The sequence below is a fragment of the Bubalus bubalis genome, chromosome 4, assembly GCF_019923935.1.
Source record: "Bubalus bubalis isolate 160015118507 breed Murrah chromosome 4, NDDB_SH_1, whole genome shotgun sequence".
Classification (NCBI taxonomy): domain Eukaryota; kingdom Metazoa; phylum Chordata; class Mammalia; order Artiodactyla; family Bovidae; genus Bubalus; species Bubalus bubalis.
This window is the reverse complement of record NC_059160.1, coordinates 145,611,253-145,731,894: the sequence shown is the minus strand read 5'-3', so window position 1 is coordinate 145,731,894 and position 120,642 is coordinate 145,611,253. Positions and strand designations below refer to the sequence as shown.

Here is a 120,642-nt window from a genome sequence, read left to right as displayed (position 1 = left end):
ACCAGGATTTCCTGTCCTTCACCAACAAACCAGAGTTTGTTCAAATTCATGTGCATTGAGTCAGTGATGCCATCCAACGATCTTATCCTCTGTTGCCCCCTTCTCCTCTTGCCCTCAATCTTTCCCAGCATCAGGGTCCCTTCCAATGAGTTGGCTCTTCGCATCAGATAGCCAAACTATTTGAGCTTCAGCATCAGTCCTTCCAATGAGTATTCAGGGTTGATTTCCCTTAGGATTGGCTGGTTTGATCTCCTTGCAGTCCGAGGGACCCTCAAGAGTCTTCTCCAGCACCACAGTTCGAAAGCATCAATTCTTTGGCGTTCAGCTTTCTTCATTGTCCAGCTCTCACATCCCATACATTTCCCCCCACATCAGTTTCCAAGTGCTGCAGGGTCTATCTCAGAATTATCTGTTGAATCTGTCCTTTTTTTTTTTTTTGAATCCTCTACACCTACCCTAAATTTGGCCCTTCTCTTCCTCACATCAACCATCAAAAGGGTTTTCTCATGAGTCCTTCCATAGTTTTGAGAACTAAACTGTTGTTGTCTGCTGTATCAGTAAACAAAGGATATTACAGCCACCAAGCCATCACATTACGGCTGCCTGGATGGTGAGCCCTAAGGGAGCTCAGGATGGAGACACACGGGCAGCCCACTGCCAAGCCCATCTAGCAGTCACCCCCATCACCACCACCCCATTGCACACTTAAGGAAACCTAGGATGGGAAAACACCAACACTGCCCCCAGATAGCTGAGGCGCATATCAAAGGAATGATTTCAGTGAGCCCAGACTCTTGCATCTTCCTATACACAGAGAAGTGTTAACTTCCTTAACTTGAGATATCTGGTTTTCTTTTATTAACAATAATCTTTGGATGTTCCAACTACCTGGTTTTGCTGCAAAACCTCCTATATACCCTGGCTTCCCCTTTTCTTCTTTGGAGCAGTCTTCTCAGTGCTGTTTGAGATGCCGTCTCCTGGGCTTGAAATCCTAAGAATATCTGACAGATAAAACATAACTCACAACTTTTAGGTTCTGCATTTCTTCAGTCAACAGTCCAGTAGTTATACATGCAGAGTTATAGAGATAGGCTACCTGAAATTGAATCCTAATGCTTCCACTTAGTAGCTCTATGACCTCTGACAAGCTCTTTTATTTCTTCATGGCTTGGTTTCCTCATCTTTAAAATGGGGCTACTAACAGGTGTGTGTGCCCATGTAAGTAGGTATGTATGCATGTTTGTAAAGACTGAGTAAAGTAACAGCTTAGTAGAAAAAGTGACATTGTAGTATAAATCATCATTGTTATTCTTATCATTTCAAATCATCCCATGCGCTGTTCCGTCCTCTCAGAGTGCTTCCCTAGTCACACCACTCCCTTGCTCAAAGGCTTCCAGAGCTCTTCTGTTACCTATTATGCGAGACTGATGCCTTCACAGTGTCAAAATGTTTACTCCTCCCTCTATCCACACCCTTGGTGCCCTTCCGTATGGACTCCAGGCTTGGCCATGTTTTGGTTAATCAGGTAATAGAAAATCTGTGCCACTAGCAGAGGTTTGAAAAGTGCTTTCACTCTGGGCTTGCTTTTCAGCCTGGGCTGACTCCCTGGGCTGAGACCACGTGGAGCAGAGGCCCATCAACCAACAGCGAGCCCTACTGACAGATGCAGTTGTGAGTCTGTCCGGGATCATCCAGCCCCAGCCAGGTGCCAGCTGATTGTAGAGACCAGCTAAACCAGTTCAGATGGAACTGCCCAGCTTAACTACAGATCTGAGAGAAATAATACACATTTATGGTTGTGAGCCACTCACGCTCAGTGAGGTTTGTTGCAAAGCAACAGCTAAGTGAGACCCAGTAAGTAAATCAAGTACGCCCTCGTCATTTTGGCAGTGAAGGCTCTCATGGGCAGATCACTGCACCCTTTCCTAGTAATCCCACTCTTTCCTTCCCTCCAACCCCTAACCCCAGCCTCCAGCAGGAATGCACTGAACTTGCTGACTTCTGAGCCTTTGATCAAACTGAACCCTCCTCCAGGAATGGTCTTCCCTCTCCTCCTCCTTTCCTACTCTCCCTGGCTTCTCACTCTTCTTCTGTGCCTATTGAAATTTAACTCACCCTAAGATTTACTTTGGCCACCTCATGCGAAGAGTAGACTCATTGGAAAAGACTGATGCTGGGAGGGATTGGGGGCAGGAGGAAAAGGGGACGACAGAGGATGAGATGGCTGGATGGCATCACTGACTCTATGGACATGAGTTTGGGTGAACTCCGGGAGTTGGTGATGGACAGGGAGGCCTGGTGTGCTGCAATTCATGGGGTCGCAAAGAGTCAGACACAACTGAGCAACAGAACTGAACTGAACTGAACTGAAGATTTATTCAAGTACCATTTTTTTTTTTACCCCCTGCAGTTGGTGGGCACATTGGGAGCAGCCTGTTTTTGGAACTCTTTACTTGGTACTGCTGAACTCAAATGTCTCTTTATTGCAATATGACAAGTCTTTCCCAAGGAGCTGATTCCTGGAGCTCCAGGAGCACTGATGTGAGAACTATTCCCTTTTCAAATCTTGTTCAATCATCTTGAATTAACCAAGGTACTGGCATGCTTTACCATCTCCCTAACATTTGCTAGACTTGTTTATAAAGAGAACAAGTCTTTATAAGTCCCAGAAGCAGGCCTTTAGCAGGCAACAATAATTTTCTATAATTTAATAACATTGATTCATTGTAATTATATTTTAAAATGTTTTCCACTTCTATTGAGATACAATTGACTTATTGTGTATTTTTAATGTTACTTTCTATAGCAAATGATATGAGTTTCCACTTGTAGTAATAATACAAAGTTTCCTTTAAACTAAACATTTTAAAAATGTGAAATATAGTTGACTTATTACTGCAGAGTTGTGTTAGTCACAAGTGTATAGGAAAGTGATTCTGATATATATGTACATACATATATATGTATTTTTTTCAGATTCTTTTCCATTATAGGTTATTATTGGCCATTGAATATAGTTCTCTGTGGTATACAGTAGGTTCTTATTAGTTATCTATTTTATATATACTAGTGTATATATGTCACTCTCATCTCCTAATTCATCCCACTCCCTCTTTACCCGCTTGGTAACCATAAGTTTGTTTTCTAATCTGTGACTCTGTTTCTGCTCTGCAAATAAGTTCATTTTTCTAGATTCGATGTGTAAGTGATATCACATGATATTTGTTGTTCTCTTTCTGATTTATTTCATTCTGTATGACAATCTCTGGGTCCATCCATGTTGCTGCAAATGGCATTATTTTCTTTCTTTTATAGCTGAGTAATATTCTGTTGTATTTATGTGCCACATCTTCTTTATCCATTCCTCTGTTGATGGATATTTAGGCTGCGTCCATGTCCTGGCTATTGTGGATAGTGCTGCAGTGAACATCGGGGTGCATGCATCCTTTCAAATTACCATTTTCTCCAGATATATGCCCAGGAGTGGGACTGCTGGGTAGCTCTACCTATTCTGTATATAATAAGGTGTTATCTGTTAATCCCAAACTCCTAATTTATCCCCCCCCTTCCCTTTTGGTAATCGTAATTTGTTTTCTAAGTCTGTAAGTCTATTTCTGTTTTGTAAATAAGTTAATTTGTATCATTTTTTAAAGATTCCACATATAAATGATATCATATGAAATTTGTCTTTGTCTAACTTACTTCACTTGGTATGATAATCTCTAGGTCCATCCATGTTGCTGCAACTGGAATGATTTCATTCTTTTTATGTCTGAGTAGTATTCCATATATATATATCACATCTTCTTTATCCATCCGTCTGTAAATGGATATTTAGGTTGCTTCCATGTCTTGGCTATAAAATAAACATTTTTTTAAGTTAAAGGAAAACTGAATTTAACTTAGTACTCTTGCCTGGAAAATCCCATGGATGGAGGAGCCTGGTAGGCAACCGTCCATGGGGTCAAGAAGAGTAGGACACAAGTGGGCAACTTCACTTTCACTTTTCACTTTCATGTGTTGGAAAAGGAAATGGCAACCCACTCCAGTGTTCTTGCCTGGAGACTCCCAGGGATGGGGGAGCCTGATGGGCTGCTGTCTATGGGGTTGCACAGAGTCAGACACAAATGAAGCAACTTAGCAGCAGCAGCAGCAGCAAGTAAACTGTATTACCACCTCCCTCCAAAAAGTCCTGATTTGTAGTGTGTGCTGGTTTCCACACTGAAAGATTGTCACCATGCTTATTTCCAATAACCTACATGATGCCACTAAATGCAGGGTTGGAAAAAGAAGTGTGAGATGCACCCTCTGGGTCCATACAAGTCACTCAAGCTCATTGTTGAATGGCTCAGATATTGCAAATACCCAGAAAGTCCTATGGCAATGTCTGAAGCTTGAGAAACACTTTGTTGTAGTCACTTTGTGTATTAATCTTATTCTCCATAGCAAACAGCAAGCATCTTTAGTGGACTGACTGCTTCTTGGTCATCTTTGCAAAGCCTGCACTATCTACAGGGGGGCTCATGGTGGTGCCTTTCACTAGGCTAAGCTTTCTGGAAGAGGGACTGGGGTGAACCACTCTTCTGTTTAGGATGGCAGTGACTTGGAGTGACCTTGAGCTTCTGGCTATGGTAACTTGGCTCTAGGCAGAGGTGTGGCCCCAGGTGGAAGACTTAGGGAGGCAAAGGATGATGCATGGATCTGCCTCATCCATGTCACTGAGACTTCATGTTTTGTTTCTACCCAAATGTACTTTTCCCTCAAGAGGTGTATGATAAGAACAAATGTAAGGAGAACAGAATGGAAAAGGAGAGATTGAAGGCCTTGGATCACTTTTATAACAGACAACCACAAACTGGATGGCTTAGCAACAGTAGTTTACTATCTCACAGCTCTGGAGACTGCAAGTCTGAAACCAGATGTTATCTGGGTTGACAAATCAAGACGAGAGTCATAAGGAAAGGATCCGTCCCAGGTCTCAACCCTTGGCTTGATTTGTAGGGGGCCCTCTTCTCCCTGTGCCCCTTCACATTGTCTTCCCTTTATGCTTCTATGTCTGTGACCAAATTTCTCCCTTTTACAAGGGTATCAGTCTTACCAGATCAGGGTCTACGCTGCTCACCTCATTTTAATTTATTACTACAAAGACTCCATCTTGAAACAATGTCATCTAAAGCATTGGGGGTTAAGATTCCAACGTATCTTTTGGGGAGGATGCAGTTCAAACTGCAGGAGGCCCGGAGATTGATTCTAGTGATTCTCTGATGGGAAGTATTCCCCATCAGGGCTCTCAGTTATAGGAGTTGAGCTGTTGGCTCTGTTCACAGGATATGTCCCTTCCACAAGTGCCCTGAGAATTTGTTCTGCTCAGTGGAGGGGTAGACCCTCCAGGAAACAGTCAGATGACAATTTTGTCATCACACAAAATTGTTTCCTATCTGGCACGCAGCCTGCTAGGCTATCAGGCTTAATAGGGACTATGTTTGCGCCCTGGCTAACATTTAAATCTCTCTCTATTCACAGGTAAAGACGGATGGCTTTTAATCAGGTGACCAGGTTTGGATCAGGTCCCTTGGGGACCCAGTTCTCTAAAGATGCCCTGGATTTCTTCAGAGGAGGCTGTTTGGGGCCAACCAAACTTCTTCCCTGAGAAGCCTCAGTGGGACTTCCCCTCACACAGGCTTGTCTTCCTGATGCCCTCTTTTCCTATTCTGAAACCAAAGGTGGTAATGGATAGCTTATGAGTGAGGGCTAAAATTCTGCCAATTAATTGCGTTGAATGAAGTTTGTAAACACTGTGATTGGAAATTTTCAGTTCAGTTCAGTTCAGTCGCTCAGTCATGTCTGACTCTGAGACCCCATGAATTGCAGCACGCCAGGCCGTCCATCACCAACTCCCAGAGTTCACCCAAACTCTTGTCCATTGAGTCGGTGATGCCATCCAGCCATCTCATCCTCTGTCGTCCCCTTCTCCTGCCCCCAATCCCTCCCAGCATCAGAGTCTTTTCCAATGAGTCAACTCTTCGCATGAGGTGGCCAAAGTATTGGAGTTTCAGCTTTAGCATCATTCCTTCCAAAGAACACCCAGGGCTGATCTCCTTTAGAATGGACTGGTTTTAGCACTGTCAACAAGTATTTACTGACTGCCCACTATGTGGTAGATATCATGGGAATATTTTTGAGTACAGCAGTAGGCTTCAAAACTAGTCCCAGCTCTCTATCCATCCCTGTATCTGTGTTCCTTGCAATGCGACTTTGCTGCTCCTGCCATCAGGAGATTGAATCAGGGTGTTGCTGTGACTTGGTTTAGTCAATACAACTATGGAAGTGACACAGTCCAGGTTCTGACTTTGGCCTTGAGAGACCTGGATGATTCCAGTCTTACTCATGGAACCCTGCAGCTGCATGTGAACCAGCCTGGACTAGCCTGCTGATGTATGAGGCACATGTGGCCTCACGTTACCTCAGTTGATAGCCACCTGCAAGAAGTGAGAGCCTCTGGCTGCCTAGCAACTACCCCAGAAGCATGAATGGGTCCATCTGAGACCAGAAGAACTACCCAGACGAGCCCAACCTAAAATCCTGACCCACAAAAATCATGAAATAAACTAATATGTTTTAAAGCCACCTCTAAGTTCTGGGGTATTCTATCATGCAGGGAAAAAAAAAAAAAAAAAACCCAAACTAAAAATAAACTGACTGATACAAGCACTTACCACACGCCAAACTCTGGCTCTGGTCTATTTGAAAGCAGGCAGAGTCTTGGGAGCAAAGACCTGTGCAAATGTGCCATACTGGGTGTGATGCAGAAAGTGCTGTGGAGAGCAAACTCACCAGGAATAGAAGAGATGGCATGTGAGATGGGGAGGAATCATGTCCCTGTGGAGTAGGCTGGTCCAGGATGAAATTCCTGAGAGAGGAGAATGAGTGAACATGGGAAGAACATGGGAAATTCCAGGTTGGGGCCGTCGGTGGTATTTACTGAGCGCTTACCTTGTGCATGGAAGCATTGCACAGGCATCCCAGGTCTGCATGAGGCCTAGCAGGGGAGAGAAGACAGCCATATTGCTGTAGCAGAAATTTAGTAGAGGCACCCCCATTACGTTAGCCTGTTTTCAGCTCTTATTCTTCTGCCCATACAATCAGTCTCCTACAGATGTTTTGTTCCCCCTCTCTTGCTTAATTGTACTCTGAAAATGATTGCTTTCTAGCCAAAGTTGTCTTATGTACCTGATGTTTACTTCTTGAAGACAACACTCCCTAACACTCCTTTTCTTTGTGAGTATTCTTCATGCCAGAAGGAAGGTCACACAATGATGACCTCAAGGACCACCAGAACCTGTTCTGGAACCACCTGCCGCCAGCCCTAATGATCTCAATGTCTCTAGGAGGAAAGAATGCAAGACTACATCAGTCCTGATCCTTATCGACAGCCTATTTTCCACTCTGAAGCTACAAGACCATTTCCTGTTTTCCAGGAAGTGAGGCATAATCTTGAGGGCCTTGGCCTGCCATGGCCCCCTCTGCCTGATAAAGTAATAAAGCTACTCTTTTCTGCTCCTCCAAAGTTCAGTCTCCACGTTTCTATTTGGCACCAGTGAACAGAGGCCAAGTTTTCGGCAAATGTGTGTAGAAATTGGCTAGAAATGTCAGGCTGGTTTTAACTGAAACAAGAGCAGCAGAGTCTGCTTTGTCCAGGGTAGTAAGAATCTTGGCTTGGGCAGATGGGACTTGATCTGTTTGTTAGTTATATCTGGTTCCTGGCATGTGTATGGCGGGGATGATGACGGGTGTGGGGAGAGGCCTTTGTAATCTTCCCAGGAAGGCACAAGGAGTCAGAAAACCTGGCTGCTGGCCACCCTCCCTGCAACCCCACCCCATGAGTGGCAATCTCTTGAGGGCAGAGTCTGTGTTTGATTCACATTGGTCCACCCTGTGACACAGGGCCTTGCATACACTAGGCATTCAGTGTTGCAAGACTTTTTCACAGGTGTTTCTCATTCCCTTCCCTTTATTCCTACTCACCCACTGAATTAGTTTCCCATGGCTGTTATGAGAAATTGACACAAGCTAGGTAGTTTAATAATGGAGAAGGCAATGGCACCCCACTCCAGTACTCTTGCCTGGAAAATCCCATGGATGGAGGAGCCTGGTGGGCTGCAGTCCATGGGGTCGCAAAGAGTCAGACACGACTTAGCGACTTCACTTTCACTTTTCACTTTCACGCACTGGAGAAGGAAATGGCAACCCACTCCAGTGTTCTTGCCTGGAGAATCCCAGGGATGGGGGAGCCTGGTGGGCTGCCGTCTATGGGGTAGCACAGAGTTGGAAACGACTGAAGCTACTTAGCAGCAGCAGCAGCAGGTAGTTTAATATAAGAGAAACTTATTTCACAGTCCTGGAAGCTAGAAGTCTGAAATCAAGGTGTCAGCAGAGTTGGTTCCTTTATGGAGGCTCTGAGGGAGCACCCATTCCTTGATTCTTCTTAGTTTCCCATCCTTGTCCACAATCCTTGGAATTCCTTGGCTTGTAGACACATCATTCTACCCTGCCTCCATCTTCACAAGGCCTTATGTGTCTATGTGTCTTTGTGTTTCTTCTCTTCTTATAAGGACATCAGTCACACCCTATGCCAGTATGATCTCATCTTAGCTAGTTATACCTGCAATGACCTTATTTCCAAATCAGGCCACATTCTCAGGTACTGGGAGTTAAGAATTCAACATATATATATATATATATATATATAAATTTTTTTTTTTTTTTTTTGGTTGGGGGAAATGCAATTTAACCGATAACATCCACCGAGACCCAGGTGAATGTGTATTCCTCCTCTAACTGCCCCAATCCCCAGGGGCAGAATTAAACATTATTTCTTCAGGGCTCCCACATACTTACACACACGCTTCTATTTATTGGAGGGTTTGACTCATTGACCACCATTGCTGGTTGAGTTCAGGGCCTCATCTCTTTGGTCCTCCCCACAGTGCCTAGAAAAAAATATATGGGAAGGGACTTCCCTGGTGGGCCAGTGGTTAAGAATCTGTTTTGCAATGCAGGGGAGGTGGGTTTGATGCCTGGTCCGGTAACTAAGATCCCACGTGTGGTGGGGCAACTACTGAGTCTGTACCCCACGATGAAAGATCCTGGGTAAGGCGAGGAAGATCCCTCCAGCCCCAATAAGACCTGATGCAGCCAGGTCTTGGTTTACCTTCAAAAAAAAAAAAAAAAAGAATCTATGGGAAATCCTCTGTAAACTTAGGTCACTTAGGTCTATGAAGCAGCCACCCTTCCCTGAGCCATCATGCCTGGCACCCCACTAAACTTTTCATGTGTTAATCCTCACAACGACCTGTGAAGTAGATATTTATATATTTTAATTTCTATTTTATAGAGAAGAACATTGGGATCTAGAGGGGAGAAGTAACTTGGCAGTAGCCAGAATTAATTGCCTCTAAAAACCTGAATGGGCGCCTTGAGGCATTACGAGAAAAGCTTCCTTGTCCCCATCTCCCTGATCTGGCTAGTTCAACTCTGCTCCCTTGAGAAAAACAAATCCGGACACTCAGTCTTATTGATCCTGGAAACTGGTGCGCATTCGGTTCTACGGCCATCCAGAGCGTTTTTGCTGCAGAAGTCGAACACAAAGCGGATCCACCCTGCGGACGCGAGCGCGCGGGCCGCCTTTCCCGGCGCACCGCTGCCGGGCGCGGCGTTGGGAACGGCACGCTGATTGGTTGCACAAGGCAGCCTGCTCCCGCCTCGCGGCTGCGCCTGCCACCGCTATTGGCCAAGCGGCCGCGCGCTCAGAGCCCGCAGCCCCTCGAGCCCCTCCCGGCCGGCTTCAGCTAGCCGCTGTTGCATGGGGCGCCGCCGGCGGCCGAGGGAGCGTGACTGCGCTGCGCAGGGCGCTAGGAGGCATTGTCGCCGTAAGTGGAGCGGAGATCGGCCCGGAATCGGGCACCACTTTCGTGCCCCGCAAAGTAAACGTAGTCTGAGGCTAAGCGCTGGAGGGGCTGGGGGAGAGAGGGAGAGAAATGTCCCTGTTTCTGGAGAGTACCCTCCCCTCCCCCAAGTCACCCGGTGGAAGGAGCATTGGTGCACCAGTTGTGACTTCTGCAGTGCAAAGGGGCCCGGCGCCAGGCCGCTTCTGGCTTGCAGACTGCGGCTGGACCGCAGCTGGCTGGGGGGAGCGGGCGCCGCGGTACCAGGAAATAGGGAGCCCGGGGAATCCGTTCCAAGAGGGCCTCCGTTCCCGGTGGGAGGCGCCCCTGTTCGAAGAGGCTATTGTAAATTTCGTTCTCAAGCCACAGTTTCAGGATTTGCTTCCGCTCTGGGGAACTGCCTGTCTCAGAGCGTGCTTCTCGGCCTCGGGAGTCCCCAGCCCTCGGCCGGAGTCCCCGGCCCTCGGCGATCACCAGCGTTCTAGCCCTCTGCTGGCTTTATTCTTCCCAGTCCCCGCCTGCCGAACGAGCGGAGGGCCGGCGACGAGGAGCCATTGGCTGCAGGCGCCGGGGGGTGGGAAAGACGGTGAGGCGGGCCCCTAGAGCGAGGCTTGGGGACCCTGCCCTGGCCACCGCGCTCAGTCCTGGGAGGTGCGGCCCGAGGACGCTTAGATGCCCACACAGAAGCGTGCACCGGGCTCGGCGAACTCCGTGGCTCAAAAACTGGGCGGCCAGTCCGTCGCGTTCTCGCCCCAGCGGGCTTCTTCCCTTGGGTGAAGTGGGTCAACTCTGTCTGGCCTCGACAGACAGAGGCTCGCTCCCCCGGGCCTTCGGGTCTACTTGGGTCCAATCCAGCCGAGTGCTTCTCACTTCTCCAGTGGCTCCTTAACTTGGCGAGGTCCAGAGGACCCGCTGCAGCCAGCGGTGGGGGGAGCTTGCACACATGGCGCAAGAGGCTCCAGTTGCCCTTCGGGGCGGCTGCCAGGCTCTAAAGTTCCCAAGTGACCACACCAGTAACTAAATATAGGAGCAGCTGGTGCGCACGGGGTGTTGCAGCAGCTCCTTAGCACAGATCTCGGGGCTTCAGATAAGGTAGAATTCTCATTGATGAGGGCGGGAGCCCTGTCGGAGGGCTGTGGTGAGTGTTTAAGCAAAAATCATCTCTCCTAGCATGATCTTCCTTTCATGGAACTGAATGAGAACGGGCAGCCAGAGTGGTGGTGCTGACACGAAGACTTTGGTTGACTCAAATTGTTTGTTTAGTCAGGGGCCCCTCACAGTCTAGGGCAGCTCTGCCTAGGGGGCTTCACACTTAGTGAAGAGTGGGCTCATACCTCTCTCCATCACTCATGTGTGACTCAGACAATTCTCTATTTTTCTTTAAAACAATTTAAAACCAAAAAGAAAAGAAGTGCAATTTGGTGTATTCCACCCACAGCCCCCCAACCCCTGGCCCAACCCCCTTTCTCTGTCTGCTCCTGTTACATGCTCAATAAATTCTTGCTACTTTTTGGTCAAAGAGGTCCAGTGTTGGGTTGGTGCTGAAAGGAGCTGACAGTGAAATTGGGCAGCCTTGTAGGATCGCTTTTGGGGACACACTCTAGACTCTCATCATCTCAAGTTTGTTCTTCCTTCAATTCTGGGGCCTTCCTACCCCATCTTGGGCCTCATACGCATGAGGTCCTGTCACCCTCCTGTCTCAGCCCTGCCTATGCCAAAGAGTAACAGGCCTTGGTCACCTGACTTACAAGGGAGACTGTCAGCTGGACTTTATAAGGAATTCTCCCTTGGTGGAGGGGTGGTTTTGGGTGAAGGAAGCATGGTTTCCTACCCAGAGAGTGGAGTGGTGATTTTAGGCAGTTGGAACCTCTTGGGAGTCTAGGGCATATCTGTGCTGTATGCACAGCATCCTCTGAAATGTAAGGGCCCTCTTCTAGTCATTTGCTTTGACAGTCAGATTTTACAGGCTGTTCCTGTTCCTGCTTTGAGGTCCAATCTCTGACCCATATTATAGGATGTCTGAGCTTGCCACCACCTGGTGAGGTTTTTAATTTGACTAGTTTTTAATCAATGGGTTCTGACTCTAAGGCGCTACTGCTCCCACCTGGTGGCAGCTGGTTGAAATTGCAGGTATAGTGCCTGATTGAAAGTAGTCAGTAGTCAGCCTAGCCAGTCCCACCAGGATTAGCACAGACCCTGGGTAGGCTTGGAGATTTACCTTCCCTTTACCTTCTTTTGTGAGGCCAGGGTTGCCTTGGTGATGTTCCTTAGAAAAGCCTTCCTCATCAGAATCATAAGTCAGAGCTCTTAGATTTCCTTCCTCTCCATGCTTTTGCCCTGTACCTTGTGTGTGTTAGTCGCTCAGTGGTGGAGCTGCTTTTTGTGACCCCATAGACTATAGCCCACCAGGCTCCTCCGTCCATGGGATTTTCCAGGTAAGAATACTGGAGTGAATTGCCATTTCTTTCTCTAGGGGATCTTCCTGACCCAGGGATTGAACCCAGGTCTCCCACATTGCAGGCAGACTCTTTACCATCTGAGCTACCAGGGAAGCCCCAACCTATGCTCAATACGTGTTTGTGATTATTGATGATGAATACTGGAGATGAATAAAGAAGGGAGAATGGTATGTAGGAAGAAAACTAGTCTGGGAGTTAGGAGGTTTTTTTGTTTCTATCTAGCTGATTTACCTCTCTTCTTGGGTCCTCAGGATTCTCATTCATAAAGGCATTCAACTGAGTCTGCAAGTTTCCAGCAGCATTGCTGTGACTCAGGCTTAGGAGGATGGTCTTAAAGGTAGCAGGGGGAAGGTGTTGAGTTCAGTTTGCCATAGTCTGAACTATTCCCTACTGTTCTACCCTGGCACATCTTATGCAAATTGCCTACCTGGCCTTGTTATGACTCATGACCCTTTTATTTAGACGGTATCTTTGTTGTAAGAGTCAGTTGACTTGTATTTAGATTTGAAACCCAAATGATGTCTGTTGATTGATGTCACCATTGGGGGATACCAACTGAGCATTTTTTCAGTATGTGGTATAAAGTGCAGGGGGAAAGCAGAGTATATATCTGCTCCCTGTCTTAAGTTGCCTGCAGGCCAAATGGGGGGACAAGTATGTATATCTTTAAAAGCTCATAAATAACCCAGGTTTGTGCTAAGTCTTTAAGTGCTACTGAAACTCAGGGAGGAGAGAGTGCTGAGGGTTGGGGCAATCTGGGAGGATTTCCTGGAGGTGAAGCGATGAGAAGTTCTACTTATTCCTTAAAGATGAGTTCCACTGACTTGTTTGTTCAGAGTCATATGGATATTTAACTGGGATTAGGTGCTGGTGTCATGTCTGCATGTGTCCTGCTTCATCCTTTTAGCTAGCATTTAGGAAGTAACTTACGTGTCCTGAGCCCTGATCTAGAAAGGTATGTATTTTTTGTTCAGTCCTCATTTGAACCCAGGGTGGTAGGTATTACTAGAGCTCTTACTCAAATGAGGAAACTGGGGCTTGGAGTAGTTAAGAATCTTTCCCAAGGCTTCTCAACTAAGAAACGCCAGAGCTGGGCATTAGGCCTGTGTGTATCCTTTGCGAGATGCAAGCACACACTGAGCTCATCACTGACTCTCCCTGAGCAGCTGAGTGGGTTTGACTGGGCCTCCCTGTCCAGTTGAGCTCATGTGGACTTTTCCTTGGTATCTGTTGGCAGCTCTGAGCAGGACCCTCACCCCCTTCTCTCTGCCCTTCACATTGTCCTGTCTTTGACTCTCAGATGTGTTCATTAGAGCTCCTTGAGCTGTCTGTGGATCTGGGATTGGGAGCCAGGAGCAAAAAAGGGCAGTGACCTTGGCCTCAAGTTCATTTTCTCCATGAGGTGCTGCCTCTGGCCATGTAGGTGACTTTTGTAAAGAAGAGAGCACTGGATATGGAGTTCAGTTAGATTATTGCCATTTACTTACTTTGTTTGACTTTGGCCAGATTCCTTGAGTCCCTCTCTCTGCCTCAGTTTCCTTCTCTGTAATAAAAAGGAGTTGGAGGCATTTTCTGAGTCCCTTATGTCTTCAACACATGATCATTTTGATTATGTCCTCATCCTTTTTTTTTTTTTTTTTTTTGGCTCTGCCACACAGCATGTGGGATCTTAATTCCCAGACCAGGGATCAAACCCACACCCACTGCAGTGGAAGCATGATGTATTAACTACTGGACCACCAGGGAAATCCCATCCTCACCCTTCTTTAAGCCTCTTCTCTCCAGTGATCCAGTCTCCCTTCTCTCATTTTCCCGCCCCTACTTTCTTTTCCCCTGGGGTCTTGCCGATAAACTCAGCATCAGGGTGACAATTAGGTCTGTGACTAAAACTGTAACCTTCCCTCCTTACTGTCTTATGGGGAGGGAATTCTTAGAGACCACCCACTCTCCAAACGGTGAGGTCTGACCCAGCAGAGATTTTGTGTTCCCATTTCCCGGTCGCGGAAGGAGCCTGGCAAAGGTGATTGAGGAGAACTGGGAGCTGGAGAAGTGGACAGGGCTTTGAGGCTGCGGGATGGAGGGACAGGTGTCTCTCCTTGCACCTGGCTGCACCCTGCCTCCTCCCCACTGCCCTGCCAGTTCAGTGAGTCACAGGCCAGCATACACCAGAGTCCTCACACCTGCCTGGACACGAGTTGAGGTCTTGGTGAGGTCACACATATTAACCCTCCAAGGAAGCTGGTCGGGCTGGGCTGATGGGCGGATTAGCGGCTCTGAAGGCTGAGCCTGATGTCGCCTGGGCTCTGGGCCCCTCAGGAGGAGGTGAGTGGCCTGGGGCCCTCCCTGTAGACTTCCTGGGTCCTTGGGGAAGGCAGGTCAAGGGTGGGTCCTTGGCTGATTGTGGGTGGGCACTTCATGGCCCTGTGTCTTCCCAGGTGCAGGTTCCTTTGTGAGCAGCAGACCAGCCTGGTGGCTGGCGACAGAATACCCGCGTCTGCATGCTGAGGAAGATGGGTGAGGCCGTGGCCAGAGTTGCGAGGAAGGTCAACGAGACTGTGGAGAGCGGCTCCGACACCCTGGGTGAGTGAGGGCATGGCTTTTCCAGCTGCAGGGCCCTCTCTCCGAGGTTTATTGAATCAGGCTGGAAATGAGATAGAAGGGGAAGGTGAAAGACACAATATCAGTATGCACCCTTCGGCATAAAGGGCAGTGTTCCATGGACTTTTATTGTAGTTGTGCTCAGTTTGTACATATGGGGTCCCAGCATAAGACATGTTTCTTGGTATGTGTCATGATTAAAGAGGTTTGGAATACTCAGAGGATAGCCCTGAGTAGGGGTATCATCTGCTGTGAGCCTGTCTGCTTGCCCTAAGACTGTTGACAGCTGCAAATATGTATGTGCCCTTGGACCAGGTGATGGTAGATGACGCTCCAAGTAGCCCCAGGACGTGCACAGGTGCCTCATGAGTGTGACCTTGCTGAATCTTCACAGCCTCCCCGTGATGGATGTTACCCACCAGGCATGACTAGCCACAGATTTCAGATGAGGAGATGGAGGGGGGAAGGCCAAGTGGGCTTTTTCCAGGTCACCCAGCCAAGAGACCCCTTTTCACTCCACTGTTTTAATTGAACCATGTCATATATTGTTGAACTGGTCAAAGCATTTTAGCCCATGTAGCTACCCTAGGGCTGTAAGCATATAGACAAACCATCCCATTTAGTTGAATTCAGTAGACATTTATTGGGGATTCTCTGGTGGCTCAGATGGTAAAGAATCTGCCTGTAATGCAGGAGACTTAGGTTTGATCCCTGGGTCAGGAAGACCCCCTGGAGAAGGGAATGGCAATCTACTCCAGTACTCTTGGCTGGAGAATCCCATGGACAGAGGAGCCTGACGAGCTACAGTCCATGGTGTTGCAAAGAGTTGGACACAACTGAGTGACTAACACATTCACTTTATTTTCCACCATATATAAGAGTGTGTGTGTATGATCTGTGTGTGTGACCCTCTGGGATGTAAGTGCCCGCTTAGAGTCACAGGTGTGTGGCAGGAACACAGAGGAGGTGAGTGCAGACCTGCCCAGGGGATGATTATACAAGTAGTTGGATTGGGATTTGAGTTGGGCCTTTGGCACACAGAGAGGGATTTCAACAGCAGGTAGGCATGTGTGTTCTTGTGTCTGTCTGTCTGTGTCACGGAGGAGCATTTCCAAGAGAGTTACTGCCTGAGAGATTGGGAAGGTGGAGTGTTTCTGCTAGCAGCCTTTGGCCAGGTGTCTCTGAGGGTCTTAGGGCAGGGGGTGGTGGCCCAGAAAGTAGAGGGATACTCAGCCTTCAAGATGTGCTTGGTCACCACCTCTTCCAGGAAGCCATCAGCCCTACCTGATCCACCCCTTGCTCCCTTCCTCCTCTGGAGCACTCATTCAGTGACCCTGGAGGGCAGAGATCCTGTGTCATTTGTCCCCCACCTGCCAAGAGCCAGAGCAGTGTCCAGCACTTTGTAAGCACATAGTGGTGTTGGCTGAACTGAACAATAGTGAGAGAAACATCTCCGCCAGCAAACAGACTTGAAGATAGCCATTGGCTTTTTTTTAAAAAAATATTCATTTATTATTAAAGTTTATTTATGTATTTGCTTATTTGGCTGTGTCAGCTTTTAGTTGGGATCTTCGGTCTTCACTGTGGCATGTGGATTCATGTGGCATGTGGGATATAGTTCACTGATCAGGGATCAAACCCAGGCCCCCTGCATAGGGAGCATGGAGTCTTAGCCCCTGGACCGCCTTTGGTTTGGGAGGGAGGCCTGGCAGAGGGCCGCGTGGGGTGGGGGAGGGGAGAGCTTTTGCGTGGGGAGCTGAGGGCTGTGGGCCGTCAGGAGAGGAACTCTGGATTCCTGTGCTGGTCACTCATGTGGTTGCACTTACCTGAGTGCTCAAGGCTCTCCTCCACTGATACGGCCTGGGTTTGAACCCCGGCTCTGCCACCCACTAGCCTGCTCCCTTAGCAGATTGCTTTACCTCTTGGAACCTTGGTTTCCTCATCAATAAAATGGGGGTGGTAATTGTGCCTCCCCCATCAAGGTGGTAGGAGCAGTTATTAAATGCCAGGCATCGCTGTCAACACTTTACTGGTTTTGACTCACTTAATTCTCACAACTGTAAGCCAGAGGTGATATTAATATCCCCATTTTACAGATGAAGAAACTGGAGCTTGGAACTTTTTTATGCAGTGTTTCTAAATGTTCCCTAGCATTAGGGTATTTACCTTGATTCCTCTGCTGTATTTCTTTTGAAGTAGGAGCTTTGGGACTTCCCTGGTGGTCCAGCGTTTAAGACTCTGCCTTCCAATAAAGGGGGTGTGGGTTCAATTCCTTGTTGGGGAACTAAGATCCCACATGCCAAAAAGGTGAAAAAAAGAAATGAAGTAGGAGCTTCCTCTGTTTAACATGCTGGAGCTGAGGCTGGGGGCGTGAATGACCTGCTAGTGACACAGCTGCTTAGAGCTGGAGCCAGGCTCAGCACAGCTCTGAGTAGCTTAGCCCTGCCTTTCCTGTGCACCCCCGCTGCCCCCATTGTGGGGAGGGGCGGCTAGGAAGAGGAGAGCTTGAAGACCCAAGTAACGCTCCTCTCTCCTTAGGCTGCCTCTCCTCTCACACTGTCGGAACCACAGTCAGCCGACCTTGTCCTTTGAAAGGAGGAAAATAATGAAAGTCTAATATCTGCATGGCCCTTTAAGATGTCTTAGGTGGTAAGGAGAAAGGGGCTGCCCCCATGGGCTATACCTGCTTGTGTGCAAAGCGTGGACCCCACTCTAGAGCTTTCACGGTGGAATCTCAGAAGGTAGGCTTGGTGACCTACATGTTAACATGAACTCTGTATGATTCTTCCCTGCCTTGAATTTTGGGAACCACTGGCTTAATATTTACGATCTGGAACTTTCTTTTCCTGGCGTGTTGTAGGGGACTGGCTGGGGATTGGAAGTATTATCTGGGTAGGTCTCTAGGTATGTGTGTGTGTGTGTGTGTGTGTGAGAGACAGAGAGAGTGAATATGAACATGGACTTGATCCATCTCCAGGGAACTGAGGGGCTAGGCTGGCTTCTGTGAGATAACCAAGTGAGGAGACCAAGACCCTTCTCCCCCTTCCCTTCCAGCCCTCCCTCTCTCCTCCCAGGCTCACTCACACTTGGGCCACTTTTCTCCTGTCTCACCAGCAGATGGCACCCTTTTACCAGCCGACCTGGTGACAGGCAGCTGAGCCCGGGACTTGGCCAGGCTGTCTCTGGGTGTGAGCGCTTGGTCCCGACAAGGGCTTCCCCGCCCAGGCCAGCTCACACTCTGTGTCTCCAATCCTAGCTGACTCCGTGGCCAGCTGATTTGGCAGCTCCTTTCTTGAGCAAGGGTGCTGGGGAAGTGCAGTGTCAGGAAGCACTCCGTACGTACTCACTAGATCAGAATAACATCTTCCCTTGGGTCAGACACTGCCACCCGCTCCTTTGTCAACACACAATGAGCACGTACTATATGTGCCTTCCCTGGAGGACTCAAGTGCCCCAGAAGTGCCCAGTCAAGAGGAGGAGGCAGACAAACACACACACACACACACACACACCCCGAGGGAGGGGGGCAGCCGGGGTTTGTGGTGGGAGCAGTCTGTCTTGCCCCAGGAGGGGCTTGTGGGACACCTAGAGCCCAGGAGGCTGGTGCTGTTCGTGGGGGAGGGGGGGTGTTTTGTGTTTCACTGCTGTGTCACCTGGCCTGGAGAGTCCTGAGGGTCAGCTGGGTACAGGTCAGCTCTGAAGGCGTGGAGTGGGGAGCCGGCTTTCACAGGGCAGCCCTCAGCCTGGCCAGGACTGCCTGTCTGTTTATCATGAAGGCTGGAAGCTTCAAACCTGCCATCCTCTACTTCTTGCCTCTCAGCTGGGGAAGCAGGCTGGCAGGGGGTGGGGGTGTTTGCCAGGGGAGGAGGGCGTAGCCCCTGCTGCTCTCCCCTCTCTCTTTCCTAGACAGTGTGATGTGAGGGGTGACCCGAAGCCTTCTGCCTAAAACTCCCCCTCTAGACTTGATCTCTCTGGATAGGGGGTCCTGGGAGGCTGAGAACTGGCCTTGATCCTCCCCTCCCCTTTACACCCCTGAGCAGGGGGCTTTTCTCCCTTCAGGGCTCAGCACTTATTTGAAATGAAGGCTTTATATCCCTCAGTGGGTGTTTCTCAGTCTCGGCACTGTAGACTCTGGGGGCTGGATGATTCTTGGTGGGGGGCTGACCCATGCATTGTAGGGTGTTCTGCAGCTTTCCTGGTCTCTACCCACTGTATGCTAGCAGTCCCCTCTGCTGCTGCCCCCAAGTTGTGACAGCCGTGTCTCCAGGCCCTACCAAGTGTCCCCTGGCAGCAGAACTCCACTCCACTGAGAACCACTGCTCTAGGAGCTCATGCCTGTAAGTTGTTGAGCCTGATGGCCCGTACAGTCAGCTCTGCTGTGGCAGGACTGGAGCCAAGTGGAGTGTGGTTGGTGAGCTGAGAAGAAGATGGGAGCTCTGTTTTATGGGAAGGGCTCTGATCCAGAAATCAGGAAGCTGGGGTTCTGGATCTCACCCTAACCCCAACTATGGGCCAGTCTCCTGTCTGTAAAGGTGAGGCTCCAGCCCTGGGCTTTTGTAATTCTCTCTCTTTTAAACCCTCATTGGCTTCCACGTGCACAGAGAGTAAAACCCAGGCTGGTACTACAAACCTGGGGGTGACTGACACCTGCCAATTCCTCCCACTGCACTTTGGGCCTCTCAGGACTCCTCTCATTATATCCGGCAAGATTGGCCACCTTTCAGTTCCTTGAACTGCTAAACTCCTTCCAGCCTCAGGGTCTTTGCACATGCTGCTTTCTTTGTTGGGATGCTGTTCCTTGTTCTTCATGGCTGGGCCCTTCTCATACCTTAAGGTTCAAACTAAATGTTTCTTATTTAGAGAGGTCACCCTGGATTTCTTTTCTAAGTGGCCTTCACCCAATCATTTTTCTTAAAAAAAAAAAAAAAAAGCTGTGAAAAGGTATACACAAGTAGCAAAGTTCATAAGATCATATATGCTTAGTTTAGCAGACATTTATAAATCAATACTCATGTAACTACCACCCAAGTCTAGACATGGAATATTGCCAGAACCTCCAGAAGGCCCTCCCACCTGAGAGGTAATCACTCTCCCAACTGTTGTGATGAGCTTTTCCTTCCTTTCTTTAGTTTGATCTTGCTCTTTAGTTTTTGGCCCTTGGGTTCTGGAGAGAGCAGGATGTGGGTGCTGGTGGGGGGCGGGATCAGGAGGTCTTGTGTCAACAGGATGTGCTAGTGTGGAGAAAGGGGTGGAGGTGAGACCCTGCTGGGGGGTTGCTGTGTGAGGGTATCATTCAGGGGTAAATAATCAGTATGGAAAGGAAGGCCAGTAGAGCTTTCAGAGCGCTTACGGGTTTCATTGGCACTGAGTTGGCACAGGGCAGTAGCCTGTGGTGCAGAAATGCAGGGCCTGGGCCTGGGCTGCCCTTCTCATTTCAGAGACGATTGAGTGACGTCAGCCCAGCCCAGCATGCCTGTGGCATTTTGGCTGCTTCTGAACTGACCCAGAGAGATGGACACAGAGGGCCATGTCCAGGTGGGCGGGACTGAGCCCACTATTCAGGCAGGCGGGGAGGGGCTCGGGTAGGGGTTTCTGGCTATCCTTTTGCACCATGCTACGGTCTGGCATTGCCTCTGTGTTCAGATTGGCATGGACTCATTGGGCGCCTTTCTGGAGCTCCAGCCTTGCGTATAAAAGGGGCTGTGGAGGGAAAGGAACAGCTTAGTCTTGGAAGGCAGCTCTTAAGATGGAGAGAGAAATGTGTTCTGTGGCTCCAGCCTGGGTGTTTGCACTCTGAGAAATACTTTAAAAACTGTATATGTTTAACTTGGTGGAGGGGAGGAGATGGGCTTCCCTGGTGGCTCAGACGGTAAAGAATTCTGCCTGCGATTCAGGAGACGTGAGTTTGATCCCTGGATCAGGAAAATCCCCTGGAGGAAGGCTTGGCAGCCCACACCAGTATTCTTGCCTGGAGAATCCCATGGGCAGAGGAGCCTGACAGGTGATAGTTCATGGGATTGCAAAAGAGTTGGACACAACTGAGTGACTAACGCTTTCACTTCACTTAAGAGGAGTGGGAGGAAGGCTCAAGAAGGAGAGATATATATGTATACACACAGCTGATTCACACTGTACAGCAGAAACTAACACAACATTGTAAAGCAATTATACTCCAGTTTAAAAAATCTATATATGTTTAACCTAAAACAATAAGTATGACATGTATCTAGTGCACAAAGCACAAGGCCCAAAGAGTAAACAGAGAGACTAGGCTTCTTCCCATCCTGTGCTCTGGTCTGCTGGTCCCCCAGCACAGCGTCCTGTGGAGCTAGAGGGCCTGTTATGTTACCCTGGCTGGCTCTAGAGCTAGAGATGAGGATGGGTCCTGAGGTTGTTTCGTGTATAGCAGTGGTGGGAGAGGATCCCAGAGCCCTTTAGTTGTGGCTCAAGTCTCTCTACTGGGGGGCCCCGGACTCCCCATCTCAGGGGAAGCAGCTCTAATGGCCAGAGCCCCACCCCTTCCCTCCCAGCTGTGCTGTAGACCTCAGACTTCTAGAAGGAGGGAGAATAAGGACTGCGGGGGGTGCGGGTCTGTGGTGGACATTCTCAAGCATAGCCCACCTGTTCCTTGAGTCCCTGTTTGCTGTGATGCTGCCCTGACGCAGTGTTGGTGCGTAGAAGACGTGCATTGAAGGGATGGAGGAATTCCTTCATCCCGTGGGTACAAATCGCTCAGTCTTCTCCCCTTAGTTTTCTGTTCATTGCTCAGTCTACAGAAACCACCCCAGCTATGAGAGCCAGTCTAGCCATGAGGGGCCTCCAGGGAAGCCTGGTGGGAGGTGGAGGTCTCATCATAGTGGGGACACTGGGACCTAGGTGGTGTGGCGACCTGTGGAGATGCTGCAAGTCCTGGAGACGGCCGCCGGGCAGCCAGCCAATTGCATGGCATGTCAAACACTTGCAGAATCTAAAGTGAACTAAATAAGGATGAGTTCCCCTTCTACTGTCTTGAGATGCGTACACACTGGGCGATGGTTTAGCATATGTGCTGAGGGGGTTGCACCGGAAAGGCGGCATTTCAGCTGCACCTAAAGGGTGGAGCAGGTTTAGGGGTGTAGGTGTGGGGCGGGAGTGAGGAGAGGGGTGGTCTCAGTGAGTGTGTCTGAGCAAAGGTAGAGCGGCATGCAGGTAGGTGCTGGTGATGAGAATAGCAAGACTGAGACACAGGAGAGCCAAGGGAGCTGAGTGGGGAGGGGAGGCAGAGGGTGGCTCAGATCTCAGAAGGCCTCAAATGCCACCTTGAGTGTTCCTCCAGTGACGTTTCTATCTTACACAGGGGTTAAGTTCTAAGGAGAGCCTGAAAAATGATCTTCAGAGTCAAAATGACTCATGACAAATAACAGCAAGCTTCTGTGTATTTTTTTTTTTTTTTCTGGTTGCATGGTGGTGCATGCCAGATTTTATTTCTCTAACCAGGGATTGAACCCATGCTCCCTGCAGAGAAAGCGTGGAGTCTTCACGGACCACCAGGGGAACCCCTGAGCTTACAAGAATTTAATACCCACAGCTCATTCAGTCCTCACAGCCGCCCTGTGATTTAATCGTCACTCAACCTTAGGAGGTAACTGCTGTTATTGTCCCCATTTTCCACAGGAGGAAACTGAGGCACAGAAAAGCTAAGCAACTTCTGCAAGTCTGGGGAATTGCGCCAGGCGCTGAGACTGCAGAGCCCGCGTTCTTACCCTTGTGTTCACTTGCAGCCTGGGGCAGACTATTTTGATGGTTGGGGACCAGGTAATGTTGCTGGCTTGTGGAGAACACACCTTGATTGAGGCAAACATGTCCCTTCAAAAACACTAGAGTCACACTCAGCATCTGAGCTCAGTAAGTTAGATGGGGGCTCCATCTGCTGGTCTGAGCAGCAGTGGGGGGCCCCTGGCAGGTTCTGAGCAGGGAGTGGCATGAGGTGATCCGGGCTGGGTTCCGGCGGAGCACCGCAGGGCATAGCATGGATGTGAGATCATGGAAGGGATAGCAAGGAAAAGGCGTTTTCCATGGCTGGGCCTGTGCTAGTGTGGTCTTGACCTGAGAGAGGGAACTGGCAGGAGGGTGTAAGGAAGGAGAGGCTGTGAATGGGGCTGGGCAGCCGACTGGTTGTGGAGGGCATAGATGGTCATGATGTAACTGAAACAGGGACACCCGGGCCGTTTGGGTGGATAAGGGGACTCTGATGAGTCGAGGTCCCCAAGGGACACCCCTGGAGAAGCATATAGCAGGAAGTGAGGGCAGAAGTGCTGCTGCCCCAGAGAGGCCCTACTTCTGGTGTCCCTGACAGCCTCAGTGTATCTGTCATCCCTCCCACCAGGACAGACCGACCAGCGGGCATCCTGAGAAGCAGGTGGTTAAATAGGCTGCCTGGCTGCCCTGTGTCCTTGGCACTGGGAAATGCATTTTTTTTTTTTTTTGAAGACAAAGAGGAATATCCTTTGAAACCACATGGATAATTATGCAGCTTTTAAAAATGCATGTTGGTAAAAAAACGAAAATGTTCTGCTCAGAAGGATAATCAAATAGATAATTTTGTGGCATCAAAAGCTTGCGTTACTCAATTTTTAGACTTGGGGAGGTGATTTAGCAAGGTTGAGAAGGTTATTAAAATGAAATGCGTTCAGAAATGCAAGCATGGCTCTGGCTGACAAGACAGCTGGGAATCGGGGGAGGCGAGGCAGGGGCCTGGCAAAGCCAGTCCCGTTGGAATGGAGCCCTGACACAGCCCGAGCTGTAAGGGTGATGACCCAGGCTGAAATGAGTGGTCTGTGTTTGCCTTTATATGTTAGGAAATTGTAGTTTATTCAGAGCTGTTTAATCATGAGCTGCCTAATTGGCATTTGCCTCATCATGGTTGACTGTGTTTTGTTAGGATGCATATTTTTGTCATGCTCCAGTTTGTCCCCAGAATTTTATAATTCTGTCAAGTTCATTTTGGCCACATGTATTCATTGTGTATCTGTCTGTGTAACGCTCTGCAGAGGATGGAAAGGTGAGAGGAGGAGGAGGGGGCTGATTACTGAGCTATAGCAGATGTAGCATTATTCTGGTCTTGCTACCTGGATCATCCTTTGCCCAGATCTTTGCATGGCCTGCTCCTTCTTTTTAATTCTTATCTCAGCTAAATGCCACTTCCTCCAAGAAGCCCTCCTTGACCACCCTAATGAGGTTGCTGCCCTTGCCTCTGTCTCAGTTACCTGCTCTCCCACTACACCAGTTTATTATTTTTTTTGAGAGCAGTGTCACTGCCTGACATTCTTTCAGTATTTGCCACTGTATTCACCCCTCTTCTCCCCAGAATGGCGTGTAAGCTCCTTGAGGCCAGGGACTCTGTCTTGCTCGCCACTGTATTTTCCCTAGCATGTGCTAGATACGCAGGAGATCTTTGTCACATAAATGATTGCATCTGATATTCTCAACAACTCTGGACGGGTGGTGGTTTCACATCACTCATAGAAAGGGGAAACTGAGGCTCCAAGAGCTGCAGTGGTTTTACCTGGATTCTCACAGCCAGCACATTTACGCTGGAGTTTGAACTTGAGTCTGTTGGCCTCTCCTGCCTCAGTGGGATCTCATTAATTCTTGCTCTCAAGGAGCTCTCCACCCAGCCAGGACGAGTGAGACATACATGTTAGTCATTCCCACAAAAGACACACAGGTGAGATGCCCTGACAGAGGTGCAAACACACAACGGGAACTTAAGGGCAGGAGCAGTTCCATCACGTGAGGACGTGGGCAGAGGTTTCTTGGAGAGGTGACATTTAGACAAGACCTTGTAATATGGTGTTGATGGGAAAGAAGGATTTTGAGGATAGGGGAGCACATTCTATTTAATGGGAACAAAAGCAGCGGAAATCCAGAGATGGGAAAATAAAGGGAGTTTTCCAAAAACAGTCTGGGTCAGGTGGAGGGTGGCAGTAGAGTCTCAAGCAGGGTACCTGAGAGGGGAGGTTGGACCCGGTTCCCTTGGTGGGAATGCCAGGCTGCAGAGATTGGGTTCATCCTGTGTGGCTGGGGAGGCCTGCCGGTTCTTGAATGGAGAGAGGTATTCAAGTGATGGGGGTGGAGGGCTAGGGGCAGGGTGTGGAGGCAGGGAGAGAGATTCCTCAGTGAGAAAGCAGCCATGGTCATGGTCAAGATGGATTTCAGGGTTACTGAGCTGGTTTCTTTCAGCTAACTGTAAAACCATAATAGAATAATCACATCTTTGCCACTGACAGGATGGTTCTTACCATGAGTTCAAAGCCTCAACAGATATTAGCTCATTCTTTTCTTCATCCCCTGAAAGGGTATTTGAACCCCCATTTTATAAAGGGGGATCCCATGACAAAGCTTCCTGGTGGTGAGGTATATGGTTAGGTCCAAAAGTGTTTGCCCAGCTCTGTGCTGGGCCCGAGGGGTCATCAGCAGGCGGACACATGCTGTTCCAGTCAAGTTCACCGCTCACGGATCCTGAAGGCAAGCCTGGTGATGTTTACCAGTTGGGAGAAGATGGTCTGGCTTAAGCACTCAGGCAGTGTCGTGAGGCTGGAGGTGAGGAGGCTGGGGCACCCTTCCTGGAGGAGGTGGGGCTGGGCTGGCAGGAGGATCTTTGGAGGCAGAGAGGAGAGGGAAGGGCATTCTAGACTGTGGAATGGCATGAGCTGTGTCTGGGCAATGAGTGAAGTCAAGGACTGGCAGGTGGGTGGTCGTGGTGGGGTTGGAACCGGCAGCCGGCACTGGTGTTTGGCAGGGTCAGATGCTGTGCACATGGAGGCAATTGCTGCCACTTCCTGGGTCTATTCGGTTGTCTAGCTGTGACCTCAGGAAGCCTACTTACTGCTCTAAGAAAGCATTCCTTCCAGGGTAGGGTTCCTTAGTATTTCAAGCCTGAGAGATTGTTTGAGGAGGAGAAAAGGCATTGTTAAAGTCTAGTCAGTCAATAACGGCTGCTGTGCCGTGCCCAGGGCACTACCTTTGTTGGGTAAGTGCAGTCTCCCTTGCTGTCAGCTGTGGCCCTCTTGTCCTCTGCCCTGCTTAGAAGCCAGCTCCAAGCTGAGTCATCCTGCATCTCATTACCCGTGGAGACGCCCAGACCGCACATGTGAGCTCTTGCCCTGTAGCCAGCAGCTTCAGCTATAGTAAGAGTACTGTCAGATCTCCTCTGCCAGTAATGCAGATCAGGGAAATACATTCTGGGATGTGCACTGACTCTTCCTGTGGGCTAGGCAATGTGCTGGACACTGGGGGTGTTGAGGAGGCTGGGAGGGGAAAGGACACTGCCCCTGCCTGCAAGGAACAAGTGTTTACCTCCCTTTAAACATGTACATGTGATGGTCATGGTTTTGACCATGACAGAGGGCCAGCTGTACTCTCAGTCATAGGTGGGGTAATGTGATTGACTCTCAAGTCAGGCTGCCTTGGTTTCAAGACTGGCTCAGCCACTCGTTAGCTGTGTGACCTCAGACAAGTTACTTGATCTCTCTGATCAAGTTAAGTCTGATCTAAGTCTCAGTTTTCTTATCTCTGAAAGGTCCTTGCTTTCTAGAGTTGTGAAGATGAAAATTGTGTAATGCGTATGAATGTTTAGAATGGTGGTTTGTGTATGCTCAGTGCTGTAAGAGTATAAACTATGATTATTATTACTTAACATCTTTCTTTTTGGGGGAGGATGAAGTAGAAAAGCATAGCTTCATTGCTTTGCCAGGATTAACAGTTTTCTTTAAATAAATTTAGCTTATATATTAATTTAAAAAGAACTTAAGTCATTACTATAAATGAAAAGTCAACATAATTTTTCATTAATACTTGATAACCATAAAAACAAATATTAAAACGCAGCACTGTTATGAAATCTTAGGTTATGCCTGAATTTGCTCCCTCACTAAAGAGGAGGTAAAGCAAGGACTTCCAGTAATCGTGTATGGATGTGAGAGTTGGACCATAAAGAAGGCTGAACGCCAAGAATTAATGCTTTCAAATTGTGGTGCTGGAGAAGACTCTTGAGAGTCCCTTGAACTGCAAGGAGATCAAACCAGTCAATCCTAAAGGAAATCAACCCTGAATATTCATTGGAAGGACTGATGCTGAAGCTGAAACTCCAATACTTTGGCCACCTGATGTGAAGAGCTGACTCATTTGAAAAGACCCTGATGCTAGAAAAGATTGAGGGCAGGAGGATATTGGAATGACAGAGGATGAAATGGTTGGATGGCATCACCGACTCAGTGGACATGAGTTTGAGCAAACTCTGGGAGATGGTGAAGGACAGAGAGGCCTGGTGTGCTGCAGTCCATGGGGTTGCAAAGAGTCGAACACAACTTAGCGACTGAACAGCAAGGGCTAGAGGACTGAGAAATTGAAATCGGACTTTCTCGCTATGTGTCTGATTATTATTTGCACAGTGATCACCATCCACATCCTTCTCAAAGTGTGGTCTGAGGACCAGCAGCATCAGCATCCCTGGGGGGTGCTTGTTAGAGATGCATATCCTTAGGCCTCATCCCAGACCTCCTGACTCAGAACCAGCATCCTGGCAAGATCTCCAGGTGACCCATGGGCACATTACAACTTGAGAAGTCTGTTCTTTTGTTGCCAGATTTGCACGTTCCCACCCTTGGAGAGAGATGGGCTGAGTTCATTCTCTGTATTTTACACAAAAGGAGATTAAACTCCAAGAGCAGCCTGCCCAAGGTCATTTGATGACTTAAGAGCAACAGCAGTTCTGAATCCAGTTCTCCAGACTCGCTCTGCAGGGCGACGTCCTTGAGAGGAAGCCAAGCTTCACTCCATCGTTACTTACTGTGTGACCTTGAGTGCATTCTTTATCTCTCTGGGCCTTAATTTCCTTACCTGCCAAAGGGGACTGACAGTACTGCCCTTCCTCAGAGGTTGTGGTCAGGATCAAATGAAGTGATGCTCAGTCAGTGTTGCCTGCTGTTGTTTTTGTAGAAGACCTCAGGGCCTGCCTCTCCAAAGTCTGACTCAGCACCTGACCTCCGCTCAGCCTGGCTGTGATGGCCTCAGAGCTGTTGGTGGCCACGCTGGTGGCATCAGTGTGGCTCTTGTTTCTACCCCCTTTTGTTCTGCATGTTAGCGATGAGTCATTGATTGAACAAAGTAATTTAATATCTCAAGTCAGTGACTGTGCATCACTTGGTTGTATTCTGTGTGGTATTAACTTTTGGTTTTAATTAAATACAGGATTTTTTTTTTTTTTAAGCGATTAGCTGGTTTGCCAGGAAGAAACAGGAATTGTCTTGGCAAGTCCCAGATTCCACAATAACATACACAGTTGTCTCTTTGCTGTGAGGTTTTTGGAATAAGTGACCGCCAGGGGCCTTCTTCCTCCTCCAAGGAACAACAGAGCTGAAGCATTTCCTGATAATGAATTCTCACATCAAAACAATGTCTTTGCAGCCTTGTAACAGCTTCTCTTGTTTACTGAGTACATGCTGCCTGCCATGCTGTGCTTGGCCCCTTGTGGACATTTTCTTTCATGCTCAGAACAACCCTGTTGGTTAGTTAGATCATCTTGTCCTCACTTTTTTTTTAAGTTGAAGAATAATTCACATATCACAAAATTCACCATTTTAAAGTGTAACATTCTGTGGCTTTTAATATATTCACGGGTTGTATAACCATCACCTCGATCAATTTTGGAACGTATTCATCACCCAGAAAGGAACCCTGTATCACTAAGCAATTACTCCAGATTTCTCAAATCTCCCTCAGCCCCTGGCAACCCCCAGTCTCCTTTTGTCTCTGTAGATTTGCTTATCCTAGACGTTTTATGTAAAGAGAGTCATCCAGTATGTGGCCTCTTGTGATTGGTTTCCTTCCTTAACATAATTTTTTTGAGGTTCATCTTTTTTTTTTTCCTGGCTGTGCTGGGTCTTCGTTGCCATGGGCAGGCTTTTCTCTAGTTGGGATGAGCGGGGACTGCTCTTGGTTGCGGCGCTTGGGCTGCTCCTTCAAGTGGCTTCTCTTGTTGCAGAGCACAGGCTCTGGGTTTGCAGGCTTCAGTAGCTGCAGCGTGTAGGCTTGGTGGGTGTGGCTTGCGGGCTCTAGAGCACCGTCTCAGTAGTGGCAGCACACAGGCCTGGTTGCTCCGCAGCATGTGGAATCTTCCTGGACCAGGGACTGAACCCTTGTTCCCTGCATTGGCAGGCAGATTCTTACCCACTGAGCCACCAGGAAAGTCCCGAGATTCATCCTGTTGTATCAGTACTTCATTCCTTTTTAAGGCCAAGTGATATTCCAGTGTATGGAGCTACCACCTTTTGCTTATCCATTCGTCAGTTGATATACATTTGAGCTAACTTCTACTTTTTTGAGCTACTTCTACTATTGCAAGTGGTGCTGCTGTGAACATGCATGTAGAGGATTTTGTGTGAATTTTTGTTCTCGCTTGATGGAAGGGGAAACTGAAGCTGGGGCTAAGTAACTTCCCTGAGACTCCATAGCACGAAAGCCTCGGCCCCAGAAAAGCCTCAGTTTGGATCTGGAGGAAGAGGGAGCTCTCAGGCACCTCTTCCTTCTTTACCTCTCTAGCTCTTCTTGTGTGGTTGGAGCATCTCCAACTGTTAGGTATGGTGGCTATTGGCTGGGGGCCAGAAGCTCAGCTTTGTTTTGGGAGGCAGACACTCTGCAGTCCCATCGTGTCTCAGAGAGGCTGGGACTCCTGCAGGAAGTCAAGAGAAAGCACCTCTGAGCTCCAGAGTCTCACATGCGCCGTGTTTGTGGTTGGGCTGTTGATGGTGCTCTGCGGTAGCCCTTCTGGGCTTGGCCCTCCAGGATTTTACCCCATTCCCCCCCCGTCCCCATCAAGAGAGATCTCCACCAACCCAGCCTCCTTAGCCTGTTCCCATGGGTAGCTGGATGTTAGGGATGTTACTTTCTTTAAACTGAGGATAGTTGTAAGAAGTAATGTAAAAATATCACATAATACAGAGATCTGTAAAGTACATAGAAGAAACAACAAGCCCATGGTCATGTTCAGGTTCAGTGGTCTCTCCCTGTCCCCAGAAGATGCTTTGCACCTTACCCCTTTCCTGAGTACCTTTCTGCCCTTCTCTAACTCCCTGCCAGGGCCCAGTATAACCGCTATTGAAGTGGAATTTTCTGGACTTCTGCGATTATTCAGTGAGCTGTCCTGTGACCTTTCCTTTCCAGGTGGCATGAGACAGATGGAGAAAGGCCAGGAAAAGGCTGCTGTAGGGATTGGCAATTAAACACCAGCAAAATCCCTGAAAATGCCTAAAGTAGTTGTCTCTGAAGAATGGGGTTTGCCAGGAGGCAGTTGTCCAGGGATCCTTTTTATCTTAAACCTTCTACAGCTAGTTAGCTCTGTCAATGCTGTGTGCAGATAATAGGATACAGCCTTATTGTGTGCAGTGGTGCGTTGATGCCAGTCCTTGATGACTTGTTTCGCCAGCTCTCTGCATCCCACAGCTCCCAGCTTTAGAGACCAAATGGTCTTTCAGAGGCTGGCAGCCCTTTGCTTCTTACACCAGGATGCCAGCTTCTAGCCCCAGCCCCTGATACATGCGGAGGTGCTGGAGTGTGATCTTCTGTAAGGTGTGCTGACTCTTCCCAGCAGGCCCATGTCTAAGTTTTCATTTTCATGTTTCAGAAAAATCTGTTTTCTTTATAAGTTCAGTTCAGTCACTCAGTTATGTCTGACTCTTTGCATCTCCTTGGACTGCAGCATGGCAGGCCTCCCTGTCCATCACCAACTCCCAGAGCCTACTCAAACTCATGTCCATTGAGTCCGTGATAGCATCCAACCATCTCATCCTCTGTCATCCCCTTCTCCTCCTGCCTTCAATCCCTCCCAGCATCAGGGTCTTTTCAAATGAGTTGGCTCTTCGCATCAGGTGGCCAAAGTATTGGAGTTTCAGCTTCAACATCGGTCCTTCCAATGAATATTCAGGACTGATCTCCTTTAGGATGGATTGGTTGGATCTCCTTGCAGTCCAAGGGACTCTCAAGAGTCTTCTCCAATACCACAGTTCAAAAGCATCAATTCTTTGGTGCTCAGCTTTCTTTATAGTCCAATTCTCATATCCATACAGGACGACTGGAAAAACCACAGCTTTGACTAGACAGACCTTTGTTGGCAAAGTAACGTCTCTACTTTTTAATATGGTTTTCTCTATACCAGCCTCATGAATGAGAGTCTGCTGCCACCAAGGGCCTCCGATTTGAGTGCCTCACATCATCCCATGTGTTGTTCTGGTAAACTGAGCTCTCTCAGGGTAGACTGCCTGGGGTCACATTGCAGCTCTTCTGTTTAACCCCTGTTTCTACAATGATGCCTGGAGGAGGAAATGACAACCCACTCCAGTATTCTTGCCTGGAGAATCCCATGGACAGAGTATCCTGGCAGGTTACAGCCCATGGGGTTACAAAGAGTCGGACACGACTGGGTGACTAACACACACTCTACAATGATGAAATGAGAATGAATTTAATAGTACTTTCTTCATGGGGTTGTTGTGAAGATTAAAGTGGACAAATTGTGTCAACTATTTAAAGTCTCAAGCATATAGGTGTGCCACATAAGGGTAAGCTATTATTATATTACTTTTGGGTTTTCTTTTTTTTTTTTTTGGCCATACCATGAGGCATGTGGAATCTTAGTTCCCTGACCAGGGTTTGTACCCGTGCCTCCTGCAATGGAAGTGTGGAGTCTTAACCACTGGACCACCAGGGAAATCCCTATGTTACCTTTTTTAGGACTGTCTTCTGACCGTGGTAGGAGAGAGGGTGGTGTGGTGTACTCTGATGTGATGTAGTGTTGTGGAAAGACCATGGGCTTTTGGAGTTGGGTTTCTTGGTTCAAATCCCAGCTCTCTACTCATGGGCCTGGGTGACTTGAACCTCAGATCCCCCTGTTATAATACATGTTGCAGCATGTTCTAAGGCATGGACAATTCTGGAACACTTAGCTGCAGCTTGCAGCCTCTCCTCTTTGACAGGAGCACTGGCCAAAGGTCTTTGTTCAGTAGACTCATAGAGTCACAGAATGTCCAGCCTGGTTGAGAGTCCCCAGATCCCATGATCTAAACCCTCATTTACAGAAGAGAAAACAAGGCCCCTGGAGAAGCCTTTTCCCTGAGACCCACGGCTAATAGCAGCGGGGCTGGGACGAGAATGTGGGCCTCCTGAGCCCAGCCCAGCTGCTTCTACACCAGAGGTCACCTGTGCCTCTGTCAGAGTCAGAAACATGAACAAGCAAGAGAGAAGGATGAAGAGACAGTGGCTCTGTCTTGAAATCCCCCAGTCTGATGAGAAGCGGGAGGCACCCAGGGCAAAATAACGTTCCCCATGTGAGCAAACTCAAAGCCCCTGCACAGGCAGAGACCAGGCAGCTCTTAGTGCATGCAAGTTGCTTTCGCTGTCACCTTCATCACCATCCATCAGGGCCAGGAAACCACAGCTGGGGGCAGCCCAGTCTCTCTAAGCCAGGGTGATTCTCAAACTCAAGTTGGAGAGCTTGTTAAAACACAGATGGGGCTTCCCTGTGTGGCTCAGTGGTAAAGAATCCGCCTACCAATGCAGGAGACATAGGTTCGATCCCCTATCTGGGAAGATCCCACATGGCGCCGAGCAGCTAAGCTCGTGCCCTGCACCTGTTGAGCCCATGCTCTAGAGCCTGGGAACCATAAGTACTGTGCATCACAATTCCTGAAGCCTGTGCTCTGCCACAAGAGAAGCCACCTCAGTGAGAAGCTGGCGCACTGCAAGGGGAGAGTAGCCCCCGCTTGTTGCAACTATAGTAAAGGCCCAGCACAACCAAAAATAAAGAAAATTAAAAAACCGCCAGTAGGTGATCAGTGATAATAATAATAGTAAATTAACATCTTAAAACACACACAAACACAGATGGCTGGGCCCTGCCCCGAGAGCTTCTGATTCTGTAGGTCTGGAATGGGGACTGAGAATGTGTATTCACAATGGATTCTGGGGAGATGCTGTGGTCTAGGGGCCCTGCTTTGAGAACCACTGCATTGGACTAGTCCTTGCTACTGAGAGTGCTCCTTGGACCTGCCTGGTAGAAATACAGGATCTCAGGTCCCAACACAGACCTCACCATCAGAAGCCTTATCCTAATAGAAACCCTGGGTAATCTGTCAGCACAGTAAAGTTTGAGAGGTAACAGTGTGGTGCAGAGTTCTCTACCCCGGCTGTGTGTTAGGATCACCAGGGGAGCTTGAGAAACCCTGATCCTCAAGCCCTAGCTCACACTGTTTAAGTTAAAATCTCTGCGAATGAGACTAAGATATCAAGAGTTTGTAAAGCTCCCCTGGTGACTGGCTCATTGTGTCGCCAAGTCTGACAACCACCAGCTAGATTTCACAATGGCAGCCGTGAGGGGTCTCAGAGTGGATCAACTCCAACCTCGGCATGTACCTGAGATGCGCACCAAGGGCATAAGAACCAAACGGTCTTGTCTGAGGTCCCAGAGCCAACTGAGTGACACATCCAGGCACTGGATAATTCTTTCACCAGCTCTTTCAACTCTTAAGCCTCCTTAATATAGCTCCATGGTAACTGTAATATACCAATGTCCATAGCAATCCATTGTAAATCTTGTAAGATCTGTCTGCTCATTGGAGCTCAAAATCTCTTGTTTCAGAGCAGCTGACCATCCTAAGTGACAGTTACATATCCTGGGGAGGCTGTGTACATAGGGGCACACTAGCTCAGGGCCGGCTATGCCACTTACTAACCAAGGCCACAGGCGTGCGTCTCAGATTCTTCTTCTGAAAACAGAGATGGTGATAATAGTTCCCATCTCATGGAGCTGTTGTGAGGATTGAGTTAATATGGGACATGGGGCAGGGGAAGGGGAGAGTGGGACCAATTGGGAGATTGGGACTGACATGTATGCCCTACTATGTGTAAAATAGCGAGTGGGAAGCTGCTGCATAGCACAGGGTGCTCATCATCAGTGCTCTGGGATGACCTAGATGGGTAGGATGGGGCTGGGGAGGGAGGCCCAAGAGGCAGGGGATACATGTATACATATAGCTGATTCAAATCATTGTACAGCAGAGACTAACAACTTTATAAAGCAATTATACTCCAAAAAAATAATATTAAAAAGTAAAATGAGATGAAATACTGAAAAAAAAATGAGTAGATAGAAACAACAACCCTCTCCCCCAAATAGTTAATATAATACCACTTAACCATAAAAGAGGATGAAATTTTGCCATTTACAACATGGGTAGTCTTGGAGAGTATTATGCTTTGTGAAATAAGTCAGAGAAAGACATGCTTTTGTATGATACTGCTTATATGTGGAATCAAAAAAATCAATAAAATAAACTAATGAATATATGGGCTTCCCTGATAGCTCAGTTGGTAGAGAATCCACCTACAATGCAGGAGACCCCAGTTCAATTCCTGGATTGGGAAGATCCGCTGGAGAAGGAATAGGCTACCCACTCCAGTATTCTTGGGCTTCTCTTGTGGCTCAAAGGGTAAAGAATCCGCCTGCAATGCCAGAGACCTGGGTTCGATCCCTGGGTTGGGATGATCCCCTGGAGAAGGGAAAGGCTACCCACTCCAGTATTCTGGTGTGGAGAATTCCATGGACTGTATAGTCCGGGGTTGCAGAGTCAGACACAACTGAGTGACTTTCACTTTCTTTTTTTCAATGAATATAACACCACCAAATAAACCAGACTGACAGATACAGAGAACAAACTAGTGGTTACCAGTGGAGAATGGGAAGCTGGGAAGGAAAAGATAGGGGTAGTGAATTAAGAGGTACAAACTACTCTGGATGAAATAAATAAGCTACAAGGATATATTATATTGCACAGGGAATATAGCCAATACTTTATAAATACAGATAGAGTAAAACCTTTAAAAATTGTGAATCACTATGTTGTACACTTGAAACATAAAATATTGTACATCAACTAAAACTCAATAAAAAATAAAAAAATTTAAAGGTAGTATGACAGTGCTAAGTGGCTTGCACGTAGGAAGCCCTTTATGAATGTTGCTGCTGCTGCTAAGTCACTTGAGTCGTGTCCGACTCTGTGTGACCCCATAGATGGCAGCCCACCAGGCTCCCCCGTCCCTGGGATTCTCCAGGCAAGAACACTGGAGTGGGTTGCCATTTCCTCCTCCAATGCATGAAAGTGAAAAGTGAAAGTGAAGTCGCTCAGTCGTGTCCAACTCTTAGCGACCCCATGGACTGCAGCCCACCAGGCTCCTCCATCCATTGGATTCTCCAGGCAAGAGTACTGGAGTGGGATGCCATTGCCTTCTCCCTTATGAATGTTAATTATTGTTTAATTAGCTGGGGGACCTTGAATAAGTCATGTAGCCTTGAGCAATCCAGTCTTTAACTTCTCTGTGACTCAATTTCTTCCTCTGTTAAATGGGGGTAAGTACAGAACTGACCTTACAGAGTTCTTGTGGGGAGTAGATGCAATTGTAGGTCTGAGGCCCTGAGAAGTTTTAGACATACAGCTGGTGCCAGTGAGTGGTGGCTGTGGTCATGTTTTACAGACTGAAAGCCTGCACAGGAGTCAGTTCTGGCTTCAGCAGGGTCTGAGCTGGGCCAGTCCTGACTCTGAAGGGAGCATTGAAAACCATGGGGATTGAAGTTTCTGGCTGTTTTGCCTGGAGAAAAGCTTATCATGTCCTTCATCCTCATGTATATAACGCATTATCACTTGGGGGCAGATAGCTATATGTAATTCAAGAAGGCAGAAGGACTGCTAGGTAGTGGCAGGGTAACAGTTACCATACGGTTCATGAAAGAAGTCTCTAATAGTTAAAACCATTCTGTGAAAGGGAGGTGAGTGCCCCATCATCAGAGGCATTCAAGAAGAACTTTGTGGAGACAGTAAGAGAATTTCAGTTCTGAGTTGGAAGGCTGCATTACTCAGTATTTCCCAAGTTTGCTTATTGGTAACAGTCACCTAGGAATACTTGTTAAAAAACAAATTCCTTGCTGCCATTCTAGACCCACTGAGACAGAATCTCAAGGGTAGGTTTCTAGGACCCACCTCTCCAAATGGGAAGTTTGGAAAACATGGGTTAAAATGACATTCAACCTTCTAATCCTGAAAAAAAGATTCTATGGAAAAAGACTTTGTGAAAAGAGGTATTTTGTGAAAAAAGATATCCTGGGTGGGAGTGGTCACACTGGTGGCAGTTTTCCTTCTACAGCCTGGGGAGTCTTGTTTCTTGATCGGGCTGAGGAGCCCATGCACCTGCCGGCCGGAGTCCCTGACACTTCCTCCTCAGGCCCTGTGACTTGGTTACCCTCTCTGCTCCCACCACGGGGTCCTGTCACCAGGCCCACCTCTCAGCAGGGACTGAGCTGGGTCAGTTCTGAGTTTCTAAGGAACAATACCAGCTTGACTCAGCCCTCCTGATTTCCCACACAATGTTCTGTGTACTGCTAGGATTTTGCTTGTTTTGCCCAGCAGTTACTTCATTAGAATTTACAGGATAACCTTTAATGAAGGACTCACGCATTTTGAGTTAAAAAGGTTCTTTATTAACACAAAACGCTATCCTGATTAGAGATTTGGAGACATGCAGTTTGACTTTCTTCCATTGATAGTTATAATTATGAGGCTAATTATGCCTTGGGTTTATTACAGTGCCTCCTGCCTAAAGGTCTCCTTTCTCCACTGTGGTTCAGGTGTCAGTGACAAGGGTACTGAGAACAGGTACACTTGCATCCGGCTGCCATTCAGATGATGGAGGACCCCATTGTTAGTATTCCCAAGCCCCTGATGGTGTCTGTGGGATTGTATGCACCACTAAGGAGCCTGAAATGCATTCGAGACTGGAACCTTCCTATCTCCTGAGCTCTAGGAAGTTACAGGAGGAGGCGGGGTTCAAAGGTCGAGCTCCAGAGGAATGAAGGTCTTTGCTCACACTGGGTTGCCTTCCCCGCTCCTCTCTAATTCTGGTAATCTCTCATCTGTCAGCGTGCAGCTGAATTTAGGGTAACCAGTTGTCATCTGCGATTAAGGAGGGGTCCACCAGGCTGTCAGGCTTTCGGTACTAAAACTGGCAACATCCTGGGCAAACTAGGACAAGTTGATCACCTTGCAGGAATCTTTGCCTTCCAGGTCTTTGTACTCCACATCATCTCCCTGAAATGACCTTGGACAATTCACCTATCACCACAGACCTCATTTTCCACCTGTGAGGGTAACTTAGGGTTGTTATGGGAATGTAAGGCATTAGTACGTAAAAAGGGCCTACTACTGTGCCTGGCATATAGTTAGTACAAGTAGCTCCGCTTGTTTTCTTTTGGTTGAATGAGACCTTGGAGATCACCTGGACTCCATCTGGTTCAGGAGTCCTCTCGGTGGTAACCCTGCCTGATCTCCCCATGATGTTGCACTCACTTCCTTACCTGGAGCCTTTTCCTTATGGCTGCTGAGCTAGCCCCAATCCTGCCAGCTCTGAGCACTCATAGAGAATGGGACTCTTGGTGACCTCCTGTGCCTCCTGGAGGATGACTCGCCTGTCTCCAGCCTGGCACTTCTTTTCCCTGGTCCTCCTCCCTTAGTGGGACTTGGCCCCCAGCTGTATCCTGGCTGTGTTTTCTGGAAGTCATGCTGTATGCCCCTGTGGACACTGAGCTTGACTCAACCCAAGGCTTGTCTCTACTTCACACAGGCGTAGTAGGTATAAAGGGTGCCCATCCTCTGAATTAGACCTGGAGAAGAAGTTCCTGAGGACAGAAGGCTCATGAAGAAGGCTGCGAGGCCTCTATCCCTGGATTGTGGGTGCTAAGCGGGAAAGTCCTACAGGAGTTTGTAGCCAAGGCCCTGGTTTCCCACTGAGCTGCTCAGCAGGGACTCCCCTTTCTCTGGCCTAGAACCAGACACCTGGGCACACTCTTGACTCAGCAGGGCAGGATAGCAAAATGGTTAGGACCCCTGGCTGCCTGATCAAGCCACATCCAAATCTTACACTAATTTTAGCTGAATGACCTTGGGCAAGTCATTGTATTTTCCTCATGTGCACAGAGAGGATAGGTCTGCCAGCCTAGCTTATATGAAATAGTGAGTGCTACTATTTATGGTTAATATCCCCACCCCCAGGGAATGGACATGAGGTGTTTTGCACCTTCTGTACAGATGGCAAGGTGACCGGGCAAGGCTGCTACTTGCTCCCACATATCTGGGTACCTGGATCTCCATACTCTTGTCCCAGTGACCATGGAGAGCTGTGCCCGAGATCACAGGCCTCTCCTTCCCACAGGGGAGGGGACTTCATGGGCCATTTTAGTGGCTGGTAACATGGCCTGGAGAGGGTGTTTGCATCACATCCCAGCAGGGCTTTTTGCAGGTATCCTTGGGGGCCTTTATCATCAAAGGCAACTAGACTGTTCTGAGCAGGAGCATCGTGGTACACCCTCCTCCCTGTGCACCAAAGGATGGAGGGAAACAGGCAGAGTCCCCAAGAACAAAATAATCATAGGGAAGCCACAGGGCACACTGCAAATGGTGCCTGGCACACAGTGGGGCCAGGATAGCTGTTTGCAGAGGATAAATTGAAAGCAGCAGGTGTGGATGCACCCGGGCCCTCAGCACCCCTCAGGGGCCAGGCCATATGCTTCTGTGACTATTCGTGGGCAAGTGAAGCTGCAGAGGCCACGTGTTGCTTGTGCTGGGGAGTGGGAGAGTAGGGTGGTGTGCAGTGGGACATCATGTGGACAGCCCAGGTGGGAGGAACGAGGCTATGGGTTGGGCGTTTCATCTGCTTGGGAAGACAGCTGCTTTGAGCATTCTTGGGAATAAGTTGAGAGGCTTTGTGGCTTTTCTGCCTTCATTGAGAACATTTTCTGTCCCCACTTAGGAGAGCAGGGTGCCGTGTATGTTTCTTTGAGTAGTACTCAAGTCCTGAAAGCTCCATCTCATAACTTCTACTTCAGTCCAGGACAAAGAGCTACTGTCTTTTTTTCATGGGTCTGCCTTCTCTGTTTCTTGGATTGTTAAAGAACTGGCTGGCTTCAGTTTATCCTTGAATATGCCAGGTTATTTTTTCCAAAAAAAGTTATTTTTATGATGCATTTATTTTTCAGTTTTAAAGGTAGAGTATCACTGTATATACTGAAAATATTTTTATGCAAGTAAATAGTGGTACTTATTTTATATGAAATAAACAGCAGAACTATAAATAGTAATAAATTGCTCTGATCCTTTATAATAACTATTTAACATTCTGCTTAGATTTTCTTTCAGTCTTCTTTCCCAGGCATGTATACTTTTGCACATACTTGAAATTACTGTGTGAATATAATTTTTATATTCTGTTTTTAAAAAAACACCTAAATGCTGTAATATGAACTATTAAATGAGAAAAACAATGCACAGATGTAGGTTGATAATATTATTTAGGGAGCTCTACTAACACCTGGAGAGGGTGTGAGGCATGTGGAATGCCAGAACTCCAAGTAGAAAAACAGCCAGAGACCCAAGCAAGATATTCCATCAAGGTAAAAATGGTTAATTAATCATAAAAGGTAAACAGTCTTGTTATGACAGCAAAGGACATAATTTCCACTGATTATATTAGCAAAGATTTTTTGATGGTCCTCTTATTTGTTGGCCAGGATATATGTAAATTGATGTAAATATTCTGGAAAGAAGTTTGACAGCATATATCAGGGGCTATATATTTGTTTACTAATTATATTTTCTCGCTGGTCTATCATCTGGTGGATTAATTTTTTAAATTGAGTTATATTGAGTATTTAAAATAATCAAGATAACAACTTATTCTATTTACAGATCCTTTTTCACAATCTGTTGCTTGCCTTATCTTCTTTTAAGCATCCAGGTGTGTTATATTTTTTTATAGTTAGGTTTGTTGATCTGTTTCTTTGTAGTCTTTATTGCTCCTACGTTGAAAAGTCATCCTCAATTAAGGGGCTGTATAAATGTTAAAGTCTGTTTACTTCTGATTATAAAGAAGGCTGAATGCCGAAGAATTGATGCTTTTGAACTGTGGTCTTGGAAAAGACTCTTGAGAGTCCCTTGGGCTGCAAGGAGATCCAGCCAGTCCATCCTAAAGGAGATCAGCCCTGGGTGTTCATTGGAAGGACTGATATTGAAGCTGAAACTGCAATACTTTGGCCACCTGATGCGAAGAGCTGACTCATTTGAAAAGACCCTGATGCTGGGAAAGATTGGGGGCAGGAGGAGAAGGGGAAGACAGAGGATGAGCTGGTTGGATGGCGTCACTGACTCAATTGACATGGGTTTGGGTGGACTCCGGGTGTTGGTGATAGACAGGGAGGCCTGGCGTGCTGCAGTTCATGGGGTCGCAAAGAGTCAGACATGACTGAGCGACTGAACTGAACTTCTGATATTTTGGTTTGATTTCAAAAAATATTAAAAATGTATTCTATCTAGAGTTTTATTTTCTTAGGTTAAGAGTCTTTTTCTCTCTTATTTTCCCAGAATTGTTCATTGGCTATGCTGACATCGGTTAGTAACCCTTTTCTTCCCTAACTTATTTGTGAGGCCTCATTTAGCACTTATTAAATTATGACAGAGATCAAATTGCCAACATCCGCTGGATCATGGAAAAAGCAAGAAAGTTCCAGAAAAACATCTATTTCTGCTTTATTGACTATGCCAAAGCCTTTGACTGTGTGGATCACAATGAACTGTGGAAAATTCTGAAAGAGATGGGGATACCAGACCACCTGATGTGCCTCTTGGGAAATTTGTATGCAGCTCAGGAAGCAACAGTTAGAACTAGACATAGAACAACAGACTGGTTCAAAATCGAGAAAGGAGTATGTCAAGGCTGTATATTGTCACCCTGCTTATTTAACTTATATACAGAGTACATCATGAGAAATGCTGGGCTGGATGAAGCACAAGTTGGAATCAAGATTGCAGGAAGAAATATCAATAACCTCAGATATGCAGATGACAGCACCCTTATGGCAGAAAGCAAAGAACTAAAGAGCCTCTTGATGAAAGTGAAAGAGGAGAGTGAAAAAGTTGGCTTAAAGCTCAACATTCAGAAAAATAAGGTCATGGCATCTGGTCCCATCACTTCATGGCAAATAGATGGGGAAACAGTGGCAGACTTTATTTTTCTGGGCTCCAAAGTCACTGCAGATGGTGACTGCAGCCATGAAATTAAAAGATGCTTACTCCTTGGAAGGAAAGTTATGACCAACCTAGATAGCATATTCAAAAGCAGAGACATTACTTTGTCAACAAAGGTCCGTCTAGTCAAGGCTATGGTTTTTCGTGTGGTCATGTATGGATGTGAGAGTTGGACTGTGAAGAAAGGTGAGTGCCAAAGAATTGATGCTTTTGAACTGTGGTGTTGGAGAAGCCTCTTGAGAGTCCCTTGGACTACAAGGAGGTCCAACCAGTCCATCCTCAGGAGATCAGTCCTGAGTGTTCATTGTAAGGACTGATGTTGAGGCTGAAACTCCAATACTTTGGCCACCTGATGCAAAGAGCTGACTCATTGGAAAAGACCCTGATGCTGGGAAAGATTGAGGACAAGAGGAGAAGGGGACGTCAGAGGATGAGATGGTTAGATGGCATCACCAACTCGATGGACATGAGTCTGGGTAAAGTCTGGGAGTTGGTGATGGACAGGGAGGCCTGGTGTGCTGCAGTCCATGGGGTCGCAAGAGTCGGACATGACTGCATGACTGAACTAAACTGTTCAGTTCAGTTCAGTCACTCAGTTGTGTCCAACTCTTTGCAGCCCCATGAATTGCAGCACGCCAGGCTTCCCTGTCCATCACCAACTCCCAGAGTTCACTCAGACTCACGTCCATCGAGTCGGTGATGCCATCCAGCCATCTCATCCTCTGTCATCCCCTTCTCCTCCTGCCCCCAATGCCTCCCAGCATCAGAGTCTTTTCCAATGAGTCAACTCTTCGCATGAGGTGGCCAAAGTACTGGACTTTCAGCTTTAGCGTCATTACTTCCAAAGAAATCCCAGGGCTGATCTCCTTCAGAATGGACTGGTTGGATCTCCTTGCAGTCCAAGGGACTGAAATTAGGGGCTGTATTTTCTGGACTGTAGATTTTCATTATATGATCTCTTTTCCTACTACCCTCTGTTTTAATCCCTGCAGCCTTATAAAATTGGTTATCTCCCTACTTTCTTCTCTTTTAGAGAGTCTTGCTTGCTTATTCCCTGGTTGAGATTTAAAACCATTTTATCAAGTTAAAAAAAAAAACTTTTTTGGATTTGAGTCAGAATTGCATTAAACAATCTATAATTTACCTTCTTAAAAAAATCACCATTGTTATAGTATTTTGACTTGTTGTCAATGAATGTTATATATCTTCAGTGTACAAATCTATTTTTAAAAATATATTTGTGAACTTTCCTACTTTTCTTAATATTGGTCAAATGCATTTTCCATTATGATTAGCTCCATATTTTGTTTATTTATTTATTTATTTTTGTTTTATTATTTAAAATTTTTTTATTTTTCTGTATTTTTGAGCTCTATATTTTATATTATATTGCTGTTTGGGATAGGATCCTTAAAACTATATTTACTGTAGGCATTTAGGGATATTATTGAACTTTGCATGCTTAGTTTGATTAGCCACTTTGCTGAGATCTTTTTAATTTGTGTACCTTGTCAGATGACTGCTTTGTTGAGGTTATGCAGTCATTTCATATACACATAATCATCATTTTATCTGTTTCTGATAAAAAACTGTTTTTTTCTTTATCTGTTATGCTTTCTATTTCTTTGGCCAGAATGTCTATGACCGTATTTAGGGATACTGATGATGGAAGGCATCTTTATTTTGCTCTTTGTTTTAAAGGGAAAGCTTCTGACACTTTTCCTTGTTGTTCCCAGCAGGTCTGAGATCCATTGATTTTATCCACAGGGCCTGTTATGATTTATAACCACAACAAGAAACCTTTCTAGACCTTTGAGCATCTGGCACAAAGTACTAGGGGGCTCATTGTTTGGAAAGGTTTGCTTTGTCTAGAATCTTCAACTTGCCTCAAAGTTTGAGCCTGCAGGGCTGATCCAGTCCTCAGTCTCTTTTTATTGAAAGTCTGACCTCTGGCATTCATTCCTCCCCGTAAGACTTTGCACTCTCTTCTGCAAACCCCATCTTGCTGATCTAAGAGCAGGTCCCTGACATTGGACAGCAGCCGGGCTGAGGTCACCTAGCATAGCCCTGGACCAGAGGAAACAGTAAAGACACTTTTTTTTTTTTTTTTTGATTGAGCCTTGGGGCTTGTGAGATCTTAGTTCCTTGACCAAGAATTGAACCTGGGCCCCCTGCAGTGGAAGTTCAGAGTCCCAACCACTGGACCGCCAGGGGAGTCCCTAAAGACACTTAATGGGATGTCTTACCTCCCTGGTTCCTCAGTCTTTTGGATTTTTGCCCTTACCTCCATTTGCCCCCTTTCTATCCTCAGACCAGCTCAGTGAGGTCACCAGTAACTCTGTCCTGCCCACTGAGCCTGGTCCACCTCTGCTGGTAATGTTCTCTGGGGGTCTTCCTACTCCACTGGAAAAGTAGATGCAAAAGGAGGTTAATACAGTATGAGGTCAAGAGGTCTCTTTCAGGGACTGAAGCTTAGGGTTGTCAGGGAAGGCTTCATGGAGGAGGTGACATTTGAGCTGCTCTTAGAGTCAGAATAGACATTCTGTGAAGCACATAAGGGTGAAGGGCTTCAGTTTTGATTATTTCCATAGACTTTGCATTATTGCTGCTGTTCAGAATAGGATCTTTTTCTTTCTTCTTTCCTCCCTCCCTTCCTTTCTTCCTGTCTTCTCCTCTTTAGAATACTTTAAAATATTTAAAATATGAATTAAAAAAATTTTTTTAGAATATAGTTGATTTATAATGTTGTGTTAGTTTCTGCTGTACTGCAAAATGAGTCAGTTATGAGTGAACATATATCCACTCTTTTTTAGATTCTTTCCCCATATAAGCCCTTACACAGTACTGAGTAGAATTCTCTATGCTAATCAGTAGGTCCTTATTAATTATCTGTTTTACATATAGTAGTGTGTATATGTCAATCCCAATCTCAATTTATCCCTCTTCTCCACACCCCTCACCCCATAACCATAAGATTGTTTTCTCCATCTGTGACTCTATTTCTGTTTTGTAAATACGTTTATTTGTACCATTTTTTAAAATTCCACATATAAGTGATATCATACTCTTATATAACTGAGAAAGATTTGTTCTCTGTCTGACTTTCTTCACAGAATAAGATCTTTAAAAGCTGTCTTTTATTGTTGGCATATAGGAATGTTATTGAATTTTGTGTATTAATTTTGGAACAAGCTTCAAAGGCTTAGAGTCCTGGGGAAGTCTGGCCTCTTGAGGGAAAAGACCACAGTTTGCTGAGAGATGGATCAGTGCTGTCTGGGTCAGTGAGTGCTCCTGGCGGGGGCAATCACCAGTAATGCGGGCCTCCAGAAAGACTTCTAGAAGAGGTGGGATGGGACCTGGCCTTGAAGCATGGAGCATTGTGGGTAGGATGTGAAGGGGAGGGCAAAGTGAAAGATGAGTAGGGAAACAACATTTGTAGTAGGCCCACTATTTACCTGCTAGGCACTTGGTTAGTATATTGAGTACTGTATTAAAATATCATGTTATTTATTTTTGGCTGTGCTGGGTCTTCACTGCTCCAAAGGCTTTTCTCTAGTTGTGGTAAGTGGGGTCTACTCTCCAGCTTCAGTGCACAGGCCTCTTTGTGGTGCTTCTCTTATTGCTGAGCACAGGCTCCAGGGTGCACTAGCTTCAGTAGTTGTGACATGTGGGCTCAGCAGTTACAGCTACCAGGCTCTAGAGTACAGTCTTGAGTTGTGGTGCACGGGCTTAGTTGCTCTGTGGCAGGTGGGATCCTCTCAGGTCAGGGATGGAACTTGTGTCTCCTGCTTTGGCAGGTGAATTCTTTACCACTGAGCCACCAGGAAAGGCCCACTGAGTACTTTCTCTGAAATTTACTTTTCCTGACAGCCTTACTAGGTAGACAATGCTGTCTCCATTTTAAAGATGAGAAAACTGAGGCTCAGCAAAGGTAAGGGACTTAGATGAGCTGGACAGCTAATTTCCGAGCCTCCATACTTTCAATGTCTCTCTGCTGCTGTATATATGAAACAGCTTTATTGAGATATAATTCACATACCATATAGTCCATCCGTTTAAGGTGTACAGTTCAGTGGTTTTGAGTATATTCAGTGTGCAACTATCACCGCATTCAATTGTGGAACATTTGCATTACCCCTGCAAAGAAATCCCTCACCCCTCAGTACCCCCAGCCCTGGGTAACCAATAATCTACATCCTATCTTTACATTTGCCTGTTCTGGACCTTTCATGTAAATGGGCTCATACAGCATATTGTCCTTGGTGATAGGCTTATTTCACTTACCATAGTGTTTTTAAGGCCCGTCTATGGCTTAATGGTAAAGAATCCTCCTGCCAACCAGGAGATACGGGTTCGACCCCTGGATCAGGAATATCCCTGGAGAAAGAAACGACAACCCACTCCAGTATTCTTGCCTGGGAAATCCCATGGACAGAGGAGCCTGGTGAGCTACAGTCCATGGGGTCACAAAGAGTCAGATATGACTTAGCGACTAAACAACAGTATATATTGGTATTTTATTCCTTTCTGTTGCCAAACAAAATGAAAGTGAAAGTGAAGTCTCTCAGTCATGTCTGCCTCTTTGTGACCCCATAGACTGTAGCCTACCATAGCCTTCTCCATCCATGGGATTTTCCAGGCAAGAGTACCGGACTGGGTTGCCATTTCTTTCTCCAGGGGATCTTCCCAACCCAGGGATCGAACCTGGGTCTCCCCCTTTGCTGGCAGATGCTTTACCCTCTAAGCCACCAGGGAAGCCTGCCAAACAAAATGAGTATACCACATTTTATCTATTCATCTGTGGATGGACACATGAGTTGTTTCCATTTTTTGGCTATTATGAATAATGCGAGGATGAGATGGTTAGATAGTATCACTGTCTCAATGGACATGAGTTTGAGCACACTGTTAGGGAAGGACAGGCAAGCCTGGTGTGATGCAGTCCCTGGGGTCGCAAGGGTCAGACATGATTTAGCAACTGGACAACAACACCACGAGTAATGCTGCTGTGAATATGTGTACTGTTTTGTGTGGACACATGGTTTCATCTTTCCCAGATATACACCCAGGAGTGGAATTGCTGGATCATGTGCTAACTAGGTTTAACCATTCAAAGAACTACCAGACTATTCTTCAGAGAGGCTTCCCTGCTGCCTCTTGGACAGACCTATTTTCAGAGTGACAGGACAGGGAAGAAGGTGAAACCACAAAGTCTGTGTGAATTGCCTCTTTTCACAGAAGTAGACTGTTATAAAGCACTCTTAAGACTGTGACTTCACTGTTGAGTCTGATGATCCAGGAAGGACGTGTGGGTCCTGCAGGGCCTCAGGCACACGGCCATGTGGCCTGGTCGTTGGTGTGCTGGCAGAGCTCTGCCTTCTGCATTCTGGCTAGCAGGCTGTGCTATTAGAGAACGTGCTAGAATCAGCCCTAAGTTCAGGGCGCTAGATGGGGACAAGTGTGGTGAATGGTAACGAATGCTCTTGGAGGAAAGAGGAGAAGGTCTCGAGCCTGGCACAGGGAAGATGATGGGTCGGGGAGAAGGGAGGCAGTAGGAGAGACAGGGTCAGGGTCTTTGGGGTTGGGGGCAAGTCTGTGGTCAACTGTGGCTGCTAACTCTGGTCTTTGTCCTTTGACTGCAGACCTGGCCGAGTGCAAGCTGGTTTCCTTCCCCGTCGGCATCTACAAGGTCCTGCGAAATGTCACTGACCAGATTCACCTCATCACGCTGGCCAACAACGAGCTCAAGGCCCTCACCAGCAAGTTCATGACCACGTTCTGTCAGCTCCGAGGTAGACCGGGAGGGCATTCTGGCTCTTGCTCTGAAGGCTCCGACCCTCTCTGGGAACTGTCACCAGGGCTGGTCCCCTGGTCAGAGGGTCTCAGGAAACAACTCCCAAGGAGGGCCTTTAAGGGTGGACCCGTGTCCTCCCTGCAGCCTGGATATCTCCCCTACCTCTAGCTGGCTGTGAATCAGATTGACTCATGGTTAAGGCCATGGGTCCTGGAGTGATTCTTTTGTTTTGAATAGACCAGCAGGGTATTTGGGGTCTTGCAGCTCTGGAGTAGTTTTTTCTCGGTAGACTTGTTAATGAGCCCCCTTCTGCACCCCGCCAATCTAGCACTGTTTTCCCATATGGCTTTTTCAGTTCAGGAGTGACATGTCGGGGATGTTGTTTTCTCTGCTGTGCACACGCAGAGCAAGTGGACTTGGGTGCTTGGCAGAGAGATGAGCAGGAGGCTGACAGGTGGGCGTTATGATGCATATGAAATTTCTCCTCCAGATGGAGGAGCAGAATGCAGTGGCCACTGCGTGTCCACTCCCTGCTCCTTCATCCTTCTGCAGGAGTTCACTGCTGCTCAGCCCAGTGACCTGTGGGGTGGAGCTGTAGCCTGGGGGCTTGGTGTGTGTTTGTGAAATGGTGGGGTGGGAGAGAGAATTGGGGAGGGCACAGAAGAGGTGATTCCTGCCTTCTGGAATTCTCTATGTGTTAGGGGCATGAAAGGGGTCTTAGAGTCTGTTTAAAGAAACCAGTATGTAAAATGCTGCTGATGGAATCTGAGGGACCTGAACAGCCTATTTCCTGCAGCTTCCCAGAGGAGATGTGGACTCTGGCGGAGCCCAGAGAGGAGAGGGAAACGTAAATTGGCAAACCTGGTCCAGGGACAGGAAGCAGTTTGGACAGTGGCTTGGGAGAAAGCTACAGGCGGGACCTGGGCTGGGTGCAGACACGAGGGCCGGGAGGAGGGATTGATCCGTGTGGTCGTTTCTGACTGAAGCTCACAAAGCTCATTGCATTTGTGTTTAAAATGTTAAAGTGCTTATGATGGGGGGTGAGTCAAGGAATCCCAGGGCTAGACATGTTTCCCCAGGAGCATCTGTGGATGGTTTTCACCAGGACCATTTTACCATCCTTCCTTTTCTGGTGGCTGCTTCTTTACACAGGTGAGATGGGTCCTTCTAGCCAGGGGGGCCCTTGGACCAGCAGCTGTCAGCCTGGCTGAAATTAGAATCGATTTGCCTCGGCTTTACCCCAAGACCCATTGAATCAGAATGTCTGGGTGTGGGTCTGGGTGGAGGCATCTGTTAAAACCTAAATCAATCATTCTAAAGTGCTGGCAGCCAAAATTGAGACCGTAGTTTAGACCAACGCAAATGCCAAACTGAACTGAACTGAAATGCCAAAGAGACTAGCATGTAAGTTATGAGTGACTCAGATTGGTAATGATAAGGAGTGGTGGGTACTGTGGCCAACTGGTACCTGCCCTGCTCAGCTTCTGCCAGACGTGCCATGGGATTGTTCTTTTTTTCCTTCTATTTTTTGGCCACATCATGCAGCATGTGGGAACTTAGCTCCCCAACTGGGGATCAAACCTGTGCCTCCTGCAGTGAAAGTGTGGAGTCTCAACCTCTGGACCATCAGGAAAGTCCCTGGGATTGTTCTGATTATTTTATTCAATTGAAGCTAGAAAGATGGGTCTTTATGTGAAATTTATCCATTTTTACTTTAACGTGGAAGCCAATAAAACACATTTTGCAAGTTAGACTTAGCCAGTTGAGAGAATCTCCCATAAAATATTAGAGCTGTTTCTGCCATCTCATCTCACAGTGGAAACAGAAGGTCAGGGAAAGAAGCGATGTGTCCAGGGTCTTCTAGCAGGACACTCACATCACCCACTCCGCAGGCGGGATTGCCTTTCCAGACCACCTGCATTAGTTAGCTCAAGGGCCTCCTGGAGAGGACTTGACATTTGGCAGCACCTTGTGGAATGAGTGAGCAGGCCCTTTCCTGGGGACACAGCAGCAAGTACCAGAGAAATACACTTAGGGTCCCTATATTTGTGCCTCAGTTGTGAAAATATGCTTACCATGATACCCTTCCATCAGTCAGTCGTGAAAATGTACTTATCATGATACCCTTCCATCAGAGGTCTGTAGAAGGATGCTGTTTGCCCTCCCTCCTGTGCTCTGGTACTCCTGCCTCCCCTATACCACCTTGGATTACAAAGAGAAGGCCCTGGTGTGCCCAGTGATTGGACTTCACAGAGGCAGCAGTGGACCCAGGGAGGGTGACCAGGAATAGAGGGGCCGGAGCGGAGAGACTCACCTGGCTTCTACAGTGATGTCTCTGGGTCCCAACCTTTATTCTGGTTTCTTTTTCAAATAGAAAAACCTTTTCCTATCAAGTGTGACAAGGAGGCTTGAATAGGCTTTGCTAGGCTCCTCATCTCCTGCTAGCATCCTCTTGTGGGTTCTTGACAGAGAAGGTTGGCTGCCTCAGTGTTGGGGAGAGAGCGGCCTGCTTACTCCATGCCTGTGCCTGTCAAGTGGTCTCCTGTGGGTACTCTGGACACTTCTTTTGCTGGAGTCATGGCCCATTTGAAGTTAGATGGTTTTTTTTTTTTTTCACTTTATTTTTTAGCCACATCATGCAGCAGGCAGGATCTTAGTTCCCCAATCAGGGATCCAACTTGTGCCCCGCCCGCCACCCTCTGCAGTGGAAGTGCTAGGTCCTAACCACTGGGAAACCAGGGTTGTCTTTAATGGTTACATCCCCGTGACATCTTTCACCCAACTTATAGTGGGAAAAAGCAAGATCTGAGATGGACAATGGCACAGATCGTATCTGTCCAAAGGGCAAGTAGGCTCTGCTGAGAGTGGGTCCCTATGTCTGGTTGTGGCTCCTCTGGCTCACCTTCTCCTCCCATGTTCCCATCTCTCCACTTCCTCCTGATGCAGGTCATTCAGGTCTTTTTATTGAGTGTATCCTGAGTCTGCCAGGCCAGAGGTGTCCAAGACACACCTGCAGAAATAGACAAAGACCATCCAAATGAGAACCAGCAGAGGCATTTCATTCAGAGCTTGCTCTAGCCAGGGATTCAGCCACTGTCACTTGCATTTAGCAGGGAGTCAAAGGCAGACAGAGGAGTGGGAAGGCTTTATAGTGGATGAAAGGGAGAAGGCTTCAGGTGTGCCTGAAGGCAGGCTGGGAGCCCAGGGAAGCTGGAGGCAGGCGGGCCAGCTGGCTGCAGGGCGTCCTGTGTGATTGCTTAGGATGTACTTCTGGCTGTCTCCTCTTGGTCCTAAATGGAATATTGGGATAAACATTAGGGAAACTCAATAATCAAGTTCTGGCCATTTGAGGCCAAGTGTTACAGAGGATGTTATTTGTCTTCCTGGATAGTTGATGGAGATGGTAGTCTGACTGCCTACAAGTCTGACTTAACAGAAGGCTAGCTTCCTGGGTGGTTGCTTTACTAACCGGATGATTTCCTGGACAGGATGCTGCAGGTTATGGGTCACAGATCTATTTTTATACTTGGTCTGGCCATTGTCTGTGTGTATATTCAGTCTCACAGCCTGCTTTTCAGCTCAGTTCACTGGCTTCTCCTGAGCACCTGTTCTGGGCCTGGCAAGGGCATGAACCAGTGACCAATAACACTGGACCCAAATTCCCTGGGCACTTAGCACCCCCAGCTCCACACTGAGGGTTTTACATGCGTCATCTCATTTCACTGTCATAGTGTTGCAGGAAGGGGGACCCCTTCCAGGGCCCAAAACCAGGCTCTTGTCTAACCCTCAGAAATGAATTGTCCGAGGAGACACATGTGCTGACAAAGCAAGAGATTTTATTGGGAAAGGGCACCTGGGTGGAGAGCAGTAGGGTGAGGGAACCCAGGAGAACAGTTCTGCCACATGGCTTGCAGTCTTGGGTTTTATGGTGATGGGATTAGTTTCCAGATTGTCTTTAGCCAGTCATTCTGACTGAGAGTCCTTCCTGGTGGTACACGCCTTGTTCAGCCAAGATGGATGCCAGAGAGAAGGATTCTGGGAGGTGGTTGGACGCGTGGTGTTTCCTTTTGACCTTTCCCGAACTCTTCCGGTTGGTGGAGGCTTATTAGTTCCCTGTTCCTTACCAGGACCTCCTGTCGTAAAACACGCATGCACATGGTTACTACGGTGCCTGACCAGGGTGGGCGCTTTCAGTCAGTGTGCTTCCCCTAACAATAGCAGTGACACTTGGAAGGGTAAGAAAACCAAGAGCTAGACCTTGGAGAGCTCACAGTCTCCCAAGGAGGCAGGTGTGTAAGCACAGAAGTAAAGTGAAGTGAAGTTGCTCAGTCGTGTCCGACTCTTTGCGACCCCGTGGACTGTAGCCCACCAGGCTCCTCCATCCATGGGATTCTCCAGGCAAGAATACTGGAGTGGGTTGCCATTTATAATGTAAGGGGATGTTTACTCCAAGTCTGGAGCCTCTGGGAAGTCAGTACACTTATTATCTTTGTTTTCCATGAGGAAACTGAGGCACAGAGAGCTTAAGGAACTTGACCGAGGTCACGCAGTGAGAGGATGGGGAGGACTGTGGGTCCAGATCCAGAGCTCCTTAATAAACTACTGACGGGAGTAAGTGTTTGCACAGTTTTGCAACTTGCTGCTTTTACTTGGCAATAGATTTTAGGAACTGGTTCACGTTGGTACAGTGAGACCCACATTATCCTTTTCATGGGGGTGGGACGATTAGCACTTGAGTTTAGTCTGTCCCAGACTCATCAGTTAGAAGAGTTTTCTCCAAGAAGTGGATGTGGCTTTCAGAAACTTCACTCTGTTCCCCTCTGTCCCCCACAGGTAGCAACTGTCTGTGTGCGAAGCATCTTCAGTGCTGAGTATGGGCCATTTGAAGGACAATCATTGTCCCACCCAACCCGCTGACTCTGCCCTGCAGGAGGGCCCTAGCAGGCAGAAGAGTAATTGCTCAATGATGCAGGGTCCCAGCAGCCAAGGTGCTGATTGATCCTCAGTGGGCGGGTATTTTTGGAGCTGGCACATTCCTTTACCACCAGGCTGAGTAATTACTACAGGCCGGCCACATCTGTCCCTTAATGGAATCGGCAGGGCTTGTCTCTCCCCTGGGGTCAGTCTGAGGCCCCTGAATCAGCCCTGACAATTGTTCAAGATAAGGATGATGCAGAAGTAATAAGAGGAGCTTGGGGGAAGGAGAGATCCATCTAGCCAACACCAGAAACCACAGTTCAGAAGAGATAGTAAATAAGGGAATGTCAGGCCTGTCTGCTCTCAGGCGGGGGACAGTCTGGGGAGTGGGATAGAGGAAGTTCTCCCAGAGCCCCTGTCTGTCCTCAGAGCCCAGGTTGTTTGACTCTGAACCCTGGCACAAAACAGCAGGAAGAAATATGCGGAGCTCCTTGAATATAGCTCCCTGGGCCAAGAGGGCATTGAGACCCTGGGCATAATTGTGAAAGTCTGATTGATTTTCCTGGAAGCCACATGTCCCAGCAGCAACCGCCTTCTCTTCTTTTACCTTTTGAGTCTTGCCTTTAATGTTAGCTTTTAATTTTTTTTCCCCACAAAAAGCTCCATAATCCAGTAATTAAGTCTTGTGGATCTCATACCCCTCTAACAGAAATAGTTCCATTTATTGAGTGCTTCTACTTTTCAGAGATTATCCTTTTCATTTTCAAATATGGGACCGAGCACACAGTAGGTGCTTAATAAATGTCTATATTTTGCCACACATCCTGCTTTTCACAAGACTCACAACTCATTCTCACAGCCATGCTGTGAATGGGCAGGGAGGACCTTCTCACGGAGGCTGTTCAGGGAGAGGATGGGCCTAAGGACACATGACGAGTTAGGTCAGTACCAGCTCCTCTTGGTTTTTAGCCCATCATTCATGCACCACTAAGTAAGCAGAGACTTGCTGAGGATCTACTCTGAGGACAGGTGCAGCAGGAACTAGGCACGCAAAAGTGGAAAAAGAAGGCCCACTTCTCATGGGGAAGCTGGCTGGGGTTTGCACCCTAGCTTGGGGGTTGGGAGAGGAGAGTCAGATTAGCTAGGGGAGAGGGTGGGGTTCTGTGTGACCTTGGACAAGTTATTTCATCTCTCAGTAAACTGGAGGTAGCAGATGATAGTAAAATGAAAATGATGATTGTGTGTAAACCCCAGAAAACTAGTGCCTGGAGCAGAGTGCTGCTCCTTAGATGTTAGCCATCATTATTCCTTTTTGTTTCAAGCCCCATATCCTGAAAGACTGGGCATCTGGCATAAGAGCTCTTGCCTGGAACCCCCTCCCCCATCCAATCCCAGCACTTCAATACTTTGTTAACCCAGCAGGAGCCTGACTCACTGGCGTGGGTTCACACTGCCTTCCTAGTGCAGATCTGGGCCCCCTTTGAAGATCAGTAATAGAAAGCTTTCCCTTCCTTGCCAGTTTCAGCACAGCCCCTCCGATTACCCTAACGCAACCAAGGAGCTGAACGCCAAGGGTGCAAACCCTGCTTTCCAGCCACAATTCCCTCTGCGCCTTTTGCTTTTCAATGATGCTTCTGAGCTGGTGGGGAGGCTGCCTTTCAGGCCAACTCAGCTCCTCCTTCTTGCAGCTGAGCATCACCTTAGACCCTGGAGCTGAAAAAAAGGCTGGACTTCAGAGAGCAACCTTCCCTGGGGAACAAGAAGCTGGGCAGGGGTGTGATTTTGTAGCCCCAAGTCTCAATCTTGACAGCAGTGATCTCTAGAGGAGGATACACCAAGCGATGATTTGGAAACCTGCCTTGGCTTTATTGAGTAAAAAAGCAGGAATCAAAAGAGCATATAGGCTATGATTCCATTTTTAAAAAATATTTATTTGGGTGCACTGGGGCTTAGCTGAGGCATGTGGGATCTTTAGCTGTGGCATGAGAACTCTTAGTTACGGTATGTGGGATCTAGTTCCCTGACCAAGGATTGAATCTGGGCCACCTGCATTGGGAGCATGGAGTCTTAGCCACTGGACCACCAGGGAAGTCCTCCTCCATTTGTTTTTATAATATCTATCCATCCATCTATCTATTAGTATGTACATAGGAAAATATAGACTAGTGAATACCAGACAACTGTGGTTCTAGGGGTGGAAACAGGATTTTCATTTTCCGTGTTCCATATTTTTGTGATGTCTCTATTTTTACAATGAGCACGCATTGCTTTTTATCAGAAGATGCGTTTAAAATGAAACAAACTGTATCGGTTACGATAGGCCCGTTTTGGATTAAAGTGAAAGTAAAAGTCGCTCAGTTTTGTCTGACTCTCTGCGACCCCATGGACTGTAGCCTGCCAGGCTCCTCTGTCTGTGGAATTCTACAGGCAAGTATACTGGAGTGGGTTGCCATTCCCTTCTCCAGGGCATCTTCCCAACCCAGGGATCAAACCGGGGTCTCCTGCATTGCAGGTAGATTCTTTACCATCTGAGCTACCAGGGAAGCCTCAGTTTTGCATTAGGAACTCAGACAGTAAAGCATCTGCCTACAATGTGGGAAACCTGGGTTTGATTCCTGGGTCAGGAGGATCCCCTGGAGAAGGAAATGGCAACCCACTCCAGTACTCTTGCCTGGAAAATCCCATAGACAGAGGATCCTAGTAGGCTACAGCCCATTGGGTTGCAAAGAGTCAGACACGACTGAGCGATATAACTTAATTTTAAATCTCAGTGGCTTCAAACAACAAAATCTTGTATTTACAGTTGGGATAGCATTGAGTGTCTGTGATGGTTATTGGCACTGTTCACATGCCTGAGTGCTAGGCGACTTGCTGTCTTCAGTGGTGATGGAGGACTAGACCTGAATCTTCTTGAGAAGATAACTCAGCACAAATATGGCCCAGGAGGTCTGTGCACAGAGTGGGGAAAATATTAAAACAGTGACAACAATAATCTCCCTTGATGATAGTAAATTTCAGCAAGAACATCTAATTTTAAGTAGCGCATCTTTCTGAAGCTTCTCCCGGATAAACCAACTGCAAACGTTGTCCGTGGTAGCCAGCCAGGCGACTCTGTGTGTGTCAGGAGGGTGTGGAGAGTCAGTAGGTGGCACGACTACAATTGCAGAACCTAGAGCCACACTGGCCTCAGGGCAGAACCTGGCTCTGCTGTTTCTAATGTCCTGATCTATATGATGCGATCCATTCTACACCATTCAGTGGGTCATCGTAAGGATTAAGTTGAGGTAAAACATGGTAACATTGAACAGAGGGTACCGACATGTGGTGAGTATTCAAGACGGTTTGCTCTATTGATCATTATGTAATCGGTCCCCTGTGCCGTCATGTCCCGATCCTGTCTGCTCCTCCCAAGACGACCTGAGGTATCCAGATAGTGCATGCCAGGAGGATCTGTTGTACTTTTGGGATGGACCACCTAATGAGCAAATAATCTGTAATTTGATAGGAGTAAAAGTTGCCCTTTTCTAGAATGGGGTTCACCCAGATGGAATCAAGCCAGAAAGTCATGAGGAGAAAAAGAGCTTAGGAAGAAGAACCTGCTGTTCAGAGTGGTTCTTGAGCAAACACTGCTGAAACAGGAATGCCTTGTTTGTCTTGGAGTTTTTTCTAAAGTTTTTATTTACTTATTTTATTATTTATTTTTGGCTGTGCTGGGTCTTCTTTCCGTGTATGGGCTTTCTCTAGTTGTGGCGAGTGGGGGGTACTCTCCAGGTGTGGTGCACAGGCTTCTCGTTGTGGTGGCTTCTCTTGTTGCACAGCATGGGCTCTGGGGCACTTGAGCTTCAGTAGTTGTGGTTTACGGGCTCCAGAGCACAGGCTCAGAAGTTGTGGTGCATGGGCTTAGTTGCCCCGAGGCATGTGGAATCTCCCCAGAGAAGGAATTGAACCTGCGTTGGCAGGTGTATACCTAACCAATGGACCACCAGGGAAGTCCTAACTTCGGCTTTTTAATTAACCTCATTGATGAGGGAGCAGTCTTGACCTTCTGACACCTGGGTTGTTGACGTTGGTTTGTAAAGCTTGGAAGAGCAAGCCTCCCACGGGTCTGTCAGGCTCTGAGCCTGAACAGAAGATCCCTGCCCTCCCGCTTCTCCCCCAACCCTGAGAGGAGAGGACGTGATGATGCAAAAGCCTGGGGATGATGTTCATTGTAGCCACACATGATGGCAAGGAATTTAAAGAGCCTTTGAGTCATGAATGCAGCAAGACAGAGATGTGGAGAAAAGCTATTGAACAGCAAAGAAATAGAGCTGGCAGGGCACGCTGTGCTTTCATTAAAACGCTGTCAGTCAGATGAAAAGCTTTCAGCTTCTCAACTGCGGAGATGCCCCTGGCTGATCCCAGGCACATCTCCCCAGCAGGACTCGCAGACTGTGCTCTGCATGGAGGTGTCTCCAGCCTCCACCAGAGGCTCTGCTCCCTGAAGGCTCCACTCAGCCCTGACCTGATATCAGTGCCTGAATGGACCCCTCCCCGACCCCACCCCTGAGGAAGTGGAACTGTCATTCCATCCCTCCCTTCCTTCTCTTATCCGTGAATCTCAGGGAACATGGGGAACATCTGACCACCTGTTGGGATCTGCCAGGTGTGTGTGCCTTTGGGCAGGTTATTTGATCTCTGTGATCCTCAGTGCTCTCATCCATAAATTGGGAGATATTTGTGAGATTTCATGAACAACTAATACATTGCCTGGGACATAGCATCACTCATTAAATATTCACACCTGTCTCCTCACCTTGGTCATGTTTATCCCATGTTTGGTGACCAGTACCAGGACATCCAGGCCATCCCAATCCTGGCTTCTCTGCCACCTGGAGGTGTAATCTTGGCAAATTGCTTAACCTCTCTAAGTCACCATTTCTGCTTCCATCAAATGGAACAGAGTAAGACAAATCTTGCAGAGCTGTTCTGAGGATCAAATGAGACAATAAGTATCGCTCCTGGTGGCGTCTGGGACTCATAGTAAGTAACAAAGGAAAAAGGAGCTCCTGTTACCACTTCTGTAGTACCACAGTGGAGTCCAGCAAGATGATGTTGTGTGACTTCTCCTGTGTTGTGTGAAGATCATCCCAGAGGATGTTCCAGGGCAGCCGGGGCCTGGATCCGAGTGTGAGTGCTGGACCTGCAGATCCTCAGCCTAATCATAAAGGGTCTGGATTACCTGGGGGAGGAGGCCTTGGGGATCCACTGAAGAATTACAAGCTCAGAGCTGTGCTCATGAAGTGAAATAGGTCCCACTGTGCAGTGTTGATTGGAAAGGGGCTGGAGGCAAGAGTCCAGGGAGGAGGCTGCCAGAGTGGTCCAGGTGAGAGGGATTGGGAGGAACAAAATCAAGAGCCTGTTTGAGCTGCAGTAAGGAAAGCCTGTCTGGTCATTCTGGATACCTCAATGCAGGGATTCTGTGGCCCCTAAATCAGCCTCAGGAAGGACCCCAGATGTGCCATCCTGAACAGGGGTGAGAGCCTTGCTTTCCAAAGCCAAAAGCAGGGCACCCAGCTGGAATGATGGGTGGCAGTGGTCAGGGTTACCCCTCCTTTTGCATGACTATGGAATTCGCCCTTTGGGAAGACTTCCTTTGGATCTGGGTTTCCTCGCTGCTTTCCTGGCCCAGGCGGCCAGCAGTCACTGTGGTCTCTGGGTTGTTTCCACTTCCCCCCTCCTTACTCTTCCTTCCCCACCTGGCAGAACTCCGCCTGGAAGGGAACTTCCTGCACCGCCTTCCCAGTGAGGTCAGCACCCTGCAGCACCTCAAGACCATCGACCTGTCCCGGAACCAGTTCCACGACTTCCCCGAGCAGCTCACCACCCTGCCTGCGCTGGAGAACATCAATCTGGAAGAGAATGAGATTGTGGGTGAGTGGACCCAGCCCATGGCCCTGCCCCTCCTCTGTCTGCAGAGCCTGCCCTGAGCTCCCTTGCCTGAGGTGAGGCTCACAGGGCCTTCTGGGGCACAACGGATGGGGCTCTGGAGGCAGAGTTTCATAGACAAGAGTGCAAGGTTGGGCTTTCTGGTCTGAGATTCCTGAGTACAGGGCATTGAGCCTAGAAAGGTAACTATTATGAGGTCCTGCTGCCTGCCAGGGGCTAGGCTGGACACTTGCTTTCACCTGGCAGGTAGAAGGTCTTGGCTTTTCACACCGCAAGCCCTGAACTAGTTGGGCCACCTTGGACCTCAAGCTCTCCTCTTGTCTCCATCTGCCAGCCTTGGCTGCCTTTACAACCCTTCAGCACAGACCTTCTATGTGTTAACTCCTGCCTGAGCTCCTGGCTCTCCCTCCCTGGCTTCACAGAAGCTCTTTGCCATGATTAAGCAGGAGCTCCTGGGCAAACAAGTTCAGAACAGCCTCTCTGTACCTTCCAGTACAAATACTCTCCCCCTCAGGGAAGCAGGAGGTCTCTCCCTCCGAGTTGGAGGTGTGCCTCCTGCAAACAGCAGACCCCAGCAAGCTGGATTCCTCTGAGGTGGAAGAGGGGTTCCTTTCTTCCTTTGGTAACACTTGCATACCTCTTGGTCTCATTAGACCTCAGCATCCTCTCCAACTGCTGTCTAGCCCCTCCAAGGGAGAGCCCGGCACTCACAGGGTACCTCAGCGCCCCTCCTCCTCGGCTCCTCCTGCTGCTGCTTTGGCAGGCTCTGGAAGCCCATCTCCAGCTCCATGTCGCCTTCTCTCACGTGGCCTCTAATGTTGATGGTTAATAATAACCCCCTTCAGTTATGCATTCACTTTTGTAAGCTCTTTTGCAGGCATTATGCTATTAGATTAAAAGCAAGAGGCCTCTGGTGGTTCGGTGCTGCCTGGTGCACTGGTGAGCCTCCCTTCTATCAAGGATGCTGCCTGCAGGGCTCAGGCTCTGGCTGAGTGGGAGGGGGAGCCAGCTAAGCTCTGAATTTCGGGGTCCATCCTTTTACAGGTGTGTAAACTGAGGCTCAGAGAGGTCATGAGAGAGCATGGGGTTACACAGTGAGATCACAGAAATGCCAGGCTAAGAGTGCATGATTCTAAAACTCAGCCCTATGCCTGGAGAGGGCTTCCCTTGTCTGGCCTCTGGGAAGGCCCTGGGAGTGGGCTCTGGTTCAGACTTGCCGTCCCAAGACCAGGATCACTGAGTTGCTGGCCCCTGGATTGGCACCCCCTGGGCCACTTGGGCCCTTGTGCTGTCTTTAAGCAGAAGTACCTGTTTACTGTAAAGCTCCTGACCACCTAGGGCTTCCCTGGTAGCTCAGTTGGTAAAGAATCCGCCTGCAATGCAGGAGACCCTGGTTCAATTCCTGGGTCGGGAAGATCCTCCAGAGAAGGGATAGGCTACCCACTCCAGTATTCTTGGGCTTCCCTGGTGGCTCAGCTGGTAAAGAATCAACCTGAAATGCCTGCAGTGTAGGAGACCTGGGTTCGATCCCTGGGTTGGGAAGATCCCCTGGAGAAGAGAAAGGCTACCCACTCCAATATTCTGACTTGGAGAATCCCATGGACTGTATAGACATTACTTTGCTGACAAAGGTCTGTCTAGTCAAAGCTATGGTTTTTCCAGTAGTCATGTATGGATGTGAGAGTTGGACTTTACAGAAAGCTGAGCACCAAAGAATTGATCCTTTTGAACTGTGGTGTTGGAGAATACTCTTGAGAGTCCCTTGGACTGCAAGGAAATCAAACCAGTCCATCCTAAAGGAAATCAGTCCTGAATATTCATTGGAAGGACTGATGTTGAAGCTGAAACTCCAGTATTTTGGCCATTTGATGCGAAGAACTGACTCATTTGAAAGGACCCTGATGCTGGGAAAGATTGAAGGTAGGAGGAGAAGGGGATGACAGAGGATGAGATGGTTGGATGGCATCACCTACTCAATGGACATGAGTTTGAGCAATCTCCAGGAGCTGGTGATGGACAGGGAAGCCTGGTGTGCTGCAGTCCATGGGGTTGCAAAGAGTCGGACATAACTAAGTGACTGAACTGAACTGTATAGTCCAGGGAGTGGCAGAGTCAGACGTGACTGAGCGACTTTGACTTTGCAGATCACTGGGGTCTTGCCCTGAGCTCTTGATTCTTGGCCAGGCCCTCCTTGCTGGGCCCTTCCTCTGCTGCCTTTTGTTCTTTGAGGCATTCCCGATGTCTGCTGCTTTTCCAAACGGGGCAGTAACCAAGAAAGGACTACTTGTTTGGGCTAATGTCAAGACCAGAGCTGGGTGGGTAGCTGCAGGCAGGCAGGTCAGGATAAGTATTGGCCATTGGCTTCCTCACTTCCTGACTGTATCTTTGAAAGACTTGCATCCCTTCTCTAAGCTTCTGCTGCTTCTCCGCTTTCATGTGGTGGTTCTCCGACCCTCCCCAAACCCCTGCCCCAGAAGGTGGCTTTTCCTCAAGCAGGAGAGCAGGGTGAGTGGGCATCTCTGCTGGCTGTAGTATAAGAAATGCCTCTCCCCAAAATGAGAAGTACAGGGTGACAGATCCCCTAATCTTACCCCCTCCAGCAAGGCTGACAACATTCCTTAGCAGTAACAGCTCCCAGAACCTAGATCAGCTGTTTTGATTTATTCTTTTGTACACATATCTCTTCCTTTCTACAGAGTGACGGTAATAACTCTGCACATGGAAGCATCTTGCAGTTTACCAGGAATGCTCATGTGCAGGCCCAAGACAAGAGCGTGATTATCCCATTTGATAGATGTAGAAACTGACGCACTAAGATTCCCCCGGCCTTCATGGTCAGGTGTCTATTGTACATCTGGCCAGGTAACAGAGACTTCAGCCACTGGGCTGTGTTTCCCAGTCAGTTCCTGCTGCCCAGGCCTGGGGGACATGGGGAGACTGGGGAATGCCCCTGCCTCCAAGTTTTCCCCAAGTGCCCAGCGGCTCCTAGAGGTGCTTGGCTGATCCCAGGACTGCTCCACTGTGGGATGCCCTGGGTGTTCTCCCTGCACCAGGTGGAGAGGGGGGCACACGGAGGCAGTGGTGGTTCCTTGCCGGAATCTCCTCACTTCTACGTTCTACCTCTCTCCAGCCCACCCTAGTTACTTGGATGGTTTCCTGACTCCCAGACCAGTGGAAGACCAGGCCACAGCCTTTGCAGCCCAGGTTGGAGGGAGGAGGGCTGTAATCACAGTGAAGTAGGTGAGGGCTGCACACTCCTTCATTATGGAAATAGCTTTGTACTGTTCGCTTGTTGTAGCTGATCTCCCACAGGAGCTCATTGGGATAATTGTGGTAGGAACTTAGGATGTCTTCAGTGTGGCTTATTTTTCCCCTCAGAGCTCTCAGAGGGGATTGGAAGATTTTCAAAAAAAATGTTTTCTAAAGAAATAAATTGGAGGTGCATGAATCTCCTTAAAGCTTTAGTTCTGTAAGTAGAGAACAAGCAGCTCTGAAACAAGCTCCAGGTGCATCTGAAGGGACCTTCTCAAAAGATGTCTCTGGCCCAGCCTCAGGAAGGCCTGGAAGCTTCCAAGAGCAGTAGCATCATCTTTTTTTTAATTTTAATATATTTTTTTTCCATTTATTTATTTGGCTGCGCCGGGTCTCACCTGCAGCACGCAGCATCTTCAATCTTCATTGCAGTGTGTGGGATCTCCAGACAAGGCATGCTGAGACTTTAGTTCCAGCTTGTGAACTCTTAGTTGCGGCATGCAGGATCTAGTCCCCTGACCAGGGATCGAACCCAGGCCCCCCTGCATTGGGAGCACCGAGTCTTAGCACTGGACCACCAGGGAAGTCCCCAGCAGCGGCATCTTGTTTCTGAACAGTGCCACTGGCTGGCACTCTCTGGGCCATGATGCGGGGAGTGGCTCGGCTCAGGTCCAGGGAGGGGAGAAGACACAGGGCCTCATCAGCGTATGCAGGCTGGGAGATGCAGGGGCACTGCCCTCTGCTTTCTGGTCCAACTGCGGGTGGCGGGAGGATGGTCGTCCTTGGTGCTCACTGGTAGCCGGAGGCCCTCAGGTCGAGGATCTGGGTGGCACGTGGCGGCCTCATTGCTGCTGCCTCCTACAGACAGTCCTCTGGTTTGTGTGTGACTTGGCTTTTGAGTCCTGTCATCTCCAGAGCCAGTGTGAGTGTGGTGTCTGCATGCAGCTGGCTTGCAGCTGGTTGGGAGCACAGTGCAGAGCAGGAATCCCAAAGCTCGAAGGCTCTCTGAAATGACTGACACTGAATAGGGCCGATTGTTTCAAATTGCCAGCTGTGACCCACTAGTAAGCTGTGAGACCAGCATGTGCTGGAGTTCCTCACCTGTAGCATGGTACACACTGCTTTGTGACTTTATAACAGTTTTTCTTTATGCCTGCATGAATATAGGTACTGGGTCATGATGTAAAATATATTTCTTTTTTTTTTTTGGCCACTCCACGAGGCTTGTGGAATCTTAGTTCCCTGACCAGGGATCAAACCCGTGCCCCCCACAGTGGAAGTGTGGAGTCCTAACCCCTGGACCCCCAGGGAAGTCCTAAAATGTATTTCTTGCTGTGAGTCGCAATGAGAAAATAACAAAAGCTGCTTCTCTGAGTGGTCTCACAGCGACCTGGGGTCTGTGCTCAGCTGGCCTAGCTCCCTGTCCTTCCGCTCTCGTCCCTCAACTACACTGCGCTCTTCCCTCCTCCCATGTCCACCCGCATCTATGTCCATCTTGGTCACCACCACTGCGTCCTCCTGGCGACTAGCTGCTGGGGTGGTGGAAGGATGGGCAGTGGGGCCTCAGCTGGGGGGATGATCTCAGCTCTCCTCTCACCTGAGTGTGAAGCCACGCAGATGCTAGGCTCAATGCTACCTGACTGTCTATCCCCATCTCACCTCACCTCACACACACTGCACGGCCTGAGCTCATAGTCCAGAAGTCCTGCCTCTGTTCTTATCATTCTCTCTGCCTCGGTCCTAACCCCCCAAGTGCAGGTCCGGGCCTGGTGCACATGAACAGGAAGTGGTGCAAGTGACAGGACTCTGCCTCCCCCACTCGCTGGCTCCCAGCACACACACCGCAAGTGCCCCCATCCGGATGGGAGGCTTCCTGGCTCCTTGGAGACAAGCCTGCCAGGACATGGTTTTCTCCAGGCACTCCTGAGAGAGAGAAAAGGGTTTGTAGCTTAGAGTGTTTATTCCAAAAGCAATGCATCACAGGTTTCTGGGATATGGAATGGTTCTTGTATTTTCCAAACCAAAAAGAGGTATATGGAAACTTCTGCGTGTGTATAAACAAGACTGCTTGGGGAGAGACAGTCTCTGCAGAGGTAGGGGCTACAGAGATGAAGGAGATACAGATCCTGACCTCAAGCAGCTTGCAGATGGTCGGGGAGGTCTGAGTGGAAGTGTAGAGTAAACTGCTAGATAAGACATGGTTGGGGGACTTCCCTGGTGGTCTCGTGGTTATGACTCCTTGCTTCCACTGCAGGGGGCGTGAGTTCGATCCCTGGTCGGGAACTAGGATCCTGCATGTCTTTCGGCACAGCCAAAAAAAGACCAGACGTGGTCAGAAGGGCTGAGGGTGGCCATCCAACTATCCTTGTGAGGCGGGGTTCCCAAGAGAGCCCTGGGAAAGTTTCAGAGGAGGTGGAAGTGTTTAGTCTGACTGTGAATGGTGACATGAGGAGAAGATGGGTCACTCATCCTATGAAAGCCAGGGAGTCAGTGCTTTATCCCAGCAGCTGTCATAGAGGGCTTGAAGGTGGGTGCTGAAGCAGCGTTCACGCCTAAGAACTTGGAAGTACTTGATGCTACAGAGCAATTCAACACGTTCCTGGAACATGTGGGGGTGAAGGGAAACCAAGTATTGCAGAACCTTCATTTTGCTAAGTAGGAGGCTGTTTTGGCTAAGCTAGAATTTCACTTTTTGTCACCCTCAGTTCACTGTTTTTTTGTTTTGTTTTTTACCTGATGCATTCACTGTTCCAGAGAGAGCAAGAGATCATAGGAAAAGAAAATCTTGTTAAGAATTTAACAAATAGAGCAATGGTACTTTTAAAAGGAAAAGTACAGATATCCTTGGCTTTTCAAAGGTTTGCTTTACATCTCTTCATTTCACTTTGATTTCACTAGTCAAAGAAATCTGAAAAGGATTTTCACTTTTATGAAAACTAGGAAAAGTGCAAACAGCATTCAGCATTCATTTTGCAGCAAGTGCTAATAGAGGAAGCCCCTACCCTGAGCAGGGAGAGTGGCCCCGCCAAGCTTCTTCCCGGGATCCCCACTCAGCATCAAGCCGCCATTGCTTTGAACTGTGTCTGTGAGCATCTGTGCTATATCTCCATTTATTTTGTGTGTCTGTTAGTAAGTGAAAGTGAAAGTCGCTCAGTCATGTCTGACTCTTTGCAACCCCATGGACTATATAGTCCATGGAATTCTCCAGGCCAGAAAACTGGAGTGGATAGCCTTTCCCTTCTCCAGGGGATTTTCCCAACCCAAGAATTGAACCTAGGTCTCCTGCATTACAGATGGATTCTTTACCAGCTGAGCCACATGGGAAGCCCAAGAATACTGGAGTGGGTAGCCTTTCCCTTCTCCAGCAGATCTTCCCAACCCAGGAATCAAACCAGGGTCTCCTGCATTGCAGGCAGATTCTTTACCAGCTGAGCTATCAGGGAACAAGATGTGTCCTAAGGTGATCACTTCTTCACTTTATACCATTTCTGCTTTCAAAAGCTTTTATGTGAACTCTCTGCTTTTGGCTGGCGGGGCACATCTGTATCTGTATTACATAGAGATGCTTTGGGCTGCACTTGCTTAATTCTGCCCAATACAGTTTCACTTCTTACTGTTGAGCCCAACAATTCTCGGAGTCAGTGGGGGCAGGGGTGGTCCCAGGACCAGCAGCATCATCTTAGAACTTGATAGAAATACATATTTTTAGGCCCCTCCCCAGACCTCCTCAATCAGAAACTGGGGGAGAGAAGTGACCTCATCAGTCAGAAACTGGGGGAGGGAAGTGGACAGCAAATGGTTTTGTTTTCTTATTTTGACCTGTGGGATCTCATTTCCCCAACCAGGGATTGAACACAGGCCATGGCAGTGAAAGTGTTAAATCCTAACCACTAGACCACCACCTGATATGAAGAGCCGACTTATTGGAAAAGACCCCAGTGCTGGGAAAGACTGAAAGCAGGAGGAGAAGGGGATGACAGAGGATGAGATGGTTAGATGGCATCACCAATTCAATTGACATGAGTTTGAGCAAGCTCAGGGAGTTGGTGAAGGACTCACAAAGAGTCAGACATGACTGAGCGCCTGAACAACAACAGACCACCAGGGAACTCCCTAGCAATTTATATGAATAATCACCGACCCTGCCCCCAAATGATGCAGATGCATGCTGAAGTTTGAGAACCCCCATCGGAGGCTCTGGCTTCTCCAAGTGCCACCCAGAGGCAGGGTGGGTATCACCGGTTAGAAATTCAGGACCATGGACAGAGGAGCCTGGTGGGCTACAGTCCATAGAGTCAGACATGACTGAGTGACTAACACTTTCTCTTGGGCATGGCTCAGTGTGTAAAGAATCTGCCTGCAATGCAGGAGATGTCAGAGACGTGAGTTCAATCCCTGGGTCAGAAAGATCCCCTGGAGGAGGGCATGGCAACACACCCCAGGATTCTTACCTGGAGAACTCCATGGACAGAGGAGCCTGGTGGGCTATAGTCCGTGGGGTCACAAAGGGTTGGACACGACTGAAGTGACTGAGCACACACAGGCTTCACCTCCAACCTCCTGAGAAAGACACCCAGATGCTTTCTATGCATCGCAGGACCTTTTTCCTAAAGCTCCCAGTGCCATCTCTGGGCAGCTGACTGTGCTCATTGGCCCTGCCATCCTCCCAAGCACAATGCTCCTTAAGCTTCATGGAATTCCTCAGGGTACCCGCCACAGATCCCCATTTGGATCCCTCTGGAGCGCTTGTTAAAAAGGAAGGCTCCTGGGTCTCCTCTCAGACCCACCACATCAGATTTTGTGTGGATGGGACCCAGGAATCTGCCTTTCTAACACATGCCATGGGCGAGGCAGTGGTGTGTTGATTGAGAATCTCTGTGCAACTGATGTCTCTATCATTCTCTCCTTTCCTCACATCTATCCAGCTAGTGCCTAGTACAGCCCACTCTGCTTCCTGAATCATCTACTGCAACTGGTTCGTCCTTTCACACTTCACAACCCCCACCCTTGACTCCCAGTCTTTCATCATTGTTTATCTGGTGCCATGGCGCCAGCCCTCAAACATAAGGTTTCCACAAAGTACAGGACCCTCATCCCCTGGGATACAAGGGTGAGGGTGGGGGGCACCATGGAGACTTGGAGGGAGCACTCCCAGCCCAAGGGGACACCTACACGCCTGCCATGGCCCAGGCCCTCTGTCGCAGTAACTTCTCCCTCCTCTGGGAAGGTGGTGGGGGGGAAGAGGCAGATCCCTGCAGGGAACCACAGCTTCACTCTGGTCTCCATCAATACAAGAGAGTCTCCAGAGTGCCCTCCCTTAGCCTGGGGCACAGGTGCCCACTAGGGCCTCTGGATCGCCTCCCCCGCATTGATGTCTTGTGCCAGCCTCACCCCGTTTCACGGAATTAGCTGATGAGCATCACAGGAGCAGAGAGGCATGGCTTTATTTCACTTTGGGGCTCTACCAGGCTGCCCCTTGGTGGGAGGTCCTGCAGGCTCTGTTGTTCTGGGAGCTCTCGACAGGATGGGGAGATGAGCCACAAACACGGAGTACCAAGTGCTAAGTGAGAGGCCACGTGGCAGCTGAGCAGGGAAGGGCTTCCTGGGGAGCAGGAGTGAGTGGGACCCAGTCCTTTTGTTCCGAAGCACAGCCTCTCTGTGCCTCTGGGGGGACAAAAGGCAACTTCTTTCATAAGAGCCCAGGAAATAGTTTTTAAATAGAGGAAACCCTAGAAAAGCCTAAGTGGAACTAATGTTCTATTTGATCTAAAAAGATAAAATCACACTGATTTAAAAATCTAACAGTCATGGCTGCTTGACACTGCTCTTCTGTAATCCTCCTTTAATTTGTTCAGGCCTCTCTTCTGGATAGGAGGTGTTACCTTCACTTGACAGCTAAGAGACAGGCTCAGAGAGATTAAACAGATTGCACAGGGGTGTGGTGGAGGCAGGATTTGAACCCAGGTCTTTGGCACTCCTGGGCCCACACTGTCTTTGGTGTTCCAGAGCTTGCCAGGTCTACCTGTGATGGGTGTGGAGGGTGTGGGTGGCGCCCAGAGAAGCGTGTGCAGGTCCACATGTCTGGTGGCACCAGGACGCTGTTGGCCAGGTCACAAGGGGAGAGTTTTCTTACACAGGCCTTGCTCAGCCCTGGCATGATCCCTGTGGTGGCAGAGAAAGGAGCTCTCCCTGCAAGGAGTCACACTACAAGGGCTTTTAGCTGGTATTTACAAGGGGCTAATTGGCAAGCACACTTCCTCTAGCTTCCTGCCTGCCAGAGAAGGCTGTTAACATGTGCGTGTGTATGTGTGTGTGTGTGTGTGTGCATGCGAGTGTGTGTGTGTTTTAGCCGCTTGGTCGTGTTAGACTCTTTGCGACCCCATGGACTATGGCCTGCCAGGCTTCTCTGTCCGTGGAATTCTCCAGGCAAGAATACTGGAGTGGGTTGTCATTCCCTTCTCCAGAGGCTCTTTCCAACCCAGGGGTTGAACCTGGGTCTCCTGCATTGCAGGTGAATTCTTTACTGTCTGAGCTACCAGGGAAGCCCTGTTAACCCCTAAGACATGTCAAAACAGAGAGGGTCTGGGAAGACAATGTCAAATCCCTGACACTAGACTCCTGCACACAAATCCTCCTGCCCCTGGTTCTTGGGCTCTAAGCCTGTCTGAGGGGAAATGGAAAGAACCCTGGGCACTAGGTTTGAATTCCCCCCTTCCCCACCCTCCGAGCATACAACAGTCTGAGCCTTGCCCTACCCCTTCCACCAAGCACTAAGTGTTACAGTGCCCAGGAGAAGAGAATTCACCCTCCAGGGTGGCAGCTGTCTGTGTGGCACAGTGGACTCATGCCCTCTGCCCAGTACGCCCTTGTCCAGCACCAGCAGAGCGCTGCCGCATACCCCACGAGCAGTGAGCACTCAGTGCACGCATCGATCGTGAAGCCATCGTTAGACACAGCGTAGGAGTGCATGCTGGCTGTGGAGCCTCTTGAGGGAGAAGCTGGGAGTAAACAAACAGTCTTCAACATCAATTAGACTTGGCCCCCAGATGTGGAGGGGAGGGAAGCTCTTGTTGCAGCTCCTGCCCACGTGTGTCTGCCTGGAGGGAACTAGCAAGCCAATTCTCTGCCCAAATGGCATTCCCTGTGCCAACCAGTGAGTGGTAAAACCTTGATTACCCAGAACCTCCAATTATCCAGGATGCTCGTGACGCTCTGTCGGTAGTACACAAGAGAAGAGCAAGAAAAGTTCTCTGACATTTGCTTCAGTTCATTTCAGTTCAGTCGCTCAGTCGTGTCTGACTCTTTGCGACCCCATGAATCGCAGCACGCCAGGCCTCCCTGTCCATCACCAACTCCCGGAGTTCACTCAAACTCATGTCCATCGAGTCGGTGATGCCATCCAGCCATCTCATCCTCTGTCATCCCCTTCTCATCCTGCCCCCAATCCCTCCCAGCATCAGAGTCTTTTCCAATGAGTCAACTCTTCGCATGAGGTGGCCAAAGTACTGGAGTTTCAGCTTTAGCATCAGTCCTTCCAATGAACACCCAGGACTGATCTCTTTTAGAATGGACTGGTTGGATCTCCTTGCAGTCCAAGGGACTCTCAAGAGTCTTCTCCAACACCACAGTTCAAAAGCATCAATTCTTCGGTGTTCAGCTTTCTTCACAGTCCAACTCTCGCATCCATACATGACCACTGGAAAAACCATAGCTTTGACTAGATGGACCTTTGTTGGCAAAGTAATGTCTCTGCTTTTTAATGTGCTGTCTAGGTTGGTCATAACTTTCCTTCCAAGGAGTAAGCGTCTTTTAATTTCAGGGCTGCAATCACCATCTGCAGTGATTTTGGAGCCCAAAAAAATAAAGTCTGACACTGTTTCCACTGTTTCCCCATCTATTTGCCATGAAGTGATGGGACTGGATGCCATGATCTTAGTTTTCTGAATGTTGAGCTTTAAGCCAACTTTTTCACTCTCCTCTTTCACTTTCATCAAGAGGTTTTTTAGTTCCTCTTCACTTTCTGCCATAAGGGTGGTGTCATCTGCTTAAAACAAAGCAATTCCATGCGGCCTTAGACAAGCCAGTCTAAGAGACAGGCTGTGCCTGTCTCTGTCCAGAGTGCTGGATAGCAGCCCAAATGCTCTGACTCTCAGAACTCAGCCTTGCAAGGGTCTTATTCAGGGAGTAAGAGGCTCCCAGGGGCACAGACAGATTTAGGCATTGGAGAAATGTTCATTCACCAGCTGTTTTTTGATTGAGCAGCTTGCTCTGCGCTAGGCACTGTGCTGGAGATAGAGATGGACAAAGCACGCTCCCTGTTCTTGCGGGGCTCGTGGCATGTCAGTTACCCTGGCTGATACTTAGTGATTGTTTACTTCACATCTGGATCTTCTCTAAGCATTTTCAAGTGTGCTTTTGTTTAACGTGGGCGACAGCCTTATGTTGTTGTTGCTTAGTTGCTAGGTCATGTCTGACTCTTTGTGACCCCATGGACTGCAGCATGCCAGTCTCCTCTGTCCTTCACTATCTCCTGGAGTTTGCTCAAATTCATGTCCGTTGAATCAGCGATGCTATTTAACCATTTCAACCTCTTCTGCACCCTTCTCCTTTTGCCTTCAATTTTTCCCTTTGAGGCAGGTCCTATTATTCTCCCCAGGTGAGGAAACCAAAGCTCAAGGAAGTTAAGTAACTTGGCCAAGGTCATGCTGCCTGGACAAAACCAGGATCCCAGCCCAGACAGTCCTCTCCAGAACCCCAGCTGTTGAGGACAGTGCTTTGCATAAGAAGAGGGACTATAGCTGGAGGGAGATTGAAAGCCACAGGAAAATTATGGCTGAAGCACATAACTTTGGTTGGAGGAAAATTCCCTTGGGAAGGAGAGACCGGGGGTAAGGTAATGAGGCAGGACTTCCTAAGCCATGAGTTCAGGCAATCAGCCTGGCTCTTGGCGGCTGCGCCCCACACAGTGCAGCAGATGGGCCGAGTCCTGGGATGGAAGTGCTAGATGAATGTTTTCATCAGATTCTGTCATTAAGCCTCACTGGAAGACCAGTGGTACTCAAACTAGCTCTGCATTCAAATCACCTGGGAGATTTCAGAATACCTGTGTCCCGGCCATACCCCATGCCAGTTAAGTCAGAATCTCTGATGGAGGGTTTGGGGCTTGATGATTTTTTTTTAAAGCTCCCCAATGATTCCAATGTGTAGGCAAGGTAGAATCACTGAGCTAAACCGGAACCTTCCAACAACAAACATTCCATCCCTCAAGAAACTATAACCTCCTTCCTTCTCCCTATGTCAGCTGTGTGTGTGTGCGCACGTGTTGCTTAGCTACATCAGGATGAGAAGAGCAATCAGCCCAACCATGAGAGCTGACAGTTGGCTGGGATGGTGGCAGAGGTGAGCGCTGAGGACTTGCCTCTTGGCCTGTGTTCCCACTGACCCTACTGGGCCCCGGGCATGGTGCTGCTGTCGAACAAACCGCCCCTCCTGATTTCCTTGTCGCACACCTAGCGTTTTCATTTATAATTGAACCAAAGGCAACTGAGAGCATGTAGACAGCAAAACTGTGGGCCAGTTCCCAAAGTTCAGGTTTATTCCAAAGAATCATAGTGTAAACAGACAGGATGGGCCTGAGCTCTGGCACCCTGTGCTCGGGAGCCTGTGGTCCTGCCTGGGTGGGCTACTTGACTTGGCTCCCCAGTACTGGACATGCTCACTCAAGTTCAATGACCTCACCGTGGTAGCTTGAAATTGACCATGGTGGGTATATTTATACCATGAAAAAACTGGCAAATTCTGGGAATTCCCTGGTGGTCCAGTGGTTAGGACTCAGGGCTTTCACTGCTGGGGGCCTGGGTTCAATCCCTGATCAGGGAACTAAGATCCCACTGCGTGTTAGTCTCTCAGTTGTGTCTGACTCTTTGAGACTCCATGGGCTGTATATAGCCTTCCAGGCTCCTCTGTCCGTGGAATTCTCCAGGCAAGAACACTGGAGTGGGTTGCCATCTCACTGTGTAGTACAACCAAAAAAAAAGAAAAAGAAAGAAAACCTTGGCAAAGGCCACAAATCAGGGATGTTTCTGTCCAGTAAGTGGAGTGTTAAACCTTAGCCAGCACATCACTTCCTTTTTGGTGCCCTACCACCCCTCCCACGTCCCCTCCACCACCACCTTTAACTCATTTTGTTTTCTAAAAGCTGGTTTCCCTGGTGAGGCCCTCCCTTACTCATTCCCACCTAGTGCTTATCTTAAGAGCGTTTCTTCTTATTTTTCCAATTTATAAAGGAGATCTTATTTCACTGACAATGATCTTAAGTCTGAGCAGAAAGAGTTGTAAAGTTGGTAGCAGTAGGCTTAGGTTCTGAGCATGGAGAGGATTTACAAAGGAGCCACAGAGGAGCCATTCACACGTCTGCCCCAACCCAGGAGAAGAGCTTTCAGGAGGCCATTCCTTTTCTATCCCACGTTACCCCTCACTTCTAGACTGTTGGTGTACACACAGCAGGTGAGGCGGCTCTTGTCCTCCATCCTCCAGCTGCAAGGAAGGGACTGGCAGACAATGGGAGGCCACAGCAAAACTGCCATTGTTTCCTGAGGCCCTCCCAGAGCTTCTAACTGAAACAGTTGGAGGAGCAGAGGGGTGGGGGTGGGCTGGTGCAGGGACTTCAGTGGGGAGGGGGAGGGACACAGGAGAGCAAAAGGGGAAATCTGCCCTGGAAGACAAATTGCCAGGCTTGGGCCAGGCAATCTGAGTTCCTTACTTGGCTGTCTCCAGGGCAGCCAGAAATAGGACTATGTTATTTCTTTATTTTTAATTTCTTGTTTATTTATTTTGGACACAGTCTCCGGCATGCGGCATCTTAGTTCCCTGACCAGGGATTGAACCCATGCCCCCTGCACTGGGAGCACAGAGTCTGACCACTAGATCTCCAGGGAAGTCCCAACCGTGTTATTTCTGAAGAGAATCGTTATGACCTGGCTTTGACTGCATATCAGATCTGGGCTGGGGAGTGCCTCTGGCAGGCAGACGCACTAGAAGCCACGGGCCCACCTTGCTGACCAGCCTGCGATGAGGAGGAGGGAAGCACAGTGGGGCTTTTCTCCTTCTGTGTTTTTCTTTCCCCGGAACCCTGCCCTTAGGGAAACAGCGTCTCAAGGGTCATTGGTGGATTCCTTAAAACACTGTGCTCCCCATCCTCTTGATGGGGTGCCTAGCATGCTCTCTGCACCTTCTTGGGGAGCACTGTCTGGTCCCTTCTGGGGGCCTCTGTAGCCTTATGAGGCAGAGGACCATTTAAAGATGAGAGGTTGGGGTTCAGAGAGGTTAGGGGCCCACCTGAGGCTGCACAACTCCAAGTGGCAGGTCTGAGGTCAGGGCCTGAATCCCTGCCCCATCCTCTCCCCCAATGGCCTCTCTTCACCAGAGGACCTGGAACTGCCGCACACAGCCTGCCCTGCGGGACTCGGCCTGCAGGACTGTCGGGTGCGTGTCTCCCGTGCTGCCTGAGCGCAGGGGCAGCTTCAGCTTTCTCCCTGTGCCGCGCCCGCCCCACCACCCAGGGCTCAGCCCAGTGCTCTGTGGGGTGGAGGAGGCTCAGGCATGGCCCCCACCCGGTCTTCTGAAGGGACAGCCCTGGCTGTGAGTGTACCCCGGGAGCCTCCTTGTTACAGGCACGATTCTCCGTCCCACCAGTTTACCCTAGTTTTGCTGCTTGTGTCCTGTGGCATTTCAGATGGGGCCGGAAGCTCGGTATCCTTGATCGTAGCTGTTGCAGGCTCCAGGCACCAGGAGCTGTGGCAGGGCTGAGGAATGGGGACGGCTCTGGCTGCCAGGCCAGCCTGGATTCTCGAGCATGAATGTGCCTGCAGCACCCCCGCCCCACCCAGGGAGACTAAGATAGCCCCCGTGTGCTGCCCACCAGGACTGGGACACTGCCCCTGCATCTTTACCCAGCATCCCAGGTCCCACTGAAGGAGGCAGCAGGCTCCCTACTCACTGCTCGGGATTCCTTGGGGATTGAGGCAGAGATGCTGAAAAAAATCCTGAAAATTCAGGCATTCTGGCTGGAAGGGTTATCTTCTGAATCAGAAGTGAGACTGCCAGCCATGTGTAAGCGTTGCTTACAGTGTTGATCCAGCCTGGGCAGCCCACAGGGCCCCATGATTTGTGTCTAAGCTGCCAAGAAAACTGGCAGACTGGGGCCCTAGACCACCAGGCTGGGGAGCCTCTGATCCCAATTCCGGAAGGGACCAGAGGGGCTCAGCTCCACCCAAAGTGGGAATCAGAAGTCCCACTGGCCTCTGCTGTGACTTCTGGAGCTCACTCAGTAACAATTGCCACTTCCCTGGGCCCAGACTCCTCCTGTCAGCATCCTTTTAGACCAGAGGTGCCACACATATGAAGAATCATGCTGTGGAGGGATCATTTTTATCATCTTGTGTCTAGCTTTTGCCCCTGGCATGAAACAAGTTTGCCAGTCAATAGTGCCAATGATTAGTGAAGAGAATTCAAGCTAACCTTGGAGGAGTAATTTTCTCTAAATACTGTCCATTCTGATGCTGCTATTATTATTTTAAGCTTCCACAGACATAAGCAGGAGTCTGGGAGGGCTGTCTGTGGTGGAAAGAGGGTTGGAGTCATCTCTCATTTTCTGGAATAATAAAAGTTGGAAACAATCTGAATGTCTTTAACAGTGGAAACGTGAGCCAAAGCATGATTGCTCCATTCTTTGGACCACCAAGTGGCCATAATACTGTCACTGACTTGTACCTGAAAAGATGTTCACAATGTGTCATCAAGAAAAACTATGTTATGGCATAGTATCTAGGAGGCCATTTTTGAAACATAGTTGTGAACAAACATACGTACACACACATACACGTGTAAAAAAGTTGGTAAGGCCATATACCTCACATTAAGTAATTGGTTCTACATGGTGAAACATGGATGATTTTATTTCTGCTCATCAATATTTTCTCATTTTCCAAATTGGATTATTGTGCTAAAGAACTAGTAACCTATCACAGCCTTGGCCCACAGAGGCCTGGCCCTGACTAGCAAAAGTGCCCAGAGTGGGTCAGATCAGAGGAAGGGTCCCAACTCTTGAAAGTACTGAAGTTAGAGTTGTTTAATCATATGGTGTTGATGGCGGGTCCACTGTGTGCCCAGCCCAGGTTGGTTTTAACTAGGAACTTGTGATCTAGTTCAGGAGGTAAAACGTTCAGTCATTTATTCGTTCATTCACTCATCCAACAAATAGCTACTGAGCGCCTGTGGGCACTGTGCCAGCCAGGTACTGTACTTACAGTGTGAGCATAGTCCCAGAGTGTGATGTAAGATACGTTCTCCCATAAAGTGGTTCAGGAGTTTGGATGGGGACCAGAGGGAGTGACAGAGGAGGGGGCCTTTGAGCTGGAATGTGAGGATCCACAAGACTCAGTGAATGGGGATGAGGGTATGCCCCATGGGAGGGGTGAGCTGGGGCTCTTCTTCCTCTCCAGGTGTGCCAAAGTCCGAAGATCTGGCTTCTGTTAGCAGCATGATGCCAATGTACCATGTAGCCCTGGGGAGCTTATGTAACCTCTCTAAGCCTCAGTTTTACCACCCACAAAATGCAGATCATTTCATATCCTCCCCTCCACCCTCCAGCCACGTCCCTCTCTTCTTAGGATGCTTGAAGACTGAATGTTCTCCTTTGCGCTTTATCCAGAAACTCTCCATTTGCTTCTTGGGCTTATTGTTTGATAGCTTGGCTAGGCCAGTTGTTGATTCTGCCAGCTTTAATGCAGTCTGTTGGCCCCATTGGTTCTTCCTCTAAGCTGCTCAAATGACCTCCATGGTTAAATCAGGGGAAAGAAATACACTTAATCCCACACCATCACTCTCCTCCAGGCAGAGAGCCATTTGGAGAACGCCAAAGACTCTGAAGAGGCCAACTCCGTGAGTGGTACTTGGAAATGACAGGCTGAGAACTCAGGGAGCGCTGAAAACTCAGGGAGCGCTGCTCTCTCTAGGCCTGGAGTCACACAGATTTGCTCTAAGGCTGGGCTGCAGCAGGTCCTCATGCCATGCCCAGCAAACCTCGGCAGGGGCATCACAGGGAGACCCTCCTCCCCATCTCAGGCACACTGGCCACTTTACAATCCTCAGGCCTCCCTAGCTGCAGGATGGAGGAGTCATATAGTTCAGAGAGAGAAAAGTCCTTAGCAACCCCTAGTTCTTGCTTGAAAGCAGGCCAGGGTGAACAGACATCACTTAGGGGATGGTAGACAATGGGGAACCTGATTAGGTATTGAGAGTGAAACTTTCTGGCTCAACCAACTTAGCAGAATTCTTGCTAACATTAAACATGAGTGATGAACACTGAAATTCAAAAGTCAGGCCTAGTTGAAAAATCCAAGGGAGCTAGAGTAGAGTCAGAGAATCATTGTCAGCATAGAGAATCTATCGTTCAGTTTCCTTATCTGCCAAATGGGTCACTATGAAGGACCATCTAGTGCAGGGCCTCAAATATCAGTTCCCAGAATCAGCCTCTTTTCTGGGGCCCATTTTATTAAAAACAATGTGTTAACCTCCCTGGGCCTTGATTATCTCCTGTGTCACCTGGAATATAATGGTAAATACTCTGTGAAATGACCTGAGTTTTTAAAAAAATAATTAATTAATTTTAATTGGAGGATAATTTCTTTACAGTATTGTGGCGATTATTGCTATACATCAACGTGAATCATCCACGAGTGCACGTGTCTCCCCATCCTGAATGTCCCCCCCACCTCCCTCCCCACCCCATCCTTCTGTATTGTCCCAGAGCACCAGCTTTGAGTACCCTGCTTCATGCCTCGAACTTGCACTGATGACCTGACTTTTAAAAGAAAATTGTTTGTTTATTATTGACTGCTCCAGGTCTTTCGTTGCTGCGTGCGGCTTTTGCTAGTTGTGAGTGGGGGTTACTCTTCCTTGCAGTGTATGAGCCTCGCATTGCAACGGCTTCTCTTGTTGCAGAGCACAGGCTCTAGGGTGGGGGCGCTCAGTAGTTGCGACTCGGGGGCTCTAGAGCATAAGCTCAGTAGTTTTGGCGCATGGAGCTTAGTTGCTCCAAGGCATATGGAATCTTCCTGGACCAGAGATGGAACCTGTGTCACCTACCTTGGCAGGCAGATTCTTGTCCGCTGTGCCACCAGGGTGGTCCATGAACTGACTTCTTAAAAGCCCAAGGCAAGAGGATTTTCTTATCTGGGCCATCCGGGGCAGAGGGGATGATGTCTGTCCCGCGTACCCAGCTGCTAGATGTGCTGTCGGCCATGGCTGGTACAAAGCTGGTGTGCTCACACAGAGAAGGGGAAGCTTCCAAGTCATTAGTCCTTCTCTTCCCAGCCACTGTTGGTAGGGCACTTGGGAGCTCACTGTACATGAAGAGAGACAAGGAATTCCACAGGCAGCCCCTTCCTTTGGCTCCCACTCCTGCAGCACCCACCCACCCAGTAAGGAGCATAGAGGAACAGGCTGCTAGCAGCTGGGTGATGTGACATTAACATGCGGATGTGCTCCAGAGAAAGCAGAAGCTGAGTGGGCATTGATAGCAGTTGATCTTGCTTTTCCTCCACTCCCAGGAACAGCGTCTGCTCACAGCCTAGTGATCTGGAGATGCCTCATCTCTGCGTCTTTCCCCCCCCGAGCCTGCGTGTTTGCCTTGGGCTCTGGGTCCCTCCCCATCAGCTCCTTCATGGCTCCTGTCCTCTCATCTATCACGTAGGTTCCTGTCTGTCAAATGGAGCCCCCCTAGCAGCACTCCAGTCAGTCTTGCTTGGGATCCAGCTCCCGGCCGTGACCCACCCTAGTAACTCCCTGCCCGCTGCCCAGAACATGTTTTTGTGCCCACCATGTCTACGTGCCACCTATGGTGTTTGGCCCTGGGGATTCAAGGACAAAGAAAAGACTCTACTCTTAGGAGGTTAAGAATTTCTCCTGCCTCCAGCACTAGACCCTTGGTCTAATTGATAGAGCCAGTCCCCAGGGAGCTCAGAGCCAGTCACCCCAGAGTACTAAAGGGAGAGCAAACTCTTGTGACCTGTGATTAGATGTTTGATGTTACCATCACAAAAAGATTGTGACTTGCTGAAGGCTCAGATGATGGGGAACTTTTTTTTTTTTAGCAATAAAGTATTTTAAAATTAAGGTACGTGTATATATTTTTAGACATAATGCTATTGCATATTTAATAGACTACAGGGTAGGGTAACAACTTTTATATGCACTGGGAAACCAAAATATTCAGATGACTCCCTTTGTTGAGATATTCACTTTGTTGCGGTGGGCTGGAACCAAACCCGCAGTGTCTCTGAGCAATGATTGCACAGATATTCTCTTTCATCTCAGGTATATACTGTTATTATCCTGATATGAAGTTCATTTTATTATTTTTTAATTAAAGTATAGTTTTAGGTATATAGTGAAGTGATTCAGCTATACATATATTAATATATACTTTTTTCAGGTTTCTTACCCACATAGATTATTACAAGATAATGAAGATAGCTTCCTATGCTATACAGTAAATCCTTGTTATTTTTTTATATATAGTGGCGTGGATCTGTTAATCCCATATTCCTAATTTATCGCTCCTCTACTCTGCCTTGGGATTCCCAGGTGGCTTGGTGGTAAAGAATCCAGTGCCAATGCAGGAGACACAGGAGACTAGGGTTCAATCCCTGGGTCAGGAAGATTCCCCTGGAGAAGGAAATGGCAACCCACTCTAGTATTCTTGACTGGAAAATCCCATGGGCAGAGGAGCCTGGCAGGCTACAGTTCATGGGGTTGCAGAGTCGAACACCACTGAGTGCACACACATGCACCCCGCCTCTCCCCTTGGATAACCATGAATGCGCTTTATATGTCTGTGAGCCTGCTTTTGTTTTGTAAATAACTTAATTTGTATTATATTTTAGATCCCACACAGAAATGATATATGGTATTTGTCTGTTTCTATCTGACTTACTTCACTCAGTATATTATTCTTTAGGTCCATCTGTGTTGCTACAAATGACATTATTTCATTGTTTTTTCATGGCTGCATAGTATTCCATCATGTCACACACGACATCTTCTTCATCCACTCTTCTGTTGATGCACACTTAGGTTGCGTCCATGTCCTGGCTATTGTAAACAGTACTACTATGAACATTATGTTGCGTATATCTTTTCAAATTAGAGTTTCTGTCTTTTCTATATATAGGACATGAAATTTAGTAATCTGCTTTAGGCACACAGCTGTTATGTGGCTGACCTGGGACTGGAACCAGAGACTGAGTGATTCTAAAGTTTAGGTGTGAGGAACTGTAAATGTTACCAAGTTTTAGTATAGCTTTAAAGAAAATGTGATAAAATTAACCATTTTAAAAATGTCCAGTTCAGGGGCATTTGATACATTGAAACTGCTCTGCAACTGTCAACTGTGTCTAGTTCCAAAATACTTTATCAGCCCAAAGGAGGCCCTGCACCCATTAAGTAGTCCCTCTCCAATCCTTCCTTCCCCAGTCCCTGGCAACCACTAATCTACTCTCCATCCCTATGGTTTTGCCTATTCTGGACATTTCATAAGAATAGAATCATGCACTCTGTGATCTCTTACGTCTGGCTTCTTTCATTCGGCATAACGTGTTTCAGGTTCATCTATGTTGTAGCCTGTGTCAAGCTAATATTCCATGGTTTGTCTGTACTGCTTTTTGTTTATCCATTCATCATTTGTGGACACCAGCTATTGTGAATAGTGCTGCTGTGAACACATGTACACAAGTATTTTGAGTACCTATTTGCAATTCAGTGAATTCCACTCAGGAGTGGCATGGCTGGGATAAGTGGTAATCCTGTGTTTAATAGGATGCTTTCCTGCCTGTGGTTGTATCTCCCTGGTGGGTCCCAATGGCCCCTCACACAGGGCTGGGTACCTAGTGCTGAGCCCACATCCAGTGAGTGAATCCATCATCCTTCTTCTCTGCCCGCGTGTCCCCAACCCCCTAACCTGTCCCTTTCTCCCTGACAGACGTGCCCGTGGAGAAGCTGGCTGCCATGCCTGCTTTGCACCTCATCAACCTGCGCTTCAACCCTCTGAACGCCGAGGTGCGCGTCATCGCCCCACCACTTATCAAGTTCGACATGCTCATGTCTCCAGAGGGCGCCCGGGCCCCCCCACCCTAGGCCTGCCTCCTCATGCCCACCCAGCAAGGGACAGAGGCCACCTGGCCTGGCGCCCTAGGGGAGGGAGTCCCATGGGCCTGTGTGAGGCCAAGCTTGGGGGGCTGGGGGCGGGCGGGCTGAGTAGCGCGTGGTGGGAGGGTGCGGCGGTCCCGGATAGGTAGCGTAGAGCAGTAGTGGGCCCTGGAGTACCTGGATGGAGCAGGCAAGGAGGGGCTTGGAGCCCAGGCTCCCCGCACTCACAGCTTCTGTGCAAACCTGAGCAGGTCCTCTGAGCCTTACAATTTGAGAAAGGGGGCAATGGCAAGGGCTTTTGCCTCCTTTTGGCTCCTAGAAGGCTTTTGGCAGAACACATACCTCCAAGTTACCTTCAAGTCATCAGTACCTTCTGGGCCCATGGATGAGCATTGCTGCGCACTTTCCGGGCCCTTGTGGGTTTGAGGTCTTGTTTCTAGTGCTGAGAGCCAACAGCTGCCCTGAGAGTGACAGAAGACAACCTCCATCTATTTACTGTTTCCTGAGGACCGACCTGGATGAGGCCCTCCACTGTGCCCCGTCCTCAGCCCTCTGGGCCCCTGGATTGGCATGAACCAGAACTAGGAGTCACGGGAAAGCTGCAGAGAGAGTGTGGCCCAGCGCTGTGGCACAGCTGAGAATGTTTGTGTAGGGGCCCAAGGACCATTGGGAGCATATCAAGTAGGCTCTATGCTTCCCCATGACTAAGAAATCAGTGGCGCTGGAAGACCAGACTGCTCCATCCCTCCCCTGTGGTGCCCAGTTTTGCCTGGTATCAGTCCTGCTGCAGGAACGGCGACCCAGAGAGAAACATGGCCATTTGTGCCTGTGCCACCCTCAACAGTCGCCCTCAGACAGTTGGCTGACTGCCTTGTCATTGGTCCACGTGGGGGCAGAAGGCACCACGGACCACTGGATTTGTGACCAGCCAGTTCCCAGGCTGCCGCCATCCAGAGCCCTGATGACCTAGTCATCTCTAGGCCCTCGATCTGGAGTCTAGGGTGTGGCCAGGTAATTGTGTGACCAGCCATCTCTGTGTGCCCGGGACTGGGGTTTCCTGGGACGTGGGACTTTCAGTGCTAACACTGGGACAGCATCTGGCAAATGGGCAACTGGTCCCTCCATGGGGCCTGGGGCTCTGGCTTCCTGACCACACCTGTGGTTTGGACAACTACTGACCCCGTGATCCCTAGATATATCTACCTCCCACCTTCTCATCTGTGGAGCTAGCAGACTCAGAGCCCAGAGCCCACCTGGCCTGATCTACAGGAGACAGTGGAGGCCTCAGGACTTGCAGCAAGCTGGACTACCCGGATCCTACATCTGTGGACTACTGGCCCTCTTCCCATCCTGAGGTTATGCTGTTCAGAGCTCAGACCACTGCTCAGAGCACTAACCCGTTCTCAGAATGCTCCCAGGCTCATTCCCCCTCCCTGGCTCCACGACCTGCCCCTGCCCAGGCCTTTGGTCTTGGCAAGAGGCTGACTGGTTGGGCCACTGTTGGCCCATTGCTTGAGTGATCAGTGTTCGCTCTGCTCATCTTCCAAGGCCTGGTTGGTGAAGCTTTGGGGAAAAGTGTTTTCAGGTTGAGGAGGTTGAAATGGGATCTTCTAGGGCTTCGGAGTTCAGCCCTGGACGGTAGGGACAAGTGGGCAAGCCTGTGGTCCAGCCCAGGCTGGTTGGGATACCCTAGACTGTGTCCTGGAGTGGGGTTTTCCTTGTCAAAGAAGGGGTGCACTTTTCCGGTATGCAGGAAGACACTGTATGGCCAGAGCCTTGCAGCTCTAGTGTGGTCTGTGGGGAAGCCTGCAGAGTTGGCATCCATGGGAGCGTGATAGAAATGCAGAATCCCAGGCCCCATTCTACACTTCTGGAACCAGAAACTGCATTTCAGAAGATCGCCAGCTGATTCCCACAAACGGGGGCCTGGGGCGATCCTGGGGACATTCTCAGAGTCAAGGGTGAAGGTTCTCAGCTCTCCCTGTGCACCATCGGTGGAGTCTGAGTCTGCTTATGCCCCCCTAAACCAGCCCCCAGAGCCCCTGGGCCCCTTTGATTTTTCCAGAGGCTGCGTGGTGCTCCCAGTGAAGGGACTGACCCAAAGCTGCCAGGAGAGGACAGCCGGCTTTGCTTGGCCTTCCTGGCTAACCTCTGCTGCTTCCCCAGGTCATCGCCTAAGGCCCTTAGACAGGGTGGCTTCTGGAAGCTGTTTTCTACTCTGCTTGGAGAGTTTGCCCATGCCTGCTGGGAAAGCTTGGGCAGTCAGAGAAGGCCCCACATCAAAGCCCACTGTGTGAGTGAGCCCTTTGCTTCAGGCTGCAATAAAGAATGCGTTGGTTTCATCTGCCTGTTGGTGTTTGATTCATTCTCATGCACAGATCTCACGTGGCCCAGGTGGTGACCCCATTCACCGGCAAAGAGGAGGGGCTGCCCCTCTGATTGAAATTATGGGGTAAAGCAGCTTGCGGCTTGGAATATTCACAGTGGGCAGAGGCACAGGCAGGCAGAGTTGATGCCTGCCCTGACACTGCGCGGCTGCAGAGGTCTAAACATCAGTCTGGGGGGACCTGGTACCTGCAGAAGGATGAAGGGGCCCACTGCCCCCGCCTTGCCATTTCTCCCTGACTGATGCCAGAAATTATACCCTTAGTGGTTCATTTCTCAGGGTCTAAAGTTCTCAAGGAGAGGTCTCAGGACCAGCCAGGGAGCTGGTTAGAGATCTCACCCCAACTCCACAGCTACAGAATCAGATCCTCCAGAGGTAGAGCCCAGCACTCCACTTTAATGATCTTTAACTCCACGTGTTCTGATGCAGGTGAGAAACTGCTCCTGGGTTCAAGGTTTAAGTCAGTTTTTGTTTTCTGAATCTGGGAGATCAGCCTGAGTTTGCCTTGAGTTTTAGGCCAGCCTTGCCATCACTTTTGTTTAACAAACACATGTAGAGCTTAGTGTACACCAGGCAGTGTCTAAGCATGTTATGGATATTAACTCATTTAATCTACCTAACAACCGTAGTGAGTTCTGTGCATTGGACAAATTCCTTTCCTCTCTCTGGACCCTGTTTGCTGTCTGTAAAGGGAAGGGGCTGTAAGGAGATCCCCAAGGGGCTTTCTAGAACTCACTCTGTCTGTGGTTCTGGGGGCTTCACTGTAGCTGTGTCTTTGGACCAGCCTGGACTCAGGCTGCCACTCACCCCACCCCAAAGGTCGAACAGAAGACTCCCCCGACTCTGTTTTTTCTTGCTGAATGCTGGCTCACCAAAAATATCATAGGCTGAGAGCTGTTGGTCAGACAGAGTTGAGACAACTCTTCTCCAGGTCGGGGAGATCTTTACCACGCCTTCCCAGCGTGCCAGCATAGGGAGGGCACAGTCACAAGATTTCCGAGTCTGGTTTCAGGTGGGGCTTTCCGTGCAGGGAAGGATGCCTTGACTAGGATAGCATAAAGATCGTGATAGAGTTTAGGATCGGTGGACACAACAAGGAGACTTTTTGAGGCGTGGGGTTCAAAGAGTCTTAAGATGTAAGCTCTTAAAGACTTAAATGTAAGATCAGAAACTATAAAACTCTTAGAGGAAAACATAGGCAGAACACTCGATGACAAAGCAGTATCTTCTATGACCCACCTCCTAGAGTAATGGAAATAAAAACAAAAATAAACAAGTGGGACCTAATTAAACTCAAAAGCTTTTGCACAATAAAGGAAACTACAAACAAGGTGAAAAGACAACCTTCAGAATGGGAGAGACTGACAAAGAATTAATTTCCAAAATATACAAGCAGCTCATACAACTCAATACCAGAAAAACAACCCAATCAAAAAGTGGGAAAGAGACCTAAACACATTTCTCCAAAGAAGACATACAGATGGCTAACAAACACATGAAAAGATGCTCAACGTCACTCATTAGAGAAATGCAAATCAAAACTACAATGAGATGTCACCCTGCACCAGTCAGAATGGCCATCATCAAAAAGTCTACAAACAATAAATGCTGGAGAGGGTGTGGAGAAAAGGAAACCCTCTTGCATTGCTGGTGGGAATGTAAATTGATGCAAATCAATGTCAGGTGATACAGCCACTATGGAAGACAGTATGGAGATTCCTTAAAAAACTAGGAATAAAATCACCATATGACCCAGCAATCCCACTCCTAGACATATACTCTTGAGAAAACCATAATTGAAAAAGACACATGTACCCCAACGTTCATTGCAGTGCTATTTACAATAGCTAGGACAGGAAAGCAACCTAGATGTCCATCAACAGATGAATGGATAAAGAAGCTGTGGTACATATACGTAATGGAATATTACTCAGCCATAAAAGGGAGCACATTTGAGTCAGTTCTGATGAGGTGGACAAATGTAGAGCCTATTACACAGAGTAGAGTAAATCAGAAATGTAACTATCATATGTTCTCGTATATATATGGAATCTGGAAAGTTGGTACTGGTGAATTAATTTTCAGGGCAGCAATGGAGAAACAGAAAACAGACCTAAGGACACAGGGAGGGGAGGAGGAAGAGGGTGAGATGTATGGAGAGAGAAACATGGAAATTTACAATACCATATGCAAAACAGATAGCCAGCAGGAATTTTCTGTATGACTCAGGGAATTCAAACAGGGGCTCTGTGATAATCTAGAAGGGTGGGGTAGGGAGGGAGACGGGAGGTTTGGGAAGGAGAGGAAATGGGTGTACCTCTGGCTGATTCTTGTTGATGTATGACAGAAAATCACAAATTCTGTAAAGCAATTATCCTCCAATTAAAAAAAGTGAAAAAGAAATATTTATTAAAAGGAAAAAAAGATGTAATTTTTTTTTCTTTCTTTATTTTTTTTTGGCTGTGCTGAGTGACATGTGGGATCTTAGTTTTCTGACCAAGGATTGAACCTGTGCCCCCTGCATTGGGAATAGTTTCTTAACACTGGATGGCCAGTGAAGTCTCTGTAAGCTCTCTTTTGATGCTGTTTACTAAAGAGTTCGGAGAAGGCAATGGCACCCCACTCCAGTACACCTGCCTGGAGAATCCCAGGGACGGGGGAGCCTGGTGGGATGCCATCTATGGGGTCTCACAGAGTCAGACACGACTGAAGCGACTTAGCAGCAGCAGCAGCAACTAAAGAGTTAGGCAGTTTGATGTTCCTTTAAATGATGGTTTCAGGAATTTCCTAGAATGAACAATACAGTGATTTACAACTTTTACTCTCTGGGCGAGAATTTCCTGGATTAGTACAGTTGTGTTGAATATGATAAGATACAAGGACTTATTAATGTTGACAGGAAGATGTGTGGGGCTAGAGGGCTGCTTTGCCTGAGAATACAGCTGACATATAACATTATATTAGTTTCAGGTGTATAACAGTGATTCCCTATGTGCATAAACTGTGAAATGACCATCACAGTAAGTCTAGTTAACATCCATCACCACACATAGGGGGTTTTGGTTTTCATTCTGCCCCAGGTTCAGTGTTGGACCCTAGGCCTGACTTTGGAGTTACACTTTACTGACTGTAAAGGGTACCCTTTACTTACCCTTTCCCCTTTACTTTACTGAAACGTTCCTGTCCCTTCTCAGAAAGCTGGCCCTGGGACGGGGAGCAGTTCCTGGAAAGGTGAGCATTGGCAGGGGCCCAGAAGTTCTGGCCAGAGTGCTGGGAGAGATGCCAAGGCCAAGAAGGGCAGGCCTGGGAGTCTGCATCACTGGGCCACTGGGCAGGACATGAGCTGGTCTGGGTCCAAGAGCAGTCAGATCACTCTGTGGACATGAGCCTCAGGGATGGGTGGGCTGAACCTGTCCCTCAGAAAAGGGGCACAAGTCTAGCTGCTCTAGGTCTGAGCAGGAGCACTCATTGGGCCCCTACTGTTTCTCAGCTCTGGGCAGTGCTTCTATGTCTTCTTGCTTACTATCAGCAACACATCCTTGGTCCTCACTCTGCAGACAAGGACAGCCTTAGGCCCTAGGGGTTAATGTGTGCCTTGGAAGAAGTGGAGCTGGGGTTTGAGCTGGGAGGCTGGCTGGGATGGGAGATGCCATTGCTTTTTCCAACTCACATGTTCTTTCTCCCATCACATTCCTATGAAGACCCCCTGCTTTTCTCATCCATAAAATGGTGCTAAGACTGCCTCCCGTCATGCCTCAGGTGGTAGAGGTAAGTATCCCTTGGCGGTCAGCCGTATGCCCACTTCATACACCTAAGAGCTTCCTCATCCTTCTGCTTACACCGGCCCTTGTGTGGGCTCAACTCGAGTGCCCTGACAAGAACCTGTCTCTCAGGGAAGCACAGAGCTGTCCGTCACGCACCCCTGGAGGACATCTGGATGCTGATGGGAGATTTCATCCACAGGAAATGAGAAGACTGACAGTTCACTGGTCCCCCATCTTCACAGCTCAGGAATCTAGGAGGTTCTGCGTTGGGCCGCCAAGGACAACTAATAACTCGTGTAACTCAGAGCCTTGGCCAGGAGTCAGCTGAGGCTCATGCTCCTCTGTGTACACCCTCTCTCCTCTAGATGGAAAACACTTACATTAGGGTGTCTTCAGGGGTGAGCCCTGCAGAACTGCCACAGGACACAACTCTGATGGGTGCCAGTCATGATGCATTCTAGCTCACTGGCACCAGTTACCTAGAAAATGGGTTCCCAGGTGGTTCGGTGGTAAAGAATCCACCTACCAAAGCAGGATATGCAGGTGCGATCCCTGGGTCGGGAAGATCACTTGGAGAAGGGCAACCCACTCCAGTGTTCTTGCTAGGAAAATCCCTGGACAGAGAAGCCTGGTGGGCTACCGTCCATAGGGTTGCAAAGAGTCAGACACAACTGAAGCGACTGAGCGCACATGCCCTCACAAGCCATGGTGTCGTGGCTGGGCTTTTCCTAATGGAGTGCTGGGTGCCAGTGTGCACTAGCCTACCACTGTGACCACTGCTTTCGGCTTAGCATCACCCTCTCCCTGTGATCCTATTCCAACCCTTGATAGGATTTCGAGAAGGATTCCTATACCCAAAGTTGAGAAGTTGGAGGGGGCTCTTGCTCTTGGTGTGGTCTTCACATGAGCTGCATCAACAGCCCCTGGGGGGATGTTAGACCCAGAGGATGGGTCCCTCCCCAGACCTTCTGAATCAGAATCTGCGTGTTTTCTTTTTCAAGAAAATTCTGAAGTTTTAATTAGCATTTAATCAGCATTCATTAGTCCTTCTATTCACTGATATTGAAACTTGCAAGTAAAAATGACAAGATTCATTTCATTATCTTATCTGATGTCCACTTTAAAGGACAATGATACAGTTCTCATGTGATAAATTTCATACTGCTCAAGCTGCTAAAAATGAGTAAAAAATTAAGTATCTGGAAACAGGATTATCAAGAATAGTTTAAACCAATCCTCTTTCATCTCCTGGATTGGAAACTACTTTGACCCTTAACAAAATCAGCATTTTTCTGTTATCGTAACCTTGAACAGACAACAGGGCTGTGCACGAATAGGGTAGATACAAGTTAGAGAATACGGGGAGGGAGAAAAAGCGTAATTTACAAAGCACTGTCTGGTGTGAATTTTTTAGTGAATTCTCTGAGGAAAACTGGGCACACAGAGATGAGTAAGAAAGCCCTAGGTCCTGGGAGAAATGGAAGAGGAAACAGTTTGAGAAAACTGAGAAGGGAAGTTCAAGGACTAGGCGAGGTTGTTGAGTAGTTGGGTGTTTACCCAACAGTAACCGGCACACCTCCTACCTCGAGCGCTCAGGCTCTTTCTGAGGAGGCAACACTCTCGACAGTTTCCTATTCACACCCCTAGACTCATTGATACATATTCACATCATATCTCACTTGTTAATGGCTTTACCCAAACGGCAGTATATTATACACACTGACTGCTCTGCACTTCACTTTTTTCATTTAACAAAATAAATTGAAGACTTGTTCCATTTTGATACGTAATAAAGTCACTTGCTTCTTTTTAATGGGTGAAAAATATTCCATTGTATCAATGTGCCATCACTTATCCAGTCCTCAGCCAACCCTGACAGAGATACAGAGTTTAGTCTAAAAAGTCAAATATAAGTGAGAAAACGTATTCTTATATATTCCCTTTTACATACAAAATAAGGATCATTTTGGATCTTATATCTGCTAAATCAAACTGGATATTCATAGGTCCGGGACTTATTTCATGATCTACTTCAGTGATGAGAAGATGCCTAGAATCACTATCCATATTTGCCATTTTTCTCAGACTCTAAGAACAGTTCTATGAAGACCTACAAGACCTTCTAGAACTAACACCCAAAAAAGATATCCTTTTCATTATAGGGAAGGTGAAGGTGAAGTTGCTCAGTCATGTACGACTCTCTGCAACCCCGTGGACTGTAGCCTACCAGGCTTCTCCGTCCATGGGATTCTGCAGGCAAGAATACTGGAGTGGTTTACCATTTCCTTCTCCAGGGGATCTTCCCAACCCAGGGATGGAACCCAGGTATCCCGCCTTGGAGGCAGACACTTTAACCTCTGAGCCACCAGGGAAGCCCTTCATTATAGGGAACCGGAATGCAAAAGTAGGAAGTCAAGAAGCACCTGGAGTAATTTGGCCTTGGGGTACAGAATGAAGCAGGGCAAAGGCTAATAAGAGTTCTGCCAAGAGAATGCACTGGTCATAGCAAACACCCTCTTCCAAACACAAGAGAAGACTCTACACATGGACATCACCAGATGATTGACACTGAAGTCAGATTGATTATATTCTTTGCACCCAAAGATGGAGAAGCTCTACACAGCAAAAACAAGACTGGGAGCTGACTGTGGCTCAGATCATGAACTCCTTATTGCCAAATTCAGACTGAAATTGAAGAAAGTGGAGAAAGCCACTAGACCATTCAGGTATGGCCTAAATCAAATCCCTTATGACTATACAGTGAAAGTGAGAAATAGATTTAAGGGACTAGATCTGATAGACAGAGTGCCTGATGAACTATGGATAGAGGTTCGTGACAGTGTACAGGAGATAGGAATCAAGACCATCCCCAAGAAAAAGAAATGCAAAAAAGCAAAATGGCTGTCTGAGGAGGCCTTACAAATGGCTGTGAAAAGACAGGAAGCGAAAAGCAAAGGAGAAAAGGAAAGATATAAGCATCTGAATGCAGAGTTCCAAAGAATAGCAAGGAGAGATGAGAAAGCCTTCCTCAGCGATCAATGCAAAGAAATAGACGAAAACAATAGAATGGGAAAGACTAGAGATCTCTTCAAGAAAATTAGAGATACCAAGGGAACATTTCATGCAAAGATGGGCTCAATAAAGGACAGAAATGGTAGGGACCTAACAGAAGCAGGAGATATTAAGAAGAGGTGGCAAGAATACACAGAAGAACTGTACAAAAAAGAGCTTCACGACCCAGATAATCATGATGGTGTGATCACTCACCTAGAGCCAGACATCCTGGAATGTGAAGTCAAGTGGGCCTTAGGAAGCATCACTATTAACAAACCTAGTGGAGGTGATGGAATTCCAGTTGAGCTATTTCAAATTGTGAAAGAGGATGCTGTGAAAGTGCTGCACTCAATATGCCAGCAAATTTGGAAAACTCAGCAGTGGCCACAGGACTGGAAGAGGTCAGTTTTCATTCCAATCCCAAAGAAAGGCAATGCCAAAGAATGTTCAAACTACCACACATTTGCACTCATCTCACATGCTAGTAAAGTGATGCTTAAAATTCTCCAAGCCAGGCTTCAGCAATATGTGAACCGTGAACTTCCTGATGTTCAAGCTGGTTTTAGAAAAGGCAGAGGAACCAGAGATCAAATTGCCAACATCCGCTGGATTATCAAAAAAGCAAAAGAGTTCCAGAAAAATATCTATTTCTGCTTTAGTGACTATGCCAAAGCCTTCAACTGTGTGGATCACAATAAACTGCAGAAAATTCTGAAAGAGATGGGAATACCAGACCTCCTGACCTGCCTCTTGAGAAACCTGTATGTGGGTCAGGAAGCAACAGTTAGAACTGGACATGGAACAACAGACTGGTTCCAAATAGGAAAAGGAGTATGTCTAGCCTGTATATTGTCACCTTGCTTATTTAACTTATATGCAGGGTACATCATGAGAAATGCTGGGCTGGAGGAAACACAAGCTGGAATCAAGATTGCTGGGAGAAATCTCAATAACCTCAGATATGCAGATGACACCACCCTTATGGCAGAAAGCAAAGAAAAACTAAAGAGCCTCTTGATGAAAGTGAAAGAAGAGAGTGAAAAAGATGGCTTAAAGCTCAACATTCAGAAAAATAAGGTCATGGCATCTGGTCCCATCACTTCATGGCAAATAGATGAGGAAACAGTGGAAACAGTGGCTGACTATTTTTCTGGGCTCCAAAATCACTGCAAATGGTGATTGCAGCCACAAAATTAAAAGATGCTTACTCCTTGGAAGGAAAGTTATGACCAACCTAGACAGCACATTAAAAAGCAGAGACATTACTTTGTCAACAAAGGTCTGTCTAGTCAAGGCTATGGTTTTTCCAGTGGTCATGTATGGATGTGAGAGTTGGACTATAAAGAAAGCTGAGCACCGAAGAATTGATGCTTTTGAACTGTGGTGTTGGAGAAGACTCTTGAGAGTCCCTTGGACTGCAAGGAGATCCAACCAGTCCATCCTAAAGGAGATCAGTCCTGAATGTTCATTGGAAGGACTGATGCTGAAGCTGAAACTCCAATACTTTGGCCACCTGATGCAAAGAGTTGACTCTTTTGAAAAGACCCTGATGCTGGGAAAGATTGAGGGCAGGAGGAGAAGGGGACGACAGAGGATGAGATGGTTGGATGGCATCACCGACTCAATGGACATGGGTTTGGGTGGACTCCGGGTGTTGGTGATGGACAGGGAGGCCTGGCGTGCTGCAGTTCTCGGGGTCACAAAGAGGCGGACACGACTGAGTGACTGAACTGAATTAAGCACTAAAGAAGGGTGTCCTAAGCAGGCCAAGCCCAGAAACTCAGAGAGCTCAGTGGGAAGGAGGACACCCTTCCCCAGTCTGCTCACCTTGCTGCAGCCCAGAATCTGTGTTTTAACCACCACCACCCCGTCTCCCCCAACATGATTCACAAGGGCTTCCTTTGCGGCTCAGCTGGTAAAGAATCCACCTGAAATGCCTGCCTTGTGGGAGACCTGGATTCGATCCCTGGGTTGAGAAGATCCCCTGGAGAAGGGAAAGGCTACCCACTCCAGTATTCTGGCCTGGAGAATTCCATGGAGTCGCAAAGTGTCGGACACGACTGAGCGACTTTCACATGATCCATGGGCATATTCAAGTTTGAGAAGCTTGACTTTTGATGACTCTGTGATCCCCTCTCATATTCTCAAAGTGCCTGTGATAGGCAGTGCCAAAGTGTGATTTTCAGAAGCTAAAAGCATGACTTTTATAAATACAGGGTGATCATGTGTCAGAGATTTTATTCAGCTCATTAATGAGGGAACCAAGACAGTAAAGCTGATTCCCAGGGCATTTGCATAATCCTGGAAGAAAAAATAATGTTGAAATATGATCACCTTTACATGCAACACTGGCCAGTGTCCTACAAGGCAATAAACAGCCAACGGTGGGGTTGACATTCTTTTCTACTGGACACAAATCCACAAATTACCATGTAACCTCTGAGCATCCATGTCCTTAGGCAATGGTAATGGACAGAGCCACAGGGGAACATTTCGTGGGCAAGCCCTTCAAACAGAGCTTCACGCATACATGCAGTTACCATCTTGGCCTCATCTCTAGGTTTTGGGTACTCTTTTCTAATGACCGATTCTCCTGCAAGGATGTTAATATTCCTAGGACCAAGCTGAACCAAGCTGAACCACCTGCTCTGTGTTTCTGGTAAAGGATGGGAACCATCCACAGATGGCAGGGAGAGGAAAGAGCCAGAGGTTCACAGAGGAGGTGAAAAGAAGCTAAACTAAAATCCATATCAGCAGCTCACCACCCATATGTGACTGTGCAGAGTGCTTCCCTGCAGGGTGGGAGGGAGCTACTCTTTTTATTTCAATTTTCCAGGTGAAACACTGAGAACTGGAGATGACAGAGAACCTGGTCAAGGTCAGACATTAATCGGTGGGGCAACCAAACCAAGTCCATATTTCCAGGGATTGGTGACCAGGGCCTGGGAAATGGTTTACAAAAGGCTCTGTCTTGTCTGAAGGAGGCCCTGCTGCCCCCAGAGAGCTGTCCACCTCTCCCAAAAGACCTCAACACTTTGCCAGTACTTCTCTGGTCCTGTGATGCTGACCTGACCCCACCTTGACCTAGAAGCCTTCAACCCACCCCCAATCCTCAGGGCATAGGACCCCAGCCAGAGAGCTGCAGTTTCTTGGTGTGACCCCAGCCCCTCCTCCTGAGGGGACTCTTGAACCTGGGTTCTCAGAGAAGGTAGACCCCAGAGTGGGAAGTTCTTCTGGTCCATAGCTCTCCCACTTTACAGAGGGGAACATTGAGCTCCAGAGAGCGTGTTCCAGAGGGCAGGTGGAGCCCTTACCCAACGATATGCAGCTCAGAACCCAGAAGAATGCTCAGGCTTCTGGCTCCGGCCTTGGGTTCTTTCTGGGGTCCTTGCTGGGTCCTTAGCTCTTCTGCTTGGCACTTCTGGCCTCTCCTTCCGTCCTCTCCTTCCGTCCTGGCTGTGCTGTGGGAAGTGAGTCAGCTTGTCATTAAACACAAACATAAACACAAATAACTCTTCCTTGGGGAGAGCTCATTGATTAGCATTTTAAACCAGTTTGAAGGAAGTGTTGGCTGGTGAAGGAGAAAGAGGGGCACCTCCTGACTCCCAGGAAGGGAGCCCACTCTGGCCCAAACCTCGGTCTCTCGGAAGCTCCCCGGCCTCACTCTTCGCAGGGTTATTCCTGCCCCCGCCACCCAACAGATGCTGAAAATGCTGGCAGTGTCACTGCTTCCTGAGAGCCATGTTGCCGCCAGGCTGAGACCCCGCTTCCCCTCCCCTGTGGATGCTGATCCTTTATGAAATAGTGGCAACACCAATGGCCTCCCTCACCCCAAAGGCCTGGATGCATTTCCAGCCAGGGAGAGAGATCGAGTCTCCCACTGGAGGTGCTGACTTTCCTGCCACTGGAGAGGCATCCTACAGCGCACCCTGTGGCTTCATGTCAGCCCTCCGCGTGGGCACCTCCCAATTCCCTTGGGCATCTCAGAGCACACCTCTATATGCTTAGAGGAGAGGGGGTGCCCGGGAGAGGCCTGTTCGTGCACCCACAAGGAAGGATGCTAGGGTATAGCAGCAAACAACCAAGGATCTCTGCTCCTGGTTGGGACAGAGAAGGAGTGATTATAGGCTAGTTAGGGAGACAGGTGTGGGAAGGGAACTAGTACTTCAGTACCAAGACAGTGCGGAGAAGGCTATGGCACCCCACTCCAGTACTTTTGCCTAGAAAATCCCATGGACAGAGGAGCCTGGTAGGCTGCAGTCCATGGGGTCGCTAGAGTTGGACACGACTGAACAACTTCACTTTCACTTTTCACTTTCATGCATTGGAGAAGGAAATGGCAACCCACTCCAGTGTTCTTGCCTGGAGAATCCCAGGGATGGGGAAGCCTGGTGGGCTGCTGTCTATGGGGTCACGCAGAGTCGGACACGACTGAAGCAATTTAGCAGCAGCAGCAGCAGCATCAAGACAGTGATTCTCAAACTTTGCTGTACAGTAGAATCACCTGGGGATCTTTAAAAACTATTATCCGGTGATGTAATTGGTATAGGGTGTGGCCTCAGCATGGAGTGGGTGGGGCTTAAAGTCTCCAAGGTGAGACTAACAGGGAAAGGTTGGTCTAATACCTGCTCTAGAAATGTGGGAGCAGAGAGGATGGGACAAGGGACTGGCTGATGGGCAGGTGAGGAGAGATAAGGAGTGGTATATCAGGAGGTAGCCAGGCAGTGGGAACAGAACAAAGTCATGGAGCACTTAAACAGGAAGAGCAGGGATGCTCACTGAGGGACGTTTGGGTGATCAAGAGAGAAACAGTAGGACTCGAGGCTGCAGGTTGTGAGGGGCTTGTATGGCATATGGAGGAGGTTTTGTTTTGTCTTTTGGCCTCGCAGTATGCAGGATCTTAATTCTCTGACTAGGGACTGAACCTGTGCCCCCTGCAGTGGAAGCAGAGAGTCCTAACCACTGGACCACTAGGGAAGTCCCTGGAGGAATTTAGGTTTCCTCTGGGAGGTACCTGGACATCCACAGAAGGGGCACAACTAGATTCATGATTTGGGAATAGTATGGGGGTGAGCCACAGACAAGGGGATCATTCATTCACTCACTCACTCACTCATTCATTTCTCCCCATAGCTGATGGTGAGCTCCATGAGACCAGGACCTTTGTGGAAGGGGAAAAGCCAAGAAGGGGCTTGCAGTGCGTCTCTGTCTTGCCCTTCTAATACCCTTTCTGGGTATTAGAATCACCCAGAAAGTTTTGAAAAAGTACTGATTCCTAGGCCCTGCCTGCCAGAAACTTGATTCAATTGGTCTGCACTAGGAGATCCAACCAGTCCATTCTGAAGGAGATCAGCCCTGAGTGTTGTTTGGAAGGAATGACGCTAAAGCTGAAACTCCAGTACTTTGGGCACCTCATGCGAAGAGTTGACTCATTGGAAAAGACTCTGATGCTGGGAGGGATTGGGGGCAGGAGGAGAAGGGGACGACAGAGGATGAGATGGCTGGATGGCATCACTGACTCAATGGACGTGAGTTTGAGTGAACTCTGGGAGATGGTGAAGGACAGGAAGGCCTGGCTTGCTGCAATTCATGGGATTGCAAAGAGTCGGACACGACTGAGCGACTGAACTGAACTGATGGTCCCAGCACTGGTGACTTTTTTTTTTTAATTTTATTTTATTTTTAAACTTTACATAATTGTATTAGTTTTGCCAAATATCAAAATGAATCTTTTAAATTCCTGTGTAGGATTCTAATGTGCAGCCAAGGTTGAGAACCACTGGCCTGTAGAGATTCAAGAACTTGCAAAAGGGCCTCGAGCTGAATTCAGTCCACAGATGTATTTTGTTTGGCCTGCACAATGTTTAAAAGTAATTTTGAGTTAGTTGCCCAACCATTTAAAATTAAGAGCTGAAATTCATGAAAAATATCTGGGTTTCCGGCTTCTGAAAAAATCAGAAAAGCTGGCAACCCTGAGCCTACATTCTGATGGCAGCGATCTCCAGGAGCTGGGTGGCAGAAGCCAGGCAGGAGTGCCTTGTGGCCGTGCCTGGCCGCATTCATTTATGCATTGGCCTCCGCTGTCCAGCCCTCGTAGGGCCCTGAGTCTGTCACCAGGTTAGTGTTCAGGCCGTGCAGGGTGGGGGTGGGGGGTCTTTCCCTGGGAGGACAGCACAGCAGGAAGAACAGCCAGCAGGGGACGGGAGGGATGATGAGCCGATTTGTAAAGAGGCAGAACTTTTCCATCTTGTGTTCACTGGGAGCTAGGAATGCGAGGACTGGGAGACCAGATTAGCAATCACTAAATGATTTGCTTCCAATCCATCTCCCTCTTCACACTGATGCCCAGAGAGGTTGAACCACTTGCTCGAGGTTACACAGCAAGTAGAACTTGTTCTAGAACCAGAGGCTCCTGATGCCAGACACAACATCACACATGGCACACTGTCAGCCTGAACCTCAGCCAGGCTGCCCCTAAGCCTCAGCTCCTAAGCCTCAGCTCCCCTACATTCACTACAGCCCATTAAACCCTCCTGCCCGTGGCTGATGGTTACTGCTTTGCTCAGGCTTTTGCCTCTTTGACTTCCCTCAGTGTCCCCCGGAAAGCTTGATTTCAGATCTCTTTCTGTCTCCTCCCCCTTCCCTTCAGACCCTTTTCCAAGCAGGTGTCCACACAGGTTCCAGTCAGCACAGGAAGCTCTTCTCCCTTCAAGGGCCTTCTCAATCCTATGACCCCATGCCACCTCCTGGCATCCAGCTTTTCAGATGAAAATCAGTTTCCAGGAAGGTGGAACTGATGGTTAGAACACTCCCCGGGACACAACACAGGGGTCCAGCTACAGCTATTGGGGGTGGGGTGGGATGGGGAGCAGCGCCTCTGAAATGAAGGGCTTGACTAAAATGGGTAGAGTGGGAAGCCCTGAAAGACAAAGGGCTCCCCAAATGAGCAGGGGTTGCTTCTAAGCCTTGGATGACCACACTCATAATTTCTCAGATGCTCTCAAATGGCCAAGAACCTTGAAGGTAGGCTAGGGTGAAGGGCAACAGAGCCAATGCCCTACAAGTCCCCAGGAGTGCTCTTTCCTCTACCGTCCAGCTGTGTCATATTGGGTAAGGCATTAACCTCCGTGGTTTCACGTGTTAAATAAGAGCAATGATGCTTTGCTTGGCTGGATGGTCAGGTGACCCTAGGAGGAGGCATGATCTGAAACAGAGCAGTGGTGGGCAGGTTTCCTGGGAGGTTCTTTGGAGTAGGAAGGGGAGTGAAAGGCGACACCTTTAAAATTTGCATGGAAAGGCTTTTTTACTCGAGCTATCTGTTCCACCTCCACCCGTAACTTTGGGGAGAAGGAAGGTCACTGGGTCTGTGGCCCTTGACTTTTAATCCTCACAGCAGTCTTGAGAAGAAGATGATAAATTCCTTTTTAAAGATGTGGAAAATGAGGTTAAAGGGCCTAAATGACTTACGCAGGGCTGCACGGATAATAAATGGTGGAAACTAATTTCACACCCATATCTTTCTGTCCATGGCACTACCCTGTCTGGCCCTCAAAGGCTGAACTGCTGAGTTTGTTTTGAATGGTACCACTTGTCCTTGGACATGGCACAAAGATTCTGATGGTGAAGGAAAGAAGTCTGTAGAAGAGGAAAGAGAAGGTCAGGAAAGTGGCTCTGATTCAGAACCATTCAAATAAAAAAGAGGGTAAGTGGGGGGAACCGATTATGAGCTTACGTTAATGCACTAAAATGATGTGGCTGCTAAAGAAAGAAGAAAGGGAGGGGGGAAAAGGGGGAACCAAAAAAGGTGAAACTGAACCATTAAAAGCCCACGTAATAAATATAGCTCACATTTATTTAGCACCTACTATGCCAGGCAGTGTTTTAAGTGCTTTGCTATATATTAGGCTCAGTGGTTAAGAATCTGCCTGCAATGCAGAAAACTGCCGGCGGTGCAGGAGATGTGTGTTCCATCCCTGGGGCAGGAAGATCCTGCGGAGAAGGAAATGCAACCCACTCCAGTATACTTGCCTGGGAAATCCCATGGACAGAGGGGCCTGGTGGGGTCGCAAGAGTTGGACATGACTTAGCACCACCAGGTACTATTATCATCCCTATTTTGTAAATGGAGGGAAACCGAGGCCCAATGAGGTTATATAACTTTTCCAGAGTCACACATAAAATAAATGGCAGGGCTGGAGCATGCAGAGTTTATAGCCGATTCCTAAACTCTGCATTGCTCAAAAGGGCCCGATAAGACCTGTCCCAGTCCTGGGTGCTGACTGTCAGGGAAACTTTGAGCACTTCCTCAGTAAGGTGGACTCAAGATAGTAATGATATAAACAACTTATACTGATCTCTTGTGTCAAGTGCTATTCCAAGAGCTTTACATAGAGGAACTTCTTTCATCTTCACAACTCTAGGAGATAGGCTATCATCCCCATTTACAGATGAAACTGAGGCAAGTCACAGGAAGCCAAAAGTCCAAAGAAACTCCGATGTTTCCTCTGCAGAAGGGCAGACCTGAGAGGGCACCCTCCCTCCTGCAGGCTCTCTGAAGGGCTTTCCTGGGAAAGACAGAACGAATGGAAGACAGAAATACCCACTGCTGGCCATTAGGATTAAGACATTTGCCCAGTCAGGGTTATACTCAGTGTCCTCTAAGGCCCCTCCAGTCCCGAGACTCCACCAGCCATTTGGGTCAGAGAATGGTCTAGAGGGATAAGGGAGGCTAGGAAGTGGCCTGGTGGGAATCATTTCCCTAGAGTCCCTCCAGGATAAACCCCAGAGCTCCCCACTAAAGAGAAGAAAGGGCCATTCACTCTCTTCCATCTGCCTGGAACCTGGGATCTTCATTCAAATGACCAGTCTATGGTGGTGCCTGACCAGGGCTGGAATGGTGGGAGGGAAGTAGCCTCTCATCCAGCCCAAGGGACCACTTACTGGGCATCTACTACATGCTGGGCAGAAACTTTGACATCATCTCATTTACTTCCCTCAAAACAATTTCACAAACGCAGAAACTGAGGCTCAGCTGCAGGTAAGACACTTGCCCAGGAGTAGACATCTGGGATTATCTGTCTACCGACACACTGTCCGTTGCTCTCCTCGCCTTATGTTGTATGACAGCTGCCTCTCATCCCCTTCTCAGGAGGGCCTCAGGGTCCTGTCCACCAGGGTGCTTGGCTGGGGGTCAGGCTCCTCTACGATGTGGACAAGGAGTAGGGGACAGGCGCTGGGATGGGGGTCCCAGGGAGAGGGACACAGAGTTATGTCGCAGCCGGGGCTGCAGTGGTCAGTGGGTTGTCCTCTACTTTGGAGGGGTGCTCCGTCTCTGCGGAGGGAGCCACATCTGGGAAGAGGCCGGGGGCCGGGCGCGTGGGCAAGGGGGCGCTGCGGCGACACAGGTGTGCCGGGTGCCATGACGACCGCGCGGTGCAGCGCGAGCCCCCTCCCCCTGGCTCGGGAGCGCGAGCGGCGGGCAGCCGGCGGCGGGCAGTAGAGCCTAGAGCCGGGCGGGCGGGCAGCTGCGCGGCTCGGGAGCCTTCCATCCCGGCTGCTGCCCGCGCGGCGAGGGGAGGAAGACCCCGCTCTGGGCTAGGGCCTGCGAGCGCCGGACTGTGAGGCAAGGGCGCGCGCCCTCAACCCAGCACCGGAGACCCCCTGTCCCTTGCCGGTTCGCAGGGGCCCGCTGCCTCCCTCCGTCGGGGACCGTCCTGGAGCAGGGCAGAGTGGGCAGGATGGATGGTGAGTGACCCCGGGGCTGAGGCTAGGGGCGAGTGGATGGGTACTGAGGAGCTCTTAGCCAAGAGAGAGGGGAGGGGAGGGGGTGTCCTGATCGCAGAGGGCTGTCCAGAGCCCAACACTGTGACTCTGAGTGTGTGTGTGTGTGTGTGTGTGTGTGTGTGTGTGACAGTCAGACACACACTGAGAGAGGGAGAAAGACCTAGAGTGCTTTGTAGAGTGTGTGCCTGAATATGTGTGTGTGAGACAGAGAGAGGTAGGGGAAAGACCCAGAAGCCTCTATGCCCCGAGTGCCTAGAACACTCCCTCCTGCCTGAGAGGGGGCTCCTTTGAAACTAGGTGAGGACAGCTTGCTTATTAGCGTTAAAGGAACTGTCATTCCTTCCAGGCGGCAAAGTCGGAGAGATGGAATTCTAGACAAGGTCTCCTCCATGCAAAATTTCCCTCCCTGGGAGAAAGGAGAGGGAACTACGGACCTGACCTCCAGAACTTTAAGGCAGGGGTCCCCAACCTCTGGGATCTAATGCTTGGTGACCTGAAGTGGAGCTGATGCGATAATAATAGAAATAAAAGTGCCCAATAAATGTAACGCATTTGAATCATCCCCAAACCATCCCACCTTTCCACCCCTCTTACCCCCCTACCCCCCGACCCCTGTCCTGGTCTGTGGAAAAATTGTCTTCCATAAAGCTGTTTGCTCCAGCCTTACCAGGTTGGGAGCCAGACCTCTGTCTCAGCTGGTGTAGGCAAAGGAAACCATCTTTTAGCTAAGGAACTGGAGAATCCAGGGCTGGTCCACTGGCTTGCTGGGTGATTTGGGGATTTGCCTAAATCTGTGCGAGGTGGTGCTAGTGGTAAAGAATCTGCCTACCAGTGCAGGAGACCTAAGAGACGTGAGTTCGGTCCCTGGGTTGGGAAGAGCCCCTGGTGGAGGGCATGACAACCCACACTAGTATTCTTGCCTGGAAAATCCCATGGACAGAGGAGCCTAGTGGGCTACAGTACATAGGGTCACAGAGTCAGACACGACTGAAGCGACTTATCACGCACGCACTTTGTGCAACTGGTTACCTATCTCTTGAATGGAGAAACTTACATTTGGCTGTACTCACAGTGTGGCTGTGAGGGTAAAATCAGACAAGATGTGTTGAATAAAATCATACCGTAAAAGAAGGCTGCTCCAGGAGGTAATAAAACCCGGAAATTCCAAGCCAGTACAATTGCAAACATGGCTGGCAAGAAAGAAAAGGGAGTTTTACAGAACACGGTGTGCAGCTGCACTTGTTGCTTTCCAATGAGCTAGGGTTGAAAAGTGCACACACACAAGATCCAATGAGAAATACAGAACTCAAGATGCGTCTAGACGATTAGTGGGATCTGGAAGGATAGTGTTAGCAAAGCACGGAAGCCTCCATGAACAGAAGCCAAGGAAAACTGGTAAAGACAGAGCAAAGTGCTTTCAAAGTTTGCATAAGGATAGCAGAGGAACCTGCGTTGGGCTTGGGCTTGTGGTGCATGTAACCTTAACACACAAGGGAGGGCAGCCTAGCAGGCCGCACAGGCAATTTTACTTCAAATGGTGAAATGAGGGACCTAAGGGGGAGATTGAAGCCCAAGATAAGTGATGGGATAAGGCATCAAGCCACATATAATCTAAGCTCAGACAAATAGCATCCCAGGGACCTGGAGGCATTCTCCGATGTGGGCATTCTCTGATGTAATCTTTGTCTTAGAGGAAATGACAGAGAATGAAGTGCCAGACGACTGAAGATGGGCAAATGTCCTGATTTTCAGAAAGGAAGAAAAGGTAGATAAAAACAAGCCCTAAACTGCTAAGAAAAATATTGACCTGTATTTAAAATTTCAGAATAAATTATCAAACACTTAGTGAACACTTGTTCAGTCATTAAGTCATGTCCGACTCTCTGTGATCCCATGGACTGCAGCATGCCAGGCTTCCCTGTCCTTCACTATCTCCCGGAGTTTGCTCAAGCTCATGTCCAATGAGTCAGTGATGACATCCAACCATCTCATCCTCTGTCGTCCCCTTCTCTTCCTGCCCTCAATCACTCCCAGCATCAGTCATTTCCAATGAGTCAGTTCTTTGCATCAGGTGGCCAAAATATTGGAACTTCAGCTTCAGCATCAGCCCTTCCAATGAATATCCAGGGTTGATTTCCTTTAGGATTGACTTGTTTGATCTCCTCACTGTCCAAGGGACTCTCAAGAGTTCTCCAGCACCACAGTTCAAAAGCATCAGTTCTTTGGCGCTCAGCCTTCTTTATGGTCCAACTCTCATATCTGTACATGACTACTGGAAAAACCATAGCTTTCTCTATACAGACCTAAGTTGGCAAAGTAATGTCTCTGGTTTTTAATATGCTGTCTGGTTTTGTCATAGCTTTTCTTCCAAGGAGCAAGTGTCTTTTAATTTCATGGCTGCAGTCACCATCTGCAATGATTTTGGAACCCAAGTAAATGAAGTCTGTAACTGTGTCCATTGTTTCCCCATCTATTTGCCATGAAGTGATGGGACTGGATGCCATGATCTTCATTTTTTGACTGTTGAATTTTAAGCCAGCTTTTTCATTCTCCTCTTTCACCTCCATCAAGAGGCTCTTTAGTTCCTCTTTGCTTTCTGCCATAAGGGTGGGGTCATCTGTATATCTGAGTTTATTGATATTTCTCCCAGCAGTCTTGATTCCAGCTTGTGATTCATCCAGCCCAGCATTTTGCTTGATGTACTCTGCATATAAGTTAAACAAGCAGGGTAACAATATACAGCCTTGACATACTCGTTTCCCCATTTGGAACCAGTCCATTGTTCCATGTTCCATGCTAACTGTTGCTTCTCGACCTGCATACAGATTTCTCAGGAGGCAGATAAGGTGGTCTGGTATTCCCATCTCTTTCAGAATTGTCCACAGTTTGTTGTGATCCATATAGTCAAAGGCTTTAGCATAGTCAATGAAGCAGAAGTAGGTGTTTATCTGGAATTCTCTTGCTTTTTTCTATGATCCAACAGATGTTGGCAATTTGATCTCTGGTTCCTCTGCCTTTTCTATAATTCAGCTTGTAAACCTGGAAGTTCTTGGCTCACATACTGTTGAAGGATTTGAAGGATTACCTTGCTAGCATGTGAAATGAGCATAATTATCTGGTAGTTTGAACATTCTTTGGCATTGGCCTTCTTTGGGATTGGGATGAAAACTGACTTTTTGTAGTCCTATGGCCATTGCTGAGTTTTCCAAATTTGCTGGTGTATTGAGTGCAGCATTTTAATAGCATCATCTTTTAGGATTTGAAATAGCTCAGCTGGAATTCCATCACCTCTACTAGCTTTGTTTGTAGTAATGCTTCCTAAGGCCCACTTGATTTCACACTCCAGGATGTCTGGCTTTAGGTGAGTGATCACACCATCACGGTTATCCGGTTCATTAAGATCTTTTTTGTGCAGTTTTTCTGTGTATTCTTGCCACCTCTTCTTAATCTCTTCTGTTTCTGTTAGGTCCTTACTGTTTCTGTCCTTTATTGTGTCCATCTTTGCATAAAACATTCCCTTTGTATCTCTAATTCTCTTGAGATCGCTAGCCTTTCCCATTCTATTGTTTTCTATTTCTTTGCATTGTTCACTTAAGAAGGTTTTCTTATCTCTCCTTGATATTCTTTGCACTCTGCATTCAGTTGGGTATATCTTTCCCTTTCTCCTTTGCCTTTTGCTTCTCTCTTCTTTCCTCAGCTGTTTGTAAGGCCTCCTCAGACAACCATTTTGACTTGCTGCATTTCTTTTTCTTGGGGATGGTTTTGGTCACTGTCTCCTGTACATTGTTACAAACCTCCATCCATCGTTCTTCAGGCACTCTGTCTACAAGATCTAATCCTTCAATCTGTTTGTCACTTCCACTGTATAATCATAAAGGATTTGATTTAGGTCATACCTGAATAGCCTAGTGGTTTTCCGTACCTTCTTTAATTTAAGGCTGAATTCTGCAATAAGGAGCTGATGATCTGAGCCACAGTCAGCTCCAGGTCTTGTTTTTGCTGACTTAGAAGACAATAAAGCGATCAGACATCACAGAATTTTTTCAAAGGAGGCATCTTGTACACTTGCAAAGATATGTGCATAAGCATTTTCATCACAGTGCAAAATTAGAAATCATCTAATGTCCCTAAGTTAAGTAAATTAAATGATGAGAGCACTTGCAACAGCATGCCATATGAGTTGTGTTTAGGATTTTATTTACTGGTATGAAAATATATTTACTACCTACTGTAAGTAACTTTTTAAAAAGCAGGCTTTAGAACACACATGTAGTATGATCTCCTTTATGCAAAATTAAATAGGCTTATTATTAAATGTATATGTAAAGTATATGCAAAGAGATGGTCACTAGTATCTTTGGGTGCTCCTGCTTCTGAAAGTATACCCTAAGAGAAGGAGCTGGTGCCTGAAAGCAGAAGTCAGGAGACTGAGATGGGAAAAGGAGAAAAGGCAAGAACAGAACTGAGCTTCAAAGAAAGCAAAACAGAGAGCCCTGGTGTTGGCTTCATGAGATGCTGGAAATGCAGGGTACAGTCAGTCGACTTGGCCAGAACCTTTGGGATGTGGCTGGGAGCATCACAAAGGCAATGGCCACGGGGGCATCTCTTGGTGTGAAATTTCAGGGATGTTTATTTCACTTTTCTTTTGTAGTGCTCAGAACTGCTTTATAGTAAACATATTGCCTTTTTTATAAAAACAAAAAATTTTTTTCAAAATCAAAGAAAAAAATGTAGTAATGTAGTAGTCATTAGGGGCCAATATTAGTGCTAAAACCAACTCAGGCTAAACCTCCCACATTTCCTCTTTCACACTGGGTTTCTAAGAGGTAGAAAGATGAATTACGAGATTTTAGCAGGACCCTGCTAAGATCTCTCATGAGAGCCCTTGAAACTGAGCTGTGTCAAAGGGGCTGGAGGACTGATGACAAGACTTTGTATTAACTTTAATGCAGCTTAGAGGGCCTTCAGACTTTGACCTTGACATTGATGTTAAATAATTGAGAGGGAAAACGAAAGGCATGCTCGTCACATCTGTGGTTAAGAGCCGTAACACCCACATAGCAACAGGTTCAAAATTTAAATTAGGGTATCTTAACATTCTGGAACACTGGATCAAACCCAAGAAAATGAAATGTAAAGTAAATTGCTAAGACCTGAATTTAGGTCCAAAAAAATCAATTGCATACATTTGAAAGAGAGGAGATCTGGCTTGTAATCTTGAGGAAAGTTTCTGGGGAGATAAAAACCAACTGCCTGACGGACATGGGCCCAAAACTCCCACTTACTGAAAAGACCCTGAGATGTTGAGAGTGGGGGAAAAAGGCCGGGAGAGGGGGATGACCTTGGGGACAGGGGCCCATTCTTGTTCAAGGAGCAGAACTGGAACAGGTGGGGGACAAGTTGCAGTAAGACAACTCAACAACAGGAAGAATTTTCTGGCGCTCAGAGTTGGTCTAGAAGCTGTGTCCTTGCCAGGTCGAATTAAGCAAGGGTTACTGACTGGCTGGATACTGACTGGAGGGCAGAAGGAGGTATTCTTGGGTGGCTGGACCAACAATAGGGCCTGGAGGATCTCTGAGGGCCTGCAGACAGACACTGCAGTCTGTCTGTCCTCCTGCAGAGTTGCTGGATCAGCCGGGCAGTAGTCCGTCTCAGGCCTTCCCCACTGGGCCTTGGCTGCGTGGTGTGCTATGCAGTGAGGCATCAGAGGGCACAGTTCCCACCCTGCTCCCAGCCCAGCCCCAGTCTAGTGGCTTCCTCAGAGCCTCTGGCAGCCTCCAGAGCTGCCTGCCCAGCCTGGGATCTCTGTGGCTGAGGGAGGCCAGAGGCGAGGAGGATGTCTGCTCACACTGCCTGGTGTGGGAGACCTGTGGGGAAGAGGCCCATGCAGGGGAAGGTTGCCAGAGAGAGGAGCAAGCTAGCTGGTTTCCCTCCAGCGCAGGACACAGAAATTTCTTGGAAATCCAGGTGGGTTCTGCTTCCCATGCCCCCAAAAGTGCTGCCAGTGGGGCCGTCAGAGTTGAGAACCAGAGCTGTCGTGAATATTTTAATCATATTTATCAGAGTTTCCTTATGATGAGAAAGGTTAGATCTCAAGTTAGTGCAAAGGAAAAAGAAATTACTTAAAACACACTGTTACACACTGTTAATGTCTTTTGTTTGTTCTGGGGTTTTTTGGTCATTTGTTCACACACACACACACACACACTTTTATATGGAACACAGTTTATAATGCTTCTACCTACTATTTTGTAACTATTGCCACCTTGGTCAGCATTTCCTCCCACCATTAGAACTTGTTCTATTTCTTAAGTAAATCCCTAAAAGTGGACTGGCTGGCTCTTCGAGTGGGTCTTGGATCAGGGTGCTGGATGGATGTGCCCCGTTTGCAAAGGCTGAGCTGATGTGTGTCCTTCCAACCCCCACAGTGCAGAGCCACCCCCTGGGGTCACCAAGCGCTTTTCCTCTCTGCCAGTCTGATTGATGGCATGCTCACCCAGTGTTCTTTTAAAATTGCATTTCTTTGATTACAAATGAATTTTTCGTCTCATGTGTTTATTAGCCATTGTACTGTGCTCTTTTGTGTTCTTCAGAAGGTCAGGCCGTGTTCACCCTGAGGCTCTCAGGAAGTGGGCGCTGAATGGTGTAGTTCAGTTCAGTCACTCAGTTGTGTCCGACTGTTTGCGACCCCATGGGCTGCAGCATGCCAGGCTTCCCTGTCCATCACCAACTCCCAGAGCTTACTCAAACTCATGTCCATCGAGTCAGTGATGCCATCCAACCATCTCATCTTCTATCAACCCTTTCTCCTCCTGCCTTCAATCTTTCCCAGCATCATGGTCTTTTCCAATGAGTCAGTTCTTCGCATCAGGTGGCCAAAGTATTGGAGTTTCAGCTTCAGCATCAGTCCTTCCAATGAACATTCAGGACTGATCTCCTTTAGGATGGACTGGTTGGATCTCCTTGCAGTCCAAGGGACTCTCAAGAGTCTTCTCCAACATCACAGTTCAAAAGCATCAATTCCTCCGCGCTCAGCTTTCTTTATAGTCCAACTCTCACATCCATACATGACTACTGGAAAAAACATAGCCTTGACTAGAAGGACCTTTGTTGGCAAAGTAATGTCTCTGCTTTTTAATATGTTGTCTGCTGCTGCTGCTGCTGCTAAGTTGCTTCAGTCGTGTCTGACTCTGTGCGACCCCACAGACGGCAGCCCACTAGGCTCCTCCATCCCTGGGAATCTTCAGGCAAGAACACCGGAGTGGGTTGCCATTGCCTTCTCCAATGCATGAAAGTGAAAAGTGAAAGTGAAGTCACTCAGTTGTCCCCGACTCTTCGCGACCCCATGGACTGCAGTGCACCAGGCCCCTCCGTCCATGGGACTTTCCAGGCAAGAGCACTGGAGTGGGCTGCCATTGCCTTCTCCAATATGCTGTCTAGGTTGGTCATAATGATATAGGAGTGAGGAGTGAAGTTGCTCAGTCGTGTCCGACTCTTTGAGACCCCATAGACTGTAGCGTCGAAGAAGGCAATGGCACCCCACTCCAGTACTCTTGCCTGGAAAATCCCATGGACGGAGGAGCCTGGTAGGCTGCAGTCCATGGGGTCGCTAAGAGTTGGACACAACTGAGCGACTTCACTTTCACTTTCCACTTTCCTGCATTGGAGAAGGAAATGGCAACCCACTCCAGTGTTCTTGCCTGGAGAATCCCAGGGATGGGGGAGCCTGGTGGGCTGCCGTCTATGGGGTCGCACAGAATCGGACACGACTGAAGCGACTTAGCAGCAGCAGCAGCAGACTGTAGCGTACCAGGCTCCTCTGTCCATGGGATTTTCCAGGCAATAGTACTGGAGTGGATTGCCATTTCCTTCTCCAGGGGATCTTCCCAACCCAGGACTCGAACTTGGGTCTCCCGCATTGAAGACAGACGCTTCAACGTCTGAGCCACCAGGTAACTAACTGGGTCTCCAATCTAGGGCTGAGCTCTGTGTGGTACCAGGGCAGACCAGTAGGTGGCGCTAACGATGCAGTCATTAGTGGGAGAACTGTGAACTTGGAGTACCCAGCTGGATTCCGTGCTCTGGACCTTCATTTTGGTGTTGCCTTCTCTCTCACACATCTTCCAGGCTTTTCAGGGAGGCCCACAACAAGAGTATTATAAAATATTACCCTCGGATCCATTGTGCAGTTTAATACCATCAGCACAGCTGCTGCTGGGTTAACACATTGAGTGTTGTGTGTCCCGCATTGTGTCAAGTTTTCTTCACATATCTCACTTTTTTCAGTAAGTGTGAGCTTATCTCCATTTTGGGCTTCCCTTGTGGTTCAGCTGGTAAAGAATCCGCCTGCAATGCAGGAGACCTGGGTTTGATGCCTAGGTTGGGAAGATTCCCTGGAGAGGAGAAAGGCTACCTACTCCAGTATTCTGGCGTAGAGAATTTCATGGACAGTCCATGCGATAGCAAATAGTCGGACACGACTGAGCGACTTTCAGTTTCTTTCACTTTCTCTCCATTTTACTAGTGAGGACTCTGGTTTCCAGAGAGGTGACATGACCTACCCGAGGTCACAGCCAGGAATTGTGTGTTTCCACTCTAAAGACAAGAACAGTAACCTCCCACGCAGATGAGGAGATGTCTTACTTTTGCTGCTGTAACAAAATACCATAGACTGGGTGGCTTTTATGCCTATGTGCATGCTCTGTCGCTCTGTTGTGTCCAACTCTTTGCGATCTCATGGACTGTAGCCCTCCAGGCCCCTCTTGTCCATGAAATTTTTCCGGCAAGAATACTGGAGCAGGTTACCATTTCCTACTCCAGGGGATCTCCCCGACTCAGGGATCAAACCCGTATCCCTTGCGGTCTCTTCCCTTGGCAGGCGTATTCTTTCCCACTGCGCCACCTTGTGGCTGTTAAACAGCAGAAACTGACCTGTTACAGATCTGGAGACTGGCAAGTCCAAGATCGAGGTACAGATTCAGTGTCTGGTGAGGATCCTGTTGTTGGTTTATACACAGCTTCCTGTGTCCTTATGTGGTGGAAGGGACGAGGGAGCTCTCTGAGGTCTTTTTAAAATGAAGGCACTAATCCTATTCAAGAGAGCTTGCCCTTGTGACCTAATTAGAGTTGACCCTTGAACAACACGGGTCTGAACTGCACTGCTTCATTTATACACAGATTTTTTTCCCAATAGATGCATACTACTGTACTACATGATCTGAGGCTTGTTGAATCCATGCATGGATTCGCAGGACTGACTGTAAATTTATATTCAGGGCTGACTGAGCTGAATTTAAAGTCATATTTGGATTTTTGACCGCACAGGAGTCAGAGCCCCGAATCACCCCCATGCATTTTTCAAGGGTCAGCTATGCCTCCCGAAGGCCCTGCTTCCAAATACCATCACACTGGGTATGAATTTTGAGGAGACACAAATATTCTGTCTATTGCCTGAAGTCAGGAGAAAAGAGGGCTGGGACTTACCAGTCTATGTGCATCCACTACCTCCAGGGTCTTTGGGCTAAGACCTTCAGCTCTGTGGTTCCCAGACTGGAGTGTCCATTGGAATCATGGGGAAGATACATTAAAACAGAGATATCTGGGTTTCTGGTTCTCTAGATCAGGGGTGATTCCTGAGAATATGCATTTCTAGCAAGTCCCAGGTGATGCTGATGCTGCTGGTCAGGGACTACACACTGAGAACCAGGGCTTCCTCATCTTCTCTGGCCCCAGACTTTCAGTGGCTCAGAGCTTAATCTCTGAGATCATGAGAATGCCCTGGAGGAAAGGGGAATGGCATAATTGGGTAGAGCGGATGAAATTTTCACAGGCTGTAATGTATCCACAAGGGCACCAGGCGGATCCCCAGAAGGACAAGTCCAGTTGTTAATGAGGTCTCCAGCTTCTGGTATGGGGTCCAGATGGGGTGGGAGGCCTGCCTGCCTCCAACCCATCTCACCACCAGCCAGGGGAATTGCCAGGAATAGGAAGGAGTTTAACTAAATTGAGAATAAATCAGTCTACAGTGCTGGAAACTGTCCTAAGTGTAGAGACTGATGCTCAGGCTCAGCCAAGGGTCCAGGGATGGGCAGGGTTGCTCCCAGACACTTCTCAGGGCCAGCCTTTGGGATATGAGCTCACTAAGCAGTCCCTTGAAACCAAGTGAAAGGTAGCAGGGCAAACACACAGGCTAGAATTTAGTTGGGCAGGTTTTGACAATTTCCTCTGCTCATCCACACCCATAGATTTCCCCAAGTTGTTCAGGTTGATTTTGAGGCTCAGCAAGAGTGAGCTAACTAAGGAGGCTCCCAACAGACTGTGGTGGGGGTTCTTTCCAGAGGACCCTGGAAAAGGCCTCTCAACACTAGCAACGCCAGCCTTGAGCAGGACCCTGTCACCTGACATCAGGATCTGCCTTTCCTTCCTTTTTCTCTTCATACATGTATTTATCCTCTTAACAACCATTTAGTAAACCATTTATTAACAACAAATGATCAGGCCCTGCTGAGATGCTGAGGATATCTTCCCATCAATGAGAAAGAAAAGATCCTTCCTCTCCAGGAGCTGATTTTCAAAGTTGGAGGAAAAAAAAATCCAATAAAACTGGGGGGGGGAGAAAATATTGGCAGATGGAAGAAAATAAGCAAGATGCCATGAGAGATAATAGTGGGCACCTAAATTAAATAATCAGGTCATGCTTCTCCAAGAAGACAGTATTTAAGCTGAACGCTAAAGGAGGGGGAAAGGCAGAGGGACTAGGAAGAGATAAAGGTGTTGAGATTGGAAAGAGCAAGAGTTCGTTGGAGGCATCAAGAGGGGACCAGAGCACAAAGGACAAAGGGGAGGGTAGCAGGGGGATGAGGCCAGATCGATGGCAACAGGAATCAGACCATGCAGTAAGGAGTTTGGGTTGTATATGAGATGCAATGAGGAGTCTAGGCAACAGTTAGTGGCTCCTGCTGAAAACATTGGTGAAAGCTAATGAGAAAGGCTCCTTGATAGAGGAGGGATCAAGCTGACATCACTTAAGCCCACTGTTCAACCTTAGCATTAAGAAAGAGACCACCAGGGAGTTCCCTGGTGACCTAGTGGTTAAGATTCCAGGTTTTCACCACTGCAGCCCAGGATTCTGCAAGCTGCAGCCAAAAAAAAAAAAAAAAAAAAAAAGAGAGAGAGAGAGAGAAAGTCCACCAGACATAATCAGATCAAGCCTCTAGATCTAATTGTTATTTACAGGAAATACAGCAGACAGAGAGCAGAATGTGTAAAATGACATCAAGAGGGGGCAATCAGCAAAATCCAGTCTGTGAGAAATTCTACAGACAAATGACCCAGACATTTATATGATCCCAAGAGAGACCTGCAGAAGGGCCACTCAGATGACTAAGCCACAGTGCCATGTCACTAGATTTTGGGGTGGTTTGCCACATAATAATACATAATAGAAATGGAAATCTCATTTGGATCCTCACTCAGACAAACCAGTTATTTAAAAAATTCTGTAAATCCTCCAGTAAAAAATAAATTAGTTAAAATATCTAACAATGAGGGAATTTTGAATGCTGCATAATTGATAATATTGTGACACAATGGTTAATTTTGACACTGGATTATGGATTTTTTGAGTCCTACATTTTAGAAACACAATCTGAAATATTTATGAACAAAAGAGAAGTGATTGTGCTTCAAAATCATCCAAGGAGAGGTGTGGGTATGGATGAAGCAATATTGGCCTTGAGATGGTAATTGTTGAAGGTGAATAATGTACGCTTGGAGGTTCTTCATACCCTTCTCTCGTCATGGTTCATTAAACTATATACTCTTATATACATTCACCCTTACATTCTCTCTTGTACATGTTTGTCATATTAAAATAAAGATGTTCGGGTACAATCGGATGCCCCTGGAGGGCCTAAGCAGATCATTTCCTTCACCAAGTAGTATCATTTCCTTCTCACTGTGCACCCAACACTCCCAGCGTCTCCTCCTCCACTGGCACACCCTTCTCCTCTGACCCGAGTGCCCCCTGCACCTGCTGGTCCCTGTGACCCCACCATGCCAGCTTATTAGCCTGTGCTTCCCCCAGGGTCTTTCTAGTCTCTGGTCCCAAGGCTCCTGTGGGCCTCCAGGCCAGTGGCTGAGCTCTATATGCAACAGAAGACTCCCCAGTGACTCCTCATCTCCTGAACAGGCCCCATTCAGTCCCAGAGGAAAGCAGGAGGAGAGTTTACAAGACAATATCATGAGTCACCACAACTAATGACTTCCCAGAAGATTTGTGGTTGGACACTCAGCCACTCCTTCCAAAGGTGACTGGGGAAACACACACTGAAGCCTGAGGCACATTAGAGACACAGAACCACGGCAACTCAGCTGCAGAGATTAGTGTTCTCTTGAGCAAGTCTGGGAACCCCTCTGGTCACAGTCCTGCCATTTCAAATGGGGTTAATACCTAACCTATTTACCTCATGAGATAGCAGGAAGGATTGGAACAAATAACAGATAAGGAAAAGTGAAAATGTTAGTTGCTCAGTCATGTCCAACTCTTGGTGACCCCTATATCCTGCCAGGCTCCTCTGTCTATGGGATTCTCCCCGCAAGAATATTGGAGTGGGTTGCCTTGCCCTTCTTCGGGGGAGCTTCCCAACACAGGGATTGAACCTGAGTCTCCTACACTGCAGGCAGATTCTTTACCATCTTTACCACCAGGGAAGCCCAGTAGATATGGAAACTCTTTGCTAAAAGCTGTGCAAATGAAGCAGCTGATACCACGATGGGAGAAGGTGAAGGATGGGTGGTGGCCTTGGCTTTGGATGGTCTGAAGAATTGAATGTGTGCCTTTGATCCTCAGCCCTGGTTCAGAGGCCCCTTTTAGTCTTCCTCCCTCTACTGCCTTCTTGTCTTCCACAACTAAAGTCTGTGGCGATGATGAGGAGGGACGCCAAAGATATTGAGGGTGTAATAGGATCCCAGAAGAAAACAGGTGGTGCACTCAGGAAGGGTTTAACTGAAGAGAATTTGGTAGAGACACTTGACAGCGGGAAGGGTTTAACTGAAGAGAATTTGGTAGAGACACTTGACAGCGGGGAGAGGAGGGCAAGAGAATCAGCATGGGATGGTGATGCACACAGGGACGGCCAACCACAGGAAGCTGTCGCTGCAGAGGGGGAACCTTGTCATTGCAGCCCTGCAGGAACTGGAGCCGTGGAAGAGGAGTTACCCAGCCAGAGCTGCACCCATAAAGACAGCCCCATGGGCAGACCTGGTCCAGGCAGGGAGGGAATCAGGAGATAAATACCCTGACCTCTCTCTCCTCCACTCCTTCAATCTCCTTCAGTGCCTCCCATTGGCTGAAACCCAGTTGAAAAACCAGAAGGCAGGGAATAGAATCTAAAAAAGAGTGGAGATACATATATATATGAAAGTGAAGTAGCTCAGTTGTGTCTGACTCTTTGCAAGCCCGTTGACTGTAGCTGTAGCCCACCAGGCTCCTCCGTCCATGGGATTCTCCAGGCAAGAGTACTGGGGTGGGTTGCCATTTCCTTCTCCAGGGGATCTTCCTGACCCAGGGATCGAACCCAGGTCTCCCACATTGCAGGCAGACGCTTTAACCTCTGAGCCACCAGGGAAGCCTATATATGTATATACATACATACATACATACATGTATAACTGACTCACTTTTGCTGTACAGCAGAAACAACACTATGAATGAACTGTACTCCAACAACAACAACAACAAAAATGACCCAGAGAGCAAGGGAACCTGGCTGACATAGGTTCCTGAGAGGTCAGCCTCTGGGGCAGAGAGCAGGGCTGAGAAGTATGGGGCCTGGATGCGGCACAGTGGGACTGTGTGCAATTGGAGAGTGACCAACATTGGGAAATGAAATGACAGGTGGACAAGCGGGTTGGGAGGTGTGAGATCACGGTCTGAGTGGGTGTGAGATCAGGGTCTGAGTGGCTGTGAGTTGAAAGTCTTGGATCGGTGAATCCAGTTGCAATTGGAGTTGAGCTCATGCCCAGGTGCTGGGCATGGTCAGGGTCTGGAGCACAGAAGGATCTCCCAGTGGTGAGAAGTCAGTCATCTCTTCTTCACCTAAGATCCTGACCTGTGTGCTCCTTTGCGCCTAGGGGAGCCCGCCCAGCCTTCCAACAGCAGCTGGCCCCCAAGTGAGAATGGGAGTGATGCTGAGGCCACCCCGGCTGCAAACCTCACCTTCTCCTCCTATTACCAGCACTCCTCCCCAGTGGCTGCCATGTTCATTGTGGCCTATGTACTCATCTTCCTCCTCTGCATGGTGGGCAATACCCTGGTCTGCTTCATCGTGCTCAAGAACCGGCACATGCACACTGTCACCAACATGTTTATCCTCAATCTGGCCATCAGCGACCTGCTGGTGGGCATCTTCTGCATGCCCACCACCCTTGTGGACAACCTCATCACTGGTGAGTAGGGGCAATAGAGGCAGCTTCCCCCTGAAATCGTGGCTGGCCTGGTCTCCTGGCCAAGGTGCCATTGTCTCAAACTCCCCAGTCTTATGGCTGAGGGATTAGACTAGAAATAACAGATACAATGAATTAACCATTTGCTTTGTTCCAGGCTTTGTGTGACTTATTCTTCCTGCATTATTTTAACTAATCCTCACAACAATCCAATGAAGAATTGTTATCCCCAATTGATGGATGAGGAAACTGAGGCTCTGAGTGATTAAGGGGTGGTTCTGTAGTTTACACAACTAAGTGTCTGTATTTCTAACCACTGCACCATTCAGTCCTACTCTCCAGGGGAGCTCCCATCTAGTTCTGGGCAGAACTAGAACCAGCAGGAAGAAGTGCTAAGATGGCAGGTTTCCTCTGAATAGGGACCTAAATTTGAGATGTTCTCCACGATAAAAAGTTCCTGCCTACAGGTATTGTGCTCCCTGTCACTGGGAGTGTCTAAGTAGGGACTGGCCGGCTGTTTAGCAGGGATCTGGTAGAGGGATTCAAGCAGAACTAGGCCACTTGACTTCTAAATTCCCGCCCAGCATCTAAAAATGTCAGAAGGATCCCACTATCATCTACCTTCTCCCAGGATTCACTTTTCTTGTTTCAGAGTAAGGCGCCACAGAGTCTAGGTGGGAAGGACTAGTTTCCAGAGCTGGGGAGACCCCTAGAGGTCTGTGCCTGCAGCTTCTGTGCTCAGAGCTCCCAGAAACTTAGGATTCAGAGCCTGGACAGCCCCATTTGGAGTGACTTCGGTGTCTCTGTGGTATAGTTGGTTAGCACGTTGGACTGTTAACTGAAAGGCTAGTGGTTCGAGCCCACCCAAGGATGCTCCCCATTATGCCAGCCATTTGGGCTTGCCAGGTGACTCAGCAATAAAGCATCTGCCTGGAATGCAGGAGATACAGGAGATGCAAATTCTATCCCTGGGGTTGGGAAGCTCCCCTGGAGGAGGAAATGACAACCCACTCCAGTATTCTTGCCTGGAGAATCCCATGGACAGTGGAGCCTGGCAGGCTGTAGTCCATGGGATCACAAAGAGTCAGACACGACTGAGCACACACGGCCACACACTACAGCGGATGTGAGGCTGGGGACTCACAAACCCAGAAAGTGAAGCCAGGGCTGTCACTTCCCCCGTGGCTGTCCTCTGGCTAAGCCTGGTGGGATCTTTAATCACAGCTGAATCACAGGTTCCTTCAGGGATGTTGAACAGAGGCTGTGCATCCTTCTTCCCAAAACACACACAAACATGTGCGTGCACACATACCTGCACATGTGCATACACAGATGTGCACACACGCATGCTCACTCACCAGTTAACAATAGTGTGATGGGGTCACTAGTTGGTTACAGTAGTGTCTGCCAGTCCTTTTTTATCTGTATAAACCATTGTTTATTCAACAACTTCTTAATGTGGGCATTTAGAGTTTCTCTGATATTTTGCAGCCACAACAGTGCTACAATTAATAACCCTGTGCATATGTATTTTGTGTCATCAGAGGTGTAGATTCAGAGTAGAGTGAGACTGTTAGATCAAAAGACAAGTGCATAAATTAGGCATTGCCTAGATCCCCTCCAGAAGGACTGTAATGCTTTGCATTCCCACCAGTGATGTCTGAGAGCTCCTATTTCTCCACAGCAAGTATCATTTGCGTTTTTCTAATTATGAATGAGGTTTGAACATTTTTTCATGTTTTTCCATCTGCTCTCTACAGCGATATTGACTTTCCACACATTTAAACTCCCTGGCACCCAGATCAAACTCTCAGCACTGATCCATAGTGATTTAGAGACAAAGAGATTGTAAATTAATCTCCCCCTTCATTTTCACATCTGTAAAAAGGAGACAGTAATGGGGCTGGAGTCAGGACTGAGCGGGCCAGTGCCTGGTACCTTGTAAGGGTACAGACAGAAAATCAACACGGCAGAGGCCATTGGTGAAAGAAGACCCCAGTCTTGGGAGATGACTCCTGTCCACAGGCACAACAGACAAGAACAAGCTGCCCCTTCCCATCCCAGGCCTACAGGGCTGGAAACACCAGGTAGTTACCAACACAGGGCCGCAGGCAGCCAAGAGGTGAACCTGGCTACCAGTCCTGAAAGCAGGTGGGACCCAGGTCTCATGAGAAAGCAGAAGCTCAGGGGTCAGAGTGAGGACATCAGGTAGGATGGGCTGGAGCTGCTTATACCTCCCCCACTTGTGAGTCAGGATGGATCTGTCCTAGTGGGTCTCCACTTCGGCTGCCACTTAAATCTCCTGGGTCAATTTGGAAAATATGGTGGTCTGAGTCCCACCCTTAGAGATTCTGTTTGTGATTAGTCTGGCATGGTCCTGGGCACTGATCCTTTTCCAAGCTCTCTGTTGATTCTAGTGAGCAGCCAGGTTTGAGAACTACTGGCCTCAAACTTGGAGCTGGGCTATGGGAGCAGAAATCCAGGCAGGGCTGGATGGATCTAAAGCTCATGGAGAAAAATTGCTGGTCGATATAAAGGCTGTCTCTAGTAGGACTGACCACGGAGGTACCGGCCGGTCAGCTCCTCACTCCTGGAAGTGTGTAAGCAGAGGTGGAATGACAACCTAGCTTGACTGGAGGGAAGATACAAGCCACAGAGGGGACTGGCCCAGGTGGCTGGAGGTCTCTGGCTCTTTGTGGATGAGGCGTCTCTCACTTTGTAGTGGCCTCTGTCATTGCAGGCTGGCCCTTTGACAACGCCACGTGCAAGATGAGCGGCTTGGTGCAGGGCATGTCAGTGTCTGCTTCCGTTTTCACGCTGGTGGCTATTGCTGTGGAAAGGTGAGAGGGTTCCTGGCTGGGTTACCCTGGGCTGACTGGGGCACAGCATGAGGACTAGCTGCTATTTCCACTGCTGGGCCTGCTATAAGGCCAGGACTGCTCTGCGATCTGTGGTCCTGAGCCACAGAGGGAAGGGTGGTGGGGCTGCCTGCCCTCTAGAATTGGGGGACTGCAGAGGATACTGCCACCTCTTTCTGGAAGACCTTGAGGCAGCTTCTGAGGAGGTTTAAAAGGTATTCTTGGGCCCTAAGAGGAGCTTGGGGACAGTCCTTGTCTCCTGAGGGGTAGACCTCCTTGCTGGTCCCTGACTCCCCAACTCCACCATCTTCTGCTGCTTCTGGTCTTTCAGCCTCAGATTCCATCAGAGTCTCTGATAAGTGTGGTTCTGCTAAATAGAATGGAGCCAGGGACCAAGCAGCTTGCAATACAACTGACCCAGTTGCAAGAGGGTCCTCCTCCCTCTCCAAGAGCCCTTTCAATAAGGGTGCTTATCCCAGAGCAAGGGAGGCAGGCAGGTAAGTTGGAGGGCTGCCTAGCTGGATGACCTTGGGTAGGTCATTTAACTACACTGAGCCTCCATCTTGTCACCTGTCAAATAGTCCACACCCTATTGGCTGGCTGGGAGGCTTCAGTGAACTTCTGTTTGTAAAGCTGATACATACTACCTGGTATGGAGACCATATGTCAGCAGTTAATAGCATTCTATTTCATCTTTACACCCACACCCCCCTCCTTGTCTTCTTCCAAACTCAGGCACTACTAGCTGCACCCTTCCTAGAATCTAGTGTCCTCATCGTCCTTCCACCTCTGCCCTCATCAAATCCAGTCTTTTGTGACCCAGTGAAGAAGGCAGCTGGGGAGGTAGAACTGGGTCCCCATCTGCAAGGCCGCTAATTAGCTGGGTAATTGGGGGAAGTCCTCCTTCATTGGTCTTCATTTTGTTGTCATTGTTAACGATGACAATGTCTCCCAGTGGTGTTTGGGTATTCTTCAAGTTCCTATCTCCTCCGGGAACTCTTCCTGGTCTGTCCTAGGATCCTTCTCCATTCATTAAGTGCTATTGCACTTAGAGCCAGCACTGTGTGCTTTAAGAATTCTTTGTTTTCTGGCAGTTCCTTATTTGATGTTATGAAACCAGGAGGTCAAAGTTAGGTAGGTTGAGAAAGTAAGGCTTGAGACAAGCTGTGGGAAAAGTGGAAAGTGCTGTCAGGTGAGGAAAAGGGTAGGAGGGAGGAGAGCAGGACAGTTTGGTGAAGGGGAAAGAGCAGTTGGCTGGGAGTCAGCTCTAGGCCTGTGTTCTAGCGCAGGTTTAGCCCTTAAATTGCCCCATGACTTTCCTAAACTAGATGGACACCTTTGACCAGGAGAACTGGGCCTAGGTATTTTTAAAAACACTTCAGGAGATTCTAATGCACAATGAGGGTTTACAGCTGCCGGTTTATATGGCATAGTGGAGCAAGACAAATCTGTATTCAAGCTTGGTCCTTGGTACTAGCTAGCTGTGTGACCCTGAGCCAGTTACTTAACACCTCTGAATCCCATATGTAAAGTAAGGGTGTAATAATAATCACAGCTGAGACATCCTAAGGAGGAAATGGTGCAGAACTGTCTTGATACTATGGAGGCACTGTTGGAAGGATGCTGGCTAAGATGATATAGGGAGAACCTGTCACATAGACTCCACACCTGACCTCCCAAGGTTTTCTGGAGAAGCCATAAACAGCTAAAATTTGTTTTCTTTGATACACCTACCCAATCGGCCTACTCAGGGACAGAATCTGCCAGCTAAGTCACTGCTAGCTGCCAGCTATTCAGTTTATCCTCCAAAATGCACTAACAGGATTCAGTTCTTGTGAAACCTGCCCTTTTGTCTTGTTCCATGGCCACCCAACCTTGGAGTTGATCGCCCTACAGGTGAGAAACCAATTTCCTTGTCAACGAACATAATTAACACCCGAGTCTTCTTTGACACCACCTAAGGTGCAATGGTGGAGGTGAAGTGCCCCAACCCTGCCACCCCCCAGCCCTCTGCCCTCCAGGGGTTGGCGCTCATCCCTGGGACCCTTGGGACCCTCCCAGCCCCCTGCTTTTCCTTCCTCCGTCGCCGCAGGTTCCGCTGCATCGTGCACCCCTTCCGCGAGAAGCTGACCCTGCGGAAGGCCCTGGTCACCATCGCGGTTATCTGGGCGCTGGCCCTGCTCATCATGTGCCCCTCGGCCGTCACGCTGACCGTCACGCGCGAGGAGCATCACTTCATGGTGGACGCCCGCAACCGCTCCTACCCGCTCTACTCGTGCTGGGAGGCCTGGCCCGAGAAGGGCATGCGCAAGGTCTACACGGCCGTGCTCTTCTCGCATATCTACCTGGCGCCGCTGGCGCTGATCGTGGTCATGTACGCGCGCATCGCCCGCAAGCTGTGCCAGGCCCCGGGGCCCGCGTGCGCCGGCGGCGAGGAGGCGGCGGGGGAGGGCGGGCGAGGCGCGCGGCGCAGGGCGCGAGTGGTGCACATGCTGGTCATGGTGGCGCTGTTCTTCACGCTGTCCTGGCTGCCGCTCTGGGCGCTGCTGCTCCTCATCGACTATGGGCAGCTGAGCGAGCCGCAGCTACACCTGGTTACCGCCTACGCCTTCCCCTTCGCCCACTGGCTGGCCTTCTTCAACAGCAGCGCCAACCCCATCATCTACGGCTACTTCAACGAGAACTTCCGCCGAGGCTTCCAGGCCGCCTTCCGCGCCCAGCTCTGCGCGCCGCCGTGGGGGAGCCACCGGGAGGCCTACTCCCAGCGGGCCAGCCGGCTCCTGCGCACGCGGGTGTTCGTAGAGGTGCAGCCCAGCGACTCAGGCCTGCCCTCCGAGTCGGGGCCGAGCAGCGGGCCCCCCAGGCCCGGCCGTCTCCCGCTGCGCAATGGCCGCGTGGCCCACCATAGCTTGGCCGCCGAGGGTCCCGGCTGCTCCCATCTGCCCCTCACCATCCCAGCCTGGGACATTTGAGGGGGATGCGGAGCGCAGGCCTCTGAACCCGAGGGCCACGACCGCACATGTGACACCCAGGCATGACAGCGTCTGGTGTGGTGTTAGGAGAGGCTGCCATATGTCTCCCTCTCAAACACAAGGCAGTGAGCAGTTGTTCGTGGAATCTTCTCTGTTACCTTCCCCCTCAGAAAGAGGCAGAGGAGGGGAAAGAGAGAGGCGCTGTTTCCCTGAAAGCCTCTGCAGCAGAAGCCACAGGCATCATTAGGCATCGTCTCACTGAATTCTCACACTTTGGGGATAGGGTTTCTTATCCCCCTTCTGGGCCTTCCCTGGTGGCTCACTGGTAAAGAATCGGCTTGCCAAGTAGGAGATGCCAGTTGAATCTCTGGGTTGGGAATATCCCTGGAGAAGGAAATGGCAACCCACTCCAGTATTCTTGCCTGAGAAATCCCACGGACAGAGGGGCCTGGCAGGCTACAGTCCATGGGGTCGCAAAAGAGTTGGACACAACTTAGCGACTAAACAATAACATACCCCCTCTACGGGTGCAAAACTGAGGCTGGAAGAGGAGATGAGACTAGTCTGTCTCTCATCTAGAGCCTGCATGACTCCAGTGCCTGCCTGTCTGGTTTTGACCATCTCCAGCTGCCTCCAGAAGGGCCCCTTAGGGCGGAGCACAGTGAAAAATGTGAACTCTAATTAAACATTTGGGAAGAAATGAAAAGCAAAGCTGGTCTGTCTGTCCATCTGATGCTTGGTGTCCATGTCCTGGAGTCTCCTATATATGATTGAAGCCACTCCCCTGATCCCTTCCCAAGAGAACACAGTGTGTTCTGTGTAGGTCTGTCTTGTTTGTTTCAAGAAGTGTTCAGGGCCATTCTCTTCTCCCCAAAGTACCATTAACAGGACGTCACGCCTGAGCATGAGCTCTATAAAGAAAGCTGAGCACCGAAGTATTGACGCTTTTGAACTGTGGTGTTGGAGAAGACTCTTGAGAGTCCCTTGGACTGCAAGAAGATCAAACCAGTCAATCCTAAAGGAAATCAGTCCTGAATATTAATTGAAAGGACTGATGCTGAAGCTGAAACTCCAATATTTTGGCCACCTGATGCGAAGAAGTGACTCATTGGAAAAGACCCTGATGCTGGGAAAGATTGAGGGCAGGAGGAGAAGGGGACAACAGAGGATGAGTTAGTTGGATGGCATCACCAACTTGATGGACGTGAGTGAGCAAGCTCCAGGAGTTGGTGACGGACAGGGAGGCCTCGTGCTGCAGTCCATTGGGTCGCAAAGAGTTGGACTCGACTGAGCGACTGAACTGAGCTGAACTGATGCCTGAGCAATTGCAGAACAATCCCTGGGGAGCCTGTGTCAATTGCAGAGAGTCTGGGTCTGAGCCCAGAGAAGGGGGTGTCTGCCCTCCCTCCTCTCTCATAGGACCCACCACCATCACCCAGACCCAGGTCAGAGCTCACAATGTGAAAGGCAGCTGCAGGGTCACAAGAAGCATCAGTTTATTTATGCACAGACAGGAGGAAAGGAGAGCAGAGCACCCACTTTCAGCCTTCCAAAATACATCTGCTCACTAGAGCTACAAGTACACAACATTCCCAAGGCCCTTTCCCTGCTCCCTCCAAGGGATTGTGGGGGCAAAGTTGGCCAACCAAAGCTATGGTGTCCCCTGAGGCCTCTGGGATGACAAGCACTAAACCTCTCCCCAGCATGGATAACTCATGTGCCCTAAAAAAGGATGGGATCCACCCCTTGTTTGCTCTGGCTCTCACCAGCATGCCTGCATCACCTTGAGGAGAGAGGCTTCTCTCCAGGAGGTGGGAGGAGTTGGGATTACCCTGTGATCCTTGCATGGCCCCAGTCATCTGTAGTTAACTGGATACTTCCTCCTTATCTCTATAGAACACACACTGTTGCCAGAATTTTAGTGAATAAATAAGAAACATTTCCAGGGCAGAGAATGTGACTCTGAGGCTCCACTAGTTTTCTTAATTGACACTGGATGACTTAATCCTGTTGACTCCACTCTAAGTACTAACTAGATGTAGGGGCAGAAGAAAACTCCTAAGCCATTGTACAGTGTTTTCTACAAGCATGTCCCCAGACACGTTTGATCCATGCAAATGCGCTG

General features: G+C 48.5%; 2 protein-coding genes across 2 annotated transcripts; both read left to right on the top strand.

The window, feature by feature from the left end:
* Positions 1-9,810: 9,810 nt before the first annotated feature.
* Positions 9,811-81,597, top strand: LRRC20 (leucine rich repeat containing 20). The gene is made up of 5 exons (XM_006078069.4): positions 9,811-9,929; positions 14,839-14,983; positions 46,800-46,949; positions 57,614-57,781; positions 79,089-81,597. The coding sequence occupies exons 2-5, from the start codon at positions 14,902-14,904 to the stop codon at positions 79,241-79,243; spliced, it is 555 nt and encodes a 184-aa protein (XP_006078131.1). The 5' UTR covers positions 9,811-9,929; positions 14,839-14,901; the 3' UTR covers positions 79,244-81,597.
* Positions 81,598-99,428: 17,831 nt separating this feature from the next.
* On the top strand, positions 99,429-119,554 carry NPFFR1 (neuropeptide FF receptor 1). Its single transcript, XM_025282551.3, has 5 exons — positions 99,429-99,467; positions 107,121-107,211; positions 112,346-112,690; positions 115,428-115,527; positions 117,638-119,554. The coding sequence occupies exons 1-5, from the start codon at positions 99,429-99,431 to the stop codon at positions 118,515-118,517; spliced, it is 1,455 nt and encodes a 484-aa protein (XP_025138336.1). The 3' UTR covers positions 118,518-119,554.
* Positions 119,555-120,642: the final 1,088 nt, after the last annotated feature.

What these genes read in the sequence shown, in the direction of transcription:
- LRRC20 (XM_006078069.4), top strand. Translation starts at nt 14,902, where the DNA reads ATGCTGAGGAAGATGGGTGAGGCCGTGGCCAGAGTTGCGAGGAAGGTC. An exon ending in GAGCGGCTCCGACACCCTGG is followed by an intron (nt 14,984 to 46,799) that starts GTGAGTGAGGGC and finishes CTTTGACTGCAG; the next exon opens with ACCTGGCCGAGTGCAAGCTG. An exon ending in CACGTTCTGTCAGCTCCGAG is followed by an intron (nt 46,950 to 57,613) that starts GTAGACCGGGAG and finishes CCCACCTGGCAG; the next exon opens with AACTCCGCCTGGAAGGGAAC.
- NPFFR1 (XM_025282551.3), top strand. Translation starts at nt 99,429, where the DNA reads ATGGCTGGCAAGAAAGAAAAGGGAGTTTTACAGAACACG. An exon ending in AGGGAGTTTTACAGAACACG is followed by an intron (nt 99,468 to 107,120) that starts GTGTGCAGCTGC and finishes TTCCCTTGGCAG; the next exon opens with GCGTATTCTTTCCCACTGCG. An exon ending in TGTGGACAACCTCATCACTG is followed by an intron (nt 112,691 to 115,427) that starts GTGAGTAGGGGC and finishes CTGTCATTGCAG; the next exon opens with GCTGGCCCTTTGACAACGCC.